This window comes from Onychomys torridus, unplaced genomic scaffold (genome assembly GCF_903995425.1).
Source record: "Onychomys torridus unplaced genomic scaffold, mOncTor1.1, whole genome shotgun sequence".
In the NCBI taxonomy this organism is placed as follows: Eukaryota; Metazoa; Chordata; class Mammalia; order Rodentia; family Cricetidae; genus Onychomys; species Onychomys torridus.
Window position 1 is genome coordinate 10008 of NW_023413635.1, and position 141401 is coordinate 151408.

Consider the following 141401-nt stretch of genomic DNA (forward strand, 5'->3'; position numbering starts at 1 on the left):
AAATGTCCAAGAAATTTGGTACACCATGAAAACACCACACCTACAAATAATAGGGATAGAGGAAGGAGAAGAAAACCAACTCAAAGGCACAGTCAACAAGATCATAGAAGAAAACTTTTCCAACTTAAAGAAGGAAATGCCTATGAAGATACAAGAAGACTAAAAGACTAGACCCCCCCAAAAAAAGTTCCCTTGCCAAATACGATAAACAAACTAATGGATACAGAATAAAGAAAGAATATTTACAAACAGCAAAGGAAAAGGCTAAGGGACTTATAAAGGCAAACCCATCAGAATAACACCTGATTTCTTGATGGAGACTTTGAAAGCCAGAAGGAGCTGAACAGATATAATGCAGGACACTAAGAGACCAGATGGTTGCCAGCCTAGACTAATATACCCAGGCAAAACTTTCAACCAACGTAGATGGAGTGAACAAATCATTCCAAAACAAAGCCAGATTTAAACAATACTTATTTAGAAACCCAGCCCTACAAAAACCCTACAAGGAAAATTTCAACCTAAGAAAGACAGATATACCCCCAAAAAAACACAGGCAATAAATAACAACACGGCAGTAACTCCAAAGAAGAAAAGTACACACACACTACCACCAATAAAATAAAATAAAATAACAGGAAGGAACAATCACTGGCCATTAATATCCCTTACTATCAATGGAATTAATTCCCCTACAAAAAGACACAGGCTAACAGAATGGATACAAAAGCAGGAACCATCTTTCTGTTGCACACAAGAAACAAACCTCAAATTCAAAGATAGGCAATAACTAAGAATCAAAGGCTGGGAAAAGATTTTACAATCAAATGCTCTTAAGGAGCAAGCAGGTGTAGGCATGCCAATAAGCAGCAAAAATAGATTTCAAACTAAAATCAGTCAAAAGATATCAAGAAGGGCATCACATACACATCATAGGAAAGATCCACCAAAATAAAGTTTCAATTCTGAACATTTATGCCCCAAACACAAAACCACCAATACATGTAAAAGAAACATTACTAAAGCTTAAATTACATATAAAACCCCACACATTAATAGTGGGAGACTTCAACACCCCACTTTCAGCAGTGGACAGATCTGCAAAATCAAACTTAACAGAGAAATAAAGGACTTAACTGATGTTATGACTCAAATGAACTTAATCAATATCTACAGAACATTCCACCCAAACAAAAAATAATATACCATTGTCTCAGCACCCCATGGAACCTCCTCTAAAATCAACCATATACTTGCCCACAAAGCAAATCTCAATAGATACAAAACAATGGGAATAACCTCCTGTGTTCTATCAGACCACCAAGGTTTAAAGTTAAATTTCAACAACAAAAAAGCTTCAGAAAACCTACAATCTCATGGAAACTGAATAATGCTCAACTGAATCACCAATGGGTTAAGGAAGAAATCAAGAAAGAAAACAAAGACTTCCTAGAAATCAACAAAATGAATAGACATCATACCCAAACTTATGGGACATTATGAAAGCAGTGCTAAGAGGGAAATTCATAGCACTAAATGCCCACATAAAGAAGCTGGAGAAATATCTCACTAGTGACTTAACAGCACAATTGAAAGTTCTAGAACAAGAAGAAGGAAACTCACCCAGGAAAAACAGATGCCAGGAAATAATCAAATTGATTGATGAAATCAATAAAATACAAAGAGAACAATACACAAAATTAATGGAACAAAGAGTTGGTTCTTTGAGAAAATCAATAAGATAGACAAGCCCTTATCCAAAAAAAAAAAAAAAACAGACACAGAGAGAGAGCATCTAAATTAAGAAAATCAGAAATGAACAGGGGGACATAACAACAGACAATGTGGAAATCCAGAGAATCCTCAGGTCATACTTCAAACCTCTACTCCACAAAACTGGAAAATCTAAAAGAAATGGATAATTTTCTGGATAGGTACCACAGACCTAAGTTAAATCAAGACCAGGTAAACCATTTAAATAGTCCAATAACCACTAAGGAAATACAATCAGTCATTAAAAGTCTCAAAAAAAGCCTAGGACCTGATGTTTTCAGCACAGAATTCTACCAGATCTTCATGAAGAGTTCATATCAATACTTTTTAATTTGTTCCACACAATAGAAGCAGAAGGAACACTACCTAACTCCTTCTATGAGGCTACAAATACACTGATTCCTAAACCAAACAAAGATGCAACAAAGAAAGAGAAAATTGGGAATCCATCTCCCCCAAGACACAGCAATTCCACTCTTGGACATATACCCAAGGAATGCTCAATCACACCACAAAGGTACTTGCTCACCTATATTCATATCAGCATTGTTTGTAATAGCCAGATATGTACTCACTCATAGGAGGATACTAGATGTAAAACAAAGATGACTGGACTGCTACTCACAGCTCCAGGAAGGCTACCTAGAAAACAGGACCCTCTTAAAGACACAGGGATTGCCGAATGACAGAAATGTATGAGATCTATGTGAATAACCTGGACGTGAGTGTGGGTAATGAAGGGCATGTTTCCAGGGAAAGAAAGCTTTGAGGATCAGAAGATCCCAGCTGAATCAATAACAGAAAGAGAAAACAAGGAATAAAGGACAATGATAAATGAAGACCATATGAGAATAGGAAGAAGCAAAGTGAAAGAGAGGTCCCCAGAAATCCAAAGATACCTCCACTGTAGACTACTGGCAATGGTCCAGAGAATGCCCAAACTGACCTACTCTGGTGATTGGATGGTCAAACACCCTAACTGTTGCACTAGAAATCTCATCCAATGAATGAGGGAAAAGGATGCAAAAATCCATGGCCAAGCCCCAGGTGGAGTTCCAGGAGTCGAATTGACAAGAAAGGGGGGATTGTATGAGCCAGAATTGTTGAGACCAAGATTGGAAAAAGCACAGGAACAAATAGCCAAAATAATGGACACACATGAACTATGAACGAAAAACTGAGCAGCCTCAACTGGATCATGCCCTCTGGATAAGCAAGACAGTTGATTAGCTTGTACTGTTTGGAAGGCACCCAGGCAGTGGGACCCAGACCTGTCCTTAGTGCATGAGGTGGCTGTTTGGAACCTGGAGCTTATGCAGGGACACTTTCCTCAGCCTGGGGGGAGGAGACTGCATCTGCCTGGACTGAATCTACCAGTTTGAGCTGAATCCCCAGGGGAGTATTTGCCCTGGAGGAGATGGAAATGGGGGTTGGCCTGGGGGAAAGGTGGCGAAGGCTGGCAGGGGGGTGGACATCGTAGGACAGAGGAATTCATGGCTGATATGTAAAATTAAATTAAACTATAAAATAAAATAAGAAAGGTAAAGGGGATATTTTAGACTAAAGAAAGCTGGCTAAAAAAAACCAAGCTGAGGCCAAGTAGTCACAAGTAAGAGTAGACTCCATCTATTTGAGGACATGGTGTTGGGTCTCCCAAATACACAAAGAGTAAAAAGAGAAACCAACAACAGGCTTCCATAATTGAGATCCTAAATACTCCACAGAAAATATTTACATCAAAATGGCAGAATTAAAAATTACCACAAAAATCAGTTACTTTCCTACATACAAAGAACACATTTGCTGAAAAAGAAATTAAGAAAACCTCATTCACAATTGCCTCAGAAATATGGCAGAATGAACATAATAAAATCTTAAAGGACATCAATAATGAAAACTTTAAAATAATGAAGAAACTGAATATATCATTAGTAGATGGGGAAATCTTATACACACACACACACACACACACACACATATGTATATATATATTTATGTGAATGCTCAATATTGTAAAAATGATTACTTTAAAAAATTAAGAGAATATTTGGGAATAGGATGGTCGAGCTAGAATTGGGACAAAGTGGGAGAGCAATGAAAGAGATACCACAATAAAGGGAGACATCATGGGGAAAGATAGAAACTGAGTACTAGGGAAGTTCCCAGGATTCCTCAAGGATACCCCAGCTTAGACTTCTAGCAATAGTGGAGAAGTGCCTGAACTGGCTTACTCCAGTGATCACATCAGTGAATACCTTATCTGTCATCATAGAGCATTCATCCAGTAACTAATGAAAGCACTTGCAGAGATACACAGCCAAGAACCAGGTGGTGGGCATCAAGATCATGATAGAGAAACCTACAGTGAAAAACCACTCCAAACTAGTGGGACTTCATGAACTTTGACCAACAGCTGTAGAGCCCCCATGTGACTGGACTAGGCCCTCTGCATAAGGGAGACAGTTGAGGTGCTAATCTGATTAAGGGGATTTCAGCCTTGTAAATGGAGGCTGATTGGGAAAAAATTTTTAAAGTCACACAGCTTCAGAGTGAGGAAAGAGTGATTGGTAAAAATCAAAACATATTTTGCATCACTTCTTGGTGATGAGGTTGGGAGAAAAGCACAGAAGCTCCCTGCATTGCTCTGCCCATTCCTACCTCTATGCTGCATTAAGTATCATGACATTCACATGAAAAAGGCAAACACACTTACAGCACATCCAGGGCATAGCTGTAATACTCTTTGTCCACCTGCACTTCAGTGCTTGGCACTGCAATAAGGAAAAAGACACAACCTGTCACCACATCTCCATGCTTGTCTTGACTCTGGTTCATTCTCCAAAAGCACTTGGGGTGAGTGAGGTTGGACAGGAGAAGGGGGGTGCACAGCATCCAGAAGAAGAAATACAGAGTGACCATCAGGTCAAGTCTCCAAATCTCTAAGCCAGTAGTGTGGTCTATGGATGCATATTGGTTTATCAAATGGATAACCATGTATACACATCTGCTTTTATGTCTGATGGCCACTGAAGAAAATACTTATGTGGATGAGATGCCTTCCTCTCCAGGTGGCTCCACTACCCTGGAGAAATGCCATACATTCTCTGACCTAGGGCTCTGCAGTTGAGTTCCACAGCAGAGGTAAAAACATGGTTTGGAAAACAATCTGAGGACATCTCAGCCTCAGGTCCTATGACATCAACTCATATCCCTGGGTATTGAGGCCCATGGGAGAAAGTAATTTTGGGCCGATTGGTCCCAGGACAGTGTCAATGAGTTATTTGTGTGAAAACTTTTAAAACTATCTAAGATGAATGTATGAACATCCACCGTTAGATGTAAAGGTAAAGTTTTGCAATGACCCATGTCATTCAGAGTTCATGTGGACATACTGTGTGTACAACATCCACCATTCATAGAGTATGAGCAGTATGACCCATGCTACACCATTCACAGAGACCATATAACCAACCAGTATCCCTATTCTCCATGTGTGAAGCTACAATAATCAGGTCAAATCCAGAAATTCCTTGGCTTATACTTTGTCCAGAAATGCCCATAAATCATTCTCCATGAGAAACCAAGTTGAGTATTTGAGTTATGAAACATGAACTCCTTCTCTGAAGTCAGTACCTTCTGTTGACCTATTTCTTCAAATTTATCCTTTTTTATCTACTCGCTCATGTTTATTTTAGAACCCAGTAGGGACTCTAAAGCAGCACCGTGTTCCGTAGCTTAGAACCCATTAGTCAGCTGGGCAATGGTGGTGCATGAGTTTAATCCCAGCACTCAGGAGTCAGAGGCTTAGGGATCTCTGTGAGTTCATTGCCTGCTAGGTCTACAGAGCAAGTTCCAGGACAACCAAAGATATACAGAAAGACACTCTTTCTCAAAAAACAAATAACAAAAGAAGGACATCATGAAATTTACAGGCAAATGGATAGTACTAGATAAAAGAAATATCTAGAAGCAGGTAACCTAGGCCCAGTCCGATAAATATTGTATGTATTCACTTATATGTGGGTATTAGCCATTAGATAAGTGATAACCAACTTATAATCCATAGACACAGAGAGGTTAGGTATAGAAGAAGGCTCTGGGAAACCACATGAATCTTTTGGTGGGAGAAATAGAATAGATTATATGGGTGGACTGGGGTTAGGGAACAGGAATGGGGTTTCAGGTGGGCTGTGTGAAGAGAAATGGGTTTAGGAAAGGAATCTGGCAACAGACAGCTATAATTGAGGAACAGTTAATGGATGGTATAGAAACCTATTGCTTTGAAGACTTTCTAAATTATATGAAGGGGATCCTCATGAGGTCTCCTGATACTGGGGGAGATTGAGTCCCAAATGACTTGGTAATCACTTGTTACTAATAATGTAACAAAAATCTTTTTATATATATATTCACTTTGTTGGTGGTGTGACAATGAATTTGCAATATCCCCTAGGTATGCTGAAACTCATACAGACGTGCTCAGCTCATCATTCACTATTTAGTTTAGTTAAAATTTTGGACTTTCTAACAATTATAGTTTCATCCAGGGAAATAACAATAATTTTATTTTTTTCCCTTCACAATTGAACTTTCTTTTCCTTGCTTGATTAACCAGGAGTTTTGTTGGTTTTTTTTTTTTTTTTGGTTGGGGGGGGCGTTGTTTTTTTTTTGTTTTTGTTTTTGTTTTTTGTTTTCATTCTTGTTTTTTGTAAAAGTTTACATAATGGGAAGTCTGGTTCTTTTCTCAATCACACCAAGTTGTTTTTGTTGTTAACATTTGATCAGTTAGCATGATAATTTTTCTGGTAGGTGTTTATGAAAGACTAAGAAATTACACTCTTAACGTTTAAATTTTTATTATTTTTTAATTTGTGTGTATATATGTGACATATGTGTGTGTGCATGTGCGCAAACGTGCATGCAAGCATGCATTTGTCTGTAAATTTTTCTCCATATGGAATTCTCTTTTTAATAATGTTATTTTGCATGTTGTGGTGTTCTGTGGGTTTTGCTATTTTGCACATGTTTATATATTATATTGAGGTTCAATTTTATATAATATTTTGATTAAGTCTTTGAGTATATAATCCCTCATATTTCCATCATACTCATCACCAATGCCTCCCAGATCCAGCCCATACCTCTCCTCCAGCATTTTATCCTCTGTACTTTATGTAAGCCCCTGTGCCCTATGTGTTGCCCATATACTCATGGCTCTGAGGTATTTACTACAACATGATTGATCTAGCGTTCAGTTGCTTCTCAGTTAGCCATGGGGGTTAAGGAGCCACTTCGAACTCCATTCTTAGTTAAAAACATTGCTCATCTACCAGCTTTGTTCTGGCAAACACAGCTGGTATTAGTTGATGAGTACTGATTCTTATTTTTTGTCTTTTTTTCTTTATTAAGAAATTTTCTACTCATTCTACATACCACCCACAGATCTCACCTCCTCACTCTTCCCATATCCCAGCCCTCCCTCCCAAGCCACACCAAATCCCCACATGCCCCAAATCAAGGTCTCCCGTGGGGAGTCAGCAGAGCTTGCCACACAGCCTAGGCAGGTCCAAGCCCCTTCCCACTGTACCAATGCTGGGCAAAGCACTACACCACAGGCACCAGATTCCCAAAAGCCTGCCCATGCACCAGGGACAGATACCAATATCTCTGCCTGGGTGTTCCCCAAACAGTTGAAGCCAAACAACCTTCTTCCATATTCAGAGGGCCTATCTCAGTACATCTGGGGCTTCATAGCCACTAGCTCCTGGTTCTCCAATAGTGCAACCAGTCATCACTGCACTACTTCCCCTCATGGTCTCAAAGTCCCTTGCATGCAGAATCCCTTCTCTCACTCATCTTTTGGATTCCCAGAGCTCATCCTGGTGCCTGGCCATGGATCTCGGCATTTGCCTCCATCACTCACTGGAAAAAAGCTCTATGATGATAGTTAGGATATTTGCTAGATTGGTCACCAGAGTAGACCAGTCCAGGCACCCACTCCCATTTTGCTCATTTATATCTCATCCACTTCTCCTTTGCTGGGTCATCCATGTGTCCCTCCTAGGGTCTTTCCCTGTCAGCTAGCCTTTCTGGAGCTGTGGGTTGCAGTCTGGCCATCCTGTCCCTCATATCTGGTATCCACTATGAGTGAGTACATACTATGTTTGTCCTTCTGAGTCTGGGTTACATCACTCATGATGACATTTTCTAATTCCATCCATTTGGCTGCAAATTTCTTGGTACATTGTTTTTTACTGCAGAATAGTACTCCATTGGGTATATGTGCCACATTTTTTTAATCCATTCTTCATTTGAAGGGCATCTAGGCTGTTTCCAGGTTCTTGTTATTACAAATAGTACTGATATAAACATAGTTGAGCATTTGTTCTTGTGATAAGAATGAGCATTCCTTGGGGAAATGTCCAAGAGTGATATAGCTGGATCTTGAGGAAGACTTACTCTCAATTTTCTGAGAAACCATCCTATTGATTTCCAGAGTGGCTGTACAAGCTTGAATTCCCACCATTAGTGGAGAAGTGTTCCCCCTTTCTCCACATCCTCCCCAACATAAGCAGACTTCCGTTATTTCTTTTTAAATAATTTAAGAAAGGAGGAAGTAGTCTTGAATGAATTGGCAAAGAAGACCACTTCCTAAATACAACACAGTAGCACAGACACTGATTGCAACAATTAATAAATGGGACCTCCTGAAATGGAGAAGCTTTTGTAGAGCAAAGAACATGGTCAATAAGACAAAATAACAGCCCACAGAATGGGAAAAGATCTTAAGCAACCCCACATCTGACAGAGGGCTGATCTCCAAAATATATAAAGAACTCAGAGAGCTAGACTTCAAAATACTGAACAATCCAATTAAAAAATAGGCTAAAGAGCTTAACAGAATTCTCAACAGAAGAAGATCAAATGGCTGAAAGACATTTAAAGAATTGTTCAACATCCTTAATCACCAGGGAAATGCAAATCAAAATGATTCTGAGATACCATCTTATATGTATCAAAATTCCTAAGATCAAAAACCCTGAAGAGGTGAGTGCCTGGCATCACACCCAGAGAGGCCAGCCCTTATGTCGCAGCCCTGGGCACCAGCCATTCAGGGGAAGACCTGACCAAATTGGCCCCAGGTTCTGGTGATCGGGTAGGACCCCCACCCCACTGGGGAGGTTCCCCTTCTCCAAAACCCCATAGGACCCAACAATCTCCTCACCCTGCCCCACAGCCATCTCCCTGAGACCCCAGCCACTTTCTGAAACTTGGAAACCAGCCTCAAGCTTCCATCCTGCCCAGGAACTCCCATCTGGTCCAGAGTTGAGTTCCTGGGGTCATATCAGAGAGGCCCACCCCTAGTTCCCACCCCTGTGCACCAGCCATTGCAGGGAAGACCTGCCCAACTTGGCCCCAGTTTGTGACCATCCAGCAGGCCCCATGGGAAGGTTCCATTTTTCCAAGACTGCAGGCAGACCCTGCATTCTCTTCACCCTGCCCACATACCCATCTGCCTGAAACCCCAGCCACTTCCTGAGACTCAGAGACCAGCCCAGAGCTCCCATCCTGCCAGCACTCCCATCTGGACCAGATCTACTATCCAACCCAGAGCTTCCATCAAGACCAGAAAGAAGCTCCCTAAATCTGTCAGCTCTCTCTGGACCAAGTGCACTGATAAGACCAAGAACAAATCCACAAGGAGATGGGCAGAGGTCAAGGCAGAAGTACATACAACAAAATAAAGAGCAATACAGCACCACCAGAACCTACTCTTCTCCAACAGCTAAACCAGAACATCACAGTATGGAGGAAGCCGAAGAAAACAACCTTATAAATAACATCAAGAAGAGGCTAGAGCCTTATATAGAAGAAATAAAAAATAAAGTGCAGGAACACACAAACAAAAAAAAATGGGAAGAATGCTATTAAAAAAAACTACAGGAAAGGACAAATAATGCAGAAGAAGACAATAAATACCTGAAAGAAAATCATGAAAAAGCAATGAAACAGATGAAGGAAACAGTCCAAGACTGAAGAGGGAAATAAAAAAATGAAGAAGACACTAGCAGAAGGAATGCTGGAATTAGAAAATCTGAGTAAACAAACAGGAATTTCAGAGGCAAGTATAACCAACAGAATGCAAGAGATGGAAGAGAGGATCTCTGGTGTTGAAGATACAGTAGAAGAAATAGATTCATCAGTCAAGGAAAACACTAAAGCCAAAAACCTCATGATACAAAATGTCCAAGAAATTTGGGACACCATGAAAACACCAAACCTACAAATAATAGGGATAGAGGAAGGAGAAGAATACCAATTCAAAGGCACAGAAAATATATTTAACAAGATCATTGAAGAAAACTTTCCCCACTTAAAGAAGGAAATGCCTATGAAGATATATGAAGCCAATAGAATACCAGACTAGAATAAAATCAAATTCAAAAAAATACACAACCCTCAACTATGTGTGAGCACCATGAAATAATCACCCTTTCCATGCTAAAAGTGCTTACTTTCTTGATCTCTTTGAAGCCTTATCAGATAACCACAGTTACTATTCATTCATGGATGTAACAACCATGTGACGTCTAGTCACATTTGTCTTCTTACACTGATCGATGAACTTGGATTTAAGATACATATGACTGAACAAAGAACATATTATGGAGCTCTGAGAGCTAAACTTAAACAGCATATTTCAGACTCCAAACAGGAATGCAACAACAAAAACAAACACCCAAAATTGTATTGAAGGAATTGTACAAAGGCATGTCATTCTTAAAATCAGTCTTTCATGAACTCACCCATTTATTTACTGATGTTCTTTTTCCAGTATGATTGTAACACAGAATTAAAAATTTGTGTCTTCTTATTATTGCTGTGTTTTGTAAATATACTACAAAGAAAGTAACAGGAGTCCTGTAAGTTTAATACAAAATCTGCTAATTACTTGAGAACAAACTAATATACTTTTAAAGGTTAAAAAAATGTGCTAAGGAATTTCTGGGTCAAGTGTTATAATCAATACTGAATATATAGCAGTGTTTAAATGTACGTAATTAAAATATCTACTTTGCTAAAATCTTCAAGTTAAATAAATCTTATTTAAGATAGAAAAAAAATCTGTGTCTTCTTACAAAAGATGTATAGACCCCATGATCCTGGAACATTGAGGATAAAAAGGTTTCACTGTGTCTTTTATACTCTGAAGTGGACGGAGAAAGAATTGTCTCTTGGAATCTACTACAGACAACCTTAGACACACTTGCATTGTTATTACACTTTATTCTTTATCTAAGCCTTGATATAGGATGTAATTTATTGAAGAATCCAAATAATATGAAGCCCATCCAAGTTTATCTGTTCTAATTTGATGACTTCAAAACACAACCAATTTCTAAAAAAAATAACAAGGTATCAGGGATTAGATTATTATTGAAACCTGTGGTAAGAAACAATAATCTTCCTCAAGGTACCAGAAACTGCATGCGAGGTGACAACTAATACTGAGTGGATTTCAGAATAGGAACCCTCTCACCACCTGTGCTCAGTGATCTACACAGAATCTGTATAGTGCTCACTAGGGGAAGAATACCAGCTGCATTTTGTTTATTGTTCTACAAAAGAGCCAAAGAAAAGTTTCATCATTGTATCATGGAAAAAACCTCCCAGACAATCTTATCTCACATGGCAAAAAGAATGAATCATGTCCACTGAAGTCAGGAACAGGACAGAGATGCCCACTCTCCCCATCTCCTTTACAAAACTGTGGCTGGAGTACTACCTGGAGTAATAAGTCAAGAGAAGAAAGCCAAAGAGGCCACAAAGAAAAAAGAAGTCAAAGTATCCGTATTTGTGAATGAGATGATGCTATGCATTAGAGATGCCAAAAGTTCTACCTGAAAAAAATCTAGAAAAGATGAACTGATTCAGTGTTTTGGGCAGATAGAGAATTGACTCCCTCGAATAAATATCTTTTCTACACATCAATAACAAATGCACAGAAACAAAATTCATAAATACACTCCCATTCACAAGAGTCTCAAAAGTTATCTGGTAATAAATCTAACCAAAGAAGCCAAGGAACTCTGCAAGGAAAAATTTAAACCTCTTAAGAAATAGAAGGAGGGGCCGTTGGTGGTGGTGCACACCTTTAATCCCAGCACTCAGGAGACAGAGGCAGGCGTATCTCTGTGAGTTCAAGGCCAGCCTTGTCTACAAAGAGAGTACCAGGAAAGGTGCAAAGCTACTCAGAGAAACCCTGTCATGAAAAAACAAACAAAGACATTAAAAACACAATAAAACAGACATCCCATGCTCGCGGATTAGTAAAATTAACATTGTAAAAATCACCGTTTTACCAAAAGCGATTTTGTCACTGCAATCCCAATCAAAATCCCCATCTCCCTCCTCACAGAAACAGAAAAATATTATCCTAAAATTCATATGGACCACAAACAAAAGACCCCATACAGTCCAAATAATTCAGAACAAAAAACAACACTGAGGTATCATTTTCCAGATCTTATGATAAATTACAGAGCCATATAATAAAAACATTATTCCCTGCAGTAAAACAGATATATTGGACAAAGATGTCACAAACATACGCTGCAGAAAAAAAAAAAATATTCACCTAATAGTGCTGAGAAAACTGGATGTCCACATAGAGGAGAATGAAGTTAGACCAGTGTCTGTCACCTTACATAATAACAAATTCCAAGTTGATTAGAGACCTAAACCTGAAACATCTAGAAGGATGCACGGACAGTACCCCACATGATATCCATAAAGGAAAGGACTTTCTGAATAGGCCTCCATCAACACACGAATAATAGCCACCAGCCTTCAAGTGTGATTTCATAAAATTAAAGTTCCTGCATGGCTAAAGGAACAACCCACCAGATGAAAAGGAGGCCTACAGTGTATATATATATATACACTGTATATATATATATATATATATATATATATATATATATATATATATACAGAGAGAGAGAGATACAGATATAGAGACAGAGACAGAGATAGACAGAGAGATGATAGATAGATAGATGATTGATAGATAGATAGATAGATAGATAGATAGACAGACAGATAGATAAATAGGGATGGTGGATAGATATAGATACAGAGACAGAGACATAGATAGATAGATAGATAGATAGATAGATAGATAGATAGATAGATAGACAGATAGAGATAGATGGTGGATAGATGATATAGATATAGATATAGGTATAGATATAGATCTGACAGAGAATTTAAAATCTAGAATATAAAAAGAACCCAAAAAATAATGACTCAAAAAAAAAAAGAAAGAATGACCAATTCAAAAATATGGGACTGGGACCTGTACAGAGAGTTATAAAAAGAAGAAAACATTACCAGGAAACCAACAAAATGAGTATCTGTCTTAGCTATTAAGGAAATGCAAATCAAAAGAATTTTGATAATTCATCTTACTTCAGTCACAATGGCAAAGATTAGCAAAACAATGGACAACAAATGTTAGGGGTGTACAATTCTGTTCAAGTCATGACATCTTCAGGGAATGAGTTAGGTTGGGAGGAAGGCTCCTGCAGATAGGAGGTATAGGTAGGTTAAGGTAGAGGAGGGCAAAAAGGGTAGTGAACCTCACTTAGCTGTGTCCTAGTCCAGTAACATTGATTCATCGCTACCAAGGAAAAGTCATTGTTTCCACAATGATTCACATTCTATGTCGTGCAGAGTTTTCATTGTGGTCACCATTACATTAACACGCACCATGGCTACAGTACCACACATACATCGTGGAGTCACTGCCTTAACTGATCCCTGTGCTTTTGGAAACAGAGCCCTTCTCCTAACAGCTTGCCTCACTGTTTGGGGGGGGATAAAAGCCTAGATGTATTTCTAAGGTATTATATTTCTTTATGATACTATGTTCTCAGATACAGATAATTAGTAGGTGGACCCATGTTATGGGACTGCCCATATTATGACAATTCATTGGTTCATGGTGGATAAAAGAATATTAAAGAAGGTCAAAGCTGAGATTCAAAAAGAAAATTGGATTTCTGCATTAACATGAAGTTGATCATTTGGAAATCAATTCAGTAGCACCATTAGTTTCATCAGAAAGAGACACAAATTGTTTACAGAGGGGCATGAACATAATAGTGGCATTCACACATACATCTGTAGAAAAAGGAACATTCTGTGACTCATGGAAAAAAACTAGGACTTATGTCTAATAATTAGACTTAAATAAATCCAAATGTTCTAGGATTACAGAGTATCATGACAGTATGTCAATTCAGTGGTTCATGGTGGATAAATGAATATAACAGAAAGTCAAAGTTTAGATTCAATGGGGAAACTTGATTTCTACATTAACATGAAGTTAATAATTTGGAAATCAATTTTGCAGAACCATTAGTTTCATAAGAAAGAGACACAAACTGTATAGAAAGGGGCATGGACATAATACTGGTGTTCAGATGTACATCTGTGGAAAAGTATTCTGTGACTCATGGAGACCATGGGAAACAAAACTAGGATTGAGAGACTCCAGTTCTACAGAACATGGTGTCTGTTATTGTGTCCTGGTCACTCCTGCCATGGGGATTTTTTGAACCTTTCCCCTTTTATTTACCATGGCATCAACTGGTGTAACAAGTTTGTATCACCATAAATGGCTTTCCCATGAGTAGTTTCTTGGTTCACACTTGTGGCAGAATCCTCTAAGGAGATTTCATGTCTTGGGACTGGTTCTCTATGGTCTTGGATGAAATCATACTGCTTGTGGCTGGAGAAGAGCCTAAAAAATATTTTTATGCATATTGTTTGTTATTCTGAAAGCAAGGCCTCAGAATCAATGCCTGAGGGAAGTAATTATTGGATAATTCTACAGGATAGTGAAGATTCCTGACAGAAAGAACTTGAGGTGGTTCACAGGATCGCTCCAGTCACCAATAAAATTAGAAACAAACACTTACACACATGAGCTATGTATATACGGGTTGGAACCTGTAGAGTCCACCTTATCATGCTCATGGGTGGGCAGATACTTTGTTAATATGCTGTGCCCTTGGATTTCTATCCTTTCCTTTCTGCAGATTCCTATTCTTGTGTGCTCCTACAGAAGCAGTGAGTGCTTAGTCAGAATGAACTACAATTTAACTGGTGAAGGAAATGTGGTGCTTGTTGGATTTTTCCCAGCTTTTGCTGTCTACCCACTCAACAAAACAATTGATTGGGTAATGATGAAATTTAACAGAGATATTATGATCGAGTAAGTCTTTTATTCATTTATTCCTTTTCAAGGTTTGGCATTCATATTTGATAGGTACTGAATAATGTCTAATAAGTACAATATATGTCTACCATCTGATAAGAGCAGATTAATCTACATAAGCACATGTTGATGTACACTAATAGAATCTTTATGCATGGTGATTAATTTCCCTGCAAAGTAATAATGACAGTTTCTCACTGTGTTAGAGAGCTTTTCCTTAAAACTAACTTAAAAATATGGCTGACTTAGCATGTTCAAGTTGCATTGTCTATTATGTGTGCATTTGTATATGAATAAATATAAACAATTTATAATAGAAGAATATAAAACATTAGATTTTAATTTTTTCTATTTTACTATGGATATTTTTCAATTTACAGTTTTTCTAAATTAAAAGATATAAGTATCTGCTCACTTGTTATTTGAAAACATTTTTACATTATAATGTTTATTTTAATATTTATATTCTGTGATACTGAAGGCGTAAAATAACACAAACTTTTATTTGTTCAAGTTATATTTATCAATTATCAAAACTATTTTTTCAGAAATTGCACAGATTTCCTGCTTTGCTCTAAACTGATTTGCATTAAGTTTTGCACTGTCATAGTTATCAGTAATATTTATACATGTTCATGTTTCATCATGACATCAGTATCTACAGGGTAGAGGATAATAATTTACCATCTATAAAAATGTGAAGTGATTAAACTATGGAAATTAACATGCCTTTCTTTTCTATTTTAATCATATTAATTGTCCATTTTATAACAAGCCCTGTGCTATCAAAACCAAACATCTTACTGGGTATCGTGGTGGTGCATGTCATTAATCTGAGCACTTGTGGGGCAAAAGCAGGTGAACCTACGTCTTCAAGGCAAGCATGGTCTACAGAGAAATTCTGGAACATGCAAATACATATATTGAGTGCTCTTTCAGAAATATCTTTTTAGAATCTCTTACTTTAATAGTAGAACTAGTAAAACAACATTTTGTAAATACCTTTTAGTGAAAAATTTATATGTAATAATATTTGGGGAAGATATATACCCCTTTTAAGTTGCCCACAGTGTGTTTGGGTCTTGGTTCCCAGGGGAACAAAATGCCAAGCTCTAAGCTGTGTGTTCACAATGAGATGGAGAACCATTGATCCATTTAGTTTTGCATCATTGTATACATAGTTCATATAATATAAAGAGGTCCTTATTTAAATTATATGGACTCTGTACATACTCAAAAAAAGCTTATGAACTAATATATTTTGTATTAATATTTTCTGATCAAAATTTTGAGTCTCGTATTCCATTGGTTGTTAGAAAACAGAAGGTTTCTGGGAGAGAATGCTGATCATTTGAAGATATTTTGAAAGTACTGTTTCATGTGGGTGGGTTTTTGAAGGCTGCTGTGTGCATAGTGGACAAAGAGTACTTTCTGTAAACAAATCCTGTATCTAAAGGTTTACAAGTTCACAGGGTGTATAAAATGTAGAATTAAAACTGAATATTCCTTGGGTATATGCCCAAGAGTGGTATGGCTGGGTCTTGGGAGAGATGGATTCCCAATTTCCTAAGGAAGCACCATATTAATTTCCAAAATGTCTGTACAAGTTGCATTCCCACCAGCAGTGGAGGAGAGTTCCCCTTACTCCACATCTTCTCCAGCATAAGCTTTCTTCAGTGCTTTTAATCTTAGCCATTCCGACAGGTGTAAGGTGGTATCTCAGAGTCATTTTGATTTGCATTTCCCAGATAATTAGGGATGTTGAGCAATTCCTTAAATGTCCTTCAGCCATTTGAGTTTCCTTTGTTGAGAATTCTCTGTTTAGTTCTGTAGCCCATCTCTTTTTTTTAATTTTAAATATATTTATTTATTAAAATTTTTTCCATTTTTATACCAACTACAGTTCCCTCTCTCTACCCTTCCTCTGCCCCCTCACCTCCCTCCCACTCTACCCCCTTCCACTCCTCAGAGTGGTAAGGCCTCCCATGGAAGGCAACAAAGTCTGGCATACCAAGTTGAAGGTGAGCCTATCCCCTTCCCATTGTATCCAGGCTGAGCCAGGTATCCCACCACAGGGAATGGGCTCCAAAAAGCCAGTTCATGCACCTGGGATAAGTCCTGGTCCTGCTCTCAGGGACCAACAAACAAATCAAGCCACACAACTGTCACCCACATTCAACATGTCTAGTTCAGTCCCATGTAGGTTCCCGCTATAGTCCATTTCTCAATTGGACGGTTGGGCATTTTGAGGTCTGATTTCTTGAGTTCTTTATATATTCTGGATATCAGCCCTCTGTCAGATGTGGGTTTGGTGAAGACCTTTTCCCATTCTGTAGGCTGTCGCTTTGTTTTGCTTACCATGTCCTTTGCTCTACAAAAGCTTCTCAGTTTCAACAGGTCCCATTGATTGATTGTTTCTCTCAATGTCTGTGCTACTGGTGTTATATTTAGAAAGTGATCTCAGGTGCCAATGCATTCAAGACAACTTCCTACTTTCTCTTCTATCAGGTTCAGTGTAACTGGATTTATGACGAGGTCTTTGATCCACTTGGACTTAAATTTTGTGCATGGTGACAGATCTACAGATTCAATGAAATCCCTATCAAAATACCAAACCAATTCTTCATAGACATGGAAAGAATAATACTCAACTGCATATGGAAAAACAAAAAACCCAGGATGGCCAAAAGAATCTTATACAATAAAACAATCTCTGGAGGCAACATGATCCCTGACCTCAAACTCTACTATAAAGTTACAGTATTAAAAACAGCTTGGTACTGGCGTAAAAACTGACATGTGGACCAGTGGATTCAAATTGAAGACCCTGACATTAATCCACACACCTATGAACATACAATTTTTGACAAAGAAGCCAAAACTGTACAATGGAAAAAAGAAAGCATCTTCAACAAATGGTGCTGGTATACCTGGATGTCAATGTGTAGAAGGCTGCAAATAGATCCATATCTGTCACCATGCACAAAACTTAAGTCCAAGTGGATCAAAGACCTCAGATCATTATATATTTTGGATATTAACCCTCTATCTGGAGTAGAGTTGATGGATACTTTTCCCTATTCTGTAGGATGAAACCTTGTCCTATTGATGGTACTAATTGCATTACAAAAGCTTTTTGGTTCCATAAGGTCTCATTTATTAATTGTTGGTCTTAGTGCCAGGACTAACTATTGATGTTTCTTTGAGGTAGTCATCTCCTACGCCAATGCATTTAAGGCTATTCCCACTTTTTGTTCTGTTAGGTTCAATGTGTCTGGTTTTACTTTGAAGTCTTTGATACACATGAACTTGGATCTTATTCAAGGCAATAAATGTTGATCAATTTGGATTCTTCTACATGCAGACATATAGTTAAACCAGCACCAAAGTGGAAGATGCTTTCTTTTTGCATTGTGTCTCTCTGGATTCTTCATCAAAAATCAGGTGTGCAAAAGTGTGTGGATTTATGTATGGGTCTTCAATTAGACTTCATTGATCATCCTAATCTATTTTTATGCCAATATCATGCAGTTTTTATTACTAGAGCTCATAGTACAGTTTGAAATCAGGGATAGTGATACCTCTGCAAGTTCTTTTATTGTACAAGATTCCTTTAACTATCCTGGGTTTTTGGTTTTTTTTTTTTTTTTTTTTTTGGTTTTCCATATAAAATTGAATATTTTTCTTTCAAGGTCTGTAAAGAATTGTCTTTGGAATTTTGATGGAGAATGTATTTTATCTGCAGATTGCTTTTGGTAAGATGGTCATTTTTACTATGTTGATCTTACCCATTCATGAGTAGAGAGATCTTTTCATCTTCTGATATCTTCTTAAATTTTTTTCTTCAGACTTGAAGTTTTTATCATACAAGTCTTTCAAATGCTTGGTTGCTTGGTTAGAGTTACCCCAAGATATTGTATATTATCTGTGAATATTTTGAAGGGTGTTATTTTCCTGACTTTTTCTCAGTCCTTTTGTCCTTGTATATGGGAGGGCTACTAAATTTTTTGAGTTAGTCTTATATTCAGCCACATTCCTGTAGGGGTTTATCAGGTGCAGGAGTTCTCTGTTAGAATTTTTGGGGTCACTTATGTGTATTGTAATATCATTTATAAGCAGTGATACATTGAATTCTAGCTTACCAATTTATATCTACTTGATCTCATTCAGTTGTCTTATTGCTGCAGCTAGAACTTCAAGTTCCATATTGAATAGAGATGGAGAGAGTACACAGCCTTTCTTGTTTCCAAACTTAGTGGAACTGCCTTAAATTACTCTCTATTTAACTTGATATTGACTATAGGCTTGCTATCATTTGACTTTATTATATTGAGGTATGATCCTTATATCCCTACTCTCTCCTCCCTGCTTAGTTTTCAGTCACATTTGCATGGAAGTTTTTTCCATCCTTTAATGCTAATTTGGGGAGTATTTTTAGTTGTAAATTGTGTTTCTTGGACACAGCAAAAATCTGGGTATTGTTTTCTGATTCAACCTCTTTCCCTTTTCTCATAAGTAAAATTATGAGACGACAAATATTGAAAGTTATTATTGAATGGTATATATTAATTCCTGGAATTTTGTTTGTGTTTTTAGAGATTTCATTAAAGGTTTATTATTCAGACTTATTTTTCAGTCACAAGTTCTGGAATTTTTTTTGTTCCCTCTGCCGACTTGAATAAGTTTATCCTTTGCTTCAGACCTAACTCTTCCTTCATTTGCCTTTTGCAAAATGGGTTTAGTCGTCATAATATTCTTCACCACTTTTTATCATGAAAAGTTTACCTTTCTCTATCATTCTGACTGATACTTTGCTGGGTATAGAAGTCTCAGGGAGCATCAGTGCTATCCCATATCTTGTAGAATATCAGCCCAAATTATTCTGGTTTGTCAAGAACCTGAGACTAGACAGACCATGGACCCAGGGGAAAACCAAATAATATTGTTTTGCTAAAGAAATATAGCAATAAAATGCCTCCTATGTATATTCTGCCATATTAATAGATCATTGTAACACTCACTTCTAAATGGGATGTCTTCTTAATGTCCCATCCCTCAGGGCTCAGGGAACCCAATAGAAGAGGAGGTGGAAAGATTATGAGTCAGAGAAAGTCAAAGACACTGAGGAAACAAGACTTTCTAAACATAGCAGGACTGATCCACATATGAAATCAAGAGACTGGGAAGGATGCACAGGACCTGTACCACTAAGACAGATGGGTTGCCAGCACTGAGAGGAAAAGTGCACATGAGCCCTCATCTTTAAGACAGAAGCCAACTCCAAATTGTCTCAAGCCTCCATAACTAACCCAGTTGCAAATACAATAACTAGTTTTCTTCAAGGAAGTTTTGTTGAGTATATAAACAATTACTAAGTGCAGGCCCCATGCTCAGTAGTAGAGGGAAACCAAAAAATACACTCAATGACATTTGTGAATTCTAAATTTTTAAAGATTTTTTTGTGCAAAATGATTGTTTCTAATTACTTTTATTCATGACTTTCTGTGTATGAAAATGTGTGTTTTTTCCTCTCTTGTGTTTGTCTGTTTCTTAGAATTTTTCCTTCTGTGTGTTTACTTATTTTATCCAACTTTGGCTTATTTGCTTTATTTTAATTTATCATAATTTTTCAATACCAGTTTGTTTTCTAATAAGAGAAAAAGAAAGGGTATAGATTTGAGCAGGAGGGGAAGTGAGTGGAATCTAGAGGAGGTGGTGGAGAGGAAACTAATCAGATTATTTTGTATGAGAAAAACTATTTTCAATTTGCTTTCACATATATCACATGTTGTGTGCTGTGAGTCTTCCTCCTAAATATTGTTGTACCTTCTGTGCAGGTTCAAGTTGAGGAACTACCAATGTATTTTGGCCATGCTGTTTGCCATTGAGGAGATCAACAGCAATCCCTATCTTTTACTTAACACATCCCTGGGATTTGAAGTCCATAATGTCCCAAATGGTCAAATGGGCACTCTGGCAACTCTTTTTGCCTCGCTTTCAGGCACTGGCTATGGCATCCCCAACTACAGATGTGCAAGAGAGGGCATGTCAGGTGCTGTACTTACAGGACCATCGTGGGCAATATCAGAATACATTGGAACACTGCTGGATCTTTACAAATTCCCACAGGTGAGAGAAGACAATGGGATAAAACATGATGTCAGCTTGGCTTGGTGACATTTCAGCTGTCTGTGAGAAAATGAGGCATGCTTGAGTAACTTCATGGAGAGGGAAATAAAGCAGACGCTGTTGACATACTATATTTTTGTTCTTTAGAATAAAGAGAAGGGGAAGGAAGGCTGGAACAGACACACCACTATTAAACATCTAAATATTGTCTGTATTTCTGAAGGATATCAATCACATTGTAGTGTGTATGCATTAATTAAGTAAAATCAACCTTGGTTCAGGGGGGCAGAGCCTGCAATAGTTGAATGGAATTAGCCATAGATCATTCTGATGAATCATGAATACAGACAGAAGGACAGCACAGGAAGGGTTAGGGTGGGACGTGGAATTTGGTTCTTTGTTTTGCTTTGGAACAAATGGAGATACATGTCTATTGCTGAGTCTCCAATCGAACAGCAAGGTCATATGGATGTTCTTTGGTCTCTCAGATCTAACAGGATTTGACCCTCACAACTGACTTCTGAGCCTTTGATGGTAAATAAAATGATAGACACTTAGTTTAAACCTACATACAGCAGACACCATGTAACCAGGCTGGGAGACTGGATGCCCCTCCAGGCTTCAACCTGAGTGGCTGTTGGGATACTGACTGTGGGGCTGTGGGGCTGAAGACAGTAATTAAAGTATCAGGAGATTCATGTGCAGCTGCTGTGCTGACAGAAGAACATCACTGTATGTTCTCATAAACCCATAGGAAGACAAATTTGAACATCAAAGAAAGATTATCCTTAAGCTTCAAACCATTGATGTAGAATTGAGTTCATTATTTTTGACAATGTTCTTCTTTCTGATTGTTTCTCCCTACAGCTTGGTATTGGGCCTTTTGATACCACCCTCAGTGAACAAAGAAGATTTTCTTCCCTGTACCAGGTGGCCCCCAAGGACACATCTCTGACACTTGGCATTGTGTCATTGATGCTTCATTTCCACTGGAACTGGGTGGGGCTGTTCATCATAGATGATCACAAAGGTGACCAGATTCTATCAGATTTGAGAACTGAGCTGGAAAAAAATGGAGTCTGCATAGCATTTGTGGAAATGATCCTAGCCATCAGGGGTTCATTTCTGACCACATCCTGGAAAAATCAGGCGAAAATCCTGGATTCATCAGCAAATGTGATTATTATTTATGGGGACACTGATTCTCTATTAAGCTTAATAGTAAATATAAAGCAGAAGTTAGTCACATGGAATGTCTGGGTCCTGAACTCACTCTGGGATCATTCGACATTTGATAACTATTTCCTGTTAGATGCATTGCATGGGACCCTTATTTTTCACGCCGTAAGGAGGAGATTATTAATTTTACAGATTTTGTTCAGACAGCCAATCCTTCCAAATACCCACAAGACATTTATCTTCATGTATTATGGCACTCATTCTTCAATTGCTCATTTTTGAGGAAAAACTGTAAAATTGTGGATAACTGTCTGCCTAATGCCTCCTTGGGATTCTTGCCAGGGAACATATTTGACATGGCCATGAGTGAAGAGAGTTACAATGTGTACAATGCCGTCTATTCTGTGGCCCACAGTCTACATGAGATGACTCTCAATCAAGTACTTTTTCACACTTGTGGAAAAGGAAAACATATGGTATTCTTCCCATGGCAGGTAACATGTCACTCCTGTGGTACTATACCATCAGCAAGATGCCACTCTAAGGGTTTAGAAATGCACTAAAACTAGAGAATACATAGCTTAGATTATTTTCTCAACATCTATGAGAGAGTCTATGTAAGTAGAAGTCTACTTTAAGCCAATATGTAGTTGTATTGCAAGGGGTCTGTAGTTGGAGAGCTTCTCTCCAGGTTCCATCAAGCCCTGTTAGTCCAACAACCCATTTGTAAAATAAACATACAGACATTTATGTTATTTAAACTGCTTGGCCCTTAGCTCAGGCCTACTAGTGTCTAGCTCTTATTTTTTATATTTAGCCCATTTTTATTAATCTAAATTTTGTCATGTGGCTTGTGGCTTACCAGTACCTTATCTCTTTTTTTATCATGTTGGTGGCTGGTGGTGTCTCTCTCTCCCCAGCCTTCCACCTCCCAGAATTCTCTTCTCTCTTGTCCTGCTTATACTTCCTGCCTGGCCAATGGCCAAACAGCATTTTATTTATACAGAGAGATATTCACAGCAGAGCAATATCCACAGGGATCGTACAGTATTTTCAGGGTAAATTTTTCAATATGAAATGTCCATTAACCCCAGAGATTTCACACAACAGAAAACACACATACAGAGAATTGTCACAATGGACATAGATACTGCTAAAATGCTTATGTTCCATAAATGATCACTCATAAAATCATTCATTTTACATAGTGAAACTCCAAATATTTTCAAAACATTATTGGATGTGACTAAATTTTCTTTTTTTATATTATTTTATGAACATTAGTGTTTGAATGCATGTATGTCTGGTGAGGGGGTTGGCTCCCCTGGAACTGTAGTTACAGACAGTTGTAAGCTGCCATGTGGGTTCTGGGAATCCAGCCTTGGTCCTCTGTTAGAGCAGTTGGTGCCTTTAACCTCAGAGCCATCACTCAGGCCCAGGTATGACTATATTTTAAAAGAAGGTGGGAGTTTTCTCCATGCACATATATCATTTAGGAGTGCTTTGTTCTGTTTTCTAAAGGAAGTGATTGGAATATTTTAGAACCATAATGATGTTTCCATTATCCTTGGGTATAATTTGATTGATATGAGTGATACCTATATTAAGTGTGCTTTTCACAATAGGGATTAAAATCAAAAAGTGATGTTGCTTAATTCTGCCTCTTTTGTACCTCTCTGGAATTTATGTAACATAACAGCATGCATCTCTTCCAGCTTCACCCTTTTCTAAAGAACACACAACTCATCAATCATGCTGGAGACCAGGTGGTTCTGGATGGGAAAAGGAAATCACATGCAGAATATGACATTCTCAATTTTTGGAATTTCCCAAAAGGTCTTGGGATAAATGCAAAAGTAGGAATATTTTCTCCAAATGCTCCAGAAGGCCAGAAATTCTCCTTATCTTCTCACATGATACAGTGGGCCACAGGATTAACAGAACTGTGTTTCATCTTACTTCACTATTTGACCTGTATGCAAATTTCAAAAACAAGTTGGAGAAGAAAGGGCTTATTTTGCCCACACTTTTACATTTGAGTCCATCATTTCAGGAATCTAGGACCAAAATCAAACAGGAAATGAGGCAGATGCCGTGGAGAGGTGCTGCTTACTACCTTGCTCAGCCTGATTTCTTATAGAACTCAGGGCCACCAGCTTAGGAATGTCACCACCCACATTGAGCTGGCCTCTCCCAGTTAATCACTGATTAAGAAAATGCCCTATAGCTTGATGTCATGGAGACATTTTCTTTTGGGAGCATGGGAAGCATCATGAAAGGTTTCTTTTTGGAATCTTGGCTATCCTGTAACTAACTCTGAAGACCAGGCTGGCCTCAAACTCACAGACATCTGCCTGCCTATGCCTTTAAGTGCTAGGATTAAACATATGCACCACCACCGCCAGCTTTTAAACACTTTATTAATTGAGGTTCCCTCCTCTCAGATGACTTTAGCTTAAACCCAGAAGAAATATCCAGTGCATAGCAAGCTGGTAATGAAAGTTTACTTTCCTCCAAGGGAGTCTACTTTTGAGTATAGGCTTCATGTTCAACAGTAGATGGCAACATAAAATGAACTCAATGGCATCTTTTGATATTTCTTATCTCACAATATCATGTCAGAGTGTTTTACTATTTGGTTTATTTCTTTGTTGTTTTTTCTCAGTTTTTTCATCTTCTTATTTTTTCTTCTCTCATTTTACCCGATTAGTTTCTTTTAGTATACACAATGCCTACCAATTTACAGTTTTGAAGGGACTGAGAAAGTGCAATCAAGTAGGTTTCAGAATTTTCTTGGGCTCCTTTCCTTCTTTTTGTTTGCTTATTCAATCTAACATATTATCTTTTTATCTTAGTATATTTTATTTTATTATTATCCCATAGAAATCTGTATATTTTCTAGTGATAGACAGAAAGGGTTAGGATTCTGGTATGTGTGTGTGTGTGTGTGTGTGTGTGTGTGTGTGTGTGTGTTTGTGCATTTTGAGTGTATGGTAATGTGAGTGTATGTGTGTGTGTGGGTGTGCGCGCGCGTTTTGAGTGTATGGTAATGTGTGTGTGTGTGCGTGTGTGTGTGAGTGTCTGTGTGTGTGTGTGTGTGTGTGTAAGAGCCTTGAAGCCCCAAAGAGGACATTGATCCCTTGGAGCTACTGTTACAGTTGGGTGTGAACTACATTTTATGAAGGCTGTATATTGAACTCTGCCACTTTACAAGAGAAGTACGTGATTTTGTCTGCTGAGACATCTCTCCAACTTCTGCAATATTCTGCAATAACTGTTTATTGAAACATCACTCTCACTCCTAAGTTCTACTCCTCTAACTCCAAGGATGCATCAGAATTCTGTAGTCTTCTCTCAATGAGGGGTACCACTGTTTTGCCTTCATCTGTAAACATGAGGTCACAAACTTCCTTCAATTTCTCCAATAATCAATTGCTGTCAAAGACATACGTTCACTAAGATTTCAAAAGGAAACTTCTGAGTTAATCTCAAATCTTATTACATATTACAGACAAAAATAACATTTCTACTCATCACTAATGTCCAAAAGCCAAGTCCTGTAAAAATAGGTGGCTGAGTGTAAGTACATGGGAGACAATATAGATAAAATAGTATACATGCCACTGATAATCAACACCATTAGAAGAAACACTAAGAGTCACTAGCTAGTGAATAACCTTGCATTGTATCCTAATAGGTGATTCTTTACCAACATTACACTTGTCAGTTAAAATTTATGAAATGTGAGTTCTGGAAAATGTTTTCTCCCTTAACTTTTGAAGAGAATTTCTCTCTGGTCTTAGCAAAATGATGTAGCACTTGGGGATAAATACACATCCCAGCAAGCCAGCACTAGAGACTAAGATGGAGAAGACCTCCACAGCCACCATGACCTTGCCCTTAGTGCTGTGGTAGACAGGGAGAAAAGTGACCCAGACACTGCAGAACAACAGCATGCTGAATGTGAAGAATTTGGCTTCATTGAATGTGTCAGGGAGATTCCTGGCCAAGAAAGCCACAGTGAAGCTCCCCAGGGCCAGAGAGCCCAAGTATCCTAAGACAGAATAGAAAGCAGTTACTGAGCCCTTGTTGCATACAATAATGATGTGCCCATGCTCAGAGTGTGCATCAATGTCAACAGAAGGAGGAGAAGCTCCTAACCAGATTGCACAGAGAATAATTTGGATGATGAAGCAAGTGGGAATGATAGAGGTTGGTGCCCCTGATACCAGGAGCCACTTCATCCTTCTTCCAGGAGTAGTGACTTTGAAGGCCAAAACCACAGTAATTGTCTTGGCCAACACAGTGGAAATAGCCACAGTGAATAAAACTCCATATGTTATTTGCTGCAGGAAGCAGGTGATTGAGTTGGGATGGCCGATGAAGAGCAAGGAACAGAGGAAACAGAAGATGAGGGAGATGAGCAGGATGTAGCTGAGAGTGAGGTTATTGGCCTTCACAATGGGAGTGTCTTGGTGCTTCACAAAGATCCCAAGAACCAGAACTGTGAATGCAGACAAACACAAGGCCATGCAGGACAGAGTCATCCCCAAAGGGTCATCAAAGGCCAGAAAGGTCACATCTTTGTACAAACAGTGGTTCCGCTCTGCATTGGCATACTGGTCCTCTGGACACTTCATACACTGATCCATATCTGATGTAGAAAGCAAAAATATTGTTAGTGCAACTTCAGCATTTCTTATGGACAGGCCTTTCCAACATCCAAATAGTTTATTGATAAAGATGTAATTGACACTTTTCTGAAAAGCAATGCTTCCATTTCATAATGCCTATCTTCTTCAAGGACAAACACAGATCCTATTGATACACTATAACATGAATCTTTCTATCTGAATTAGAAGTGATGCCCTCATGAGAGATGGAGACTTGGTCTTATCCAGGATCAAACCTCTTATAGCTTTTTTTTTTCATTCCCATATGATCATCACCAAACACATGAGTAGCCAAGCAACAACAAATAGGATCTAGTGTGTGTGTGCAAGTGCATATGAATGTGAAACAGTAAATGAAAAAGAGTGCTTGAATATAGTAAATGAAGAAGAGCTCATGAGTTTGAGAGTTTTGTTGCATGTGATGTGTGGGAAATAGAATGGGGAGAGAGGGAGGTTTTATAACAATGTATGAAACTCTCAAGAAAAATTAATGAAATATGACATGCTTTGTTGTGTCCTCATCAGGGAATAGGGATACCAAACAGTTTATAAATGAAACAATCCTACTATTAAGGTAGAAAACTCTATACATACATAGCACCCAAACTTATGGGACACCATGAAAGCAGTGCTTAGAGGAAAATTCATAGCTCCAAATGCCCACATAAAGAAGCTAGAGAAATCTCACGCTAGTGACTTAACAGCACATCTGAAAGCTCAAGAACAAGAAGAAGAAAATTCACCCAGGAGAAACAGATGCCAGTAAATAATCAAATTGAGAGCTGAAATCAGTAAAATAGAAACAAAGAGAACCATACATAGAATCAATGAAACAATGAGTTGGTTCTTTGAGAAAAATCAACAAGATAGATAAGCCCTTATCCAAATGAAACAAAAAACACAGAGAGAGCATCCAAATTAACAAAATCAGAAATGAAAAGGGAGAGAAAACAACAGACAATGAGGAAATCCAGAGAATCATTAGGTAATACTTCAAATACCTCTACTCAACAAAATTGTAAAATCTGAAAGAAATGTACAATTTTTCTGGATAGGTAACACATACCTAAGTTAAATCAAGGCCAGATAAACTATTTAAATAGGCCAGTAACACCTAAGGAATTAGAAATGGTCATTGAAAGTTTCAAACCAAAAAAAAAAAAGCCCAGGACCAGATGGTTTCAGCACAGAATTCTACCATATTTTTAAAGAAGAGCTAATACCAATACTCTTCAAATTGTTCTACACCATAAAAACAGAAGGAACATAACCAAATTCTTTTTATGAGGCTACAGTTACCCTGATACCCAAACCACATAAAGATGCAACAAAGAAAGAGAACTACAGACTGATCTCCCTAATGAATATTCATGCAAAAATACTCAATGAAATACTGGCTAACTGAATGCAGGAACACATCAAAAAAAAAATTATTCAACATGACAAAGTAGGCTTCATCCCAGGGATGCAAGGATTGTTTAACATGTGAAAATCTGTCAATGTAATACACCATATAAACAAACTGAAAGAAAATAAACCACATGATTATCTCATTGGATGCTGAAAAAGCCTCTGACAAAATCCAACACCCCTTCATGATAAAGGTTCTAGAGAGATCAGGAATACAAGAAACATACCTAAACATAATAAATGCAACTTACTAGAAGCCAACAGCCAACCTCAAAGTAAATGGAGAGAAATTCAAAGCAATTCCACTAAAGTCAGAAACAAGACAAGGCTGTCCACTCTCCCCATACTTATTCAATATAGTACTTGAAGTTCTAGCTAGAGAAATAAGACAACAAAAGGAGATCAAAGGGATACAAATTGGTAAGGAAGAAGTCAAACTATCATTATTTGCAGATGATATGATAATATATATAAGAGACCCCAAATATTCTACCAGAGAACTCCTAAAGCTGAAAAACAGCTTCACTAAGGTGTCAGGATACAAGATTTACTCAAAAAAAATCAGTAGCTGTCCTATATACAAATGATAAAGGGGCTGAGAAAGAAATCAGAGAAAGATCACCATTTGCAATAGCCACAAATAATGTAAAATACCTTGGGGAACTCTAACTAATCAGGTAAATTACATGTATGATAAGAACTTTAAGTCTCTGAAGAAAGAAATTGAAGAAGAGATACGAAAATGGAAAGATTTCCCATGCTCATGGATAGTTAGAATCAACATATTAAAAAGGGGAATCTTACCAAAAGGAATCTACAGATTCAATGCAAGCCCCATCAAAATCCCAACAAAATTCTTCACAGACTTGGAAAGAACAATACTTAAATTTACATGGAAAAACAAATAACCTAGGATGGCTAAAAGAATCCTGTATAATAAAGCAACCTCTGGAGGCATCATGATCCTTGACCTCAAGCTCTACTAAAGAGCGAGAAATAGAAACACATTGGTACGGGTATAAAAACCAACATGTGGATCAAGGGAATCAAACTGAAGATCCTGACATTAATCCATACACTTATGAACATATGATTTTCAACAAAGAAGCCAAAACTGTACCATGGAAAAAAAGAAAGCATCTTCAACAAATGATGCTGCATAACTGGATGTCAACATGCAGAAGATTGCAAATAGATCCAAATCTGTTCCCATACACAAAACTCAAGTCCATGTGAATCAAAGACCTCAACATAAATCCAGTTACACTAAACTTGACAGAAGAGAAAGTAGGAAGTAGTCTGGAATTAATTGGCACAGGAGACCACTTCCTAAATGTAACACCAGTAGCGCTGAGACTGAGATTGACAATTAATAAATGGAACCTCCTGAAACTGAGAAGCTTTTGTAGAGCAAAGGACACGGTCAATAAGACTAAATGACAGCATACAGAATGGGAAAAGTTCTTCACCAACCCATATCTGACAGAGGGCTGATCTCCAAAATATATAAAGAACTCAAAAAGCTAGACATCAAAATACTGAACAATCTAATTAAAAATTGGTCTACAGAGTTTAACAGAGAATTCTCAATAGAAGAATCTCAAATGGCTGAAAGGCATTTAAGCAATTGCTCAACATCCTTACTCATCAGGGAAATGCAAATCGAAACAACTCTAAGATACGATCTTACACCTGTCACAATTCCTAAAATCAAAAACACTGACGACAGCTTATGTTGGAGAGGTTGTGGGAAAGGGGAACACTCCTCCACTGTTGGTGGGAAAGCAAACTTGTACAGCCACTCAGGAAATCAGTATGGCAGTTTCTCATTAAATGGGGAATAAATCTTCCTCAAGACCCAGTTATACCACTCTTGGGCATATGATCAAGGAATGCTCAAAGTTACCACAAGAACACATGCTCAACTATGTTCATATCAGCGTTATTTATAATAGAAAGAACCTGGAAACAACCTAGATGCCCTTCAACTGAAGAATGGATAAAGAAAATATGGTACATATACACAAGTGAATCCTATTCAGCAGTAAAAAAACAATGATAACATGAAATTAGCAGGCAAATGGATGGATCTAAAAAATATCATCTTGAGTGAGGTAACCTATACTCAGAAGTCAAACACAATATGTACTCACTCATAAATGGATACTAAATGGGAGGGAAGGGATGCCCAGACTGCAAGACACAACTCCAGAGAGGCTAGCAAAGTGAAAGAGACTCTAGAATGATCCTATGAAGGAGAAGTGGAAGAGATCTACATGAGTGGGCTGAGTGGCAGGGGGTTAGGGGTGGCAGAGGGTGTGGAGTGGTGGATGAGAACATAGGGAAATGGGAGGTTCAAGCTGGAACAGGGACAGAGTGGGAGGGCAGGGAGGAAGATACCATGATAGATGAGGACATCATTGGAACAGGAAGAGATAGGGTGCTAGAGAGGCCATCAGGAATCCACAAGGTTGACCCAACCTTGCTCTGCTGAAGTAGTCCAGAGAGTGCCTGGACTGGTCTACTCTGGTGACCAGGCTAGCAAATAACCTAGCTGTCATCATAAAGCCTTTGTCCAGTGACAGATGAAGGTAGATACAGATATGAACAGCGAGGCACCAGGCTGACCTTTGGGAATCTAATTGATAAGAGAGAGGAGAGATACTGCGCGCAAGGGATGTCGAGATCATGATGGAAAGATGTGCAGAAATGACTGGCCACACTAGTAGAAGTCCATGAATCGTGGACTGGTGGCTGTGGAACCCCCATGGGACTGCACTAGGCCCTCTGGACACGGAAGAGGGTTATTTGGCTTGAACCGTTACCCAGGCAGGTAGATCGGGATCTGTCCCTGGTTTATGGGAAGGCTTCTGAAATCCAGTGCCTGTGGTGTGATGCCTTACACAGCCTTGGTGCAGTGGGAAGGGTCTTGGACCTGCCTAAGCTCAGTATGCTGTGCTCTGCTGACTCGCCATGGGAGACCTCAATTTGGGCTTGTGGGGATGTGGGGTAGCTTGGAAAAGAGGGATGAGGATGGGAGGAGGGAGAGGTTTGTGGATAAGATTAAAGTGAGTAGAAATTTTCTTAATAAAGAAAAATTTTAAAAAAGGAAAATTAATTAAATATGATGCCCTAAGTTGTGTCCTCATCAGGGAACATGATACAAAACAGTTTATAAAATAAAATAATCCTACTATTAAGGTAGAAAACTCTACACATACATAGCACCCAGAAGTCTTGTATCTTATATCACCACCTATGAGAGCACAGAGCACCTACTTCCTGCCCTAATTTCCTTCTATATGAGACCTGTGAGGGGACCAACTCCCACATTTTACACATTGGTGTCCTTGGGGAGTGAGGGATAAGCGATTTAGAAAGACATATGGAGGAGAGAGACAGACAGACAGACAGACAGACAGAAACACAGGATAGCCTCAGTGAGGCCTAGATCCTAATCCACCAGGCCAACACTTTATTGCAAAGGGCTTTTATATCAATGCCAAGGGAGGAGGCCAAAGACCTCTGCCTTACTAGATACAGCTAAATGTAGACCCTACCAAACAGCTAGTACCCAGGCCTGAGGTCCAATCATCCTCTTATGCAGACCTGCTGGGAAGGCAAGGTCAGAAATCACTAGGAATGCTCTGTGGAATCCAACAGACCTGGGGTCTACTAATGTACTCAATGGTGAAGGAGTTTTTGGTAAAACAGCATGAACAAGACAACATGAGAACTCCCAAGTGATAGTGGTAACACAGAATATTTAAATTGAACAATAATTCCCCATTCATAAGATGTAATTTTCACCACTGCAAGTAAGGGAAATATGATGGTACTTGTGCTAAATTGTGGATCACAATGGAGAGCAGTGATGTGCTTCCAGGATTTTAAGTCATTCCAGGAATAAAACCAACCAGCATTTATGGTCAGTTATGATTACAGTTTTTCTTTGTTTTTCTTTAAGGAGCTGGAAAGATAGCTCAGCTGTTAAGAACATGGTCTGCTCTCACAGGAGGCGTAAGTCCAGTTCCCAGAACATGTGAAGGACCACATTACTACCTGTAACTCTGGTACAAAGGGCATCAGATGCCTCTAATGTCCTTCACATGGAACTGACCCCATATGGACTTACTACAATCTGCATATGCCTAATTCAAATATTCATAACATAAAGTTTTTGTTTATTTTTGTTGGTATTTGTAAATGCCCTTTATACTTATTATCCTAAATCAATTTTATTACAATCTGTTTTTTAACATGTGTGAGTGTTTGATTTGTGTGTGTGTGTGTGTGTGTGTGTGTGTGTGTGTGTGTGTGTGTGTAAAGTGCAAATTGTCAAGAAGCCATCTTGTAGGAATTGGATCCATCTCATTTCAATGAGCTTCCTAAGATGAATTCAGGTCATCAGACTTGAGGCAAGAGATTTACCTGCTAACTCTTCTTTTTTTAAGAACTTAGATATTTATTACATATACAGTGCTCTGCCTACAGATATGCGTGCACACCAGAAGAGGGCAGCGAATCTCATTACAGATAGTTGTGAGCCACCATGTGGTTTCTGGAAATTGAACACAGGACCTCTGTAAGAGCATCCCATGCTCTTAACCAGTGAGACATCTCTCCAACGCCCCAAATGTCTTTTTTAAATGTTCTTCGCATTATAGACAATGACTGGCAATAAAAGTCAAAAGCAGTTCTGGACTCACCTTTGCACATGGATATCTCCAAATCAATAACCAGTTGACTTATGTGGATTGTGCATGCCAAACTATCATTGGAATAATTATGACTTTCTTTTAACTACAAAACTATTTTATTTATATTATTGTGACATTCATTGCTACTGTGTACAGTAATTTTAAGTGGGACTCCTGTATTTCCCTATATCAAGTGTCCACACTTTTCCCAATTTTTATATGAAATCAATTGCTGTCTCATATTTAGCTGTTTCTAGTCATTTTACCCTCAGTTACTACTCTTTAGTCACTACAACCTACAATGGCATCAGTCTCAAAACTCTCTGAAAACCTCCCTCACATGAACAGTAACAGCACTTGCATTCTACCAAAGTTTCCTTAGCAGGCTCCCATTTCAGCCTTATGGTACCAACCTGAATTCACATCTTCATGCTGTCTTCCCCACTCACCTGTCCCCTAAATGACAACACAAAATACCAGCCATTCATCAAATGCTGTATAAACAGCAAGCCTACCACCACACAATACTTAATTACGATTCCAACACACCGTGACTCATTATCTGTCTCTGTCAGCAATGTTTGAGGGCAGTGGCAAGAACACGTTGTGTAGGCTTCATGACTTCAGTGGCAGGAGATGACTCAACAGTTAAGAGTGCTTACAGTTCTGCAGAGCACAAGTGTATGGACTCAGCGTTCATGTGGAAGCTAATACCTGTCTCGAACTCAGGTTCCAGGGGCTTGTATGCACTATTTTGGCCTCCACAATCTCTTGAACATAAACTCACACAGAAACACGTACATACATTAAAGGAGGATAAATGAATAACCAAATATTTAAAAAGACTTGTGACTACAATCTAGTCTACAAGTACCTTAACAGGGATATAATCATCCGGACAGATTTAGTGTAGAATTCCCTCACAGGGCTATTTGATTTTTTCAAAACACCTTCTTTTACAAAATACTACTAGCAATGATTTTACAGTGCATCAAAGATATATGTGAAGGCATGGGTTGTTATGTATAAAGACATTATTATTGATCATCTACCTGTAAAAACAAAATTAGGAAAGGAATAGATTTACTTGTGTTGTAAAAGTGCCATAGAATTAAGTAGCTACCCAGACCCTCCCTAGCTCAACTGACTCCATGATAGAAGTACCACACAGACCATGAAACTCACCACCTAGCAGCACCAGCTGCCAAACTGAAGCAAAGGCCTAATCCATCATAGTCCTTATAGTTCTGGGAATGTGTCAAAATGTACTAACTTTGCTTTTTAGATTCTGTAGATCTGCTTTAGGCTCACTGTTCTTGGTAATTGAAGTATGTTAACCCACAACATGGTTCTTTTGCTTAAAACTTCACCTCGAGAAAGGCTCAGTGCTACACTGGGTTCCTGAACATCAACTGTAGTTGACATCCAGCTAATGAAGATTTTATTTGGCTTAAACCTATGTCTGAGCAGGCTTCTCTGGTGAATACCACACAACAGTACAGCAGCCTTCCAGGCCCCTCTGAAAGTGCAGTGTGGATAACAGAAGTCAGTCAATGTGAAGGATTTCTCCCTGCAGTAAACAATTACCTGTCTCATTGGAAATCTCATTTACTGGGCAGGGGGTGCAAACAAAACAGCAGGCTGCCATTCCCTCCTGATGGAATTTTCTGAATCCAGGCTGACAATCAACACTGCACATAGCAGAGGGCATCTGAGGGAAATCAGACAGATGCTGAGCCAGGAGTTGACTACTCCTTCAATAGATATATCATCTCATCATGTTGAGTAGTTAACAAGTTTTCTTTATATACATGACCTGAGTGAACATATTACATTCAGTAATTGGTACAAGGCCACACATGAACATATGAGAACAAATTGATGAAACATTGAGGTGCTTCTGAACTACTAAAAGTTCAGGAAGATCTAGGAGGCTATGTTGTGTGACCACTGGAAAGCCTGAACTGAACACCCAACCAACCCATAGTATAGCTTAGCTTTTTCAACTTGACACAAATCAGAGATACAAGAAAAAAGAGAAACTTAATTGAGAAATTGTCTCTGTCTAATTGGCCTCTGGTCATATTGGTGACCTATTTTTTTAGTTGCTCATTAATTCTGGGAAGTACCACCACACTTGGTTCCATTTCTCAATTTATTGGAAATGCTTTGAGTTCCTCTCCATATAGTACAATGTTTTTTAAGTTTTGTCTTATAGACACTTATTTTGTCAAGAAATGTCCTTTTTATTTTTCAAGGGTTTTTTATGTTTCTTTGTTTGCTTTCTCTGAAGGGATGCTGGACATTGCTCAAGACATTTTCTATATCTTTTTCAATGAGCATTCAATTAGTATCTTAGCATATATTTATGGGACATCTTATACTTGATTGATTTGCATGTGTTGAACCAGACTTACATGCCTGTAACAATGTCACCTTTGTATACGGACTGATATTTCTGATGTGCTGTTCAGACCTGTTTGTCAGTATTTACTTGAGGATTTCTCCATCCGTATTCATTGATTAGAGTACAGTTTCCTTCTTTCTGATTCAGTTTACCTGTAATGGTCTTTTTCCTTTACTGTGGAGACAATGATCTTTTTTATGAGTGCAGCATTTACCTTCTGAGCAACACAGTATTGTTTGATGTTTTTAAAATATTTCCTTGTCTTTGACCTTAGACTAGAGAATGGGATTATTAAAAATCAGTTACTAATGAAAGCTATTTGGTGATTAGTGTCAATTTGTGTGCTTGTAAATTTTGATGTATATCAAACTTTTGCTTTTCTGTCTAGTGGTCTAGTGTAGACTACACATTCCTGTGACATCTACTGTTTAACTTAATATTCAGTGTGAAGGGGTGCGAAGTGTAAAGACACTCTGCAAATGTCTTAAGTGTTCCTGCAATTTGTGTTAACCGGTATAAGTTTTTCTATCTTTCTGAAATTATGAAGGATAGCTTTGTTGGGTATGGTAATTAAGGTTGGAAATTTTGTGTCTGTTTGAAACTCATAATTGATACTCCCTCCTTTTAATGTTTCTGTGAATAAAGCTACTGTTATTATGATGGTGACTTTCAATGAAATTGACCTTCTCTTATGCTACTTAAAATTCCTCTGTATTCTGCATAATTGAAATTTTAAGTAATATTCAAAAAGGTCGGGTCCTTTTCTGAACCTGTCTGTTGGGCATTCTGACTGCTCCTGTATTTGGGTGGCTATATTCCGCAGCATTTGGTAAAATTTTAGATGTCATTTTATTAGAAACACCTTTGGACCTTTCACATGCTGTCCTCCTCTTGTGCCTGTGCTGTCCTAATTTGGTCTTTTACGGATGTCTCCCAAGTCTCTTGTGTTTTCTTCATCCTCCCTTATTGTTTTATCTTAGTCATAGTTTGTATTAAAATTCGTCAGCCAGGAGCTGGAGAGATGGCTCAGAGGTCAAGAGCACTGACTGTTCTTCCAGAGGTCCTGAGTTCAATTCCCAGCAATCGCATGGTGATTCACAACCATCTGTAATGAGATCTGGCGCCCTCTTCTGGCCTGCAGTCATACATACTGTATACATAATACATACATACATACATACATACATACATACATACATACATACATACACACATAAATCTTTACTGGGCTGTGGTGGTGCACGCCTATAATCCCAGCACTCTGGAGGCAGAGCCATGTGGATCTCTGTGAGTTCAAGGCCACCCTGGTCTACAAAGTTAATGAACGACAGCCTCCAAAGCTACAGAGAAACTCTGTCTCGAAAAAAAAAATTCATCTGCCTTGTTTCAAGTCCCAATAGTCTGTCTTCTACTTGAGACGTTCTCAGAGAAAGTTTTATACAGTTTGCTGTGTGAATTGTTATGTCATTCATTTTCAGAATGTTAGTATGAATTCTTCATTGTTATTGTACGTTTATTAAATTTTTGTCACATCTTCACTCAATTCCTTTTTATTTGCAAGTGTTTGTGTTCTAATTGTATTGTCCTTAGAGGTAATTTGTATGCTCTTTGATTTCTTGAACATTCTTACAATTAATCTTTGAAGTCTTTGTTTATTATGTCAATGAGTTTACTGTCCTATAAGCCTATGATTGTAACATTTGGAGTCCTGCCGCCTCACTGTTCTCAACTACAGCACATATTGGGTATTTTGTTTTTGTTTTTGTTTTTGTTTTTTTCAGTCCTCCCTAATTTTTTGGTTGATGATTTTGTAATGTGGTATGAGCCAGTAGCTAAAACTTCATCCTGTTTGCTCTGTTCTCAGAGCATAATTTTCTCATCACTGTGAAAATGGAATATTAACTCTTGATTCAACTCTGTCTGAGCAACTTGAGGTATCACTTCAGATTAAGTTGGCACACTTCCTGCATGTAAACCCTTTTCAAACACAACAAACAACATTGTAGTAAGCAGTGTAGTTCAGATACTATAAAACCAGACACATCAGAATCAATATCAATAATATATCTGGCGATACATGAGGAGATATTTTATTTACAAATTTTCTCAAAGCCAAATTATGATGACTATGAGTGCTTGTCCAACCAGATAAAGAAACAGTACAAATCATTTTGGATTTTTTTGTTCATTTCTTTGTTGGTTTGAATTATTTATACATAAATTAAGGCGCAAAAAAATATTCTTCTAATAAAGGATTCCTTTATAAATGTTGATTCAGGGATGGAGAGATTGCTTAGCAATCTATCACACTTTATGTTCAATCCCCCACTCCTACACTTAGGCTCAAAATTATCTTCAGTGCCTGGAAATCTTAATCTCTCTCCAGATATACTTAGACAATTCATACTCATATGGAACACTGATATTTACAGGCAAATAATCTTTATACAAAAAGTCTAAAAAACAAGTTATACTTAATAAAATATCTAAGGTGGACCATGAAAATTAAAATATTAGACAAGTAGGCAGTTTAGGACCTCCTAGTCAATGTGTGTGAATAAAATTATAGAATACAAATTGAAAACTTGCATACATGTTCCTACTTCCCAAACCTTTCCTTACAATTAGCTTCAGTCTTTTCTGCATGCAGATTAGAGATTTAACAGAAGAGAAGAAAAGAAATGGGCAGCAATCAGAAATGTACCAAGAGAATACTGCTAACTTCACTGGGAATAATATTAATTATTGGTTATATCTAGTGTTATGATTTTTTATAAGACACAGATTTTCTGGTATGATAAAATATACCATTTGATTGTCTTATATTTTCAAAAACTTACCAAAAAAATCACATTTTAGAAACTGAAGGGAAGAAACATTATCTAGAAGTTTAAAATTGAGTCTGTCCATGACCATCCATCTAATTTCACTAAGTCACATAAAAACACCAATGGCCTCACTTGACAATGGTTACAAATGTGAGGTGCACATCAGTACATTTTGGACAGACCCACCTGTCCATTTCCTGTGGCCCACTCCATCATGTCTTCATATAAATGGAGCTGTTGGCCATGTGGAAAATAAGACTTAAACTCTCCTATTTTTACCTTAAGTCCAACACCATGGGGAAACCACAAAATACGGTAAATGCCATACTCTGCTGGCAGTTTTTCTTTCTGATTCATATTTATTACATCTCCAACAGGATTAACAAAGTACATATTCTTCAGAAATAGGTGAAGCTGAAAGATGGTAAATATTCTTTAGTGCATATTCCCTTATATTACGTCGAAAATATGTTCTGATTTCATCCTAAGGCAACTTGATTGAAGGTGCCAAATGGAGACCCTCAATGAAAGCATGTGAGTAAACAAAGCCATTGTGTTCCTAGAATTTTAGTTCTCCCAGGGGCAAACCATCAAACATAAGCACAGACATGCACACAACCTTCAAATATAAGTATGAAACACACACACACACACACACACACACACACACACACACACTTCCACACAGATACCCATGCAGAGGCACACACATAATACAGCTAAACTCATGAACACACATACACACTAAAACACACATAAAGAAAGACCTAAGAAACCAAATATAAATACAGAAACACAAAGGCATATAAAGACACAAAACACACAGAGACAAACACACTGATTAAAAACATTGACAAGAGACATATGTACACACAACAAATATATGCTCATATACACAGTCACAAACAGAGGAGAGAGACATTCATATATGCAAAGTAGCACATCCATACACATGCATACAAAGGCACAAAAATGCATTTAGACACCCATAAAGACACAAACACATATACAGAAACAAACACAAAGACATACAGACAATCAGACACAACTAAACTCACACATACAGGTACACAATTAGGTATTGAACTGAATCTTAGTACTATCTCCTATAATATTTTTCTCAGAGAATCAAGAACGACAAGTTCTGCAAAGCCTACAGTGGAGTCAGAATCAGGTGAGTACACTTATATAAACCATCCCTTATAGTGAACACCACATACATGAGAAATATTGTTTTCAGCATGTGAGAGACTCTTTAAGAACATAACATTAATGACACCAAGTACCATCCATTGAAAGATAAAATAACTGTGAGCAGTCATAATCCAGTGCTCTCAGAGTGTTGACTGGTTGGTTTTCTATTTGTTGAAGAAGCATTTCATGAATTGCATGGGCCATAGCATACACAGCATTATATATATCATAAGTATCATCACTAAAAGCCATGCAAAAACTCTGTAGCATTAACCATTCTGGTGAGACATTCAATGAGCAGTTCTTCAGTGTCTCACAGGTAGATGCTGGGGTTTCACAGTTAAAGTACATCCACCCCTAGTCCTGCCAGGGATATGTCTGTGTATTTGGAAGGGTTCAATGTCTGAGTAAAATTTTTAAAACCAGAAATCTCAGCATGGTGGTGGGCAAAGGCAAGAGTCCCATAGAGTGAGTCAAGGCTGTAGTCTCCCTTACTTGTAGTGACATCCCACTGTGAGGTGGTGACCCATATTCTCTGTGTACCCTGTGACACCCACATTCTAAGGCACACAGCTAGAGTGCTGTCTGTGTCACCATAGATGATAACAACATTTGTGGATGATGTCTCAATTTGGTTGTTATACCCTTCAGCTCTTGACATGTATAACTCCATATTGACTGGGATCATGATCACAAAGGCTAAGCAGACTCTTTTGACTTCAGTTTCTCCTCTCAGATCTGAGAGAAATTGGAGACCCTGGTCATCATCTGAGATGGCCAGCCCAACCCAGTTCCAGTAGAACTGAATCATCAAAGAGACCATGGCCAAGGCCAGAGCAGTGTCCTTGGGGGCCATCTGATACAGATTGGGAAACTGTTTAGGATCACTCAGGACAGAATGAAAAGGTCCATAGGTGAGCTGAAGGACATAAAACACAGGGAGCAACATGAGGTAGATAATTGTCAGATATCTCAATGGGAGCCCTTAGGTGTGTGAAGCGCCAATTTGAAATGACAGGAAGGGGAACTTTTTCCTATTACTACAGTTATATTACACTGATGGGAACATGAAAAAAAATCATATTCAACAGTTCGTTCAAGGAATATCCCCTTGAGTGCTAATTCTTCTCATCTACAAATCAAACAATGAATTCGGAATGTCTCTTTGAGTGGCTGATTAATTACACTTGAACTTGATTTACATGAATATGAAGCCAATCTCCTTATATTCTCCTCAGGCTCAGGCTAAGCCAAATAATAAGATTCCACACTTTCCCACCCAAACAACCTCACCTGTGGATATTTGAAGAAATGCAAAAAATTGTGCCAGACTCATGGACGGTGCTAACATTGGTCCTGTAATCATTACACAACATTTGCTCACAATTTTACAGATGTTGTTAAGGGGAAGTCTATGCTTTTTCGCAGCATTGTATATGAAATTTTGAAATGCTTGTTTATCATGATAATTGTCAGTGAAGAAGTAAAATATGAGAGACACATTTGGTAGAAGATACAGATTCCTGTTGATTTCATCCACAGCAAAAGCCAAAGGCAAAGCAAACCGGTGGTTTTTAGTTGGTATTCTGAAAATAAGGGCAGGGGGTTTAGTAAGTATAAGGCTCTAAGGATTAATGCTTTGTAGTTAATACAAGGACTATCATGCATTTGATGTCATTTTCAGATATAGCTTGACAAATTCTCATGTGTTGTAGGGTTGGAAAAACAAGTGACCCTTGAGAGCTTGAAAACACCTAATAAGTTGATGTGAGTGGATGTCACAAAAATGAGAAATGTGTTTTTGTCCAATTTGATGGAGAATTTCACCATGGCTTTTGAATACAGCATGCACATTTGATATACAATATGTGTGTGTATCTGTGGGAAGCTTGAGATTGCAATTCTCTTGGGGGCCAGAACAGGAGGCTGGATCCTGAAGAGCTGGAATTTTAAGTGGTTTTGAGGTGGCTGCCAACATGGGTGGTTGAAACTGAACTCAGATCCTTTGACAGAATTGCAAGTGTTCTTAGGTGCTGACTCGTGTCTACAGCCCCAGTTTATTAATACTTTCTATATTCTGGGTATTCTTCAGTCTAGTATATCCTGTAGATCTATTTCTATCTGTGTGTAACCTGCATCTTAACATGCTCATAATATTTTTTAATGCAAACAAAATTAGTTCTATGCAATCACACTTGTTAAAATGTGGTCTTATTTCCTGAGTTATTCTATATATTTAGATGTTTACTCCATGTTTTCTTTATCAGATTCTTTCTTTCTGTACTTACACTAAGGTCTTTGATCAATGTGGACTTGAATTTGGCACAGGACAATGGTTGGGAGACACTTCTTTTCAACCTCTGACTGGCAGTTTCCACTAGCATTTCTTCAGTTGACTGTCTCTTCTCCATTTTATATATGGGGGAATTGCCTACTATAAAACTGAATTTTTTTCCTGGAGTGTATATTGATAATGTTTTACACTTCACCCAATTTTTTCTGGGTTCTCCTCAACTACCTACCTACTTTTATATTGTTTTTTTTCTCTATTTTTCTTTAAAAGCAAAACCAAAAGGAGGAGAAAAAGACAAACAGAACACCACAATGGGGTTTAGGGATTTAGCATAGTGGTAGAGCCACTTGCCTAGCAAGTGCAAGGCCCTGGGTTTGGTTCTGAGCTCTGTAAAGAAAAAAAGAAAAGAAAAACATAAATATTAAAATTAAAATAAACATCAAAAACCAAATAGACATCTCTTTCCATAAGCTGCTGTGTGAAGTGTCACTTATGACAATAGGTCTAGAAATCAGTTTATGAGTATAAAGGAATATCACTAGGAATCATTCCATTGACTTTTTTCCCACTCAAGTTTGCTTCTATCCTAGGTCTCTGGGGTGTCCTGATTCTGAGTCCTGGTCCTCAAGGGGGATTTCCTCCCAGGGTATGATCTCCAGCTGTGCCAGTCATATGTTGGTCATTCCCACAATTTCTACACCATCTTTACCCCAACATATCTTGTAGCTGCGACAAATTGTAACAGCCAAACCTTGAGCAGAGCATGAGGAATAATGCAGAAGAGGGAGAGAAAGGATTGTAGGACCTACTGGTGTCAAGAGCATCACAATAAAACCCACAGAATCAACTAACCTGGGCTCGGAAAGGCTCACAGAGACTGAAAAGACAACCAGGGAACCTACATGGGACTGACCTATACTCTCTGCCTGTATGTTACAATTGTGTAATTGGTCTTCGAATAGGATTCCTAACAGTGAGAGCAGGGGGATGTCTCTGACACTGTTGCCTGCGTTTGGGACCCATTCCTCCTGCTGGACTGCCTGATCCAACCATGGTGGAAGAATGGGAGCCTGCTCTCACTGCAGCTTGACATACTAGGACTCACTTGCATCCATGGCATTCCTGCCTGCATCTAAAGGATAACAGTGAAGGAGGATTGGATGTGGTCAGATTGGAGGATAAAGGAGGGGGGAACCTAGGAAGAGGGAAGGGAAGGGAAGCTTTGAGTGGAATGTAAAATCAAGAATATAAATAAATAAAAATATAATAATAAATATAAAAAATGAAAATAAACAAATACACAAAGAAAACCAAGGGAAGCAAATAATGACAAAAAAGTCTACAAAAATACCGTTTTGTCCATTTTGTGTTATCCAACCACTCCTGTGCTTGGCACTGGTCCTGAAATGTGTATAATAATATAGTCAGTGAGACTCCACTGGAGAAAACAGATTTTCCCTTTCAAAGCAAATATCAATTTCACATAACTTCTTTTTTAATGGTGAAAATTGGTGTCCACTTGTCCCTCTCGATCATGAGATACATGTACCATTTGAACCACAACAGGCCTTGAGCATGCTCACACATTCTGGGTAAGCTGACTGATGTATCAGTGCCATTGTGTCGGGAAGACACTGCTTCCTTGAAGTTATCCATCACTTTTGACTCATAATTCTGTCTGTCTCCTCTTTGGTATAGATCTCTAAACCTTGAGTTGAAGGAATTGATGAGACAACTCACTGAAGAGTGTGTGGTTCAAAGTTCCTCCATCTCTGCACACTGTGCAGTGGTGGATTTCTGTGTTAGTTCCCATCTACTACAAGAAGCATCTTCTCTGATGAGAGCTGAGTGATGCACTGATCAATGAGTATAGTAGAATATCATTAAGATTCTTTTCATTGATGAGTTCCTTAAACAAAATAATAGTACTAGATTTTGCCCTATGTCTTTGATATGTATACTCTGAGGTTCTGGTAATCTTTATCCATATCAGATCGAGTTGCATTTCATGGAGTGGACTATATCCAGTCAGACATTGGTTGGTTAAACCCTAATATTTATGCCATTGTTGTATGTAAGTATCATGCAGGAAGGGCACTACTGTAGACACAGAGTCTGTAGCTGGACTGGGGTTTACAATTCTTCTCTGGTAGAAGTCAGAATATGTTCAGTACCACAGATGAAATTCAGTAGTGGTGAAGGCTTTAGGTAAGAACTACCTGGAATTTACCATGTTCAATGAAAGAGTCAGTGGTGTCTTCTGCAATAAAGCTTTACTTGGAACTTGTGTAGAGGAACCCATAGCCTTTGGAATAGCCAATGATGTTTGGTTGTTTCCATGGATGCCCTCATCAAGTTATGTATCCAGTTCCTGGCACTAGATAAATATTTGGTGCAGAAAATGTCTAGCTGGGGCACTTTTCCATCCTTTATTTAGTGATTCCATTTAGACTTCCTCAAAACCTGTAAATACTTTAGGATCCTTCTAAGTAGCAAATTTCCAAGTAGTTTTCAACTGGCCTTGAGTTTGAGTTGTCCTTCTAAACACACCCATATTCACCACTCCCTGCATTCCCTCCCTATTTAACCTTCTAATTCTAGTTTGTCCTGTGTCTCTCCATAACATAATGTATACTTAATATATTATCATAATTATCTTATACAATTATGTAATTATTAAACATTATTTCATATATAATTATTATAGTAATGAGTATTAATAATTATTAACATAACATAATATATACTTAAGTTCTGTGGTTATTTGGATGGTAGCACACACATTGAAGTTTCCAAAATCTAATAGTCACATGTAAAAAAAAAACATGTATTTGTCTCTTTCTATTTGGGTCTTAGGTACATTTCTGAAGATGATTTTTCACTAGTTCCCATAATTACATGTGCATTTTGGGAATTCTTTCCTAAAATGGTTATTTATTATTTTAAATCCTGACCATAGTTTCCTCTCCATCCTCTCATTGCAGTACTTTTCCCCACCTCACATCTCACCTGCCCCCATCCACTCTTCCTACTTTTCTATTCAGAAATGGTCAGACCCCCAATGGTTATCAACAAATTTTGCCATATCAAGTATCAGGAAAACTAAGCACCTCCCTTTGTATTAAGGCAGCCCAGGATAAGGAGTAGGGTCCCAATGCCACCAAAGGTGTCAGAGATAGCCCTGTTCCCACTTTTAGGAGTCCCACAATAAGACAAAGCTACACAACTGCCACATATATGCAGAACACCTATGTCACTACCATGCAGGCTCCGCGTTGTTGGTTCAGTCTCTGTGAGCTCCCATGAAACAAGGTTAGATGTTTTGGTAGTTTTTCTTGTGATTTTGTTTTATCACTCTGGCTCCTATGCTCCTTTCTCTCTCTCTCTCTTTCTCTCTCTCTCTCTCTCTCTCTCTCTCTCTCTCTCTCTCTCTCTCAATCTCTCTCTCTCCAGTAGGATTCCCCAAACTAAGAATAATGTCTGGTTGCTGTCTCTGTTCAGCTATTCCTTTTAAAAAATTATTTTAACTGAAAAAAAGACCTCAAAGTTCAAATGTACTATGATTTCATTATCCATTCTTCAGTGGATGAGCTTCTAGGATGCTTACAACTTCCAAGTGTTATAAATAGAACAAGAATGAAAATGATGAACAATTATCTGTGTAGCAAGATGCACAATCCTTTGAGTATGTGCCTGAGTATAATAAAGCTGGATCTTAAATTAAATAGATTCACAACATAATGAGGAATTGTCACACTGATTTCCAGGGTGGCTGCAAATGTTTTTACGAACACAAGCATTCAGTAAGAGTTCCCCACTCCCAGTATCCTCACCAGAATGTGCTGTCATTTTTATTTTTGATCTTGACCATTCTGACTGATGTAAGAGGAATTCTCAAACTAGTTTTTATTTGCAATTCTGAGATGTCTATGGATGAATTTAAGTGTTATTCAGACATTTGTGTTTAATATTCTGAGAACTCATTGATTAATTTTTTACCCCAGTTTTAATTTGTCTATTATTAGCTTGATGTTCTTATGCATTTGAGATACTAATCCTCAATGTCCAGTATCCTACCAATATTTATTAAGTAGGCTGTGTCTTCTACACTGGTTATTGCTAAAAGCTTTGTCAAAGCTCAGGTGACTACCCCAGTGGAATAGAATTATGAGTTTTAAATCTTGCTTTCTTAAAATATTTATATAATACAGAGAGAGTTAGCACTGTCATTCTCTGTTACTATTGCCCTGGGTCATAAATTGAACAGATATTTTGTGAGACCTGCAGCATTATTGTCTTTCTTCACCTTTGCTTGGTCTATCTGGAATCTGATATTTTATGCAAAATTTTGGATTGTTTATTCCTATAGTTTTTAGTTATGTTTCAATGGAATTTTCATGAAGATTGCATAGAGTCTTAGATTATTTTGGTAATGGAAACAAGTATGAATGTACTGTACTGATTGTGCCAATCCATCAACATGTCAGATATTTTTTTCTACTGTTGTCTTCTCTTTCTTTCCTCACGGTAACAAAATTTTCACCATGAAGACCCTTGAGTTCCTGTGTTGCTTTTATTCCCAGGTATTTTATTCTGGGAAGTTATTGTAACCGTGATTGCTTTCTTGACTTCTTTCTTAGTCAGTATTTTGATTCCTTGTACACAAAAATGATATTTTGTATCTTGATTTTGTATTCTGATATTTTCCTGATGGTATTCATTAGGTCTAAGACACACTCAGGGAGTACTTACCACCAAATGTACAAGTTCATACCACCTGCTGGTGAAAAAGTTTGACTTCTTTCCATGATTCATTCCGTTCTTTTTGCTGAACTTATTGTTTTAGCAGAATATGAGCAAGACTTACTTTAGTGATATAAGAATGGGCATCTTCCCTCCTTTGGTGTTTCTAAGGAAAGGATCTCAGTTATTCTCCATTTGATGTAATGCTGGACATGGGTTTATACTGTGCAGACTTCATCTCATTTAGACATTATCCATCTATCCCTAATGTTTTAGGGATACTGTAGATTGTCAGATGTCTTTTCTGCATCAGTTGAGATAATTATGTAATTTCTGCCTTATCTAATAAAGCTATCTGTGACTCTCACTGAGTTTTGGTGTTAAACAATCTTTCCAACCCTGGAATGAAGCCACCTAGTCCACAGTGAATCTTGTTGATACATACTTGAATTTGATCGCATGGATTTTCTGGAGGATATTTCACTGAAGTACATCAGTCATATTTGCCTATAATTGTCTTTTCCCTTTTTATTTGTTTTGATGATTCCTTATCAGGTTTTGTTGTGGGGGACATACTGAATTTCTAAATATCATTGTTACTTTCCTTTCAATTTCTAAGGGTTGTTTGAATGACATACTTATTGCATTTTCTTTGAGTATCTGGCAGGAAAATTAAACCCAGATGTGACAAACACCTTAAGCAAGTGTGCTGTAAAGAATGAGATTGAAACAGTAATACAAAATCATCTTCCAGCTTAAAATAAGCAGGACAAGTAGTAGTCACTGTTGGATGCAAATAAAGCTTCCAATAACTAACACCAATGCTATTAAGCTATTAAATTATTCTATTCAACAGAAGTGGATTAAGTACTATCTAAATATGAATATGAAGGCACTGTCAGCCTGATGTCCAAAGAAGATATATACAAAACAAAATTAATAAAAACATTTAATAAACACTCTTAACTTTTTGAGACAGGGTGAGTTATATCTACCTGGCTATCCTGGAACTCACTATATAGACAAGGTTGGTCTTGAACTCACCAGAGACTGTTATATCTGCCTCCAGAGTACTGGAAGTACAGACATACTCCATCGTGACCAGCTATTTAGAGACACTTAATATAGTATTTAAAACAAATTAAAGTACTCCTTAGATGAAATCATTCACCATGATCCTAGGCTTCTTTCTAAAGATGAAATAATGGCTCAGGGTAAGGAAATCTGTAAATGTAATGTATTACATGAATAGCTTAAGACATGAATCACTCATGTGACTGCAAACTTCATGATGACATTGTTTTTCTCTGCTGAATAGTACTCCATTGTGTATATGTACCACATTTTCTTTATCTATTCTTAACTTGAGGGACGTCTAAGCTGTTTTCAAGTTCTGGCAATTAAAAATAATGCTAGTATGAACATAGTTGAGAATGTGTCCTTATGGTATGCTTGAGCATTCCTTGGATAAATGCCCAAGAGTGGTATAGCTGGATCATGAGGAATAATTATTCCCAATTTTCTGAGAAACCACCAAACTGATTTCCAAAGTGACTATACAGGTTTGCATTGCCACCCACAGTGGAGGAGTGTTCCCCTTGCACTACATCCTCTCCAACATAAGATATCTTCAGTGTTTTGACATTAGCCATTCTGACAGGTGAAATATGGTATCTCAGAATCATTTTGATTTGCATATCCCTGATGACTAAGAATGTTGAGCAATTCCTTAAATGTCTTTCAGCCATTTGAGATTCTTCTGTTAAGCAGAATGAATGAAAACTCTCTTAATGAAAATATAAAAAAAAACAAAAAAGAAATGAATTATAGTGCCATCTGGTGAGATGCAAAGCAACTTTTTTTGTTGTCAAATGCCCAAAATAAGGAAAGAATAAAAGGACACTACACTTCACTGGTTAAAATTGTACATGAGATTCAAGCACAGACCTATCTTGAAAGAGAAACACTTTTTGGGGAATTTACCTTCATCAGACTGGCATGTAGACATGTCTTTCAAGGCATTTCATTGTTGATTGATATATGAGGGCCCAGATCAGTGTAGGCCATAACATCTCTGAGCAGATAGACCTGAGTTGTATTAAAAATCAATCTGAGCTAGCTGTTGAGAACAAGCCAGTAGGCAATGTTCTTCCATGTTTCTTGTCTCTGCTCCTGCTGGAGTTTCTGAAATGTCTTCCTTCAGTGATGGACTGTCATCAGGAGAGGAAAGCAAGATAAAAATGTATCCTCTATAAGTTTATTTTGGTTGGTATTTTATAACATTAACAGAGCCAACTAAAATATATACCAGCACTGCAATAATATTTGTGACAAGGAACCAACAATGGAATAAACAGAAAGAAACCTGCTATTTCTACTAAAACCAAGAAAAACATAAGGCCTTTCATATAGTCCATTTTGGGGGTAAGGATGGGACAGAGTCATAAAAGGTATCTTAGTTAAGTATTTTATTGATTTGAAGAGACACTATGACCATGCCAACTCTTCTAAATAAAAGCAATTAATTGAGGGCTTATAAAGAAGAAATTGAAAATGATATAAAGGAACAGACAAAAAAAATTGGGAGAACGTTATAAAAAAAAAAAAAAAAAAAAACTAGTGGAAAGGACAAATAAAGCAGAAAAAACAATAAATCCCTGCAAGAAAATCATGAAAAAGCAATGAAATAGATCAGGGAAACAGTCAAAGACCTGAAAAGGAAAATAGAAAAACTGAAGAATACACTAACAGAGGGAATGCTGGAAATAGAAAATCTGAGTAAATGAACAGCAACTTCAGATGCAAGTTTAACGAACAGAATGCAAGAGGTGGAAGAGAGGATCTCTGGCATTAAAGATACAGGAGAATAAATAGATTCATCAGTCAATGAAAACAGAAAAGCCAACAAAGTCATGACCCAAAATGTCAAAGAAATTTGGGACACCATGAAAACACCAAACCTACAAATAATAGGGATAGAGGAAGGGAGAGAATACAAACTCAAAGGCACAGAAACTATATTCAACAAGATCATGGAAGAAAACTTTCCCAACTTAAAGAAGGAAATGCCTATGAAGATAAAAGAAGCCTATAAAACTCCAAAAGACTAGACCTAAAAAAAAGTTCCCTTGCCACATAATAAATAAACAACTAAACATACAGAATAAAGAAAGAATACTTAGAGCAGCAAAGGAAAAAGTCCAAAGGACTTATAAAGGCAAACCCATCAGAATAACACCCAATTTCTCAATGGAGTCTTTGAAAGCTGAAGGATCTGAACAGATATAATGCAGACACTAAGAGACCATGGTTGCCAGCCTAGACTAATACACCCAGCAAAACTTTCAACCAACATAGATGGAGTGAACAATACATTCCAAAACAAAGCCAGATTTAAAAAATACTTATTTAGAAACCCAGACCTACAAAAACTGCAGAAGGAAATTTTCAACCTAAGAAAGTCAGATACACCCTTGAAAACACAGTCAATAGATAACAACACAGCAGTAATCTCCAAAGATGAAAAGTACACACACACTACCACCAAAAAAATTAAAATAAAATAACAGGAAGGAACAATCACCTCGTCATTAATATCCCTTAGTATCAATGGACTTAATTCACCTAAAAAAAAAGACACAGGCTAACATAAGGGATACAAAAGCAGGAACCAACTTTCTGCTGCATAAAAGAAACACACCTCAAATTCAAAGATAGACGATAACTAAGAATAAAAGGATGGGAAAAGACTTTACAATCAAATGGTCTTAAGAAGCAAGCGGGTATAGCCATCCCCAAATCCAGCAAAAATAGACTTCAAACTAAAATCAGTCAAAAGAGATCAAGAAGGGCCTTACATACACATCATAGGAAAAATCCACAAAAATAAAGTTTCAATTCCGAACATTTATGCCCAAAACACAAAAGCACACATACATGTAAAAGAAACATTACTAAAGCTTAAATCACATATAAAATCCCACACATTAATAGTGGGAGACATCAACACCCCACTTTCACCTGTGGACAGATCTGCCAAATCAAAGCTTTACAGACAAATAAAGGACATAACTGATGTTATGACTCAAGTGGACTTAATCAATATCTATAGAACATTTCATCCAACAAAAAAGAATATAAAATCTTCTCAGCACCCCATGGAACTTTCTTTAAATCGACCACATACTTGGCAACAAAGCAAATCTCAATAGATACAAAACAGGTGGAATAACCTTCTGTGTTCTATCAGACCACCAAGGTTTAAAGTTAGATTTCAACAACAAAAAAAGCTACAAAAAACCTATAATCTCCTGGAAAATGAATAATGCTCAACTGAATCTCCAAAGGGTTAAGGAAGAAATAAAGAAAAAAAATTAAAGACTTCCTAGAAATCAACAAAATGAATACACATCATACCCAAACTTATGGGACACTATGAAAGCAATGCTAAGAGGGAAATTCATAGCACTAAATGCCCACATAAAGAAGTTGGAGAAATCTCACACTAGTAACTTGACAGCACACCTGAAAGCTCTATAACAACAAGAAGAAAAGTCTCCCAGGAGGAACAGATAAAAGGAAATTTTCAAATTGAGGACTGAAATCAATAAAATGGAAACAAAGAGAACAATACAAAAAATTAATGGAACAAAGAGTTGGTTCTTTGAGAAAATCAATAAAACAGACAAGCCCTTATCCAAACCCACCAAAGGACAGAGAGAGAGCATTTAAATTAACAAAATCAGAAATGAAAAGGGGGACATAACCACAGAAAATGAGGAAATCCAGAGAATCATCAGGATACTTCAAAACTCTACTTCACAAAACTGGAAAATCAAAAAGAAATGGATAATTTTCTGGAAAGGTAAAATATACCTAAGTTAAATCAAGACCAGAAACCATTTAAATATTCCAATAACCCCTAAGACAGTAGAATCAGTCATTAAAAGTCTCCCAACCAAAAAAAGCATAGGACCAGATGTTTTCAGCACAGAATTCTACCAGATCTTCATGAAGAGTGCATACAAATACTTGTTAATTTGTTCTACATAATAGAAGCAGAAGGAACATTACCGAACTCCTTCTATGAGGCTACAAATACCCTGATTCCTAAACCAAACAAAGATGCAACAAAGAGAGAAAAATGGGAATCCATCTGCCCAAAGACACAGCAATTCCATTCTTGGGCATATACCCAAGGAATGTTCAATCACACCACAAGTGCACTTGTTCAGGTATGTTAATATCAGCATTGTTTTTAATAGCCAGATATGTACTCACTCATAGTAGGATACTAGATGTAAAACAAAGATGACTAGACTGCTACCCACAACTCCAGGAAGGCTACCTAGAAAACAAGACCCCCTGAAAGACACAGGGATTGCTGAATGACAGAAATTGATGAGATCTACATGAACAATCTGGATTTGAGAGGGAGTAATGATGGGCAAGTTTCGAGGGAAAGAGAAAAGCGGAGCAGGAGATCCCAGCTGGATAAAGAAGAGAAAGCGAGAACAAGGAATAACAGACCATGATAAATGAAGACCACATGAGAATAGGAAGAAGCAAAGTGCTAGAGAGGTCCCCAAAAATCCACAAAGATACCTCCACTATAGACTACTGGCAATGGTCTCAAGAAAGCCCAAACAGACCTACTCTGGTGATTGGATGGCCAAACACCCTAACTGTTCTGCTAGAAATCTCATACAATGACTGAGGGAACAGGATGCAAAAATTCATGACCAGACCCCAGGTGGAGTTCCTGGTGTCCAATTGGCAAGAAAGGAGGCATTGTAGGAGCCAGAATTGTTAACACCAAGATTGGAATAAGCACAGGAACAAATAGCCAAACTAATGGAGACAAATAACTATGAAACAAAAGCTGAGCAGCTCCCAACTGGATCAGGCTCTCTGGATAAGCAATACAGTTGATTAGCTTGAACTCTTTGGAAGGCACTGAGGCAGTGGGACCCAGACCTGTCCTTAGTGCATGAGCTGGCTTTTTGGAACTTGGAGCTTGTGCAGGGACACTTTCCTCAGCCTGGAAGGAGGGGACTGCATCTGCCTGGAATGAATCTACCAGGTTGAGCTGAATCCCCAGGGTAGGCTTTGCCCTGGAGGAGATGGGAATGGGGGTTGGCCTGGGGGAAAGGTGGGGAAGGCTGTGAGGTGGGGGGAAGAACATAGGACAGGGAAATCCATGGCTGATATGTAAAATTAAATTAAATTATAAAATAAAATTTAAAAAGGTAAAGGGTATATTTTAGGTTAAATAAAGCTGGCTTTAAAAAAAAAAGCCAAGCTAAGGCCAAGTAGTCACAAGTAAGAATAGACTTCATCTATTGGAGAACATGGTGTTGGGCCTCCCAAATACACTAAGAGTAAAAAAAGAAACCAACAACAGGCTTCCATAATTGAGATCCTAAATACTCCATAGAAAATATTTACATCAAAATGGCAGAATTAAAAATTACCACAAAAGACAGTTACTTTCCTACATACAAAGAACACATTTGCTGAAGAAGAAAGTAAGAAAACCTCATTCACAATTGCCTCAGAAATATGGTAAAATAAACTTAATAAAATCTTGAAGGACATCAATAATGAAAACTTTAAAATTATGAAGAAACTGAATATATCATTAGTATATGGGGAAATCTTACACACACACACACACACACACACACACACACACACACACACACACATATATATATATATATATATATATATATATATATATATATATATATATGAATGCTCAATATTGTAAAAATAATTACTTTAAAAAATTAAGAGAATATTTGGGAATAGGATGGTCGAGCTAGAATTGGGATAGAGTGGGAGAGCAAAGAAAGAGATACCACAATAAAGGGAGACATCATGAGGACAACTACAAACTGAGGACTAGAGAAGTTCCCAGGATTCCTCAAGGATACCCCAGCTTAGACTACAACAATAGTGGAGAAGTGCCTGAACTGGCTTACTCCAGTGATCACATCAGTGAATACCTTATCTGTCATCACAGAGCATACATCCAGTAACTAATGAAAGTACTTGCAGAGATACACAGCCAAGAACCAGGTCAGCACCAGGAGTGCAGTTGAAGAGAGAGAAGAGGAATTCTATGAGCAATGGGCATCAAGATCATGATAGAGAAACCTACAGTGAAAAACCACTCCAAATTAGTGGGACTTTATGAACTTTGACCAACAGCTGTGGAGCCTCCATGGGACTGCAATAGGCCCTCTGCATAAGGGAGACAGTTGAGTAGCTACTGTGATTAAAGGGCCCCCTGGCAGTAGGATCAGGATACATCCCTGGTGCATGAACTGCCTTTTTGGAGGATACTACCTATGGTTTGACACCTTGCACAGCCTTGGTACAGGGGGAGGGCCTAGGAACTGCCCCTAATGAATGTAACAAACTCTGCTGAATCCTGATGGGAGGACACTTTGTTGGAGGAGGGAATAAATAGTGGTTTGGGAGGGTGGGGAAGAAGGAGGGGTGTTAGGAGAAAAGGGAGGGAGATACACGGTTGAAATATAAAATAAATAAAAAATCCTTTAATAAAACATGAAAGAACTAAAAGAGGAATAGAGGTAAATATAAGGATCAGAGAAAAAATATTTAGACTTAAAAACACCAGACACATACATCTTCACAGTAGCAGAGATGACCCAGTGTGTAGTCTCTCCATCCCAGCTTCAAACATTGACAGCAATCACAGGCAGCACCTGCCACTATAGCAAGTCAGAAGGGAGTCAGCAGTCACCACAGTAAGAGATATCATAGCTTTTTCAGAATGACAACAAAGCATTTGAAGTGCAGACATTCCTTGTTTACTTTGAAGGTAGATATTGACCTGGCCTTTGTAACCTCTAAAAGCCTAAGACTGTGCATGTGTTCAAGTGAGAGAACAAGGGAAACACCCAAGTACCACACAGTAGACAGCCCTCATACATCGTCCCCATCACAGTTTCAGAGAGGTGGAGTGGTCCCATGCAGGGTATCTGCCTACATGGATGCTCTCCCCAGTGAGAAGTCCCACAAATATTAGAGACCCTGCTTCTGCACTACAGTCACACACTGATACACACTACATTAGCAGACTCGGGAAGATACTTGAATGCACTTTGTGACTACTGAAATCATTGTAGTAGTCTGGAATTTCTTGTGTTAGGACACCACTGAACACCTCACAATGGCCCCTGAGAAAAGGAAGGCTACCTATGAGAGAACAAAGTAAAGAATGCTGTTATAAACTTGGCTTTCAGGCTTGTAAATGGAGGCTAATTGGGAAAAAATTTTAAAGGTCTCACAGCTTCATAGTGAGGAAAGAGTGATTGGTAAAAGTCAAAACATATTTTGCATCACTTCTTGGTGATGAGGTTGGGAGAAAAGCACAGAAGCTCCCTGCATTGCTCTTCCCATTCCTACCTCTATGTTGTATTTCATATCATGACATTCACATGAAAAAGGCAAACACACTTACAGCACATCCAGGGCATAGCTGTAATACTCTTTGTCCACCTGCACTTCAGTGCTTGGCACTGCAATAAGGAAAAAGACACAACCTGTCACCACATCTCCATGCTTGTCTTGACTCTGCTTCATTCTCCAGAAGCACTTGGGGTGAGTGAGGTTGGACAGGAGAATGGGGGTATACAGGATCCAGAAGAAGAAATACAGAGTGATCATCAGGTCAAGTCTCCAAATCTCTAAGCCAGTAGTGTGGTCTGTGGATGCATATCAGTTTATCAAATGGATAACCATGCACACAATCTGCTTTTATGTCTGATATCCACTGAAGAAAATACTTATGTGGATGAGATGGCTTGCTCTGCAGCTGGCTCCACTACCCTGGAGAAATGCCAAGCACTCTCTGACCTAGGGATCTGCAGTTGAGGTCCACAGCAGAGGTAAAAACATGGTTTGGAAAACAATCTGAGGACATCTCAGCCTCAGGTCCTATGACATCAACTCATATCCCTGGGTATTGATGCCCATGGGAGAAAGCAATGTTGGTCCAATTGGTCCCAGGACAGTGTCAATGAGTTATTTGTTTGAAATCCTTTAAAACTATCTCAGTGTAATGTCTGAAGATCCACAGTTAGATGTAAAGGTAAAGTTTTGAAATGACCCATGACACTCAGAGTTCATGTGGACATACTGAGTGTTCTATTCCCAAGTACAAATCAGACAGCTTCCACCTATGTTTACAACATCCACCATTCATGGAGTATGAGCAGTACGACCCATGCTACACCATTCACATAGACCATATAGCCAACCAGTATCCCTATTCTCCATGTGTGAAGCTACAATTATCAGGTCAAGTCCAGAATTTCCTTGGCTTATACTGTGTCAGGAAATGCCAATAAATCATTCTCCATGTGAAACCAAATTGAGTATTTGAGTTATGAAACATGAACTCCTTCTCTGAAGTCAGCACCTTCTGATGACCTATTTCTAAAATTTATCCTTCTTTATCTACTTGCTCATGTTTATCTTAGAATGCAGTAGTGACTCTAAAGCAGCACTGTGTTCAGTAGCTTAGAACCCATTAGTCAGCTGGGCAATGGTGGTGCATGAGTTTAATCCCAGCACTCAGGAGTCAGAGGCTTAGGGATCTCTGTGAGTTCATTGCCTGCTAGGTCTACAGAGCAAGTTCCAGGACAACCAAAGATACACAGAAAGACTCTCTCTCTCAAAAAGCAAAACAACAAAAGAAGGACATCATGAAATTTATAGGCAAATGGATAGTACTAGAAAAAAGAAACATCTAGAGTCAGGTAACCTAGGCCCAAGTCCGATAAATATGGTATGTATTCACTTATATGTGGGTATTAGCCATTAGATAAGTGATAACCAACTTATAATCCATAGACCTAGAGAGGTTAGGTATAGAAGAAGGCTCTGGGAGAACACATGAATCTTTCAGTGGGAAAGATAGAATAGATTATATGGGTGGACTGAGGTGAAACAACAAGAATAGGGTGTCAGGTGGGCAGTGTGAAGAGAAATGGGGTTGAGGAAGGGAATCTGGGGACTGACAGCTATAATTGAGGAGCAGCTGATGGATGATATAGAAACCTAGTGCTTTGAAGACTTTCTAAAATATATGAAGGGGATCCTCATGAGGTGTCATGATAGTTGGGGAGATTGAGTTCCAACTGGCTTGGCAATCACTTGTTACTAATAATGTAACAAGAAATCTTTATATATATATTATATATATATATTTACTTTATTAGTGGTGTGAAATTGAATTTGCAGTATCCCCTAGGTATGCTGCTCAGCTCATCATTCACTCTTTAGTTTAGTTAAAGTTTTGGACTTTTAAACAATTATTGTTTCATCCAGTGGCAATAACAATAATTTTATTTTTTTCCCTTTACAATTGAACATTCTTTTCCTTGCTTGATTAACCAAGAGGTTTTTTGGGGGGTGGTGGGGGTGGGGGTTTGGTTTTGTTTCTTTTTTGTTTTTTGCAAAAGTGGACATGATGGGAAATCTGGTTCTTTTCTCAATTTCACCAAGTTGTTTTTGTTGTTAACGTTTGATCTTTTAGCATGATAATTTTCCTCATAGGTGTTTAAGAAAGACTAAGAAATTACAGTCTTAACTTTTAAATTTTTTATTATTTTCTAACTTATGTGTATATGTGTCGTGTGTGTGTGTGTGTGTGTGTGTGTGTGTGTGTGTGTGTACGCATTCATTTGTGTGTAAATACAAACACTTAATGTGTGGTTGTGGAAAGCAGAGGGTAGATCTCAGAATGTATCTACCTTGCCACCACCTAGACATCTTGCTGACCTTGGTATAAGTTTTTCGTAAATCTTCTGTTGTTACTAAGAATTGAAGTTGATTTGGTAAGATGGCAGTTTAGAAGCCATGCTAGAACTAGCAAATGATTATATTGGAGAAACAAAGGGAACAGGAATATTTCATCACTCCATCAGCCGTTTCTAAATACCTTGGGATACAATTCCTCAATATCCCATTATGCATCATTTCAGTACTCATTTGCAACAAGAGTCTGAAATATTTAATGGAAAATTCTGAGATATAAATCATTTGTTCTAAGTTAGTGTCATTTTTAAAATTTATTTTATTTTATTATTACTAGTATTAATATAGTTGTTGCTGTTAATATTATTATCATTAGAGATTTCAAAAGCCTGCTTCATTCCCATTTATCTCTCTCTCTCTCCCTTCCTCCCTCCCTCTCTCCCTCCCACCATCCATATCTCTCTCTCTCTCTCTCTCTCTCTCTCTCTCTCTCTCTCTCTCTCTCTCTCTCTTTCTCTGTGTATCATGCCTATAGATCAGATGTAATATCTCAGCTCTTTTTCCAGCTCCATTTCTTCCGGCAAGCAGCTTGCGATGTTCTCCATCTGGAGCCTGCAAGTTAAATTCTCTTTTTTATTAGTTGCCTTGGTTATGATGTCTCTTCATAGCTTTAGAAATTTGACTAAAACAGCATGACAACAGGAACAGTTGGGACTTTACATACTGGTTCACAAGTAGAAGACAGAGAAGACACACTGTGAACAACAAGATCCTTAAAGCCATTCCACAACAACAGGCCTCTCTCAAAAGGTCCACATCTCCTAATCCTTTCCAAATAGCTCCACCACCTGGGGACAAAGCTTTAAAATGTGTGATATAAAGTGGGGGGGACATTCTCATTCAAACTACTGCAGTTTTCTCCCTTACACCCATAGACTTGTGAGCATATCATAGTTGTATTTTTTAACTTTAATTCAATTTTATGATAATTCTATATATTATACAAATATCCTCAGCACAGCCTCCCCACCCTTCCTTCCACACAAACACACCCTCTACCTCCCCTTCTCCCACACTATTTTTTCAGTTTCCTTCCGAAAATGACAGGCATGCAAGTAATATCAACTGAACTTGACATAAAAAGATGCAATAAGACTGAGCATAAACTCTCATATCAATGCTGGACCAGGCTTCATAGTAGCATGAAAGAGTCCCATGTGCAGGCAAAAGAGTCATGGACCCCTCCACTTCCAACTCTTAGGAGTCCCACAAAAATCTCAATCTACAGTAAATTCAGTATGTAATCAGAAGGCCTAGCACAGACCCATGGAAGTTCCCTGATTGTTGCTTCAGTCTCTGTGAACCCCTATGAGCCCTGCTTATATGATTCTTTGGGCCATGATCTCCTAGTGACTTCAACCTCTCAGGCTCCTACAACCCTTCCTTCTCCTCTTCAGTGTAGTTTACCAAACTTCCTGTAATGTTTGGCTATGAGTCTCTGAATCTCATCAGCTGCTGGAGTTAATCTTCCTGATGATGATTAGGCTAGGCACCAGTCAATGATTGTATCAAAATATGATTAGAAATAATTTCATTGACTTTTTCTTTATTTATTTCCTTCTTTTTTTTTCTTTTAGTAGTTTTTTTTTTGCTTCTAGGTCTCTAAGCATTCAGCTTCATGTTCCTGGACATCAAGGCAATGTGAAGCATGGGCTGATTCTCATGATTTGGCCATCAAGACAGATCAGTCACTGATTGGCAAACCCCATAAGCTCTGAGCCACCACTGTGCCAGTACAGCTTATTTTCAGGGCAGGTTGTGGATCGAAAGCTTGGTGGCTGGATTGGTGTCAAAGTCCCTCCAATTAGAACCTAGCCTGGTGATATTAGATGGCCAGTTTAGGCTCCATATCCTCCATTACTAGGTGTCCTCTTAAGCGTTATCCTCACAGCTTCCAGAGAGTATCCACTGCACTAGATTTCCACATAGTTTCCTTATCTCCACCTATTCCAATAGTCTGTCCTTATACTCTCTTCCTGTGTTCCTCACTCTGCACCTGATCTCTCCTCTTCTGATCCCCCACCTGCCCCCAGTACACCCACAAAAGTCTATTACATTTCCCTTTCCCAGGGATGTTCATTTGTTACCCCTCGAGTCCTCCTTGTCACTTAGCATCTCTGTGTCTGTGGAATGTAGTGTGATTACCCTCTATTTAACAGCTGATACACACTGATAAGTGAGGATACATCTCCATTGATTTCCTTGTTCTGGATTACCTCACAAAGTATGTTTTTTTTCCTAATTACATCCATTTACCAGCAAATGCAATGAGGTCATTTTTTCTATCAGATAAATAATACTCCATTCTGTAAATGTACCACATTTTCTTTATCCATCTTTTGGTTAAGGGGTACCTACATTTTTTCCAGTTTCTAGCTCTTAAGAATAACACTGCTGTGATCAGGGTTAAGCAAGTTACTTTCTGAGAGGATGGAATGTCCTTTGGCTATGTGCCCAAGAATGATAGATCTGGGTCTTGAGTTAGGTCAGTCCCCGATTTTCTGAGGAATCGCTATGTTTGTTTTATACTGGCTGTACAAAATTTTACTCCCACCAGTATGGAAGAATGTTCTCCTTACTCTGTATCTTCACTAGCATAAGAAGTCACTTGTGTGATTGATCATAGCCATTCTAATTGGTGTAAGATGAAATCTCAAAATCTATTTATTTTGCATTTCCCTGATGTCTAAAGATATTGAACATTTCTTTGAGTGTTTCTCAGGCATTTTAGTTTCCTCTATTAAGAATTCTCTGTTTAGATTTATACCGTATCTTTTCATTTGATTATTTGGTTTGGTGATGTCCAGTTTCTTTAGTTCTTTATATCATTTGATGTACTTGATGTAGACATGGCAAAAAAATTTCCCATCTGTGGGCTGCCATTTTCTCCTATTCATGGTGTCCTTGCCTTACAGAAGCTTATCAGTTTCATGGGCTCCCATATTTTAGTTGTTCATCTTAGTGCTTGTGCTATGGCTGCTCTCTTCAGGAAGTCATCTCCTTTGCCAAATGGTTCAAGGCTACTCCCCACTTTCTCTACTGTTAAGTTCAGTGATTCTTGTTTCTTCTTCATGTTGAGGCTTTTGATCCATTTGGACTTGAGTACTATGCAAGATGAAGATTATAAATCTATTTGCATTCTTCTACATTCGGATATCCAGTGAGATCAGTACCATTTGTGGACTATGTTTTAATTTTCCATTGCGCCTCTCTGGCTTCTTTATCAAAATTCAGGTGTGCATAGGTGTGTGCATTTAAATCTGGGTCTTCTATGAGACTCCATTGATCAACCTATCTGTTTTTAGGTCAATACTTCATGGGTTTTGCTACTATAGTTCTGTAATAGAGTTTTAAATCAGGGATGGTGATACCTCCAGCAGTTCTTTTATTGTACAAGGTGGTTTTAATCATCCGAGGTCTTTGCTTTGCCATATGAAATTGAGTCTTGTCCTTCAACTCTATAAAGGGTGGAATTGTGTTGCAATTTTGACATGGATTACATTGAATCTGTTGATTTCTTTTGGTAAAATGGCCATATTTTTTCCTAGGTTGATCCTACTGATCCATGAACATGAGAAATCTTTACATCTTCTTATATAGTCTTCAATTCCTTATTCAAATACTTAAAGTTTAAGTTGTGCAAGTTTTTCACTTGCTTGGTTAGGGTTACTACAAAAGATTTTATATTGTTTGTGGCTATAGTGAAGGGGGTTATTTCCCTGAATTCTATCTCAAACACTTTCTAATTTGTAAAGCAGACCTACTGAATTTTTTAATTAAACTTGTATTCAGCCACATTGCTGAAGAGGGTTATCAGCTGGAGGAGGACCCTGATAGAAATTTGTGGTCAATTATGGATACAGTCATATCATCTGCAAATAATAATATTTTCAATTCTGCCTTTCCAATTTCTATGTCCTTTATCTCCGTAGTTGTCTTATTGTTCTAGCTAGAACTTCAAGTACTATACTGAGGAGTTTTGGGGGATTGCAAAACTTTGTCTTGTTTCTGAATTTAGTGGAATTTCATGAGTTTCTCTCCATTTACTTCAATGTTGGCTATAGGCTTAATGTAAATTGCCTTTGTGATGATTAAATATGTGCCTTGTATTCCTAATCTCTCTAAGTCTTTTTTCATGAAGAGTATTAGATTTTGTCAAAGGTTTTTCAATATCCAATGAGATGAACATATGTGATTTTCTTTCTTTCAGTTTGTTTATCTGGTGATTATATTTACTGATTTTCATATGGTGAAACATCCCTAAATCTCTAGGATGAAGCCTACTTAGTGGTCAAGAGGGTTGATCTCATGGATATGTTCTTAGATTCTATTTGCAAGAATTTTATTATATTTGCAACTGTATTCATAAGGGAAATTGGTCTGTTATTCTCTTTCTTTGTTGAATATTTTTGTCATTTGGATATCAGGGTGCCCGTGACCTGATAAATGAATTTAGCAAAGTTCTTTCTGCTTCTATTTTGTGGAATAATTTGAGGTGTGTTGGTATTAGCTCTTCTTCAACAGTCTGGCAGAATTCTGTGTTAAAACTACCTGGTACTGGGCTTTTTTTGCTTGGGAGACTTTTAATGACTGCTTCTATTTCCTTAGAGGTTATAGATCTATTTAAATGCTTTATCTGAACTTGATTTAAATTTGGTAAGCTGTATCTATCCAGAAAAACGTCCAGTTCTTTTAGATTTTCCAGTTTTGTGAAGTTCATGTTGTTAAAGTATGACCTAGTGATTCCTTGAATTTCCTTGATGCTTGTTGTTATTCACTTCCCTTGTCATTTCTGATTTTGTTAATTTGGGTATTTTCTCTCTGCCTTTTAATTAGTTTGGATAGTGGTTAGTCTATCTTGTTTATTTTCTCAAAAACCAGCTAATTGTTTTTCTATAGTCTTCTATTTGTTTCTATTTTATTGGATTTCAGCCTGCAATTTGATTACTTTTGCCATTCACTTTTTCTTAAGTGTTCTTGCTTTTTTTTTGTTCTAAAGCTTTCAGATGAACTATTAAGTTGCTGGTATGACATCTCTCCACTTTTTATTAGGCACCTTTTTCCAAACCTTTACTCAGAAATAATGTCTATATTTGGTGCTCAGGTGTGTTTGTTGTATGCAGCAAAAGGATGGATCCAGTTTTCATATTCACTCTCTTACCTATGTCTTTTTATTGGGGAATTGATTCCATTAATATTAAAAAATATTAGTGATCAATGATTGTTAATTCCTGTTACTTTGTTTGTGGTGGTGTGTAGTGGATAGCCATCCCAGCATTGGCCTGGAAGTTCCAACCTCCATTGAGGCTTCAGTAATGATCACGCCCACAAGGCCAGCAGAGGAGGGAGCAGAAGAACAAGGAGCAGGAGGAGGTGGCTCTCTTGGTTCCAGGACGCTGGAGGCTGGAAGTAGACCGAGCAGAGTTCTCCAGAGAACACCGCTGGACTGCCCTATACCTTTGCCAGACCCTGCAACCTACCCCTTCATTTGTAAGTACCCCAAAAATAAACCTCCCTTTTAACTACGTGGAGTGGCCTTAATAATTTCACCAATAGTGGTGGTTTTGTGTGTGTGTGTGTGTGTGTGTGTGTGTGTGTGTGTGTGTGTGTGTTTCCATTCTTTGGTTTTTGTTGGTATGAGATTATCTATTGCCATATTATATTGCGTATAGTAAAAATTTTTGGAGATTTGGTTGGCAATTTGCTCCACATACTATCTCTAGACCTAGGTTTGTGGGTAAATATGATTTAAATTTGACTTTGTCATGAAATATCTGTTTTTCTCTGTCTTTGATGATTGAGCATTTTGCTGGATATAGTAGTCTGGGCTGGCATCAACGTTCTATTACAGTCTACATAACAAATCCTCTGACTCTTCTGGCATTTACAGTCTCCATTAATAAGTTTGGTGTATTATTTTATTTTATTATTATGAGATCTTTTCTATTCATTTTACATATCAACCATGTATTCCCCTGTCATCCCACCCCCAGCCTCCCTTCTGAAACCACCCCTGGTTCTCACCTACTCCAAGGCATGGTCTACCATGGGGAGTCAGTAGAGACTGGTAGATTCAGTTGAGGCAGGTGCAATACCCACCTCCCTACACCAAGGCTGAGCAAAGTGTCTCAGCATAGGCAGTAGGTTCCAAAAAGCCGGCTCATGCACTAAGCACAAGTCCTGGTCTCACTGCCTGTGGGCCCCTTAAACAGTTCAAGCTGAACAACTGTCTCACTTATCCAGAGGGCGTAGAGCTGTACCATGGGGGCTCTTCAGCTACTGGTTCATAGTTCATGCGTTTCAACCAGTTTGGCTGGTTGTCTCTGTAATTTTTCCACTCATGGTCTCAATGGATCTTGCTCATATAATCCCACCTCTCTCTCACTGGTTAGACTACTAGAGCTGCACCTGGGACTTGGCCATGGATCTCTGAATCTGCTTCTATCAGTCACTGGATGAAGAATCTATCATGACAGTTAGGGTGTTTGGCCTTTCAATCACCAGAGCAGGTCAGTTCAGGCACACTCTCGACCATTGCCACTGAAGTCATCTTTGTTGATTCCTGGGGACTCCTATAGTACTCTGCTTCTTCCTATTCCCATGGTGTCTTCATTTATCATGGGTTCTTTTTCCTTGTTCTCCCACTCTGCTCCATATCCAGCTAGGACCCACCACTCCCCTAGTTCTCTTTCCCCCGACACTTGCCCTCCATTAATCCTCTTACCACCACTTTTCTCATGTAGATCTCATCCATTTCTCTGTCAATGAGGGGTCCCTCTGTCTTTCCTAGGACCCTCTTTACTAGGTAGCCTCCCTGAAGCTGTGAGTTGCAGTCTGGTTATCCTTTGCTTTATATCTAGTATCCACTTATGAGTGAGTACATACAATGTTTGTCTTTCTGAGTCTGAATTACTTCACACAGTATATTTTCTGGTTCCATCCATTTGCCTGCAAACTTCACAATGTCATTGTTTTTTCCCTGCTGTATATGTATACATATTATTTAGCCATTCTTCAGTTGAAAGGCATCTAGGTTTTTTCCAGGTTCTGGTTATTACAAATAATGCTCCTATGAACATAGTTAAGTATGTGTCGTTGTGGTGTGACTGAGCATTCCTTGGCAATATGCCCAATAGTGGTATAGATGGTTATACTACAATCTTGAAGAAGATTGATTCCCAATTTTCTGAGAATCTGCCATACTGATTTCCAAAGAGGCTGTACAAGTTCGCACTACCACCAACAGTGGAGGAATGTTCCCCTTGCTCTAACATTGACTGTCATTGGTGTTTTTGATCATAGCTATTCTGACAAGTGTAAGATAGTATCTCAGAGTGCTTTTTATTTGTATTTCTCTGATGACTAAGGATGTTGAGCAATTACTTAAATGTCTATCATACCTTGGAGCTTATGTTGCGAATTCTGTTTAGCACTCCAGCCCATTTTGTAATGGGACTGTTAGGTATTTTGATATCTAGTTTCTTGAATCCTTTACATATGCAGGAGATTACATGTGGGGTTGGTGAAGATCTTTTCCCAATTTGTAGGCTGTCATTTGGTGTCTTATTGACCATGTTTTTTGCCCTACAAAAATTTCTGTTTCAAGAGGTCCCATTAATTAATTGTTGCTCTCAGTGTCTGTACTACTGGTATTATATTTAGAAAGTGGTCTCTGTTGCCAATGGTTTCAATACTACTTCCTACTTTCTCTTCTATCAGTTTCAGAGAAACCAGGTTTTTTTTTTTGAGGTCTTTCAACCACTTGGACTTAACTTTTGTGCATGGTGACAGATAAGGATCTATTTGCAATCTTCTGCATGTTGACATGCAGTTATGCCAATTTCTTTTGCTGAAGATTCTTTCTTTTTTCCAATGTACAGTTTTGGCTTCTTTGTCAAAAATTATATGTTCATAGGTGTGCGGATGAATGTCAGGGTCTTCAATTTGCTTCATTGGTCCACATGTTGGTTTTTATGCCAGTACCAAGCTGTTTTTATTACTGTAGTAAAGCTTGAAGGCAGGGATAGTGATGCGTCCAGAGGTTGTTTTATTGTACAAGGTTCTTTTGGCCATCCTGTTTTTTTTTTTTTTTTCTTTTCCATATAAAGTTGAGTATTGTTCTTTCCAGGTCTATAAAGAATTTTAATGGCAATTTCATTGAATCTTTAGATTATTTTGAAAAGATTGACATTTTTACTATTTTAATCGTAAATATCCATGAACATGGGAGAGCTTACCATTTTGTGATATCTTCTTTAATTTCTTTCTTCAGGGACTTATCATACAGGTCCTTCTCTTGCGTAGTTAGAATTAACCCAAAGTATTTGTGGCTATTGTATTCTAACAGGTCTGCCTTTATATGTTATATGAATTTTTTCCCTTTCAGCTTATAATGGTTGTATTAGAACATTGTTCTGTATGTTCAGTGTTTTACTTATTATGTGGCTTTGGGACATTTTTTTCTGGTCCATTCTCTCTGTTGTTCTGTTAGCTTCTTGTACCTGTATAGGCAAGTCCTTCTTCAGGTTAAAAATTTTTTCTACTATGAATTTATTGAATTTATTTTCTGATAATTTAGGCTGGTATTCTTCTTATATTTGTACTATTCTTATATTGGTCGTTTCATAGATTTCCAAATTTCCTGGAAGTTTTGTGTTAAGAATTTTTAAATCAACATTTCCTTTGACCAATGAATCTGTTTCTTCTATTGTATCTTTCACACTTGAAATTCTCTCTTCCATATCTTGAATTCTATTGGTGATGCTTGCATCAGTAGTTCCTGTTTACTGACCCAGATTTTTGATTTCCAGAATTCCCTCCTTCTGTGTATTCTTTATTGCTTCTCTTTCCATTTTCAGGGCTTGATCAGTTTCCATAACCTGTTTGTTTGTATTTTCCTGACTTCCTTGGCATTCTTTAAGTAATTTATCAATTTCCTCCAATTATTTGTTTGTCTTTTTCTCAATTTCATCATGGGATCTTTTTCATTCCCTCTATAATCTTCATAAAGTTGTTTTTAAGGTTGCTTTCTTGTGCTTCAGTGCTGTTGGAATGTTCAGGTCTTTGGTTATAGAGTAGATGGTCTCTGGTGATGCCATAGTATCCTTTCTGTTGATGATTGTATTCTTACACTGGCATTTAGGCATCTAGGTTTGCATTTAGTTATACATCTAGATATTTCTGACTTTGTCTTTGTTGAATTGGTGTTTTGTTTCTTAGTTTCTGTTTCCTCTTTGGTCTTCTGACCTTAGTGGTCAGGGATTCTGGTGACTAGGCAGTTTATAGGTCCAGTAGGGTATCTCCAGTGGGGTTTTGTGGCCTGCAAGACCTATTGGATTTAGAGGCCTACCTGGCCTCTGTGGTTCCAATAATTTGTGTAGCCTCTTGTGTTCTGGGTATCTGATTGGTGTCTGGGATTCCTAGTATAGCACAGGATACAGTAAAGCAGCTGAAGCTGTGGGCTGTGATAGGGAGGGCAGGTAGTGTGCAGGTGGGGGCTGTTGGGCCAGCTTTCATGAGTGTTGGCTAGCAGTGGGCCTGGCCTGAGGTAAAACAGAAGTCTTCTGCCTAAGGTGTGAGGTGGAATATGGAGCCCAGAGGAGAAAGTACAGTCTGGGCCTCTAGAGCAGTCTTTAAGGAATGTTAGCAGGTGGTATGGTATCATACCTGGGGTCCTGTCATCCACTAAAGGTGCCAGACTTGTGGGCTGGAATATGGAGGCCAAGAGGCATGGTACTGCTGGACTATATTAGGCATGCTTTAAAGAATGTTACCCAGCAGTGAGCAGGGACATAACTGGTGTAGCTAGGAAGTTCCATAGCTGTTTGCAGGAATATGGTTCCAAGTGAAGGGGATGCTAGGATCCCTATAACCAACCTGGCATTTGGTAAAGAAGATGTCTTCTGCTGAAGTTGCAAGTTGGAATATGAAGCCCTGCGTAGACAGTGCAGCCTGGAGCTGTTGGGAAGACTGGGGTCCCTAGGAAGAGCCTGGACTCCATTAAAGTGCCAGAGTATGGGGCCAGAATATGGAGATGAATAGACATGGTAATGTTCTGAGATGTTGTTTTTCTTTATTTATTATCTTCTGGTCTTATTGGAATTGTTCTTTATACTTTATACTTTATAGTTTATACTTTGTGTTTTTGTGCTTCGTAGTTTGTGTGTGCATATGTGAGAGAGTGAGTTTATTTAATTATTGTTTTATTTGGTTTGTTGTTATTTTGTTTTACTCTTTTTTAAAGAAAGAGAGAAAGACAGAGTGTGGAATTGTGTGGGCATGGAGGTGGGGAGAATCTGACAGGAGTTCAGAAAGTCCAAAATCATGAACAGAATGTACTTTATTGGGAGTGTGAATGGTAATGTGATGATATAAAAAGAATTAAATATCTATCAAAAATAAAAAGTGTATAGAAATATGGACATTATTACTACATGGAAAATAAGGTCTAAAAATCCATAATCATAAATGATAATCAAGAGTAAACTGATAAGACATCAGGAACAGAGAGTTCAAACACTTGTCCATATAGACATAAGAATACATGAATAGTTCTTTATCTATGTAATACATAGCTACTACTGTACACAGTTATGAAAACAGTGTCACTGATGAAGTACTTCAAGGCTGCAAGAATTTAAGAATTTTAACCCATTCAGGCTCCTTCATAGAATGAAGACACTTAGAGAACACCATGGAATTTATGAATGTAGACGCATTTGGAACATAAGAGAACATCATTATATGATTTCTAAAAGACATTCTCTCTATTGCACTGAAGTCTCATGCCCTCTTAAGAATGGAGATGTATTAATGAAGAGCAATTTCAGAGTGAAATTAGGTCTATGTGATATATGTCAGTGCACTAGTGACTTGTAAAACAGATACAACATTGTCACTCAAGGTGAGGATACCATATGAGTAACAACAGAGAAAGCATTGGTGCTGCTTAATTTCTGTCACCATGAAGTAGAAGGCAAATTGAATTTAATCCTTCTGTATTTGTATGTGAAACAAAGCAAGGTGGTTCAGATATCATTGCAAAGTTCTGGAGCAGTTAAGTGACTTAGAATAAAAGAAGAAACCTAAGCATGGATACATAATAACCTGCATTTCTGCCAAATGTGGGACAGTGTGTGAAGTGTCCAGAAACTCATTTTGCAAACATTTTGAAGAGCCACAGTCAACATAAGACTATGACATTTCTGGACTATGATGACACCATGGTGAAGACACTCACTTTCATGTCCTTGGGCTTCTCCTCACTCACAGCTGTTGTTCTTGGTGTGTTTCTGAAGCACAGAGACACTCCCATTGTCAAGGCCAACAACTGGCATCTCAGTTACATCCTGCTCATCACTCTGACCCTCTGTTTTCTCTGTCCCTTGCTTTACATTGACCATCCTAGCACAGTCACCTGTATCATGCAGCAGAACACATTTGGACTTCTGTTCACTGTGGCTCTTTCTACTCTGCTGGCCAAAACTCTCCCTGTACTTATAGCCTTCAAGATCCCTGCTACAGGGAGAATGAGGAGGTGGCTTCTGATAGCAAGGGCCCCTAATTTCATCATTCCCATCTGCACCCTACTGCAAGTTGTTCTCTCTGGAATCTGGCAGGCAACCTCTCCTCCATTTAGTGACAAAAATGCTCATACAGAACATGGACTCATTATCATCCTTTGCAACAAAGTCTCAGCTGTTGTCTTCTACTGCATCCTGGGATACCTGGGAACACTGGCTCTTATGGCTTTTTTGTCCAGGAATCTGCCTGACACATTCAATGAAGCCAAGTTCCTGGCTTTCAGCATGCTGGTGTTTTGCAGTGTCTGGGTCAGCTTCCTCCCTGTCTACCACAGCACCAAGGGGAAGGTCATGGTGGCTATGGAAGTCCTCTCTATCTTGGCCTCTAGTACATTACTTTTAGGCATCATCTTTGGCCCCATGTGCTACATCATAATATTAAGGCCAGAAAGGAACTCCCTTCATCGCATTAGGGACACAACAAATGCTAGATATAAGAAATGTTAAAACATAGCTCCCAAGTGTCTTAAATTAAAGAGTTTTGAAGCATGATTGTACTTCACTATCTGAATACTCATATATGAAGTCATAATTTGGCATTTGATCCCATAGGCTACTATTTCTTTAAGTAATCATATTAGGCTAAATGAATTCTGCATCCATCCTTTTGTTCATGTTGGGTTATATCCTGCATTTAGTATCTTCCTCTTACATTCACTATTACTTTTTGGGTTATTGATTTCATTTGCTCATTACATTCTAATTTGTGAGTTCTTCCACTTGGATCATTCTCATATTTTATTAATAAGACAACTGGATTCCAAGAAGATTTATTTTCTTTATCAATTATGTATGCTGGTGAACAGATTCAAGAGTCATACATGTAAATATTCTTAAACATTTTGTAAATTTGACATTCAGTCCAACAAATTTGTGTCAATATACTGTTTTGTTTCTGAAGCCATTGAGACATTTCCCCAGTTTGTCTGAGTTCTTTGCTTATATGTTTTTATTCTGAAGAAATTCAATTTATTCACATTCAATGTAAATTTTAATAAAGATTATCCCTTACCAGATCACTGCATAATGACCTACATACTAAGCTGTTGCAAACTTAGGGACTCATTTTATAATCTGACACCAAATGTCAACCAGAACAACCAATATACAGTTAATACCTAGAGCCTCTCTATGAATTATGGTGAAAGTGTCAATACCCAGATGTAATTACTCCCACTGACTCTGTACTCACTTCTCTGTGTTACTCTAACCACCAACACAGCCTTTAACTTTTCACTTGCTCACAGTCCTTCACCTTTTGCTAAATTGGTGCATAATCCTTCAACTCATACAGACTTGGATAGACCTTCAATCCAAGTTATTAGAAAACTATCCAGCACAGTTGATACTGTATAACTTTGACAGGCAAAAACATCACTACAAAGCTACCTTTCCTTTCCTATTCAACCCACCACCAGCCTAGGAATGTCACCACCCACTTTGAGCTCAGCCCTCCCAGTCAATCACTGATTAAGAAAATGCCCTATAGCTATATCTCATGGAGACAGTTTCTTTCTAGGGTGGTGGGAGGGTTTAAGGCAGGGTTTTTTATGTAGCCTTGGCTATCCTGTAACTAAGTCTGAGAAACAGGCTGGCCTCAAACTTACAGACATCTGCAAGCCTATGCCTTGCAAGTGCTGGGATTAAAGGTGTGCACCACCTCCACCAGCTTAAAAACACTTTATTAATTGAGGATCCTTCCTCTCAGATGACTTTAGCTTGTGTCAGACTGACAAAACACTATCCAGTGCAGGGTACTTGAACTGAAAGGAGAAGTGGACACATGCCTCATTCCAAACCCAGAAGCAATATCCAGTGGATAGCCAGCTGCTAATGAAAGTTTAGATCGCTCCAAGGGAGTCTCCCTGGGAATACCAACCATGCTAAAGAGTAGAATGCATGGGCAACTGTGAATGGCAATAGAAAATGAACTCATTGGCTTCTTTGGATGTTTCTTATCTTACAATAGCACGTCAGGGTATTTTAATTTCTTGTTTGTTTTTTGATGTTTTTAATCTTGTTTTTGTTGTTTAGTCTTGTTTTCTTTTGTCTTCTTATCTTTTTCTTCTCTCATTTTACCCTATTGTTTTTTTTTGGTTTTTTTTTTTTGCGTAAGTAGAATAGCTACCACTTTACAGTTTTAATGGGACTGAGAATGTGCAAGCAAGTAGGTCTCTGATTTATCTGACTATTCTTGGGCTCCTTTCCTTCTTTTGGTTTGTTTTGTTCCATGTAATGTGTTGTTTTCCTTTTATATTAGTATATTTATTTTATTATTTTCCCATAGAAATCTGTTTATTTTTTAGTGATAGACAGAAAGGGTTTGGATTCTGGTTTGTGTGTGTGTATGTGTGTCTGTGTGTGTGTGTGTGTGTGTGTGTGTGTGTGTGTGTGTGTGTGAGTCCTTGGAGGCCCAAGGAGGACATTGATCTCTTGGAGCTACTGTTACAGGTGTGTGTGAACTACATTTTTTGAAGTCTGTGTATTGATCTCTGCCACTTTACAAGAGCACTACATGATTTTGTCTACTGAGACATCTCTCCAGATTCTGCAATATTCTGCAATATCTGTTTCTTGAAACATCCCTTCGCTCCTAAGTTCTACTCCTCAAACTCCAAGGATGCATCAGAATTCTGTAGTCTTCTCCCTATGAGGGGTAGCATTGCTTTGCCTTCATCTGCAAACATGAGGTCACAAAATTCCTTTAGTATCTCCAATAATCAATTGCTGTCAAAGTCTTACATTCACTAAGATAGGAAAAGGAAACCTCTGAGTTAATCTCAAATCTTATTGCATATTACATACAAAAATAACATTTCTATGCATCACGAAGGTCCCAAAGTCAAGTCCTGTAAAAACAGGTGGCTGAGTGGAAGGTTATGGCAGACAACACAGATAAAAGTAGAATACATGAAACTGAAAAAAAAAATCATTAGAAGAAACAGTGAGAGTCACTAGCTAGTGAATAACCTTGCATTTTATTCTAATTGGTGGTTCTATACCAACATTACATTTGTCAGTAAATTTATGAAATTTGACTTCTGGAAAATGTTTTCTCCCTTAACTTTTGAAGAGAATTTCTCTCTGGTCTTAGCAAAATGATGAAGCACTTGGGGACAAAGACACATCCCAGCAAGCCAGCACTGGAGGCTAAGATGGAGAAGACCTCCACAGCCACCATGACCTTGCCCTTAGTGCCGTGGTAGACAGGGAGAAAAGTGACCCAGACACTGCAGAACAACAGCATGCTGAATGTCAAGAATTTGGCTTCATTGAATGTGTCAGGGAGATTCCTGGCCAAGAAAGCCACAGTGAAGCTCCCCAGGGCCAGAGAGCCCAGGTATCCTAAGACAGAGTAGTAAGCAGTTACTGAGCCCTTGTTGCATACAATAATGATGTGCCCATGCTCAGAGTGTGCATCAATGTCAACAGAGGGAGGAGAAGCTCCCAGCCAGATTGCACAGAGAAAAATTTGGATGACTGTGCAGGTGGGAATGATGTAGGTTGGTGCCCCTGATACAAGGAGCCACTTCATCCTTCTTCCAGGAGTAGTAACTTTGAAGGCCAAAACCACAGTAATAGTCTTGGCCAACACAGTGGAAACAGCCACAGTAAATACAACTCCATATGTTATTTGCTGCAGGATACAGGTGATTGAGTTGGGATGGCCAAGGAAGAGCAAGGAACAGAGAAAACAGAAGATGAGGGAGATGAGCAGGATGTAGCTGAGAGTGAGGTTATTGGCCTTCACAATGGGAGTGTCTTGGTGCTTCACAAAGATCCCAAGAACCAGAACTGTGAATGCAGACAAACACAAGGCCATGCAGGACAGAGTCATCCCCAAAGGGTCATCAAAGGCCAGAAAGATCACATCTTTGTACAGACAGTGGTTCTGCTCTGCATTGGCATACTGTTCCTCTGGACACTTCATACACTGATCCACATCTGATGCAGAAAGCAAAAGTATTGTTAGTGTAACTTCTGCATTTCTTATGGACAGGCCACGCCAGTGTATTTTGGAAACTTTAAAACATCCATATAGTTTATTGTTAAAGATGTAATTGAGTCTTTTCTGAAATGCAATGCTTCCATTTCATAATGCCTACATTCTTCAAGGACAAACACAGATCCTATTGATACACTATAACATGAATCTTTCTATGTGAATTAGAAGTGATGCCCTCATGAGAGTTGGAGACTTGGTCTTATCCCGGATGAAAAATCTTATAGCTTTTTTTTATTCCCATATGATCATCACCAAACACATGAGTAGCCGAGCAACAACAAATAGGATCTAGTGCGTGTGTGCAAGTGCATATGAATGTGAAACAGTAAATGAAAAAGAGAGCTTGAATGTAGTAAATGAAGAAGAGCTCATGAGTTTGAGAGTTTTGTTGCATGTGATGTGTGGGAAATAGAATGGGGAGAGAGGGGGGTTCTATAATGTATGAAATCCTCAAGAAAAATTAATTAAATTAATTTAGTTGTGTCCTCATCAGGGAATAGGGATAACAAACAGTTTATAAAATAAGATAATCTGACTATTAAGTTAGAAAACTCTACATGTACATAGCACCCATAAGTCTTGTACTTTGTATCACCACCTTTCTGAGCACAGTGCACCTACTTCCTTCCCTAATTTCCTTAGATATGAGATCCCCACATTTTCCCTTGAGTATTCTTGGGGATTGAGAGATAAGAGATTTAGATAGAAATATAGAGGGAAGAGAAACAGACAGACAGACAGAAACACAGGATAGCCTCAGAGGGGCCCAGATCCTAATCCACGAGCCCAGCACTTTATTCCAAAGAGCTTTCATATCAATGCCAAGGGTGGAGGCAAAAGACCTCCCCCTTATTAAATACAACTAAATGTAGACCCTACCAAACAGCCAGTACCCAGGCCTGAGATCCAATCATCCTCTTATGCAGACCTGCTGGGAAGGCAAGCTCAGATATCACTAGGAATGCTCTGTGGAATCCAACAGACCTGGGGTCTACTAATGTACTCAATGGTGAAGGAGTTATTGGTAAAACAGCATGAACAAGATAACATGAGAACTCCCAAGTGAGAGTGGTAACACAGAATATTTGAACTGGACAATAATTCCCCATTCATAAGTTGTAATTTACACCACAGCAAGTTAGGTGAATATGATTGTAATTGTGCTAAATTGTGGATCACAATGGAGAGGAATATTGTGCTTCCAGGATTTTAAGTCATTCCATGAATAAAACGAACCAACATTATGGCCAGCTATGATTACATTTTTTGTTTGTTTTTCTTTAAGGGGCTGGAAAGACAGCTCAGCTGTTAAGAACATGGTCGGATCTTACAGGAAGTCTAAGTCCACTTCTCAGAACATGTGAACAACCATTATAAATGCCAATCATAGTTATTATACTAAATCAATTTATTACAATCTTTTTTTTAACATGTGTGTGAGTGTTTGATTTTGTGTGTGTGTGTGTGTGTATGTGTGTGTGTGTGTGTGCGTGTGTGTAAACTGCAAATTGTCAAGAAACCATCTTATAGGAATTGGATCCAACTCATTCCAATAGGCTTTCTGTGATGAATTCAGGTCATCAGACTTGAGGCAAGAGATTTACCTGCTAACTCTTCTTGTTGACCCTAAATACCTTTTAAAAAAATCTTTTGTTATTTATTATAAATACAGTGCTCTGCCTGCATATGAACTTAAGAGTACTGGCACAATTTCCAGAGGTTCTGAGTTCAACTCGCAGCAATTGCACACTGGCTCACAACCAGCTATAATGAGAGCTGGTGCCTTATTCTGCATTTATAAAAACATGCATGTAGAACACTATACATAATAAATATTCTTTTTTAAAAAATTCAGTCCTGCTTGGGCATTGTGGCACACACATTTACTGCCAGCACTAGGAAACAGAAACAGTGGATCTCTGTGATTTCAAAGCCAGTCAAATCTACAGAGTGAGTTCTAGGCCAGCCAGTACTACACAGAGAAACCCTGTCTCAAAAAACAGAAAAATGCAACCCTTTATCATATACAGCCCTTTCTTTTTTTCACTTCTAATAGGATAACAAATAAAACAGTAGATAATAAAAAGTGGGGTGAGGATGTAAATTGGAACTCATAGCATATTGATGGGGATATAAAATTTTATAACCAATTTGGAAATGATATTGACTGTCCATGAACAACAGCTTAAACATAAAATGAACATGTAACACACCAACCAACTCTACTTCTAGTCACGTACTAAAGAGAGTTAAGTCTGTTGGTTTAAGTGAACTTTTCTATGAATGTTTATAGCATCACAAATCACAATAAATCAGAAATTTAAAATCAACACAAGTGTCAATCAACTGGTAAAAATAAAATGCAATGCAGTAAATCCATGCAAGAGACCATAATTGAGATATAAAAAAGATGTAGTGTTATATGAGTACACTATGAAAATACTGTGCTAAGTGACAGAGAAGCCCTATACATAATAGCATTTTATGATATTGTTTTATATGAAATATCCAGAATAGACACATCTGCAGACAGAAAGTAGATGAGTGTTGCTAAGAACTGTAGAGAGGAATGGGTCAGAAGTAAATGTGAATAGGTATGGAATTTCCTATCCCCAGTAATGCTCAACCTTACCACAAGAACACATGCTCAACTATGTAATATCACATTATTAGCAAAGCAAGAACCTGGAAACAACCTAGATGTCCCTCAACTGAAGAGTGGATATACAAATTATGGCACAAATACAAAATGGAGTGCTACTCGGAGTAAAATCAATGATATCATAAAATTTGCAAGCAAATGGAGGATCTAGGCAATATCATCTTGAGTGAGGTAACCCACACTCAGAAAGACAAACATAGTATGTACTCACTCATAAGTGGATACTAAATGGGAGGGAAGGGAAGGCCATCGTGTAACCCACAACTCCAGAGAGGCTAGCTAAGAGGAAAAGACCCTATGCGGGTCACATGGATGATCCTGTGAAGGAGAAGTGATTGAGATATAAATAAGAGGACTGGGGGTGGCAGAGGTGAGGGAGTGGGGGATAAGAACATAGGGAAATGGGAGGGTCAAGCTGGAACAAGACAGAGGGGGGAGGCAAAGATGAAGATATCCAGATCTGTTCAAACCCAAAAATTGCTTTTAAAAGTTTGAAATCTCTCAAGTGTGGGCTCCTAAAAAAATTAAAATTAGGTTAAATAATTCTTTACTTTAAGAGGGAAAGGCACAAGGCAAAGCCTCTCCCTGATAAATAAATCCACTCTTCAACTGTATAACAGTTCGATTTCCAATGTCTGGATGCAGTTACTATCATGTGGGCCTCCAAAGGGCTTGGGGCACTTCTTCAGCTCCATCCTCTGAGACACACACAGCTTGCCTTCCAGGCTCAGGATGGCTCCACTCTATAGCTGCTGCTGTTCCTGTCAGTCATCCCACAGTGCTGACATCAACCACAATGCTGGGTCTTATGCTACAACTTGGCTGCACTTTGATCGATGCCTCTCATAACTCTCTTCATGGTTCCAAGTCTCAAATTATCAGTATGACTCTTTAATTTTGTACCTTCAGGTGCTAGTGTACTTACACCTTCAGCAATGTGCATCTCCTGGCTTCTCACAGTGCCAATCCTCATCTAGAATCCATGACCAACTCAGGCCTTCAAACCAGTAAACCTGGTTGACCCTCACACCAACAATGTGACTGCCAGCATGAAATACTACTGCCTCTGGGACACAGATCCATGTGCTCTCAGGAACCATTTTATGGAAGATTTCAAGTCAACAATGCTGTGCTCCTCTTTTGTTGTTGTTGTTGTTTTTGTTTCTTTCAAGACAGGGTTTCTTAGGGTAGTTTTTGTGCCTGTCCTAGAACTCACTCTATAGCCCAGGTTGGCGCTGAACTCACAGAGATCCAAATGGCCATGCCTCCTAAGGACTGGGATTAACGGCGTGCACCACCACCACTGTGGGCTATTCTTAATCACCACTAATTTTTCAACTCCAGCCAACCAGTATCCAGTATCTCAGTAAAACAAAGGTTCCACTGTAGTAGTTCAGATATTTTGTTAATTGTAGATGATTATTCAGCCCCAGCTAACCAGGGACACAGAATCTCAATTCAGAATATCAAATGGCCCCAAAAGAGTCTTTACACTTCCCTCTGAAACTTCACAAGCCATGTTCCCATCTTCTGCATTGTCCTCAACATATGATATTCTAAGCTACTAGAGAAAGCTTGTTGTTCCATAAATACTCAAATGATTTTCTTATATAATGTTTTAAAGTCCCTCCATAGTACTCCTACAAAACAACATGTCAGGTCTGTCAAAGCAAGACCCCACTCCTGGTACCAACTTGTCTTAATTAGAGTTTCCATTGATACAATAAAACAACATAGCCAAAAACAATGTTAGAGAGGAAAGGCTAATTTTGTCAAACACTTTCACATTTGAGTCCATCATTGCAGGAAGCCAGGACCAAAATCAACTGGAACTGAGGCAGAGGCCATGGAGAGGAGATGTTTACTGCCTTGCTCAGCCTGCTTCCTTATAGAACTCAATACCACCAGCCTAGGAATGCCACCACCCACTTTGACTCAGCCCTCCCAGTCAATCACTGATTAAGAAAATGCCCTATAGCTTATCTCATGGAGACAGTTTCTTTCTAGGTGGTGGGGTTTAAGACAGGGTTTTTTATGTAGCCTTGGCTATCCTGTAACTAAGTCTGAGGAAAGGCTGGCCTCAAACTTACAGACATCTGCAAGCCTATGCTCGCAAGTGCTGGGATTAAAGGTGTCACCACCTCCACCAGCATTAAAACACTTTATTAATTGAGGTTCCTCTTCTCAGATGACTTTAGCTTGTGTCAGACTGACAAAACACTATCCAGTGCAGGGTACTTGAACTGAAAGGAGAAGTGGACACATGCCTCATTCAAACCAGAAGCAATATCCAGTGGATAGCAGCTGCTAATGAAAGTTTAGATCGCTCCAAGGAGTCTTCCTGGGAATACCAACCATGCTAAAGGAGAATGCATGTGCAACTGGATGGCAACAGAAAATGAACTCAGTGGCTTCTTTGGATGTTTCTTATCTTACATATCACTCAGGGTGTTTTATTCTTGTTTGTTTTTTTGATGTTTTTAATCTTGTTTTTGTTGTTAGTCTTGTTTTGTTTGTCTTCTCATCTTTTTCTTCTCTCATTTTACCCTATTGGTTTCTTTGCAAGTAGAATAGCTACCACTTAACAATTAATGGCTGAGAATGTGCAAGCAAGTGGGTCTCTGATTTATCTGACTATTCTTGGCTCCTTTCCTTCTTTTGTTTGTTTTGTTCCATGTAATGTGTTGTTTTCCTTTTATATTAGTATATTTATTTTATTATTATCCCATAGAAATCTGTTTATTTTTAGTGATAGACAGAAAGGTTTGATTCTGGTGTGTTTGTGTTGTGTGTGTGTGTGGTGGTGTGTGTGTGTGTGTGTGTGTGTGTGTGTGTGTGTGGGGGGGGTGGTGGGGGGAGAGTCCGGAGGCCCAAGGAGACATTGATCCCTTGGAGCTACTGTTACAGGTGTGTGAGGACTACATTTTATTGAAGTCTGTGTATTGATCTCTGCCACTTTACAAGAGCACTACATGATTTTGTCTACTGGGACGTCTCTCAGATTCTGCATATTCTGCAATATCTGTTTCTTGAAACATCTCTCTCGCTCCTAAGTTCTACTTCTCAAACTCCAAGGATGCATCAGATTCTGTAGTTTCTCCTATTAGGGGGTAGCATTGTTTGCCTTCATCTGCAAACATGAGGTCACAAAATTCCTTCAGTTCTCCAATAATCAATTGCTGTCAAAGTCTTACATTCACTAAGATAGCAAAAGGAAACCTCTGAGTTAATCTCAAATCTTATTACATATTACAGAAAAAATAACATTTCCACTCATTACAAGGTCAAATGTCAAGTCCTGTAAAAACAGGTGGCTGAGTGGAAGGTTATGGGAGATAAAGTAGATACAGAAACTGACAAACAACATAGTTTGAAGAAACAGTGAGAGTCAGTAGTTAGTGAATAACCTTGCATTTTATTCTAATTGGTGGTTCTATACCAACATTACATTTGTCAGGTAATTTTATGAAATTTGAGTTCTGGAAAATGTTTTCTCCCTTAACTTTTGAAGAGAATTTCTCTCTGGTCTTAGCAAAATGATGAGCACTTGGGACAAAGACACATCCCAGCAAGCCAGCACTGGAGGCTAAGATGGAGAAGACCTCCACAGCCACCATGACCTTGCCCCTAGGCTGTGTTGATATCTAAAGTGAAAAGAAAACCTCTTAATAAAAGAAAAAGAATACATGAGCAGTTCTGTATCTATGCAATGCATAGCTACTACTCTACAGCGTTATGAAAACATTGTCACTGCTGAAGTGGTTCAAGGCTCAAGAATTTAAGAATTTTAACTCATTGAGGCTCCTTCATAGAATGAAGACACTTAGAGAATATTGTCAATTTTTTAAATGTAGTTACACTTGGGATATAAAAGAACATCATTATAAGATTCCAAGGACATTCTCTGTTGTCCTCTGATGCCCTCTTAAGAATGGAGATGTATTAATGAAGAGCAATTTCAGAGTGAAATAAGGTCGATGTGATGTATGCCAGTGCACTAGTGACTTGTAAAACAGATACAACAGTGTCACTCAAGGTGAGGATACCATATGAGTAACAACAGAGAAAGCATTGGTGCTGCTTAATTCCTTCAGCATGAAGTAGAAGGCAAATTGAATTCAATCCTTCTGTATTTGTATGTGAAACAAAGCAAGGCGGTTCAGATATCATTGCAAAGTTCTGGAGCAGGTAAGTGACTTAGAATAAAAGAGGAAACCTGAGTATGCATTCATGATCACTTGCATTTCTGCCAGATGTAGATCAGTGTGTGAAGTGTCCAGAAACTCACTATTCAAATAATGAGAAGAGCCACTGTCAATATAAGACTGTGACATTTCTGGCCAATGATGACCCCTTGGGGAAGATATTCAGAGTTATGTCCTTGGGTTTCTCATCACTCACAGCTGTTGTTCTTGGGGTGTTTATGAAGCACAGAGACACTCCCATTGTCAAGGCCAATAACAGGCAGCTCAGTTACATCCTGCTCATCACTCTGACCCTCTGTTTTCTCTGTCCCTTGCTTTACATTGGCCATCCTAGCACAGTCACGTGTATCCTGCAGCAGAACACATTTGGGCTTCTGTTCACTGTGGCTCTTTCCACTTTGATGGTGAAAACTCTCACTGTACTTATAGCCTTCAAGATCACTGCTCCAGGGAGAATGAGGAGGTGGCTGCTGATAGCAAGGGCCCCTAATTTCATCATTCCCATCTGTACCATACTGCAAGTTATTCTCTGTGGAATTTGGCTGGGAACCTCTCCTCCATTTATTGACAAAGATGCTCATTCAGAACATGGACACATCATCATCCTTTGCAACAAAGGCTCAGCTATTGCCTTCTACTGCATCCTGGGATACCTGGGAACACTGGCTCTAGGCAGCTACCTTATGGCTTTTTTGTCCAGGAATCTGCCTGACACATTCAATGAAGCCAAGTTTCTGGCTTTCAGCATGCTGGTGTTCTACAGTGTCTGGGTCAGCTTCCTCCCTGTCTAACACAGCACCAAGAAGAAGGTAATGGTGGCTATGGAAGTCTTCTCTATCTTGGCCTCTAGAACATCACTCTTAGGCATCATTTTTGGCCCCAAGTGCTACATCATACTATTAAGCCCAGAAAGGAACTCTCTGCATCACATTAGGGACACAACAAATGCTAGACGTAAGAAACGTTAAAAGATAGCCCCCAAGTGTCTTCAATTAAAGAGATTTAAAGCATGATTGTACTTCACTATCTGAATACTCACTTATGAACTCATAATTTGGCATTTGATCCCATAGGCTACTATTTCTTTAAGTAATCATATTAGGCTAAATGAATTCTGTGTCCATCCTTTTGTTCATGTTGGGTTATATCCTGCATTTTGTGTCTGCTTCTTGCATTCACTATTACTTTTTGGGTTATTGATTTCATTTGCTAATAAAATTATAATTTGTGAGTTCTTCCACTTGGATCATTCACATATTTTATTAATTTGACAACTGGATTCCAAGAGGATTTATTTCCTTTATCAATTATGTATGCTGGTGAATAGATTCAAGAGTCATACATGTAAACATTCTTAAACATTTTGTTAATTTGACATTCAGTACAACAAATTTGTGTCAATATACTGTTTTGTTTCTGAAGCCATTGAGACATTTCTCCAATTTCTCATGAGTTCTTTGCTTATATGTTTTTATTCTGACGAAATTCATTTTATTCACATTCAATGTAACTTTTAATAAAGATTATACCATACCTGATCATTGCATAATGACCTACATACTAAGCTATTGCAAACTTAGGAACTCATTTTATAACACGACACCAAATGTCAAACAGAACAACCAATTTGCAGTCAATACCTAGAGCCTCTCTATGAATTATGGTGGCCTGTGTCAATACACAGATGTAATTACTCCCACTGGTTACTCTTCCTAAGAACCCAAGATCAAGTCCCAGCACCAACATGCCAGCTCACACCTTTTGGTAACTTTAGTTCCATGGAATCCAATACCCTGACACAGATATACACTCAGGCAAAATACCAATGCACACACAATAAAAATAAATATTTTTAAAAACATAAGTAACTTTAAATACCCCACAGTTTTAAAAGTCCCACAATGGACACACTAAAATTTCACTCAGAACTTAAGAGTACTGGCACCATTTCCAGAGGTTCTGAGTTCAACTCGCAGCAATTGCACACTGGCTCACAACCAGCTATAATGAGAGCTGGTGCCTTATTCTGGCATTTATAAATACATGCATGTAGAACACTATACATAATAAATAATTCTTTTTTAAAAAATTCCGTCCTGCTTGGGCAGTGGTGGCACACACGTTTACTGCCAGCACTCAGGAGACAGAAACAGTGGATCTCTGTGATTTCAAAGCCAGTCAAATCTACAGAGTGAGTTCTAGGCCAGCCAGTACTACACAGAGAAACCCTGTCTCAAAAAAACAGAAAAATGCAACCCTTTATCATATACAGGCCCTTTCCTTTTTTTCACTTCTAATAGGATAACAAATAAAACGAGTAGATAATAAAAAGTGTGGGTGAGGATGTAAATTGGAACTCATGCATATTGATGGGGATATAAAATTTTATAACCAATTTGGAAATGATATTGACTGTCCATGAACAACAGATTAAACATAAAATGAACATGTAACACACCAACCAACTCTACTTCTAGTCACGTACTAAAGAGAGTTGAAGTCTGTTGGTTATAAGTGAACTTTTCTATGAATGTTTATAGCATCACAAATCACAATAAATCAGAAATTTAAAATCAACACAAGTGTCAATCAACTGGTAAAAAATAAATGCAATGCAGTAAATCCATGCAAGAGACCATAATTGAGATATAAAAAAGATGTAGTGTTATATGAGTACACTATGAAAATACTGTGCTAAGTGACAGAAGCCCTATACATAATAGCATTTTATGATTATTTTTATATGAAATATCCAGAATAGACACATCTGCAGACAGAAAGTAGATGAGTGGTTGCTAAGAACTGTAGAGAGGAATGGGTCAGAAGTAAATGTGAATAGGTATGGAATTTCCTATCCCCATGTAATGCTCAACCTTACCACAAGAACACATGCTCAACTATGTTAATATCAGCATTATTAGCAACAGCAAGAACCTGGAAACAACCTAGATGTCCCTCAACTGAAGAGTGCATATACAAATTATGGCACAAATACAAAATGGAGTGCTACTCGGGAGTAAAATCAATGATATCATAAAATTTGCAAGCAAATGGATGGATCTAGGCAATATCATCTTGAGTGAGGTAACCCACACTCAGAAAGACAAACATAGTATGTACTCACTCATAAGTGGATACTAAATGGGAGGGAAGGGAAGGCCATCGTGTAACCCACAACTCCAGAGAGGCTAGCTAAGAGGAAAAGACCCTATGCGGGTCACATGGATGATCCTGTGAAGGAGAAGTGATTGAGATATAAATAAGAGGACTGGGGGCTGGCAGAGGTGGAAGGAGTGGGGGATAAGAACATAGGGAAATGGGAGGGTCAAGCTGGAACAAGGACAGAGGGGGAGGGCAAAGATGAAGATATCCAGATCTGTTCAAACCCAAAAATTGCTTTTAAAAGTTTGAAATCTCTCAAGTGTGGGCTCCTAAAAAAATAAAAATTAGGTTAAATAATTCTTTACTTTAAGAGGGAAAGGCACAAGGCAAAGCCTCTCCCAGATAAATAAAATCCACTCTTCAACTGTATAACTGTTTGATTTCCAATGTCTGGATGCAGTTACTATCATGTGGGCCTCCAAAGGGCTTGGGGCACTTCTTCAGATCCATCCTCTGAGACACACACAGCTTGCCTTCCAGGCTCAGGATGGCTCCACTCTATAGCTGTTGCTGTTCCTGTCAGTCATCCCACAGTGCTGACATCAACCACAATGCTGGGTCTTATGCTACAACTTGGCTGCACTTTGATCGATGCCTCTCATAAACTCTCTTCATGGTTCCAAGTCTCAAATTATCTGTATGACTTCTTTAATTTTGTACCTTCGGGTGCTAGTGTACTTACACCTTCAGCAATGGCATCTCCTGGCTTCTCACAGTGCCAATCCTCATCTAGAATCCATGACCAACTCAGGCCTTCAATACCAGTAACACCTGGGTGACCCTCACACCACCAAATGTGACTGCCAGCATGAAATACTACTGCCTCTGGGACACAGCATCCATGTGCTCTCAGGAACCATTTCTCAGAAGATTTCAAGTCAACAATGTTGGGCTCCTCTTTTGTTGTTGTTGTTGTTGTTTTGTTTCTTTCAAGACAGGGTTTCTCAGTGTAGTTTTTGTGCCTGTCCTAGAACTCACTCTATAGCCCAGGTTGGTGCTGAAATCACAGAGATCCAACTGGCTCTGCTTCCTAAGCACTTGGATTAACAGCATGCACCACGTCCATTGTGGGCTATTCATAATCACCACTAATTTCTCAACTCCAGCCAACCAGTATCCAGTATCTCAGTAAAACAAAGGTTCCACTGTAGTAGTTCAGATATTTTGTTAATTGTAGATGATTATTCAGCCCCAGCTAACCAGGGACACGGGATCTCAATTCAGAATAACAAATGGCCCCAAAAGAGTCTTTACACTTCCCTCTGAAACTTCACAAGCCATGTTCCCATCTTCTGCATTGCCCTCAACATTATTATATTCTAAGCTACTAGAGAAGAACTTGTTGTTCCATAAATACTCAAATGACTTTCTTATATAATGTTTTAAAGTCCCTCCATAGTACTCCTACAAAACAACATGGTCAGGTCTGTCAAAGCAAGACCCAACTCCTGGTACCAACTTGTCTTAATTAGAGTTTCCATTGCTACAATAAAACAACACGGCCAAAAACGATGTTGGAGAGGAAAGTGCTAATTTTGCAAACACTTTGACATTTGAGTCCATCATTGCAGGAAGCCAGGACCAAAATCAACTGGAACTGAGGCAGAGGCCATGAAGAGGAGATGTTTACTGCCTTGCTCAGCCTGCTTCCTTATAGAACTCAATACCACCAGCCTAGGAATGCCACCACCCACTTTGAGCTCAGCCCTTCCAGTCAATCACTGATTAAGAAAATGCCCTATAGCTGTATCTCATGGAGACAGTTTCTTTCTAGGGCTGGTGGGAGGGTTTAAGACATGTTTTTTTATGTAGTGTTGGCTATCCTGTAACTATGTCTGAGGAAAAGGCTGGCCTCAAACTTACAGACATCTGCAAGCCTATGCCTCGCAAGTGCTGGGATTAAAGCTGTGCACCACCTCCACCAGATTTAAAACACTTTGTTAATTGAGGTTCCTTCCTCTCAGATGACTTTAGCTTGTGTCAGACTGACAAAACACTATCCAGTGCAGGGTACCTGAACTGAAAGGAGAAGTGGACACATGCCTCATTCCAAACCCGGAAGCAATATCCAGTGGATAGTCAGCTGCTAATGAAAGTTTAGATCGCTCCATGGGAGTCTTCGTGGGAATACCAACCATGCTGAAGGGGAGAATGCATGTGCAACTGGGATGGCAACAGAAAATGAACTCAGTTGCTTCTTTGGATGTTTCTTATCTTACAGTATCACTTCAGGGTGTTTTACTTCCTTGTTTGTTTTTTGATGTTTTTAATCTTGTTTTTGTTGGTTAGTCTTGTTTTGTTTTGTCTTCTCATCTTTTTCTTCTCTCATTTTACCCTATTGGTTTCTTTGCATAAGTAGAATAGCTACCACTTAACAATATTAATGGCCTGAGAATGTGCAAGCAAGTGGGTCTCTGATTTATCTGACTATTCTTTGGCTCCTTTCCTTCTTTTGTTTTGTTTTGTTTCATGTAATGTGTTGTTTTCCTTTTATATTAGTATATTTATTTTATTATTATCCCATAGAAATCTGTTTATTTTTTAGTGATAGACAGAAAGGTTTTAGATTCTGGTGTGTGTTTGTGTGTGTGTGTGTGCGTGCGTGCGTGTGTGTGTGTGTGTGTGTGTGTGTGTGTGTGTGTGTGTGGAGAGAGAGAGAGAGAGAGAGAGAGAGAGAGAGAGAGAGAGTCCGAGGAGGCCCAAGGAAGAAATTGATCCCTTGGAGCTACTGTTACAGGTGTGTGAGGACTACATTTTATGAAGTCTGTGTATTGATCTCTGCCACTTTACAAGAGCACTACATGATTTTGTCTACTGGGACGTCTCTCTAGATTCTGCAATATTCTGCAATATCTGTTTCTTGAAACATCTCTCTCGCTCCTAAGTTCTACTTCTCAAACTCCAAGGATGCATCAGGATTCTGTAGTTTCTCCATATGAGGGGAAGCATTGTTTGCCTTCATCTGCAAACATGAGGTCACAAAATTCCTTCAGTTTCTCCAATAATCAATTGCTGTCAAGGTCTTACATTCACTAAGATAGCAAAAGGAAACCTCTGAGTTAATCTCAAATCTTATTACATATTACAGAAAAAAATAACATTTCCACTCATTACGAAGGTCTAAATGTGAAGTCCTGTAAAAACAGGTGGATGAGTGGAAGGTTATGGGAGATAAAAGTAGTATGCATGAAACTGACAAACAACATAGTTAGAAGAAACAGTGAGAGTCAGTAGTTAGTGAATAACCTTGCATTTTATTCTAATTGGTGGTTCTATACCAACATTACATTTGTCAGTTAAATTTTATGAAATTTGAGTTCTGGAAAATGTTTTCTCCCTTAACGTTTGAAGAGAATTTCTCTCTGGTCTTAGCAAAATGATGTAGCACTTGGGGACAAAGACACATCCCAGCAAGCCAGCACTGGAGGCTAAGATGGAGAAGACCTCCACAGCCACCATGACCTTGCCCTTAGTGCTGTGGTAGACAGGGAGAAAAGTGACCCAGACACTACAGAACAACATCATGCTGAATGTCAAGAATTTGGCTTCATTGAATGTGTCAGGGAGATTCCTGGCCAAGAAAGCCACAGTGAAGCTCCCCAGGGCCAGAGAGCCCAGGAATCCTAAGACAGAGTAGAAAGCAGTTACTGAGCCCTTCTTGCACACAATAATGATGTGGCCATGTTCAGAGTGTGCATCAATGTCAACAGAGGGAGGAGCAGTTCCCAGTCAGATTGCACACAGAATAATTTGGATGACAGTGCAGATGGAAATGATGTAGGTTGGTGCCCCTGATACCAGGAGCCACTTCACCCTTCTCCCAGGAGTAGTGATTTTGAAGGCCAAAACCACAGTAATGGTCTTGGCCAACACAGTGGAAACAGCCACAGTAAATACAACTCCATATGTTATTTGCTGCAGGATGCAGGTGATTGAGTTGGGATGGCCAATGAAGAGCAAGGAACAGAGAAAACAGAAGATGAGGGAGATGAGAAGTATGTAGCTGAGAGTGAGGTTATTGGCCTTCACAATGGGAGTATCTTGGTGCTTCACAAAAATCCCAAGAACCAGAACTGTGAATGCAACCAAAAACAAGGCCATGCAGGACAGAGTCATCCCCAAAGGGTCATCAAAGCCCAGAAAGGTCACATCTTTGTACAGGCAGTGGTTCTGCTCTGCATTGGCATACTGTTCCTCTGGACACTTCATACACTGATCCACATCTGATGCAGAAAGCAAAAGTATTGTGAGTGCAACTTCAGATTTTCCTATGGAATGGCCATGCCAGTGTATTTCAGAAACTTTGCAACATCCAAATAGTTTATTTTTAAAGATGTAACTGAGACTTTTCATAAAAGCAATGCTTCCATTTCATAATGCCTATCTCCTTCTAAGACAAATACAGATCCTAATGATACACTATAACATGAATCTTTATATCTGAATTAGAAGCTATGCCCTCATGAGTGTTGGAGACTTGTTCTTATCCAGGATGAAACCTCTTATTGCTTTTTTTTCATTCCCATATGATCATCACCAAACACAGGAGTAGCCGAGCAACAACCAATAGAATCTAGTGCGTGTGTGCAAGTGCATATGAATGTGAAAGCATTAAATGAAAAAGAGTGCTTGAATATAGTAAATGAAGAAGAGCTCATGAGTTTAAGAGTTTTTGTTGCATGTGATGTGTGGGAAAAAGAATGGGGAGAGAGGGAAGTTCTATAATGTATGAAATCCTCAAGAAAAATTAATTAAATTAATTTAGTTGTGTCCTCATTAGAGAATAGGGATAACAAACAGTTTATAAAATAAGATAATCTGACTATGAAGTTAGAAATCTCTACATGTACATAGCACCCAGAAGACTTGTATTTTGTATCACCACCTTTGTGAGCACAGTGCAGCTACTTCCAGCCCTAATTTCCTTAGATATGAGACCTGTGTGGGGCCCCACCCCCACATTTTCCCTTGGTTATTCTTGGGGAGTGAGATATAAGAGATTTAGACAGAAATATAGAGGGAAGTGAGAGAGACAGACAGACAGAAACATAAGACAGCCTCAGAGGGGCATACTCCTAATCCAACAGCCCAGCACTTTATTCCAAAGGGCTTTCATATCAATGCCAAGGGTGGAGGTAAAAGAGCTCCCCCTTATTAAATACAACTAAATATAGACCATACCAAACAGCCAGTACCCAGGCCTGAGGTCCAGTCATCCTATTATGCAGACCTGCTGGGAAGGCAAGCTCAGATATCACTAGGAATGCTCTGTGGAATCCAACAGACCTGGGGTCTACTAATGTACTCAATGGTGAAGGAGTTATTGGCAAAACAGCATGAACAAGACAACATGAGAACTCCCAAGTGAGAGTGGTAACACAGAATATTTGAATTGAACAATAATTCCCCATTCCTAAGTTGTAATTTACACCACTGCAAGTAAGGGAAATATGATTGTACTTGTACTAAATTGTGGATCACAATGGAGAGGGATATTGTGCTTCCAGGATTTTAAGTCATTCCATGAATAAAATGAACCAACATTATGGCCAGCTATGATTACAATTTTTGTTTGTTTTCCTTTAAGGGGCCTAGAAAGACGGCTCAACTGTTAAGAACATGGTCTGCTCTTACAGGAGGTCTAAGTCCACTTCCCAGATCATGTGAACAACCATTATAAATGCCCATTATATTTATTATAATAATACAATTTTATTACAATGTTTTTTAAACATGTGTGTGAGTGTTTGATTGTGTGTGTGTGTGTTGTGTGTGTGTGTGTGTGTGTGTTGTATAAAGTGCAAATTGTCAAGAAGACATCTTATAGAAATTGGATCCAACTCACTCTAATAGGCTTTCTGTGATGAATTCAGGTCATCAGACTTGAGGCAAGAGATTTACCTGCAAACTCTTCTTGTTGACCCTAAATACCTTTCTTAAAAATCTGTTGTTATTTACTATAAATACAGTGCTCTGCTTGCATATTTGCCTGCACACAAGAAAAGGGCAGCAAATCTCATTACATATAGTCGGGAGCCACCATGCGGTTTCTGGAAATTGCATTGAGAACCTCAGGAAGAGCATCCAATGCTCTAAACACTGAGACAACACTCCAGTGCCCCAATTGTCTTTATTTAAGATTGGCAATAAAAGTCAAAATCAATTCTGGATTCACCTTTGCATTTGGATATCTCCAAAACAATAACCAGTTGACTTATATCGATTGTGTATGCAAACTATCATTGGAATAATGGTGGCTGTTTCTCTTTACTACAAAATTATTTTATCAATAATATTGTGACATCATTGCTACTGTGTAAAAAATCGTAAGTGGGACACCTGTGTTTCTCTGTATCAAGAGTCCACACTTTTCCCCATTTTTTATATATGAAATCAATAACTGTCTTGTGCTTAGCTGTTTCTAGTAATTTTACCAACAGTTACTATATTTAGTCAGCACAACCTACAATGGCATCAGTGTCAAAACTCTCTGAATATCTCCCTCACATGGAAGGAACAGCACTTGCATCATACCAAAGTTTCCTTAGCAGGCTCCCATTACAGCCTTATAGTACCAGTCTTAATTCACATCTTCATGCTGTCTTCCCCACTCACCTGTCAATTAAATGACAACACAAAATACCAGCTATTCATAAAATGCTATATAAATAGCATGCCAACCACCATAAAATACTTATTTACAATTCTAACACATGGTGACTCAACATCTCTCCTTTACAGCACTGTTTGTGGGCAGTGGAAAGAACAAGTTATGTAGGATTCATGACTTCAGTTGCAGGAGATTACTCAACAGTTAAGAGTGCTTACAGCTCTGCGGAGAACAAGGGTTTGGACTCAGCATTCATGTGGAAGCTTATGCCTGTCTGTAACTCAAGTTCCAGGGGCATGTATGTGTTATTTTGGCCTCCACAATCTCCTGCAAATAAACTCACACAGAAACACGTACATACATTTAAGTAGGATAAATGAATAAACAAGTATTTACAAAGACTCCTGACTACAATCTCATCTACATGTACCTTTACAGGGATATAATCATTGAGACAGATTTAGTGTAGAATTCCCTCACAGGGCTGTTTGATTTTCAAAACACTTTCTTTTACAAAATACTACTAGCAATGATTTTACAGTGCATCAAAGGTATATGTGAAGGCACAGGTTGTTAAGTATAAGGATATTATTATTGATCAAATACTTGTAAAAACAAAATTAGGAAAGGAATAGATTTTCCTTGTGTTGTAAAAGGGCCACAGAACTTAGTAGGTACCCAGACCCTCCGTAGCTCAACTGACTCCACGATGGAAGTACAAATCAGACTATAAAACTTACTGCCTAGCAGCACCACCTTCCAAACTGAAGCAAAGGCCTAATCCATCATAGTCCTTATAGTTCTGGGAAAGTCTCACAATGCAACAACTTTGATTTTCAGCTTCTGTAGATCTGCATCGGCCCACTGTTCTGAGTAACTGAAGTATGTCAACCCACCACATGGTTCTTTTGCTTGAAACCTCATCCTGAGAAAGGCTCCTTGATACATTGGAGTCCTGAATATCAACTGTAGTTGACATCCAGCTAATGAATACTTTATTTGACTTAAACCTATGTCTGAGCAGGCTTCTCTGGTGAATACCACACAACAGTGCTGCACTCTTCCATGCCCCTTTAAAAGTGCAGTGTGGATAACAGAAGTCAGTCAATGTGAAGAATTTCTCCCTGCAGTAAACACATACCTGTCTCATTGGAAATCTCATTTGCTGGGCAGGGGATACAATCAAAACAGCAGGCTGCCATTCCCTCCTGATGGAATTGTCTGAATCCAGGCTGACAATCAACACTGCACACAGCAAAAGGCATCTGAGGAAAATGAGGCAGATGCTGAGCCAGGAGTTGACTACTCCTTCAAGAGTTACAGCATCTCATCATGTTGAGTAGTTAACAAGTTTTCTTTCTATACATGACCTGACTGAACACATTTCTTTCAGTATTTTATATAAGGCAGCACATGAATATATGAGAAAGAATTAATGAAGCATTGAGGTGATTTGAACTACTAAAAGTTCAGGAAGATCTAGGAGTATATGCTGTGTGACCACTGGAATGCCTGAACTGAACTCCCCTCCAACCCATTGTGGACGTAGCTTTTTCAAACTTGACACAAAGCAGAGATAGAAGAAAATAGAGGAATTTAATTGAGAAATTGTCTAGGTCTATTTGACCTCTGTTCATATTGGTGAACTACTTTTTAGTTGCTCATTAATTCTGGGAAGCACCATCACACTTGGTTCCATTTCTGAATATATTGAAAATGGTTTGAGTTCCTCTCCATATAGTACAAGGTTATCTTATGTTTTGTCTTATAGAAACTTATTTTGTCAAGAAACGTCCTGTTTATATTTTTATTATAATTATTATGTTTGTATTTTAATTTTACACATCAGCCATGGGTTCCCATGTCCTCCCCCGTCTCAGCACCCACCTTCAATTTCCCCCAAGCCACTCCGCTCATTTCCCATCTCCTCCAGGGTAAAAACTCCTCTGGGGATTCATTTAAAAGTGGGGGACTCAGTACAGGCAGGTCTAGTCCCCTCCTTCCAGTCTGAGCAAAGTGCCCCTGTGTAAGCCTAAGGTTCCAAATAGCCAGATTATGCACTAAGGACATGTCCCGGTCCCACAGCCTGGATGCATCCCAAAGAATTCAAGCTATTCAATTGTCTCACTTATCCAGATGGCCTGATCCAGATATGGGCTCCACAGCCTTTGGTTCATAATTCATGTGCTTCCATTAGTTTGTCTATTTGTCCCTGTGCTTTTTGCAATATTAGGCTCAACAATTCACGCTCTTACAGTCCCTCTTCTTGCTTGACATTTTGACACCTGGAGCTCCACCTGGGGCCTGGCTGAGGATCTCTGCATCCACATCCATCAGTTATTGGAATTGAGTTCCAGTTCTACTGTTAGGGTGTTTGGGCATCTGATCACCAGACTACATCAGATTAGGCTTTCTCTTGACCATTGCCAGCAGTCTACAGAGGATGTATTATTCAGATTTTTGGGGACCTTTCCAGCACTCTGCCTATTCCTCTTCTCATGTGGTCTTCATTTATCATGGTCTGTAACTCCTTGTTCTCCCTTTCTGTTCTTGATCCAGCTGGGATCTCCTACTCGCCTAAGCTTTCTTCCCCTCAAATCTTGCCCTTCATTACTCCCACTCTTGCCCAGGTTGTTCATGTAGATCTTATCCATTTCTCTGTCATTGGGTAATCCCTGTGTCTTTCCTAGGATCCCGTATTCTAGGTATCCTCCTTGGAATTGTGTAGCAGTCTAGTCATCATTATTTTACATCTAGTATCCTCCAATGAGGGAGGACATACCAAGTTTTTCCTTCTGAGTCTGGGTTACATTACTCAGGATGATTTTTTCTAGATCCATCCATTTGCCTGCAAACCTCCTGATGTCTTTGTTTTTCTCTGCTGAGTAGTACTCCATTGTGTATATATATCATATTTTCTTTATCCATTCTTCACTTGAAGGGCATCTAGGCTGTTTCCAGGTTCTGGATATTACAAACAATGCTGATATGAACATAGCTGAGCAAATACCCTTGGGTATGATTGAGCATTCCTTTTGTATATGCACAAGAGTGCTACAGCTAGTTCTTGGGGGAGACGGATTCCCAATTTTCTAAGGAAGCGCCATATTTTTTTCCAAAGGGGCTGTATAAGCTTGCATTCCCACCAGAAGTGGAGGAGAGTTCCCCTTGCTCCACATCCTCTCCAGCATAAGCTGTCTTCTGTGTTTTTGATCTTAGCCATTCTAACAGGTGTAAGGTGGTACCTCAGAGTCATTTTGATTTGCATTTCCTGGATATTTAGGGATGTTTAGCAATTCCTTAAGTGTCTTTCAGCCATTTGAGCTTCCTCTGTATAGAATTCTCTGTTTTTTTTTATAGCCCATTTCTTAATTGGACTATTGGGCATTTTGATGTCTTATTTCTTGTGTACTTTCTATACTCTGGATATCAGCCCTCTGTCAGATGTGGGGTTGATGAAGACATTTTCCTATTCTGTAGGCTGTTGATTTGTATTGTTGACCATGTCCTTTGCTCTACAAAAGCTTCTGAGTTTCAACAGGTCCCATTGATTGATTGTTTCTCTCAGTGTCTGTGCTACTAGTGTAATATTTAGAAAGTGATGTTCTGTGCCAATGCGTTCAACAGTTCTTCCTACTTTCTCTTCTATCAGGTTCAGTGTAACTGGATTTATGTTGAGGTCTTTGATCCATTTGGACTTAAGTTTTCTGCATGGTGACAGATATGCATCTATTTGTAGCCTTCCACACATTGACATCCAGTTATGCCAGCACCATTTGTTGAAGATGTATTCTTTTTTCCATTGTACATTTTTGGCTTCTTGGTCAAAAATCGTATGTTCATAAGTGTGCAGGTTAATGTCAGGGTCTTCAATTCAATTCCATTGGTCCACATGTCGGTTTTCATGCCAGTACCAAGCTGTTTTTTGTTACTGTAGCTCTACAGTAGAGCTTGAGGTCAGGGATTGTGATGCCTCCATAGGTTGTTTTACTGTACAGGATTCTTTTGACTATTCTGGGTTTTTTGTTTTACCATATGAAGTTTAGTATTTTATTCTTTCCAGATCTGTGACGAATTGTGTTGGTACTTTGTTGGGGATTGTGTTGAATCTGTAGTTTGTTCACTCCATCTATGATGATTGAGAGTTTTGCTGGGTATATTAGTCTATACTGGCATCAATGGTCTCTTAGTGTCTGCATTATATCTGGTCAGGTCCTTCTGGCTTTCAAAATCTCCATTGGGAAATCGGGTGTTATTTTGATGGGTTTGGCTTTATAAGTCACTTGGCCTTTTTCCTTTGCTGCCCTAAATATTCTTTCTTTATTCCGTACGTTTAGTTGTTTAATTATTATGTGGCGAGGGGACATTTTTTGGGGATCTAGTCTGTTTGGTGTTCTATAGGCTTCTTGTATCTTCATAGGCATTTCCTTCTTTAAGTTGGGAAAGTTTTCTTCTATGATCTTGTTAAATATATTTTCTGTGCCTTTGAGTTGGTATTCTTCTCCATCCTCTATTGCTATTACTTGTAGGTTTGGTCTTTTCATGGTGTCCCAAATTTCTTGGACATTGTGGGTCATGAATTTGTTGGTTTTACTGTTTTCTTTGACTGATGAATCTATTTCTTCTACTGTATCTTCAACACTAGAGATCCTCTCTTCCATCTCTTGCATTCTGTTGGTTATACTTGTCTCTGAAGTTCCTCTTTGTTTACTCAGGTTTTCTATTTCCAGCATTCCTTCTGCTGATGTCCTCTTCATTTTTTTCTATTTCTCTCTTCAGGTCTTGGACTGTATCCCTTGCTTTTTCTTGATTTTCTTTCATGGACTTATTGTTTTCTTCTGCTATAATTGGCCTTTCCTCTAGTTTTTTTATAGTGTTCTTCCCAGTTTTTGTTTGTCTGTTCCTCTACTTTATTTTTGATTTCTTCTATAAAAGGCTCTAGCCTCTTCATGATGTTACTTATAAGGTTGTTTTCTTCTTCTTCCATTCCATGATGTTCAGATCTAGCTCTGGTCCAGATGGGATGTCCTGGGCAGATGGGAGCTGGGGGCTGGTCTCTCCTCTTTATTTTTCAAGGTTTTTTTATGTTTCTTTGTTTGCTTTCTCCAAAGGCATGCTGGACATTGCTCAAGATCTTTTCTGTATATTTTCAATGTGTATACAATTTCTATCCTAGCATATATTTACGTGACATATTATACTTGTCTGAATTGCATGTGCTGAACCAGCCTTACATCCTTGTAATAAAGTCATCTTGTGTATAGGGACTGATATTTCTGATGTGTTTTTGAGACCTGTTTGTCAGTATTTACTTGAGAATTTCTTCATCCATGTTCATTGATAAGAGTACAATTTTCTCCTTTCTGATTCACTTTACCTGGAATGGTCTTTTTCTTTTACTGCAGAGACTCTGTTCTTTTTTATGAGTGCAGTATTTACCTTCTAAGCAACACAGTATTGTGTGATATTTTTTTAAAAAATTTCCTTGTCTGTGACCTTTGGTTGGAGAGTGGGATTATTCAAGTTCAGTTATTAATGAAAGCTATTAGGTGATTATTGTCAATTTGTGTTTTTGTACGTTTAGATATGTTTCAAATCTTTGCTTTTCTGTCTAGTGATCTAGTGCAGTCTACACATTCCTGTGACATCTGCTGTTTAATGTAATCTTCAGTGTGAAGGGGTGTGAAGTGTAAAGACTCTCTGAAAGTGTCTTCCTTAGTCATGTTCCAGTAGCTATATATTCTTGCAATTTGGTTCACCATTACAAGATTTTTTATCTTCCAGAAATTATGAAGGACAGCTTTGCTGTGTTTAGTATTTGAAGTTGGAAATTTTGTCTCAGTTTGAAACACAACACAATTGATAGTCCCTCCTTTAAAATGTCTATGTATAAAGCGAATGTCATTATGATAGGAACTTTCAATGAAATTGACCTTCTCACTCTTAAACTAAAATTCCTCTTTATTCTGCATAATTGAAATTTTAAATAATATTCAAAATTCAAAATATCCTTTCCTGAACATATCTGTGAAGCACTCTCACTGCCTGCTGTATCGTGGTGGCCACATTTCATCAGGATTTGGTAAAATTTTAGATGTCATTTTATGAGAAAAACCTTTGGTTCTCTCACATGTTGTTCCCCTCCTGTGGCTATGCTTTCTTAATTTCATCTTTTATTGGTGTCCCCTAAGTCTCTTGTGTTTTCTTCATTCTTCTTTATAGTTTTATGTTTGTCATAGTTTGAATTATATTTCATCTGTTTTGTTCCAAGCCCCAATAGCCTGTCTTCTACTTGGGGTATTATTTTAGTAAGATGTTTTATACAGTTTGTTATTTGAATTTCTGTGTCTTTCATTTCAAACTGTTAGTATGAGTTCTTCATTATTATTGTAACTTTATTGAATTTGTGTCAAATCTTCACTCAATTTCTTATGGTTTGCAAGTGTTTGTGATTGAAATAAATTATCCTTAGAGGTAATTTGTATGCTCTTTGATTTCTGGAGCATTCTTACAATTATTCTTTGAAGTCTTTGTTTAGGATGTCATTGAGTTCACTGTCATGTAGTCCTATGACTGTGTCATTTGATGTCCTGCTGTCTCACTGTTTGCAAGTTTCATTTCTGCATTACAAGCTGCATATCTAGAATACAGCACATATTGGATTGTTTTTAGTTCTCCGTCTCCTTTTGGTTTATGTTTTTGTAATGTTCATTCAAGTTAAGCCTGGTAGAAGCAGGCTTGTGATTTCATTGCTCACATCTGATCTAGTGGTAAAGGATGGTAGCTAAAACTTCATCCTATTTGTTCTGTTCTCTGAGCATAATTTTCTCATCACTGTGAAAATAGTATATTAACTCTTGATTTAACTTTATCTGAGCAAATTGAGATATCATTTCAGATTAAGTTTACACACTCTCTGGAAGTAAACCCCTGTCAAACTCAACAAATAGCATTGTAGTAGGCAATGTAGTGCAGATACTATAAAACCAGACACATCATAATCAATACCTATGATATATCTGTGGACACATAGTGAGATATTTTGTTTACAAAACTTCTCAAAGCCAAATTATGATGACTATGAGTGTCCTTCCCACCAGAAAAGGAAACAATACAAATCTTTTTTGTTTGTTTGTTCATTCGTTTGTTTGTTTGAATGAGTTATGCAACAATTAAGGAGTAAAGAAATGCTCTTCTAATGAAGGATTCCTTAAGAAATTATGATTCAGGGTTGGAGAGATTGCTTAGCAATCTATCACACTTGCTATTCAATCCCCCACTCATAGACTTAGGCTCAAAATTATCTTCAGATCCTGGGCATCTTAGTCCCTGTCCAGGTATACTTAGATACTTCATACTCATATGGAACACAGACATATACAGGTAAAGCATACATATAAAAAAGTCCGAAAAAAATTTTAATTAATAAAATATCTAAGATGGCCCATGAAAATGCAAATGTATTGTTAGACAAGTAGGCAGTTTAGGACCTCCTAGTCAAAGTGCTTGAATAAAATTATGGAATATAAATTAATGACTTGCATGTATGTTCCTAATCCCAAATCTTTCCTTATAATTAGCTTCAGTCTTTTCTACATGCAGATTAGAGATTCAATAGAAGAAACAAAATGCAATAGACAGCAGTCAGAAAGGTTCCAAGAGAACATGGATAACATTACTGGGAATAACATGAAATGTTGGTCACATGTAGTTTTATAATTACTCATAATGAACAGAGTTTCTTATATGATAAAATGTATCATACAATGGTCTTATATTTTCAAAAATTTACCAAAAAATCAAAGTCTTGAAATCTGTAGGGAAGAACCATCATGTATGAGTATAAAATTGAGTCTGTACATGTTCATCCATCTAATTTCACAGTCACAGAAAAACCCAAATGGCCACACTTGACAGTGGTTACAACAGTGAAGTGCACGTCAGTACATATTGGTCAGACCCACCTGTCTAGTTCCTGTGGCCCACTCTATCCTGTCTTCATATAAATGGAGCTGTTGATCATGGGCTAAATAAGTCTTAAACTCTCCTATTTTCACCTTAAAATCAACACCATGGGGAAAACTCCAAATATGGAAAATGCCATACTCTGCTTGCAGTTTTTCTTTTTGATTCATATTTATTACATCTCCAACAGGATTAACAAAGTGCATATTCTTCAGAAATCGGTGAAGCTGAAAGATAGTAAGCATTCTTCAGTGCATATTCCCTTATTTTAAGTCTGAAAATCTGTTCTGATTTCATCCTATGGCAACTTCATTGAAGGTGCTGAAGGGAGAACCTCAATGAAAGCATGTGAATAAATAAAGTCATTGTGTTCCTAGAATTTTAGTTCTCTCAGGGGAATCCATCAAACACAAGCACAGACATGCACACAAACATCAAATATAAATGGGTATTACACACACACACACACACACACACACACACACACACACAGCTCACACAATTCCACATAGATACCCATGCAGAGGCATACACATAATCAGCTAAATTCATTAAAACTCATGCACACTAAAACACACATACAGAAAGACCTAAGCAACCAGATTCAGACTTGGATACAGAAACACACAGGAACATAAAGACACAAAACACACAGAGCGAAATTCACCAATTAAAAACATTCACTGGAGACATGTGTACACACAACAAATATATGCTCACATACACAGTCACTCACATAGAAGAGAGACATTCATATATGCAAAATACCACATCTAAACATGCGCGAAAAATGCATTTAGACACCCATAAAGACACAAAAACATACACAGAAACAACCAAAAAGACATATAGGCAACCAGACACAAATATATTCACTCACAGGAACAAAATTAGGTATTGAACTGAATCTCAGTACTATTTCCTGTGATATTTTCTCAGAGAAGCAAGGAGGATAAGGTGTCCAGAGCCTACAGTGGGGTCAGAATCAGGTGCGGATGCTTACACAAACGATGCCTTATAGTGAACACCACATACATGACAAATATTGATGTCAACGTGTGAGAGACTCTTAAGAATATAACACTGATGAGACCAAGTTCAATTCATTGGAAGACACAGTACCTGTGAGCAGTCAGAATCCAGTTTTCTCAGAGTGTTCATTGGCTGTTTTTCTACTTGTTAAAAAAGCATTTCATGGAGAGCATGGGCCATAGTATACACAGCATTGTATATATCATAAGCATTATCACTAAAGGCCATGTCACAAGTCTGAAGCGTTAACCATTCCAGTGAGACATTTGATGAGCAGTTCTCCAGTGTCTTACAGTTAGATGTTGGGGCTTGACAGCTAAAGTACATCCACCCCAGTCCTGCGAGGGATATGTCTATGTATTTGGAAGGGTTCAATGTCTGAACAAAATTTTTAAAACCAGAAATCTCATCATGGTAGTGTGTAAAAGCAAGAGTCCTGTGGAATGAGTCAAGGGTGAAGTCCCTCTTACTTGTAGTGACATCCCACTGTGAGGTGGTGACCCATATTCTCTGTATACCATTGTGATATCCACATTATAAAGCACACAGCTAGAGTGCTGTCTGTGTCACCATAGATGATAACAACATTTGTGGATGATGTCTCAATTTGGTTGGTATACCCTTCAGCTCTTGACATGTATAACTTCATGTTGACTGGGATCATGATCACAAAGGCTAAGCAGACTCTTTTGACTTCAGTTTCTCCTCTGAGATTTGAGAGAAATTGGAGACCCTGGTCATCATCTGAGATGGCCAGCCCAACCCAGTTCCAGCAGAAGTGAATCATCAAAGAGACCATGGCCAGGGCCAAAGCAGTGTCCTTGGGGGCCATCTGATACAGATTGGGAAACTGTTCATGATCACTCAGGATAGGTTGGAAATGTCCATACGTGAGCTGAAGGACATAAAACACAGGGAACAGCATGAGGTTGATGATTGTCAGATATCTCAATGGGAACCCGGAGGTGTGTGAAGCACCAGTTTGAAATGACAGGAAGGGAAATGTTTTCCTATTACTACAGGTATACTACATTGATGGAAATATGAAAAAAATAACTTTCTACAGTTTGTTCAAGGAATATCCCCCTGAATGCTAATTCTTCTTCTCATCTACATATAAAACAATGAATTGGGAATGTCCCTTTGAGTGGCTGATTAATTACACTTGAACTTGATTTACATGAATGTGAAGCCAATCTCCTTATATTCTCCTCAGGCTCAGGCTCAGCCAAATAATAAGATTCCATACTTTCCCACACAAACAACCTCACCTGTGGACTTTTGTAGTAATGAAAAAAATGTGCCAGACTCATGGATGGTGCTAACATTGGTCCTGTAATCGTTACATGACATTTGCTCACACCTTCACAGATGTAGTTAAGGGGAAGTCTATGCTTTTTTGCAGCATTGTATACTAAATTTCAAAATGCTTGTTTATCATGATAATTATTAGTGTAGAAGTAAAATATGAGAGACACATTTGGTAGAAGATACACATTCCTGTTGATTTCCTCCACAGCAAAAGCCAAAGGCAGAGCAAACTTGTGGTTTTTAGATGGTATTCTGAAAATAAGGGCAGGTGGTTAGTAAGAATAAGGCTCTATGGATTAGTGCTTTATAGTTAATACAAGGATTATCATGCATTCGATGTTATTTTCATATAAAACCTGACACATTCTCCTGTGTTGTAAGGTTGGAAACACAGGAGATGCTTGAGAGCTTGAAGAAAGCTAAAATGTTGATGAGAGTGGATGTCACAATAATAACAAATGTGTTCTTGTCCACTCTGATGGAGAAGTTCAGCATGGCTATTTGAGTACTCGATGCACATTTGATATATGATATTTGTGTGTATCAGCAGGAAGCTTGAGAATAATATTTTGGCGGGCAGAAGAGGAAGCTAGATCCTGCAGCGCTGGACTTTTAAAGTAGCTTTGAGTCGGCTGCCAACATGGGTGGTTGAAACTGAACTCAGATCCTTTGGCAGAACAGCAAGTGCTCTTAACTGCTGAGTTGTGTCTACAGTCCCAGTTTATTAATACTTTCTATATTAAACATATTCTTCAGTCTAGTATAGCCACTAGATATATTTCTAGCTGTGTGTAGGCTGACTCTTAACAAGCTCACAACATATTGGAATGCAAACTAAATTATTGTTATGCAATCACCCTTGTTAAAATGTAGTCTTATTCCTGACTTATTCTATATATTTAGATGTTTTCATTATCTCATTCATGATTTCTGGACTTACACAAACGTCTTTGATACATTTGGACTTGATTTTGGAAGAGGACAATGGTTGGGAGATACTTCTTTCAACCTCTGAATGGTAGGTTTCCACTAGCATTTCTTCAGTAGACTGTCTCTTCTCCATTTTATTTATGGGGGATTGCTTACTATTAAATTGAAATTTTTCTTAGGGTGTATTTTGATAATATTTTTCTCATCACCCAGTTCCTCCTCAACTGCCTACCAACCCACTTGTATATTGTTTTTCTCTATTTTTCTTTAAAGACAAAATGAAAAAGTAGAGAAAAGGCAAAGAGAACAAACACCACAAAGGTGATTAGGGATTTAGGTTAGTGGTAGAGCCCTTGCCTAGCAAGTCCAAGGCCCTGAATGTGTTTCTCAGCTCCGTTAAAATAAAAAACCATCAAATTTAAAATAAACACTGAACTAAATAGACATCTTTTTATCTTTTTCCATAAGCTGCTGTGTGAAGCAACTCTTATGAAAATTGGTCTAGACATCAGTTAATTAGTATAGAGGAATATCATTAGGAATCATTCCATTGACTTTTTGCCATTCAGGTTTGGTTCTGTCCTAGGTCTCTGGGATATCCTGATTCTGAGTCCTGGTCCTCAAGGGGGAATTCCTCTCATGATATGGGTCTCCAGCTGTGCCACTCATCTGTTGGTCACTCACAAAATTTCTGCACCATCTATACCGCACATATCTTGTAGGTAGGAAAAATTGTAACAGCCAAAACTTGAGCAGAGCATGGGGAATACTGCAATAGAGGGAGAGGAATGATTGTAGGACCCAGTGGTGTCACGAGCATCACAAGAAAACCCACAGAATCAACTAACCTGGGCTCAGAAAGGCTCACAGAGACTGAAAGAACAACCACTGAACCTACATAGGACTGACCTAGACTCTCTGCCTATATGTTACAATTGTGTAACTTGGTCATCAAGTAGGACTCGCAGCAGTGACAGCAGGGGGATGTCTCTGACTCTCTTGCCTGCTTTTGGGACCCATTCCTCCTGCTAGTTCTCCCAGTCCAACCTTGGTGGGGGAATGCGTGCCTGGTCTCACTATAGCTTGATACACCAGGACTCACTGATATCCATGAGATTCCTGCCTGTGTCTAAAGAATAACAATGAAGGGGGATTGGATGTGGTGAGGGTGAATGATAAATGAGGGGGGACCTAGGAAGAGGGAGGGGATGGGAAGCTTAACGTGGAATGTAAAAATCATGAAAATAAATAAAAATTATAATAATATATATAAAAAATAAAAAAGGAACAAATGGACAAAGAAGACTGAGTTAAGAAAATTAAGACAAAAATTCTAGAAAAAATACCATTCTCTCCATTTTGTGTTAATCAACAAGTCCTGTGCATGGCACTGGTCTTGAAATGTGTATAAGAATGTATTCAGTGAGACTCCACTGGTGAAAACAGATTTTTCCTTTCAAAGCAAGTATCAATTTCACATAGCTTCTTTGTCTGGCGTGAGAATTGGTGCCTGCTTGCTCCTCCAAATTATGAGACACCATCTGAACTTGTACCACTTGAACCACAACAGGCCCCGAGCATGCTCACACAGTCTGGGTAAGCTTACAGATATATCTGTGCTATTGTGTCTGGAAGACACTGCTGCCTTGGAGTTATCCATCATGTTTGACTCATAATTCTGTCTGTCTCCTCTTCAGTATAGATTTCTGAGCCTTGAGTCTAAGGAATTGATAAGACAACCACTGAAGAGTGTGTGGTCCAAAGTTCTTCCCTCTCTGCGCACTGTGCAGTTGTAGATTTCTGGGTGAGTTCCCATCAACTACAGAAGAAACTTCTCTGGTGAGAGCTAGGGGATGCACTGACCAATGAGTATAGCAGAATATCATTAGGATTGTTTTTGTTGGTGAGTTCCTTAAACAGAATAATAGTACTAGATTTTCCTATTTGTGTTTGACATGTATAATCTGAGGTTCTGGGAACATTTATCCATGTCAGGTCGAGTTTCATTTCATGGAGTGGACCATATCCAGTAAGACATTGGTTGGTTAAACCCTAATATTTATGCCATTCTTGTACATATGTATCATGCAGGAAGGTCACCACTGTAGACACAGTGTCTGTAGCTGGATGGGGGTTAAAATTCTCCTCTGGTAGAATTCAGAATCTGTTCAGTACCACAAATGAAATTCAGCGGTGGTGAAGGCTCTAGGTAAGTTCTAGCTGGACTTCTCCATGTTCAAAGAAATAGGCAGTGGTGTCTTCTGCAATAAAGCTTTACCAGACACTTGTGTAGAGTAACCCAGAACCTTCAGAATAGCCAATGATGTTTGGTTGTTTCCATGGATGCCCACAACAAGTTATGTAACCAGTTCCTGGCACTAGATAAATATTTGGTGCAGAAAATGTCTAGCTGGGGCACTGATCCCTCCTTTATTTGGTGATTCCATTTAGACTTCCTCAAAACCTGTAAATACTTTAGGATCCTTCCAAGTAGCAGGTTTCCAAGTAATTTTCAACTGGCCTTGAGTGTGAGTTGTCCTTCTAAACACACCCACATTCACCACTCTCTGAATTGCCTCCCTATTTAATCTTCTAATTCTAGTTTGCCCTGTGTCTCTCCATAACATAATATATACTTAACATATTACCATTATTATTATCATAATTATCTTATATAATTATTAAACATCATTTCATATATAATTATTATAATAATAAGTATTAATAATTATTAACATAACATAATATATGCTTAACTTCTGTGGTTATTCAGATGGTAGCACACACATCAAAGTTTTAAAAGCTAATAGTCACATGTAAAAGAAAACATGTATTTGTCTTTTTCTATTTGGGTCTTAGGTACATTTCTCAAGATGATTTTTCACTAGTTCCAATAATTACTTGTGGATTTTGGGAATTCCTTCCTAAAATGTTTATTTATTATTTTATATCCTAACTATAGTTTCCCGTCCCTCCTCTCATGCCAGTATTTTCCCCCACCTCCCCTCTCACCTGCCCCCATCCACTCTTCCTACTTTTCTATTCAGAAAGTGTCAGACCACCAATGATTATCAACAAATTACGCCATATCAAATATCAGGAAAACTAAGCCCATCCCCTTGTACTATGGCAGCCCAGGATAAGGAGTAGGGTCCCAATGCCAGCAAAGGTGTCAGAGATAGCTACTGTTCCCACTGTTAGTAGTCCCACAAGAAGACAAAACTACACAACTGTCACATATATGCAGAACACCTCGGTCACCATAATGCAGGCTCGCTCTTGTTGGTTCAGTCTCTGTGAGCTCCCATGATACAAAGTTAGATATTTCAATAGGGCTTCTTGTGTTTTTTTTCATTTTTTTTGTTTTTACCACTTTAGCTCCTAGGCTACTTGTGCTCGCTCTGGCTCTGGCTTTGGCTCTGGCTCTGGCTCTGGCTCTTGCTCTCGCTTGGTCTCTGTCTCTCTCTGTCTCTCTCTCTCTATGTCTCTCTCTCTCTCTCTCTCTCTCTCTCTCTCTCTCTGTCTCTCTCTCTGTGTGTCTCTTCAATAGGATTCCCCAAACTCAGAATAATGTCTGCCTGCTGTCTCTGTTCAGGAATTCCTTTTAAAAAATTATTTCAACTGAAAAAAATACTTCTCAGTTCAAATATACTATGATTTCATTATCCATTCTTCAGTGGATGAGCTTCTAGGATGCTTACAACTTCCAACTGTTATAGATAGAACAAAAATAAAAATGATGAACAATTAACTGTGTAGCAAGATGCACAATCCTTTGAGTATGTGCCTGAGTATAATATAGCTGGATCTTAAAGTAAATAGATTCACAATGTCATGAGGAATTGTCACACTGGTTTACAGGGTGGCTGCACATGTTTTTACCAACACAAGCATTCAGTAAGTGTTCCCCACTCCCAGTATCCTCACCAGCATGTGCTGTCATTTTTATTTTTGATCTTGGCCATTCTTACTGATGTAAGAGGAATTCTCAAACTAGTTTTTATTTGTGTTTCTGAGATGTCTAAGGATGATTTCTGTAAGTGTTTTTCAGACATTTGCGTTTAATATTCTGAGAACTCATTGATTAATTTTTTACCCCATTTTTAATTTGGCTATTATTAGCTTGATGTTCTTATTCATTTGAGATACTAATCTTCAATGTCCAGTTTCCTACCAATATTTATTAAGTAGGCTGTGTCTTCTACACTGGTTTTTGGTGAATGCTTTGTAAAAGCTCAGCTGAATATCCCAGTGGAATAGAATTATGAGTTTTAAATCTTGATTTCTTAAAATATTTATATAATACAGAGAGAGTTAGCACTGTGGTTCTCTGTTACTATTGCCCTGGTTTATAAATGGAACACACGTATTGTGAGACCTCCAGCATTATTGCCATTCTTCCACTTTGCTTGGTCTATCTGGAATCTGAAATTTTATGCAACATTTTTGATTGTTTATTCATATAGTTTTTTAGTTATGTTTCAATGGAATTTTCATGAAGATTGCATAGAATCTTAGATTATTTTGGTAACAGAAACTAGTATTAATGTACTGTACTGATTGTGCCAATCCATCAACATGTCAGATAGTTTATCTTCCATTGTCTTCTTGTTCTTTCCTCATGGTAATAAAATTTTCACCATGAAGACACTTGAGTTCTTTGGTCGCATTTATTCCCAGGTATTTTATTCTGGGAAGTTATTGCAACTGTGGTTGCTTTCTTGACTTTTTTCTCAGTATCAACATTCCTTGTACACAAAAATGATATTTTGTATCTTGATTTTGTATTCTCATATTTTCCTGATGGTATTCATTATGTCTAAGACACACTCAGGGAGTACTTACCACCTCATGTACAAGTTCATACCATCTGCTGGTGAAAAAGTTTGATTTCTTTCCTTGATTCTTAGCGTTCTTTCTCCTGGGCTTACTGTTTTAGCAGAATATGAGCAAGACTCACTTTTGTGATATAAGAATGGGCATCTTCCCTCGTTTGGTGTTTCTAAAGGAAGGATCTCAGTTTTCCTCCATTGATGTAATGCTCTACATGGGTTTGTCCTGTGTAGACTTCATCCCATTTAGACGTTATCCGTCTATCCCTAATGTTTTAAGGATACTGTAGATTTTCAGGTGTCTTTTCTGCATCAGTTGAGCTAATTATGTAATTTCTGCCTTATCTAATAAAGCTATCTGTATCACTCACTGAGTTTTGGTATTAAACCATCTTTTCAACCCTGTAATGAAGCCACTTAGTCCACAATGGATCTTGAATTTGGATTGCATGGATTTCTGGAGAATATTTGGTTTGAGTACATCAGTGATATTTGTCTATAATTGTCTTTTCCTTTTTTTCTGTTTTGATGATTCCTTATCTGGTTTTGGTGTGGGAGACATACTGAATTTCTAAATATCATTGTTACTTTCCTTTCAATTTCTAATGGTTGTTTGAATGACATACTTATTGCATTTTCTTTGAGAATCTGGTAGGAAAATTAAACCAAGATGTGGCAAACACCTTAAGCAAGTGTGCTGTAAGGATTGAGATTGAAACAGTACTACAAAACTATCTTCCAGCTAAAAATAAATGGGACAAGTAATAGTCACTGTTGGATGTAAATAAAGTTTCTAATAACTAACACCAATGCTATTAAGCTATTAAATTTTTCTACTCAACAGAAATGGATGAAGTACTATCTAAATATGAATATGAAGGCACTGTCAGCCTGATATCCAAGGAAGATTTACACAAAAAAAATTAATATAAACATTTAGTAAAACACTCTTAACTTTTTGAAACAGGGTCAGGTATATCTCCCTGGCTATCCTGGAACTCACTATATAGACAAGGTTGGTCTTGAACTCACCAGAGACTGTTATATCTGCCTCCAGAGAGCTGGGATTACTGACATACTCCATCATGAGCAGCTATTTAGAGACACTTAATATAGTACTTTTAAAACAAATTAAAGAACTCCTGAGATGAAATCATAAACTATGATCCTAGGCTTCTTTCTAAAGATGAAATAATGACTTGGGATGAGGAAATCTGTAAATGTAATGTATTACATAAATGGCTTAAGACATGAATCACTCATATGACTGCAAACTTCATGATGTCATTGTTTTTCTCTGCTGAGTAGTACTCCATTGTGTATATGTGCCACATTTTCTTTAGCCATTCTTCACTTGAGGAACATCTAGGTTGTTTACAAGTTCTGGCAATTAAAAATAATGCTAGTATGAACATAGTTGAGAATGTGTCCTCATGGTATGCTTGAGCATTCCTTGAGTGGTATAGCTGGATCATGAGGAATAATTATTCCCAATTTTCTGAGAAACCACCAAAATGATTTCCAAAGTGGCTGTACAAGTTTGCATTCCCACCAACAATGGAGGAGTCTTCCCCTTACTCTACATCCTCTCCAACATAAACTATCTTCAGTGTTTTGACATTAGCCATTCTGACAGGTGAAATATGGTATCTCAGAATCATTTTGATTTGCATATCCCTGATGGCTAAGAATGTTGAGCAATTCCTTAAATGTCTTTCAGCCATTTGAGATTCTTCTGTTAAGCAGAATGAATGAAAAAATCTCTTAATGAAAATATAAAAACAAAAACAAAAAAGAAATGAATTATAATGCCATCTGGCTAGATGCAAAGCAAACTCTTTTGGTGTCAAATGCCCAAAATAAGTCAAGAATAAAAGGACAAAACCCTACACTGGTTAAAATTGTCCATGAGATTCAAGCACAGACATATCTTGAAAGAGAAATTCTTTGGGGGAAAGTTTCCTTCATCAGACTGGCTTGTAGACATGTATTTCAAGGCATTTGATTGTTGATTGAAATATGAGGGCCCAGGTCATTGTAGGCCATAACAACGTTGAGCAGACAGACCTGAGTTGTATTAAAAATCAATCTGAGCAAGCTGTTGAGAGCAACCCAGTAGGCAATGTTCCTCCATGGTTCTTGCCTCTGCTCCTGCTGGAGTTTCTGAAATGTCTTCCTTCAGTGATGGACTGTCATCAGGAGAGGAAAGCAAGATAAAAATGTATCCTCTACATGTTTCTTTTGGTTGATATTTTATAACAACAACAGAGCAAACTGAAATATATTCCAGCACTGCAATAATATTTGTGACAAGGAACCAACAATGTAATAAACAGAAAGAAACTCGCTATTTCTGCTAAAACCAAGAAAAACATAAGGGCTTTCATATATATTTTGGGAGTAAGGATAGAACAGAGTCATAAAAGGTATCTTAGTTAGGCATTTTATTGATTTGAAGAGACACTATGACCATGCCACCTCTTCTAAATAAAAGCAATTACCTGAGGTGCCTTGCTTATATTTTCAGAGGTTCAGTCCATTATCATCAATAAGATGAGCATGGCAGCACACTGACAGGTGTGGTGCTAGATCTGAGAGGTTTACATGTTCACTCAGAAGGCAAAGGAAATGGACTTAATGTCACACTGAGGCGAGTTTGAGAAATGAGACCTCAAAAACTGTCCCCACAGTGACACACTTGTTTCACAAAGGCCATATGTGCTAATAGATCCATTCCCTTTGGGGGCCATTTTTTCAATCTATTGTGGAGGTAACTCTGGTTGGCCTGAAACATACTATGTAAAGCTTGCTAGCCTCAAAACCACACAGTTCTGTCTACCACTGCCTCCAGAGTGCTGGGATTAAAGCAGTTCACCACTATGTCCAGCTTCTTTCTCCATTTAATGCTATGCAGTGTTTGAAGTCTTAGCCAAAGCAAAAGGACAAGGATGACATACAAGGGATGCAAATAGGAAAGCAAGAAGCCAAAGTTTGCTCCCTTGAAGAAGACATGCTTCCATTGTGGAATAATATTTTGAGAATTGTTACATTTGATGATGCTGACCAAGGTTGCAAACATGGGTTGCATTCGTTTATATTGCATTCATTTAACCCTGTGAAGCTGTGTTATTTTGCCTGTCTACAACACATGATTGGTCTAATAAAGTACTTCATGTCCAGTAGCTAGGCAGGAGAAAGAACAGAAAAGGCTTTCAGACAAACCGATTATAAAGGAAGATAAATTTTGGAAGAAATGATTGAGAAGTAAGTAAATGGAAGAGTAGAGGACTCTAGATGCCAGCCATCAAGGTACAGAGAAAACAACAGTCTAATATGTAAAGATAGAAATACATAAATAGAGAAAGAAAAAAGGCAAATGCAAAAGGTAAATAGGATCCCTGTGCACCAGCCATTCCAGGGAAGACCTGACCAACTTGTCACCAGGTTCTGGCCATTGGACAAGACCCCCTTCAACAAACACATAAGGAAGGTTCCCCTTCTCGAAGACCTCCAGAAGAACATGCAATCTCCACTCCCTGCCCCCATACCCATCTGACCGAGTCCCCAGCCATTTCCTAAGACTCAGAGAGCATTCCTCAGGTCACAACTGGCCTGGAATTCCCATCTACACCACAAGTGAGTGCCTGTGGTCATACCTGCAAAGGCCTGCCCATACTAACATCCCTGAGCACCAACCATTCCAGGGAAAACCTGCCAACTTGACCCCAGGTTTGGGCCATCAGTCAGCATGCCCTCCCAAAAGGTTCCCTGTCTCCAAGATCCTCCCAGCCGACTCTACAATCTCCATGCCCTTGCCCAAACCAACCGACCAAGACCCCAGCCACTGCCTGAGACTCAGAGACCAACCCCCAGTTCCCATACAGCCCAGAGCTTCCATCTGGACCAGAGAGAGGCTCCATAAATCTGTCAGATCTGTCTGGACAAACAGCACTGATTAGATCAAGAATGAATCCATGAAGAGATGGACAGATGTCAAGGCAGAAGTACAAACAAGAAAATAAAGAGGAATACAGCATCACCAGAACCTAGTCCTCCTCCAGTGTTAGAACTGAACATCTCAAAATGGAAGAAACAGAAGAAAACAACCTATGGATGACATCACAAAGATTCTATAGGCTTATAAAGAAGAAATCAAACATGATATGGAGGAACAGACAAAGAAAAAAATGGGAAGAGCTTCATAAAAAAAAAAAAAAAAAACTAGAGGAAAGGACAAATAAAGCAGAAGAAAACAATAAATCCCCGGAAAGAAAATCATGAAAAAGCAATAAAACAGATGAGGAAAACAGTCCAAGACCTGACAAGGGAAACAGAAAAAATGAAGAAGAAACTAACAGAGGGAATGCTGGAAATAGAAAATCTGAGTAAATGAACAGGAACTTCAGAAGCAAGTTTAACAAACAGAATGCTAAAGATGGAAGACAGGATCCCTGGCATTAAAGATAGAGTAGAATAAATAGATTCATCAATCAAAGAAAACACTAAAGCCAACAAGGTCATGGCCCAAAATGTCCAAGAAATTTGGGACACCATGAAAACACCAAACCTACAAATAATAGGGCTAGAGGAAGGAGAATACCAAGTCAAAGGCACAGAACCTATATTCAACAAGATCATAGAAGAAAACATTCCCAACTTAAAGAAGGAAATGCCTATGAAGATACAAGAAGACTAAAAGACTAGACCCCCCCAAAAAAAGTTCCCTTGCCAAATAATAAATAAACAACTAATGATACAGAATAAAGAAAGAGTTTTACAACAGCAAAGGAAAAAGGCTAAGGGACTTATAAAGGCAAACCCATCAGAATAACACCTGATTTCTTGATGGAGACTTTGAAAGCCAGAAGGAGCTAAACAGATATAATGCAGACACTAAGAGACCATGGTTGCCAGCAAAACTTTCAACCAATGTAGATGGAGAAAACAAAACATTCCAAAACAAAGCCAGATTTAAACAATACTTATTTAGAAACCCAGCCCTACAAAAACCCTAGAAGGAAAATTTCAACCTAAGAAAGACAGATACACCCTCAAAAAAACACAGGCAATAAATAACAACACGGCAGTAAACTCCAAAGAAGAAAAGTACACACACACTACTACCACCAATAAAATAAAATAACAGGAAGGAACAATCACTGGCCATTAATATCCCTTAGTATCAATGGAATTAATTCCCCTACAAAAAGACACAGGCTAACAGAATGGATATAAAAGCAGGAACCAGCTTTCTGTTGCACACAAGAAACAAACCTCAAATTCAAAGATAGGCAATAACTAAGAATCAAAGGCTGGGAAAAGACTTTACAATCAAATGCTCTTAAGGAGCAAGCAGGTGTAGCCATGCCAATAAGCAGCAAAAATAGATTTCAAACTAAAATCAATCAAAAGAGATCAAGAAGGGCATTACATACTCATCATAGGAAAGATCCACCAAAATAAAGTTTCAATTCTGAACATTTACGCCCCAAACACTAATGCACCCATACATATAAAAGAAACATTACCAAAGCTTAATTCACATATAAAATCCCACACATTAATAGTGGGAGACATCAACACCCCACTTTCACCAGTGGACAGATCTGCAAAATCAAAGATTAACAGAGAAATAAAGGACTTAATTGATGTTATGACTCAAATGGACTTAATCAATATCTACAGAACATTTCATCCAAACAAAAAAGAATATACCATCGTCTCAGCATTCTATAGAACCTTCTCTAAAATCAACCACATACTTGGCCACAAAGCAAATCTCATGAGATACAAAAAAATTGGAACCATTGGTTCTATCAGACCACCAAGGTTTAAAGTTAGATTTCAACAACAAAAAAAAGCTTCAGAAAACCTTTAATCTCATGGAAATTGAATAATGCTCAACTGAATCACCAAAAGGTTAAGGAAGAAATCAAGAAAGAAATTAAAGATCTCCTAGAAATCAACAAAATGAAGACACATCATACCCAAACTTACGGGACACTATGAAAGCAGTGCTAAGAGGGAAATTCATAGCACTAAATGCCCACATAAAGAAGACAGAGAAATCTCACACTAGTTACTTAACAGCACACCAGAAAGCCCTTGAATGGGAAGTAGCAAACTCACCCAGGAGAAACAGACAGCAGGAAATTATCAAATTGAGAGCTGAAATCAATAAAATAGAAACAAAGAGAACAATACAAAAAATTAATGGAACAAAGAGTTGGTTCTTTGAGAAAATCAACAAGATAGAGAAGCCCTTATCCAAAAGACAGAGAGAGAGCATCCAAATTAACAAAATCAGAAATGAAAAGGGGGACATAACAACAGACAATGAGGAAATCCAGAGACTCATCAGGTCATACTTCAAAAACCTCTGCTCCACAAAACTGGAAAATCTAAAAGAAATGGATAATTTTCTTTATAGGTACCACATACCTAAGTTAAATCAAGACCACATAAACCATTTAAATAGTCCAATAACCACTAAGGAAATAGAATCAGTGACTAAAGGTCTCCCAACCAAAAAAAGCCTAGGACCAGATGTTTTCAGCACAGAATTCTAACAGATCTTCACCAAGAGTTCATACCAATACTTTTAATTTGTTCCACACAATAGAAGCAGAAGAAACATTACCTAACTCCTTCTATGAGTCTACAAATACCCTTATTCCTAAACCAAACAAAGATGCAACAAAGAAAGATAAAATTGGGAATCCATCTCCCCCATGACAACAATTCCACTCTTGGGCATAGAAACAAGGAACGCTCAATCACACCACAAGGGCCCTTGCTCAGCTATGTTCATATCAGCATTGTTTGTAATAGCCAGATTGTACTCACTCATAGGAGGATACTAGATGTAAAACAAAGATGACTAGACTGCTACTCCCAACTCCAGGGAGGCTACCTAGAAAACAGGACCCTAAGAAAGACACAGGGATTGCCTAATGACAGAAATGGATAAAAACTGGACATGAGTGGGAGTAATGAATGGCAAGTTTCAAGGGAAAGAGAGCTTAGAGGATTGGGAGATCCCAGCTGGATCAAGAACAGAAAGGGAGAACAAGGAATAAGGGACCATGACAAATGAAGACCACATGAGAATAGGAAGAAGCAAAGTGCTAGAGAGGTCCCCAGAAATCCACAAAGATACCTCCACTGTAGACTACTGGCAATGGTCTCGAGAAAGCCCAAACTGACCTACTCTGGTGATTGGATGGCCAAACACCCTAACTGTTGCGCTAGAAATCTCATCCAATGACTGAGGGAAAAGGATGCAAAAATCCATGGCCAGACCCCAGGTGGAGTTCCAGGAGTCTAATTGTCAAGAAAGGAGAGATTCTATGAGCCAGAATTGTTGAGACCAAGATTGGAAAAAGCACAGGAACAAATAGCCAAACTAATGGACACACATGAACTATGAACCAAAAGCTGAGCAGCCCCAACTTGATCAGGCCCTCTGGATAAGCAAGACAGTTGATTAGCTTGAACTGTATGGAAGTCACCCAGGCAGTAGTGGGACCCAGACAAGTCCTTACTGCATGAGCTGGCTTTTTGGAACTTGGAGCTTATTCAGGGACACTTTCCTCAGCCTGAGAGGAAGAGATTGCATCTGCCTGGACTGAATCTATCAGGTTGAGCTGAATCCCCAGGTGAGTCTTTGCCCTGGAGGAGATGGGAATAGGGGTTGTCCTGGGTAAAAGGTGGGGAAGGCTCTGAGGGGAGGGAGATCATAGGACAGGGCAATCCATGGCTAATATGTAAAATTAAATTATACTATAAAATAAAATTTAAAAAGGTAAAGGGGATATTTTAGGATAAATAAAGCTGGCTAAAAAGAAAACCAAGCTAAGGCCAAGTAGTCACAAGTAAGAATAGAGTCCATCTATTTGAGGACAGGGTGTTGGGTCTCCCAAATACACTAAAAGTAAAAAGAGAAACCAACAACAGGCTTCCATAATTGAGATCCTAAATACTCCACAGAAAATATTTACATCAAAATGGCAGAATTAAAAATTACCACAAAAACAGTTTCTTTCCTACATACAAAGAACACATTTGCTGAAAAAGAAATTAAGAAAACCTCATTCACAATTGCCTCAGAAATATGGCAAAATAAACTTAGTAAAATCTTGAAGGACATCAATAATGGAAACTTTAAAATAATGAAGAAACTGAATATATCATTAGTGGATGGGGAAATCTTACACACACACACACACACACACACACACACACACACACATATATATATATATATATGTGAATGCTCAATATTGTAAAAATGATTACTTTAAAAATTAAGAGAATATTTGGGAATAGGATGGTCGAGCTAGAATTGGGACGGAGTGGGAGAGCAATGAAAGAGATACCACAATAAAGGGAGACATCATGGGGACAGCTAGAAACTGAGTACTAGGGAAGTTCCCAAGATTCCTCAAGGATACCCCAGCCTAGACTACAAGTAATAGTGGAGAAATGCCTGAACTGGCTTACTCCAGTGATCACATCAGTGGATACCTTATCTGTCACCATAGAGCATTCATCCAGTAACTAATGAAAGCACTTGCAGAGATACACAGCCAAAAATCAGGTCAGCACCAGGAGTTCAGTTAAAGAGTGAGAAGAGGAATTCTATGAGCAATGGGCATCAAGATCATGATAGAGAAACCTACAGTGAAAAACCACTCCAAACTAGTGGGACTTCATGAACTTTGACCAACAGCTGTGGAGCCTCCATGGGACTGGACTAGAATCTCTGTATAAGGGAGACAGTTGAGGAGCTAATCTGATTAAGGGGCCCCCTGGCAGTAGGATCAGGATCCATCCATGGTGCATGAAGTGCCTTTTTGAAGCATACTACCTATGGTTTGACACCTTGCACAGCCTTGGTGCAGGGGGAGGGCCTAGGTCCTGCCCCTATTGAATGTAACAGACTCTGCTGAATCCCGGTGGGAAGACACTTTGTTGGAAGAGGGCATGAATTTTGGTTTGGGAGGGTGAGGAAGATGGAGGGGTGGGAGGAGAAAAGAGAGGGAGATACATTGTTGGTGTATAAAATTAATAAAAACTCCTTTAATAAAAATGAAACAAGAAAAAGAGGAGTAGAGGGAAATATAAGTATTAGGGAATAAAACATTTAGACTTAAAAATCAGAGACATACATCTTTACAGAAGGAGAGATGACCCAGTGTGTAGTCTCCCCATCGCAGTTTCAAACATTGACAGCAACCACAGGCAGCACCTGCCACTATAGCAAGTGAGAAGGAGATTCAGCAGTCACCACTCTAAGTGATATCCTAGCTTTATCAGAATGGCAACACAGCATTTGAATTGCAAGCATTCCTTTTTGTCTTTGAAGGTAGAGATTGACCTGGCCTTTGTAATCACTAAAAGCCTATGACTGTGCATGTGTTCAAGAGAGGGAAGGAGAAAGGACACACCCAAGTACCTCACAATAGACAGTCCTCATTCATCCTCACCATCACAGATTCAGAGGTGTGGAGTGGTCACATGCAGGGTATCTGAAAGCTTAACTAAATGGTTACATGGAAACTCTCCCCAGTTAGGAGTGCCACAAACATTAGAGACCCTCCATCTGCATTAGAATCACACACTGATACACATGACATTAGCAGACTCGGGAAGATACTTGAATGCACTTTGTGACTACTGAAATCATTATAGTAGTCTGTAGTTTCTTGTCTTAGGACACCACTGAACACCTCACAATGGCCCCTGTGAAAGGGAAGTCTACCTATGAGAGAACAAAGTAAAGAATGCTGTTATCAACTTGGCATTCAGCCTTGTAAATGGAGGCTAATTGGGAAAAAAATTTAAAAGTCTCACAGCTTCATAGTGAGGAAAGTGTGATTGTTAAATATCAAAACATATTTTGCATCACTTCTTGGTGATGAGCTTGGGAGAAAAGCACAGAAACTCCCTGCATTTCTCTGCCCATTCCCACCTCTATGCTGCATTATGTATCATGACATTCACATGAAAAAGGCAAACACACTTACAGCAAATCCAGGGCATAGCTGTTATACTCTTTGTCCACCTGCACTTCAGTGCTTGGCACTGCAAAAAGGAAAAAGACAGAACCTGTCACCACATCTACATGCTTGTCTTGACTCTGCTTCATTCTCCAAAAGCACTTGGGGTAAGTGAGGTTGGACAGGAGAAGGGGGGTGTACAGCATCCAGAAGAAGAAATACAGAGTGATCATCATGTCAAGTCTCCAAATCTCTAAGCCAGTAGTGTGGTCTGTGGATGCATATCAGTTTATCAAATGGATAACCATGTATTCACATCTGCTTTTATGTCTGATGCCCACTGAAGAAAATACTTATATGGATGAGATGCCTTCCTCTCCAGGTGGCTCCACTACCCTGGAGAAATGCCAAGCACCCTATGACCTTGGGCTCTGAAGTTGAGGTCCACAGCAGAGGTAAAAACATGGTTTGGAAAACAATCTGAGGACATCTCAGCCTCAGGTCCTATGACATCAACTCATATCCCTTGGTATTGAGGCCCATGGGAGAAAGCAATGTTGGGCCGATTGGTCCCAAGACAGTATCAATGAGTTACTTGTTTGAAAACCTTTAAAACTATCTAAGCGAAATGTATGAAGATCCACAGTTAGATGTGAAGGTAAAGTTTTGAAACGACCAATGACATTCAGAGTTCATGTGGACATACTCTGTGTTCTATTCCCAAGTACAAATCAGACAGCCTCCACCTATGTGCACAACATCCACCATTCATGGAGTATGACCCATGCTACACCATTCACAGAGACCATATAACCAACCAGTATTCCTACTCTCCATGTGTGAAGCTACAATAATCAGGTCAAATCCAGAATTTGCTTGGCTTATACTGTGTCAAGAAATGCCCACAAATCATTCTCCATGAGAAACAAAGTTGAGTATTTGAGTTATGAAGCATGAACTACTTCTCTGAAGTCAGCACCATCTGATGACCTACTTCTTCAACTTTATCCTTCTTTATCTACTCACTCATGTTTATCTTAGACCCCAGTAGTGACTATGAAGCAGCACCGTGTTCACTAGCTTAGAACCCATTAGTCAGATGGGCAATGGTGGTGCATGAATTTAATCCCAGCACTCAAGAGTCAGAGGCTTAGGGATCTCTGTGAGTTCATGGCCAGCTCGGTCTACAGAGCAAGTTCCAGGACAACCAATGATACACAGAAAGACTCTCTCTCAAAAAACAAAACAACAAAAGAAGGACATCATGAAATTTACAGGCAGATAGATAGTACTAGAAGAAAGAAACATCTAGAGTCAGGTAACATAGGCCCAGTATGATAAAGATGGTATGCATTCACTTATATGTGGGTATTAGCCATTATATAAGTGATAACAAATTTATAATCCATAGACCCAGAGAGGTTAGGTATAGAAGAAGGCTCTGGGAAAACACATGAATCTTTCGGTGGGAGAAATAGAATAGATTATATGGGTGGACTGGGGTGAGAGAACAGGAATCGGATGTCAGGTGGGCAGTGTGAAGAGAAATGGGGTTGAGTAAGGGAATCTGGGGACAGACAACTATAATTGAGGAACAGCTGATGGATGATATAGAAACCTAGTGCTTTGAAGATTTCCTAAAATAAATGTAGGGGATCCTCATGAGGTGTCCTGATACTGGGGGAGATTGAGTTCCAACTGGCTTGGCAATCACTTGTTACTAAATAATGTAACAAAAACCATTTTATTTGTGCATTTACTTTACTGGTGGTGTGAAATTGAATTTGCAATATACCCTAGGTGTACTGAAAGTCATCATTCATTTTTGTTTAGTTAAAATTTTGGACTTTCTAACAATTATAGTTTCATCCAGTGGAAATAACAATAATTTTATTTTTTTCCTTCACAATTTAACTTTCTTTTCGTTGCTTGATTAACCAAGAGGTTTTTTGGGGGGGATGGGGGGTTGTTTGGTTTCTTTTTTGTTGTTTGAAAAAGTGGACATGATGGGAAATCTGTTTCTTTTCTCAATTACACCAAGTTGTTTTTCTTGTTAACATTTGATCATTTAGCATGATAATTTTTCTCATAGGTGTTTTAGAAAGACTAAGAAATTACAGTCTTAACTTTTAATTTTTTATTATTTTTTAATTTGTGTGTATGTGTCATGTGTGTGTGTGTGTGTACGCATGCATTTGTGTGTAAATACAGACACTTAAAGTGTGGGTGTGGAAAGCAGATGGTAGCTCTCAGAATCTACTTTCTCCTGTCACTGTGGGAACCTGGGTTGGTCTCAGAGCCTCAGGTCTATCAGTGTCTTGCCACCACCTAGACATCTTGCTGACCTTGGTGTAAGTTTTTTAGTAAATCTTCTGTTGTTACTAAGAATTGAAGTTGATTGGGTAAGATGGCAGTTTAGAAGGCATGCTAGAACTAGCAAATGATTATAGATGGAGAAACAAAGGGAACAGGAATATTTCATCACTCCATCAGCCACTTCTCCAGACCCTGTGATATAATTCCTCAATATCCCATTATGCACCATTTTAGTACTCACTTGCAAGAGTAGTCTGAAATATTTAATGGAAAAATCCCAGATATAAGTAATTTGTAAGTTCTAAGTTAGTGTCATTTTTTAATCTATTTTATTTTATTATCATTATTATTTTTGTGTTTTAATTTTACACATCAGCAATGGGTCCCCTGTCCTCCCCCCTCCCACACCCATCCCATCTTCCCCTCATGACCTCCCCTCCATTCCCATCTCCTCAAATGCCAAGAGTCCCATGGGGATTCATTTAAACATTGTGGATTCAGTACAGGCAGGTCCACTCCCCTCCTTCCAGGCTGAGCAAAGTGTCCCTGTGTAAGCCCAAGGTTCCAAAGAGCCAGCTCATGCACTAAGGACAGGTCCTGGTCCCACAGTCTGGGTGCCTACCAAACAGTTCAAGCTAATCAACTGTCTTGCTTATCCAGCAGCCTGTTCCAGCTGGGGGCTCCACAGCCTTTGGTTCATATTTCATGTGCTTCCAATATTTGGCTATTTGTCCCTGTGCTTTTTGCATTCTTGGATTCAACAATTCATGCTCTTACAGTGCCTCCACTTTCTTGACAGTACACATGTAGAGCTCCACCTGGGGTCTGGCTGAGGATCTCTGCATCTGCTTCTATCAGTTATTGGATTTGAGTTTCATGATGACTTTTAGGGTGTTTAGTCATCTGATCAACAGACTAGGTCAGATCAGGCTTTCTCTTGAACATTGACAGCAGTCTACAGAGAATATATCATTGTGGATTTCTGGGGACCTCTCCAGCACTCTGCCTATTCCTGTTCTCATGCGGTCTTCATTTATGGTGGTCCAATATTCCTCATTCTCCCTTGCTGTTCTGGATCCAGCTGGGATCTCCTGTTGCCCTAAGCTTTCTTTCCCTCAAATCTTGTGCTTCATTACTCCCACTGTCGTCCAGGTTGCTCAAGTAGATCTGTTCCATTTCTCTGTCATTGGGTGATCCCAGGGTCTTTCCTAGGGTCCCATTTTCTAGGTAGCCTCCCTGGAGTTATGTAGCAGTCTATTCATCTTTGTTTTAAATCTACTATACTCCAATGAGTGAGTGCATACCATATTTGTCCTTCTGACTCAGGGTTACCTCACTCAGGATAATTTTTTCTAGATCCATCCATTTGCCTGCAAACCTCATGATGTCCTTGTTTTTCTCTGCTGAGTAGTACTCCATTGTGTATATGTACCATATTTTCTATATGCATTCTTCAGTTGAAGGGCATCTAGTTTGTTTCCATGTTCTGGCTATTACAAACAATGCTGATATGAACATAGCTGAGCAAATGCCGTTGTGGTATGATTGAGCATTCCTTGGGTACATATATGCCCAAGGGTGCTACAGCTGGGTATTGGGGGAGATAAATTCCCAATTTCCTAAGGAAGCGCCATATTGGTTTCCAAAGTGGCTTTTCAAGCTTGCATTACCACCAGCAGTGGAGGAGAGTTCCCCTTCCTCCACATCCTCTCCAGCATAAGCTGTCTTCTGTGTTTTTTATCTCATCCACTCTGACAAGTTTAAGGTGGTATCTCAGAGTCATTTTGATTTGCATTTCCCAGATAATTAGGGATGTTGAACAATTCCTTAAATGTCTTTCAGCCATTTGAACTTCCTCTGTGGAGAATTCTCTGTTTAGTTCTATAGCCCATTTCTTAATTGGACTGTTGGGCATTTTGATGTCTAATTTCTTGAGTTCTTTATATATTCCGGATATCAGCCCACTGTCAGATGTGGGGTTGGTGAAAACCTTTTCCCATTTTGTAGGCTGTCGCATTGTCTTGTTGTCTGTGTCCTTCCCTCTACAAAAGCTTCTCCGTTTCAACAGGTCCCATTGATTGATTGTTTCTATCAGTGTCTGTGCTACTGGTGTTATATTTAGAAGGTGATCTCCAGTGCCAATGTGTTCAAGACTACTTCCTATTTTCTCTTCTATCGGTTTCAGAGTAAATGGATTTAGGTTGAGGTCTTTGACCTACTTGGACTTAAGTTTTGTGCATGGTGACAGATATGGTTCTATTTGCAGCCTTCTACATGTTGACATCCAGTTATGCCAGCACCATCTTAATATCCAGCAAAATAGACTTCAAAGTAAAATCAATGAAAAGAGATGATGAAGGACATTACATACTCATCGCAGGAAAGATCCACTAAGATAAAGTCTCAATTCTGAACATTTATGCCCATACAAAAGGGCACCCACTTATGTAAAAGAAACATTACTAAAGTGATGTTATTAGGGTCAAACATTTACCACATGGGCCTGTGATGATACACTTTAGCAATAAAAAACCTCAACTATCCTCATTTACAAATACTAACATAAATAAACTGAAAGTTCTATATTCAAAAACACTCTACTAGAGATTCCATAAAACATGGCCATTTGCTAACATTCATATTATTATTCTCAGATTCCTCAGTCTGTATGCAGTGAGAGCTGTCATCCTGGATTCAGGAAAACCCACCGAGAGGGTGAGGCTGCCTGTTGCTTTGACTGCAAGCAATGCCCAGTGAATGAGATTTTCAATGAGACAGGTACATGTCAATCATGCAGAAAACATTCACAGTTGTCCATAGCTGCAATATCCAAACAAATGAAAAATATCTGTAAGTGAACTGCAATCAGTTCACTTCAGTAAAGACAATCCTCTTCCTTCCAACTATTAGGTAACCACAGGTTACAGTTTATTTCTCCCACTGAAATAACATACTCATGGCATTGTAATTCATAACTGCTTTGTGTGCTTGAATCCTTGTGCACAGATCTTTCTAGAGAAAAATATTCTTCCCATACCAGTGCAATATGCTTCATGACACCATGCATTTTGTCTCTGTTTCTTCTCTATAGCTGTGGAAAGGCACTAGGGCCAAGCAACCTATAAAGAAGACATTTAATTGGCTTACAATTTCAGACTGCTAAGGGGCCAGGAAGGCACAGCAGAGGTATGTGTGGTAGGTTGAATGAGATAGGCCCCAATCGGATCATAGGCTTGCATGCTTGTCCTACAGGTGTGGAACTGTTGGAAGGATTAGGATATGTGCCTTCTTGAAGGAGGTCTGTCATTGATGTTGGGAATAGAGATTTCAAAAGCCTGCTTCATTCCCTTCTCTCTCTCTCTCTCTCTCTCTCTCTCTCTCTCTCTCTCTCTCTCTCTCTCTCTCTCTCTCTCTATCTCTTTTTCTCTGCCTCCCTCTCGGTCTTTCTCTGTGTATCATGCCTTTAGATCAGATGTAAGCTCTCAGCTCTTTTTCCAGCTCCATTCCTTCCTGCCTGCAGCTTGCTATGTTCTCCGTCTGCAACTGTGAGCCTGCAAGTTAAATTCTTTCTTTTATTAGTTGCCTTGGTTATGATGTCTCTTCATAGCATGAGAAATTTAACTAAGACAGAATGACAACTGGAACAGTTGGGACTTTACATACTGATTCACAAGTAGGAGATATTGAAGACACACTGTGAATGACAAGATCCTTAAAACTATTCCGCAGAAACAGGACTCTCTCAAAAGGTCCACATCTCCTAATCCTTTGCAAATATCTCCACCACCTGCGGACAAAGCTTACAAATGTGTGATATAATGGGGAGGGGACTTTCTCATTCAAACTACTGCAGTTTTCTCCCTTATAACCATAGACTTGTGAGCATATCATAGTTTTATTTTTTTACTTTAATTCAATTTTTGATAATTCTATATATTATACAAATATCCTGAGTAGAGCCTCCCCAGCCCTCCTTTCATACAACCACACCCTCTACCTCCCCTTCTTCCCCAGATTCACTGTTTTTTCAGTTCTCTTCCAAAAGTCACAGGCCTGCAAGTAATATCAACTGAACTTGACATAACAAGATGCAATAAGACTGAGCATAAACTCTCATATCAATGCTGGACCAGGCTACATAGTAGGATGAAAGAGTCCCATGTGTAGGCAAAAGAGTCATGGACACGTCCACTTCCAAATGTAAGGAGTCCCACAAAAATCTCAAGCTAAAATAATTCAGTATGTAATCAGAAGGCCTAGCACAGACCCATGGAGGATCCCTGATTGTTGCTTCAGTCTCTGTGAACCCCTATGAGCACTGCTTATATGATTCTTTGGGCCATGATCTCCTGGTGACTTCAACCTCTCTGACTCATACAATCCTTCCTCCTCCTCTTCTGTGTAGTTTAACCAACTTCCTATAATGTTTGGCTATGAGTCTCTGCAACTCATCAGCTGCTGGAGTTAATCTTCCTGATGATGATTGGGCTAGGCTCCAGTTAATGATTATATCAGAATATGATTAGAAATTTTTTCATTGACTTTTTTCTTCATTTATTTCCTTCTTTTTTTCTTTTTAATAGTTTTTGGTTATCTTCTAGGTCTCTAAGAATTCAGCTTTATGTTCCTGGACATCCAGGCAATGTCAAGCATGGGCTATTTCTCAGGACTTGGTCCTCAAGACAGATCAGTCACTGATTGGCCACCCCATAAGCTCTGAGCCCCCACTGTGCCAGGACAGCTTGTTTTCAGGGGAGGTTGGAGATGGAAATTTTGGTGGCTGGATTGGTGTCAAAGTCCCACCAATTAGCAATTAGAGCCCAGCCTGGTGACATAAAATGGCCAGTTTAGGCTCCATTTCCTCCATTACTAGGTCTCCTCTTTAGGGTTATCCTCATAGCTTCCAGAGAGTATCCACTGCACTAGATTTCCACTTAGTTTCCTTATATCCACCTGTTCCAATACTCTGTCCTTATACTCTCTCCCTGTGTTCCTCACTCTGCACCTGATCCCTCCTCTTCTCATCCCCCACCTGCCCCCAGTACACCCACAAAAGTCTATTACATTTCCCTTTCCCAGGGATGTTCATTTGTTACCCCTCCAGCCCTCCTTGTCACTTAGCAACTCTGTGTCTGTGGAATGTAGTATGATTATCCTCTATTTAACAGCTGATGCTCACTGATAAGTGAGGATACATCTCCTTTATATTTCTTGTTGTGGATTAACTCACAAAGTATGTTTTTTTCCTAGTTACATCCATTTACCAGAAAATTCCATGAGGTCATTTTTTTTCTATCAGATAAATAATACTCCATTCTGTAAATGTACCACATTTTCTTTATCCATCTTTTGGTTAAGGGGTACCTACATTTTTTCCAGTTTCTAGCTCTTATGAATAACACTGCTGTGATCAGTGTTAAGGAAGTTACTTTCTGAGAGGATGGAATGTCCTTTGGCTGTGTGCCCAAGAGTGGAATAGCTAGGTCTTGAGGTAGGTCAGTTCTCTATTTTCTGAGGAATCCCTATGTTTGTTTTATACTGGCTGTACAAAATTTCACTCCCACCAACATGGAAGAATGTTCTCCTTTCTCTGTATCTTCACTAGCATAAGAAGTCACTTGTGTGATTGATTATAGCCATTCTAACTGGTGTAAGATGAAATCTCAAAATTTTTTTATTTTGCATTTCCCTGATGGCTAAAGATATTGAATATTTCTTCAAGAGTTTCTCAGGCATTTTAGTTTCCTTTATTAAGAATTCTCTGTTTGGCCATCTGATCACCAGACTAGCTCAGATCAGGCTTTCTCTCGACCATTGCCAGCATACTACAGAGGATCATTGTGGATTTCTGGGGACCTCTGGAGCACTCTGCCTATTCCTGGTCTTATGTGGTCTTCTTGGAACTCTCATCCAATAACTGATGGAAGTGGATGCAAAGATCCTCGGCCAGTCCCCAGGTGGAGCTCCAGGTATCCAACTGTTGAGAAAGAGGAGGGTCTGCAAGAGCATGAATTATTGAATCCAAGATTGCAAAAAGCACAGGGACAAATAGCCAAATGAATGGAAGCACATGAATTATGAGCCAAAGGCTGTGGAGCCCCCAGGTGGATCAGGCCCTCTGGAGAAGTGAGACCATTGAATAGCTTGATCTGTTTGGGAGTCATCCAGTCTGTGGGACCAGGATCTGTCCTTAGTGCATGAGCTGGCTCTTTGAAACCTTGGGCTTACACAGGGCCACTTTGCTCAGTCTGGAAGGAGATGACAGGACCTGCCTGTACTGTATCTACCATGTTTAAATGAATCCCCAGGGGTGCCTTGATCCTGGAGGACATGGGAATGAAGGGGAGGGACTGGGGGAAAGGCGGGGGTGGGGTCGGGAGGGGGAGGACAGGGGAATCCATGGCTGATGTATAAAACTTAAAACACATAATAATACAGAAAAAAATTATTTATTAAAAAAAGAATTCTCTGTTTAGATTTATACCGTATCTTTCATTTGATTATTTGGTTTGTTGATGTCCAGTTTCTTTAGTTCTTTTTATCATTTGATGTATTTGATGTAGACATGGAGCAAACTTTTTCCAATCTCTAGGCTGCCATTTTCTCCTATTTATGGTGTCCTTGCCTTATAGAAGCTTATCAGTTTCATGGGCTCCCATATATTAGTTTTTCAGCTTAGTGCTTGTGCTATGGCTGCTCTCTTCACAAAGGCATCTCCTGTGCCTAGGGTTCAAGGCTACTCCCCACTTTCTCTTCTGTTAAGTTCAGTGATTCTGGTTTCTTCTTCATGTTGAGGCTTTTGATCCCTTTGGACTTGAGTTCTATGCAAGATGAATACTATAAATCTATTTGCATTCTTCTACATTAGGGTATCCAGTGAGATCAGTACCATTTGCGGACTATGTTTTAATTTTCCATTGTGCCTCTCTGGCTTCTTTGTCAAAATTCAGGTGTCCATAGGTGTGTGCATTTAAATCTGGGTCTTCTATTAGACTCCATTGATCAACCTACCTGTTTTTAGGCCAATACTTTATGGGTTTTGCTACTATAGTTCTGTAATAGAGTTTTAAATCAGGGATGGTGATACCTCCAGCAGTTCTTTTATTGTACAAGACGGTTTTAGCCATCCAAGGTCTTTGCTTTACCATATGAAATTGAGTCTTGTCCTTTCAACTCTGTTAAGGGTGGGATTGTGTTGCAATTTTGACATGGATTACATTGAATCTGTAGATTGCTTATGGTAAAATGGCCATATTTTCCTAGGTTGAACCTACTGATCCATGAACATGAGAACTCTTTACGTCTTCTTATATAGTCTTCAATTCTTTTTCAAACACTTAAATTTATGTTATGCAAGTCTTTCACTTCCTTGGTTAGGGTTACTACAAAAGATTTTATATTGTTTATGGCTATAGTGAAGGGGGTTATTTACCTGAATTCTTTCTCAAACACTTTCTAATTTGTAAAGGAGAGCTACTGAATTTTTTAATTAAACTTGTATTCAGCCACATTGCTGAAGTGGGTTATCAGCTGGAGGAGGACCCTGATAGAATTTTGGGGCCAATTATGTATACAGTCATATCATCTGCAAATAATGATACTTTCAATTCTGCCTTTCCAATTTCTATGCCCTTTATCTCCTTAGTTGTATTATTGTTCTAGCTAGAACTTCAAGTACTATATTGAGGAGTTTTAAGGGATTGCATAACTTTGTGTTGTTTCTGACTTTAGTGGAATTTCATGAGTTTCTCTCCATTTACTTTAATGTTGGCTATAGGCTTGATGTAAATTGCCTTGTGATGATGAAATATGTGCCTTGTATCCCTAATCTCTCTAAGTCTTTTACCATGACGAGTATTAGATTTTGTCAAAGGATTTTTCAATATCCAATGAGATGATCATAGGTGATTTTCATTCTTTCAGTTTGTTTATATGGTGATTATATTTACTGATTTTTGTATGTTTAAACATTCCTAAATCTCTAGAATGACACCTACTTGGTCAAGATCGTTGATCTTTTGGATATGTTCTTGGATTCTATTTGCAAGAATTTTATTATATTTGCAACTATCTTAAATGGGGAAGTTGGTCTGTTATACTCTTTCTTTGTTGACTCTTTTTGTGATTTGGATATCAGGGAGACTGCTTCTATTTTGTGCAATAATTTGTGGTGTCTTGTTATTAGCTCTTCTTCAACAGTCTGGGAGAATTCTGTGCTAAAACCACCTGGCACTGGGCTTTTTTTTTTTGCTTGGGAGACATTTAATGACTGCTTCTATTTCCTTAGAGGTTATAGAGGTTATAGATCTATTTAAATAGTTTATCTAAACTTGATTTAAATTTGGTAAGTTGTATCTATCAAGAGAAACATCCATTTCTCTTAGATTATCCAATTTTGTGAAGTAGATGTTTTTCAAGTATGACCTACTGATTCCTTGAATTTCCTTGGTGCCTGTTGTTATGCCCTTCCCTTGTCATTTCTGATTTGGTTAATTTTGGTATTTTCTCTCTGCCTTTTAATTAGTTTGGATAGTGGTTAGTCTATCTTGTTGATATTCTCAAAAACCAGCTCATTGATTCTCTGTATTCTTCTCTTTGTTTCTATTTTATAGATTTCAGCCTGCAATTGATTATTTTTGCCATCCACTCTTTCTTAAGTGTTCTTGCTTCTTTTTGTTCTAAAGCTTTCAGATGAACTATTAAGTTGCTGATATGAGATCTCTCCTCTTTTTATGTAGGCACCTTTTTTCCAACACTTTACTCAGAAATAATGTCTATATTTGGTGCACAGATGTGTTTCTTGTATGCAGGAAAAGAATGGATCCAGTTTTCATATTCATGCTCTTACATATGTCTTTTTATTATGGAATTGAGTCCATTAATATTAAAAAATATTAGTGATCAATGACTGTTAATTCCTGCTACTTTGTTGGTGGTGGTGGTTTTGATGTGTGTGTGTGTGTTTCCATTCTTTGGTTTTTGTTGGTATGAGATTATCTATTGCCATATTATATTGCATATAGTTATCCTTCTTGGAGCTTTGGTTGGAATTTTGCTTCCCATACTATCTCTAGACCTAGGTTTGTGGGTAAATATGCTTTAAATTTGACTTTGTCATGAAATATCAGTTTTTCTCTGTCTGATTGAGCATTTGCTGGATATAGTAGTATGGGCTGCCATCAACTTTCTATTAGAGTCTACGTAACAAATCTCCTGACTCTTCTGGCATTTACAGTCTCCCTTAATAAGTTTGGTGTATTGTTTTATTTTATTATTAAGAGATCTTTTCTATTCATTTTACATATCAACCATGTATTCCCCTGTCATCCCACCCCCAGCCTCCCTTCTGAAACCACCCCTGATGCTCACCTTCTCCAAGGCAAGGCCTCCACTGGGGAATCTGCAGAGCCTGGTAGAGTAAGTTGAGGCAGATCTAATACCTACCTCCCTACACCAAGCCTGAATAAAGTGCTCAGCATAGGCAGTAGGTTCCAAAAAGCCGGCTTATGCACTAAGGACAAGTCCTGGTCTCACTGCCTATGGGCCCACTAAACAGTTCAAGCTGAACAACTGTCTCAATTATCCAGAGGGCCTAATCCAGTACCATGGGGGCTCTTCAGCTATTGGTTCATAGTTCATGTGTTTCCACTAGTTTGGCTAGTTGTCTCTGTAATTTTCCCACTCATGGTCTCAATGGATCTTGCTCATATAATCCCTCCTCTCTCTCACTGGTTAGACTACTAGAGCTGCACCTGGGACTTGGACATGGATCTCTGAATCTCCTTCCATGAGTCACTGCATCAAGGATCTATCATGTTTGGTCTCGAACATTGCCACTGAAGTCATCTTTGTGGATTCCTGGGGACTATTCTAGTTCTCTGCTTCTTCCTATTCCCATGGTGCCTTCATTTATCCTGGCTTCTTTTTCCTTGTTCTCCCACTCTGTTCCTGATCCAGCTAAGACCCACCACTCCCCTAAGTTCTCTTTCCCCTCACACTTGTCCTCCATTAATTGTCTTACCACCAGTTTACTCATGTAGATCTCATCCATTTCTCTGTCGCTGAGGGATCACTCCGTCTTTCCTAGGATTCTCTTTACTAGGTAGCCTCCATGCAGCTGTGAGTTTCAGTCTGGTTATCCTTTGCTTTATATCTAGTATCCACTTATGAGTGCGTAAATACAATGTTTGTCTTTCTGAGTCTGAGTTACCTCACTCTGTATTTTCCGGTTCATTCCGTTTGCCTGCAAACATCATGATGTCATTGTTTTTTCACTGCTGTATATATACCACATACGATTTATCCATTCTTCAGTTGAAAGGCATCTAGGTTTTTTCCAGGTTCTGGTTATTACAAATAATGCTCCTATGAACATAGTTAAGCCTATGTCCTTGTGGTATGACTGAACTTTCCTTGGCAATATGCCCAAGAGTGGTGTAGCTATTTATACTACAATCTTGAAGAAGATTGATTCCAAATTTTCTGAGAACCAGCCATACTGATTTCCACAGTGGCCGTACAAGTTGGCACTCCCCCCAACTGTGGAGGAATGTCCCCTTGCTCTAACATTGACTGTCATTAGTGTTTTTGATCATAACCATTCTGACAAGTGTAAGATAGTATCTCAGAGTCCTTTTTATTTGCATTTCTCTGGTGACTAAGGATGTTGAGCAATTACTTAAATGTCTATCATACCTTGGAGCTTCTTCTGTTGCGAATTCTCTTTAGCACTCCAGCCCATTTTTTATTGGGACTGTTAAGTATTTTGATGTCTAGTTTCTTGAATTCTTTACATATGCAGGAGATTACATGAGGTGTTGGTGAAGATCTTTTCCCATTTTGTAGGCTGTCATTTTGGTCTTATTGACCATGTTTTTTGTCCTACAAAAAATTTCTCAGTTTCAAGAGGTCCCATTTATTAATTGTTGCTCTCAGTGTCTGTACTACTGGTGTTATATTTAGAAAGTGGTCTCTGTTGTCAATGGGTTCAGGACTACTTCCTACTTTCTCTTCTGTCAGGTTCAGAGAAACCAGGTTTATGTTAAGGTCTTTGAACCACTTGGACTTAAGTTTTGTGCATGGTGACAGATAAGGATCTATTCGCAATCTTCTGCATGTTGACATCCAGTTATGCCAGCACCATTTGCTGAAGATGCTTTCTTTTTTCCATTGTACAGTTTTGGCTTCTTTGTCAAAAATTATATGTTCATAGGTGTGTGTATTAATGTCAGTGTCTTCAATTTTATTCCATTGGTCCACATGTTGGTGTTTATGCCAGTACCAACCTGTTTTTATTACTGAACCTCTAGTAAAGCTTGAAGTCAGGGATTATTATTCCTCCAGAGGTTGTATAATTGTACACAGTTCTTTTGGCCATCCTGTTGGGTGTTTTTTTTCCATATGAAGGTGAGTATTGTTCTTTCCAGGTCTATGAAGAATTGTGCTGGACTTTTAATGGGAATTGCATTGAATCTGTAGATTATTTTGATAAGATTGACATTTTTCATATGTTAATCCTACCTATCCATGAACATGGGAGAGCTTACCATTTTGTGATATCTTCTTCAATTTCTTTGTTCAGGGACTTATCATACAGGTCCTTCTCTTGGGTAGTTAGAGTTAAGTCAAAATATTTGTGGCTATTGTTTTCTAACAGGTCTGCCTTTATATGTTACATGATTTTTTTTCCCTTTCAGCTTATAATGGTTATATTAGAACATTGTTCTGTATGTTCAGTGTTTTGCTTATTATGTGGCTTTGGGACATTTTTTTCTGGTCCACTCTGTCTGGTGTTCTGTTAGCTTCTTGTACCTGTATAGGCATGTCCCTCTTTAGGTTCAAAATTTTTTCTACTATGTATTTATTGAATTTATTTTCTGATCATTTAGGCTGGTATTCTTCTTATATTTGTAGTATTCTTACTTTGGTCTTTTCAGAGATTTCCATATTTCTTGGAATTTTTGTGTTAAGAATTTTTTAGATTCAACATTACCTTTGACCAATGAATCTGTTTCTTCTATTGTATCTTTCACACTTGAAATTCTCTCTTCCATATCTTGAATTCTGTTGGTGATGCTTGCATCTGTAGTTCCTGTTCAATGACCCAGATTTTTGATTTCCAGAATTGCCTCCATCTGTGTATTCTTTATTGCTTCTCTTTCCATTTTCAGGTCTTGATCAGTTTCCTTCACCTGTTTGTTTGTATTTTCCTGACTTCCTTGGCATTCTTTAAGTAATTTATCAATTTCCTCTAATTTTTTGTTTGTCTTTTACTCAATTTCATCACGGGATGTTTTTCATTCCCTCTATCATCTTCATAAAGTTGTTTTTAAGGTTGCTTTCTTGAAGTTCAGTGCTGTTGGAATGTTCAGGTCTTTAGTTATAGAGTAGCTGGTCTCTGGTGATGCCATAGTACCCTTTCTGTTGATGATTGTATTCTTACACTGGCATTTAGGCATCTAGGTTTGCATTAGTTATACATCTAGATATTTCTGACTTTATCTTTGTTGAATGGGTGTTTTGTTTCTTAGTTTCTACTTCCTCTTTGGTCTTCTGGCCTAAGTGGTCAGGGATTATGGTGACTAGGCAGTTTATAGGTCCAGTAGGTAATCTCCAGTGCGGTTTTATGGCATGCAAGATCTCTGGGATTTAGATGCCTACCTGGCCTCTGTGCTTCCAATAACTTTTGTGGCCTCTTGTGTTCTGGTTCTCTGCTTGGTGTCTGGGATTCCTAGTATAGCACAGGCTACAGTAAAGCAACTGAAGTTGTGGGCTCTGATAGGGAGTGCAGGTAGTGTGCAGTTGGAGGCAGTTGGGCCAGTTTTGGTGAGTGTTGGCTAGCAGTGGGAAGTGTCTTAACTCTGGTCTCTAGCACCAGCCGGGCCTGAGGTAAAACACAAGTCTTCTGCCTAAGTTGTGAGATGGAATATGGAGCCCAAAGGAGAAAGTATAGTCTGGGCCTGTAGAGCAGGCTTTAAGGAGTGTTAAGTGGTGGTATGATATCATACCTGGGGTCCTGGAATCCCCTAAATATGCCAGAGTTGTGGGCTGGAATATGGAGCCCAAGAGGCATGGTGCTGCTGGACTCTATTAGGTATGCTTTAAAGAGTATTACCCAGCAGTGGGCAGAGACATACCTGGTGTCCCTAGGAAGATCCAGAGCTGTTTGCTGGAATATGGTTCCAAATGAAGGGGATGCTAGGGTTCCTAAAATCAACATGGCCTTTGGTAAAGCAGACACCTTCTGCTGAAGTTGCAGGTTGGACTATGAAGTCCTGGGGAGACAGTGCAGCCTGGAGCTGTTGAGAAGACTGGGGTCCCTAGGAACAGCCTGGACTCCATTAAAGTGCCAGAGTTTGCGGCCAGAATATAGAGATGAATGGAGATAGTAAAGTTCTGAGCTGTTGTTTTTCTTTATTTAATTTCTTCTGGTCTTGTTGGAATTTTTCTTTATACTTTGATTCACAACTTTGTGTTTTTGTGCTTTTGTGGTTTGTGTGTGCATATGTGAGAGAGTGAGTTTATTTAATTGTTGTTTTATTTTGTTTGTTGTGAGTTTGTTTTATTCTTTTTTAAAGAAAAAGAGAAAGACAGGGTGTGGAATTGGGTGGGCATGGAGATGGGGAGAATCTGAGAGGAGTTCAGAAAGTCCAAAATCATGAACAGAATGGACTTTATTGGGAGTGTGAATTATAATATGATGATATAAAGAGAATTAAATATATATCAAAAATAAAAAGTGTATAGAAATATGGACATTATTACTACATGGAAAATACGGTCGAAAAATCCATAATCATTAATCATAAACAAGAGTAAATTGATAAGACATCAGGAACAGAGAGTTCAAACACTTGTCCATATAGACATAAGAATACATGAATAGTTCTTTATCTATGTAATACATAGCTACTACTGTACAGAGTTATGAAAACAGTGTCACTGATGAAGTGCTTCAAGGCTGCAAGAATTTAAGAATTTTAAATCATTCAGGCTCCTTCATAGAATGAAGACACTTGGAGAACTCCAAGGATTTTATGAATGTAGACGCATTTGGAAAATAAGGGAACATCATTATATGATTTCTAAAAGACATTCTCTCTATTGCACTGAAGTCTCATGCCCTCTTAAGAATGGAGATGTATTAATGAAGAGCAATTTCAGAGTGAAATAAGGTCCATGTGATGTATGTCAGTGCACTAGTGACTTGTAAAACAGATACAACAGTGTCACTCAAGGTGAGGATACCATATGAGTAACAACAGAGAAAGCATTGGTGCTGCTTAATTCCTTCAGCATGAAGTAGAAGGCAAATTGAATTAATCCTTCTGTATTTGTATGTGAAACAAAGCAAACGGTTCAGATATCATTGCAAAGTTCTGGAGCAGGTAAGTGACTTAGAATAAAAGAGGGAACCTGAGTATGCATTCATGATCACCTGCCTTTCTGCCAGATGTGGATCAGTGTGTGAAGTGTCCAGATCTCACCATGCAAACAATGAGAAGAGCCACTGTCAACATAAGACTGTGACATTCTGGCCTATGATGACCCTTGGGGAGGATATTCAGCGTCATGTCCTTGGGTTTCTCCTCACTCACAGCTGTTTTTTCTTGGGGTGTTTCTGAAGCACAGACACACTCCCATTGTCAAGGCCAATAACAGGCATCTCAGTTACATCCTGCTCATCACTCTGACCCTCTGTTTTCTCTGTCCCTTGCTTTACATTGGCCATCCTAGCACAGTTACCTGTATCCTGCAGCAGAACACATTTGGACTTCTGTTCACTGTGGCTCTTTCCACTGTGATGGCCAAAACTCTCACTGTACTTCAAGATCACTGCTCCAGGGAGAAAGAGGAGGTGACTGCTGATAGCAAGGGCCCCTAATTGCATCATTCCCATCTGTTCCATGCTGCAAGGTGTTCTCTCTGGAATATGGCTGGCAACCTCTCCTCCATGTATTGACAAAGATGCTCATTCAGAACATGGACACATCATCATCCTTAGCAACAAAGGCTCAGCTGTTGCCTACATCCTGGGATACCTGGGAACACTGGCTATAGGCAGCAACCTTATGGCTTTTTTATCCAGGAATCTGCCTGACACATTCAATGAAGCCAGGTTGCTGGCTTTCAGCATGCTGGTGTTCTGCAGTGTCTGGGTCAGCTTCCTCTGCATCTACCACAGCACCATGGGGAAAGTCATGGTGGCTATGAAGTCCTCTCTGTCTTGCCCTCTAGTACATCACTCTGATGCATCATCTTTGGCCCCAAGTGCTACATCGCGAAGATTTGCAATAGATCACTAGACAGAAAGCAAAGTATTTGAAATACAGATAAAACTTATAAAAACACAAATTGACAATATCAACCAATGCCTTCATTAATGAACTTGAATTTGATAATCCTACTCTCTAACCGAAGGAACACGACAATGAAATTAAAAAAAAGTACTGTGTTGCTCAGAGTAAATCGTACACTCATAAATAAAGAACAGTAGTCTCTGCAGTAAAGGAAAACACCATTAGGGTGAAGTGTAATCAGAAAGGAAAACATTGTACTCTAATCAATGAATCGATTGATGGAGGAATTCTCATGTAAATACTAGCAAACAGGTCTCAATAGCACATATAGAAATATCAGTCCTTACCAGATGCCCTTAAATTAGCAGGGATGGTAAGGCTGGTATCAGCCATATTGCAATCAATCAAGTATAAATAGTCCCATATAATATATGCTAGGATAAAATTTGTATCTCGGTGAAAATATACAGAAATTCTTGAGAATTCCAGCAGTCCTTTCAGAAAAAAACAAGAAATATAAAAAAATCCTTGAAAATAAACAGGGACATTGTCTTGACAAAATAAGTTTTTCTATAAGATTGCAAAACCATAAATCAACATTGTACTTGTATGGAGAGGAAGCTCAAAGGCATTTCCACTAAATTCAGAAAATGGCACCAAGTGTGGTTTGTTGCTTCCCAGAATTAATGAGCACTAAAAAATAGGTCAGCAATATGACATGAAGGCCAATCGAGAAGAGACAATTCTCAATTAAGTTTTAATTTTTTCTTGTATCTCTGATTTTGTGTCCAGTTGAAAATAGCTAAGCTATACAGCCATGGGTGGGTAGGGTGTTTCAGTTCAAGTGCATTCAGTGGTCACATCAACATAGCCTCCTAGATCTTCCTGAACTTTTAGTAGTTCAGAAGACAATCGAACATTCCATCAATTTGTTCTCATATATTCTGTGTGGCCTTGTACAAACTACTGAAAGAAAATGTCTGCAGTCAGGTCATGTATAGAAAGCAAACTTGTTAAACTACTCAACATGATGAGCCTGCTATTACTGTTGAATGGAAGTATGTCAACTCCTGCCCAGCTCTGTTGATTTTCCTCAGATGCCTCTGGCTGTGTGCAGTGTTGATTGCCAGCCTGGATTCAGAAAATTTCCAATCAGGAGGGAATGGCAGCCTGCTGTTTTGATTGCACCTCTGCCCAGCAAATATGAGATTTCGCAAATGATGACATGGTAATTGTTTACTGCAGGGAAGAATTCCTCACATTGACTGACTTCTGCTATCTACACTGCAGCCTTTGAAGGGCCTGGAAGGGTGCTTCACCTGCTGTTGGTATCAACCAGAGAAGCCTGCTCAGACATAGGTTAAAAGCCAGAATAAAAGTCTTCATAGTGGATGTTCAGTAACCCCAGTGGTTAGCACTTGAGCCTTTCTCAGGGTGAGGTTTCAGCGAAAGAACATATTTGGTTTGACATTTCTTCAGTTACCAAGACAGTGCGCTTGAACAGCAGATCTACAGAAAGCTGAGACGTAAGTTAATGCATGTGAGACTTTCCCAGAACTATAAGACTGTGATGGATTAGACCTTTTGCTTCAGTTTGGAAGGTGTGCTGCTAAGGTGGTGAGTTTTATAGTCTGAGTGTACTTTTATTCATGGAGTCAGTTTTGAGCTAGGGAGGTCTTTTGTAACCTATAAGTTCTTATGGCCTTTTACTGCACAGGTAAAAATCTATTTCTTTCCTAATTTTGTTTTTTAACAAGTATGTAATCTAATAATAATGTTCTTATACTTAACACCTGTGTCTTTAACAAAATATCTTTAAAACACTGCTAAAATATTGCTTGGGTAGTGATTTTTGATAAAAGAAAGTGTTTTTGAAAAATCAAACAGCCCTGTGAAGGAATCTGCACTAAATCTGCCCCATATGACTTTATATCCCTGTAAAGGTACATGTAGATAGATTGTCATTCCCGGAGTCTTTGTAAATATTGGTTATTTCATTTTATCGCTCCTTGAGTGTATGTATGTGTTTCTGTGTTAAGTTTATGTGCAGGAGATTGTGGAGGCCAAAATAGGCACAAGCCCCTGGAACCTTAAGTCTACAGTCCAGGTATTGAGGTTTCCACATGATGCTGAGTCTCAACCGCTTGTTCTCTGCCACGATGCTGTAAGCACTCCTAACTGTTTGAATCCTCTCCTGCCACTGGAAGTCTTATGAAATCCTACACAACGTGTTTCTTGCCACTACCACCAAACATTGCTGACAGGAGAGAGATATTGAGGTGGACTGTTGTTGGATGGTAACTTAAGTATTGTGTGGTGTGTGGGCTTGCTGTTTATACAACATGTTATGGATGGGCTGGTTTTTTGTTTGTCATTTAGCTGACAGGGTGTGTGGAAAGACAGCCATGATATATGTGGAATCAGGTTGGTACCATCAGGCCTGGAAATGGGATGCCTGCTAAGGAAACTTTGGGGGTGAGAATGCAACGCTGCTGTTAATCAATGTGAGGGAGGTTTCAGAGAGTATTTGAGACTGTATTAGCATTGTAGGTTGTGGTGACTTATCTATGTAGTCTGATATGAGTAAAATGTTATACTAGAGACAGCTAACCAGAAGACAGCCACTTGATTTCAGTTATAAAAATGGGGAAAAGTCGTGGACACTTGGAATGTAGAGAAATGACAGGAGTCCTCCACTTAAGATTTTTGTACACAGCGCATGAATGTCACAGATAATATAAATCACCCCCATAGTTTGTGGAGGTTAAAAAGTCATAATTATTCCAATGCCTAGTTTGGCATGCCACAATCCCATAAGTCACTGGTTATTTGATTTGGAGATAGGTCCGAAATGCAAGGTGAGTTCCAGAATTGCTTTTGACTTTTATTGCCATTCATTGTCCTGTAATGCGAAGACACATTTAAAAACGACATTTGGGGCGTAGGAGAGATGTCCCAGCGGTTTTAGAGCATTGGATGCTCTTCCCATGAGGTTCTGAGTTCAATTTCCATAATCCCACTTGTGGCTCACACTATATGTATTGAGATTTGCTGCCCTTTCTTGTATGCAGGATATTGCAGGCAGAGCAACTGTATAAATAATAGAGTCACAAAATTCCTTTAAAAAAAAAAAGATTAGTTGGGGTCATGATGTTAGCAGGTAAATCTCCTTGCCTAAGTCTGATTCCGTCACTTCATCTTAGGAAGCCGAATTGGAAGCTGAGAGGATCCGAATTTCCTACAAGATGGCTTCTTTACAATTTGCCTTTGCACACACACACAGCACACACTACATACATCACACACAACACAGACACACACACGACATACACACCACACAAAACACACTGTTTTAAAAAAAACAGATTGTAATAAAATCGATTAAAGATAATAACTATATAAGCGGGGCATTTAATAATATCCAATACCAACAAAAAATAACAAAACTTTTATGTTTATGATATTTGAATTAGACAGATGTAGATGATAGTAGTCCATACAGGGCCAGTCCATGTGAAGGACATCAGAGTCATCTGATGCCCTTTGTACCAGAGTTACAGGTAGTATGATGGTCCTTTCACATGTTCTGGGAACTGGACTTAGACCTCTTCACAGATTAGACCATGTTGGTGCGTAACAGCTGAGGTGCGCATCTTCCAGCCCCTTAAAGAAAAGCAAAACAAAAAAATGTAACATGGGCTGGCCATTAGCACATAATTGCTCTCCATTGTGTATCCACATTTAGCGAACATTAGTCAGCAATCATATTTCCTTTACTTGATGGTGGTGGTAAATTACAAACTTATGAATGCGCTATTATTTGTTCATGTCATATATTCTGTGTTACCACCTGCAACTTGGGAAGTCTCTCACCATGTTGTCTTGTTCAATGCTGTTTTGCCAATAACTCCTTCACCATTGAGTACATTTAGACCCAGGTCTGGTTGGATTCCAAAGGCATTCCCTAAGTGATATCTGAGCTTTGCCTTCCCAGAGGTCTGCATAAGAGGAATGATTGGATCCAAGAGCCCTGGTATGGCTGATTTGGTAGGGTCTACATTTAGTTGTATTAATAAGGGGGAGGGTCTTTTGCCTCCACCCTTGGCAATTGATAATAGAAAAGCCCTTTGGAATAAAGTGCTGGGCTGGTGGATTATGGATAGGCACCTCTGAGGCTATCCTGTTTTTCTGTTTGTCTGTCTGTCTTCTTCCCTCTATATTTTATCTAATCTCTTATCTCTACTCCCCAAGAATACCCACAGGAAAAATGTGGGGGTGGGTCAACCAACACAGATTCATACTACTAAGGAAATTGGGAAGGAAGTAGGTGCACTGTGCTTCAGAAAGGTGGTGATACAAAGTACAAGACTTATGGGTGCTAATGTACCAGTAGAGTTTTTCTAAGTTAATAGTCAGATTAATCTTATTTTATAAACTTCGTTTTGTTATCCCTATTCCCTATGAGGACGACAACTATAATATTAATTTAATTAAATTTTTTCTTGAGGATTTCATACATTATAGAACCCCCTCTCTTCCCCCTTCTATTTCCCACACATCACAATGCACAAAACTCTCAAACTCCATGACTCTTCTTCATTTACTATATTCCAAAGCTCTCTTTTTCATTTCTGTTTCAACATTCATATGCACTTGCACGCACGTATAGATCCTATTTGTGTTGTTGCTCGGCTACTCATGGGGGGGGTTTTTGTTTGGGGGGGGGGGGGGGGGGGTGTTTGGTGATGATACATATGGGAATCAAGAAAAAAGCTATAGATTTTTCATCCTGGATAAGACCAAGTCTCCAACTCTCATGAGGGGCATCACTTTCTAATTCACAGATAAGAAAAGATTCATGTTATAAGTGTATCAATAGGATCGTGTTTGTGTCCCTTGAAGAATGTAGGCATTATGAAATTGGAAGCATTGCATTTCAGAAAAGACTCAATTAATCTTTCACAATAAACTATATGGATGTTTTAAGTTTCCAAAATCACTGGCGTGGCCTGTCCATAAGAAATGAGAAGTTACACTACAATACTTTTGCTTTCTCGCATCAGATATGGATCAGTGTAGTGAAGTGCCAGAGGACCAGTATGCCAATGCAGAGCAGAACCACTGTCTGTACAAAGATGTGATCTTTCTGGCCTTTGATGACCCTTTGGGGATGACTCTGTCCTGCATGGCCTTGTGTTTGTCTGCATTCACAGTTCTGGTTCTTGGGATCTTTGTGAAGCACCAAGACACTCCCATTGTTGAGGCCAATAACCTCACTCTCAGCTACAATCCTGCTCATCTCCCTCATCTTCTGTTTTCTCCGACCTTTTGCTCTTCTTGGCCATCCCAACTCAATCACCTGCATCTTGCAGCAAATAACATATGGAGTTTTATTTACTGTGGCTGTTTTCCACATGTGTTGGCCAAGACTATTACTTGTGGTTTTGGCCTTCAAAGTCACTACTCCCTGGAAGAAGGATGAAGTGGCTCCTGGTATCAGGGGCACCAACCTACATCATTCCCACCTGCACAGTCATCCAAATTTTCTCTGTGCAATCTGGCTGGGAGCTTCTCCTCCCTCTGGTTGACATGATGCACACTCCGGCATGGGCACATCATTATTGTATGCAAAACAAGGGCTCAGTAACTGCTTACTTACTGTGTCTTAGGATACCTGGGCTCTCTTTGCCCTGGGGAGCTTCATCGTGGCTTCTTCGGCCAGGAATCTCTTCTGACACTTCAATGAAGCCAAATTCTTGACATTCAGCATGCTGTTGTTCTGCAGTGTTCTGGGTCACTTTCTCCCTGTCTACCACGGCACTAAGGGCAAGGTCATGGTGGCTGTGGAGGTCTTCTCCATCTTAGCTCCAGTGCTGGCTTGCTGGGATGTGTCTTTGTCCCCAAGTGTTCATCATTTTGCTAAGACCAGAGAGAAATTCTCTTCAAAAGTTAAGGGAGAAAACATTTTCCAGAAGTCAAATTTCATAAATTTTACTGACAAATGTAATGTTGGTATAGAACCACCAATTAGAATACAATACAAGGTTATTCATTAGCTAGTGACTCTCACTGTTTCTTCTAATGATTTTTTTTTTCAGTTTCATGTATGCTACTTTTATCTGTGTTGTCTGCCATAACCTTCCACTCAGCCACCCTGTTTTTACAGGACTTGACTTTTGGACCTTCATGATGCATGGAAATGTTATTTTTGTATGTAATATGCAATAAGATTTGAGATTAACTCAGAGGTTTCCTTTTCCTATCTTAGTGAATGTAAGACTTTGACAGCAATTGATTATTGGAGAAACTGAAGGAATTTTGTGACCTCATGTTTGCAGATGAAGGCAAAGCAATGCTACCCCTCATAGGTAGAAAACTACAGCATTCTCATGCATCCTTGGAGTTTGAGAAGTAGAACTTAGGAGTGAGAGGGATGTTTCAATAAACAGATATTACAGAATATTGCAGAATCTGGAGAGACGTCTCAGTAGACAAAATCATGTACTGCTCTTATAAATTGACAGAGTTCAATACACAGCCTTCATAAAATGTAGTTTCACACCCACCTGTAACAGTAGCTCCAAGGGATCAATGTCCTCCTTGGGCCTCCAAGGTCTGAATGTATATCTGTGTCAGGGTATTGAAATCCATGGACTAAAGTTACAGACAGGTGTGAGCTGCCTTATTCGGTGCTGGGAATTAAACTTGGGTCCTCAGGCAAGAGTAACCAGTGCTGGTTAAATGCCCAGCCATCTTTCCATCCCCTACTTAGAATTTAATGTGAGATCTTGGGGATGAATGGGAAAGGAAAGGTAGATTTGTACTAATGTAGTTATGTGCCAAAATTATGTGGTGTCAATTGTGCTTGATAGTTTCCTGACAACTCGATACATCTGAGTCATCACAACTAACGTCATCTGGGAAGAGGAGACATCAATTAAAAGAATAGCCTTCAGCTCTTAATACCACAGGGCCAGCTCTTCCCCATGGCCAAGGCATTGCTGGGTGAGGGTAGGGGAAACAAGGAAGCTCATGCCCACCCATGCCACCACCAGACAGGTGGGTACTAGGGAGAGCAAATCCTGTATCTTCCTAGAATCAAGGTCTTTCCCAGTCTGTATGAGTTGAAGGAATATGCACCAATTTAGCAAAAGGTAATGGACTGTGAGGAAGTGACAAGATAAAGGCTGTGTGGATGGATAGAGTAACACAGAGAAGTGAGTACAGAGTCAGTGGGAGTAGTTTATGTCTGGGCATTTGCACCAGGGCACCATAATTCATAGAGAGGCTCTAGGTATTGACTGCAAATTGGTTGTTCTGGTTGACATTTAGTGTTGGTATATAAAATGAGGTCCTAAATTTGCCATAACTTAATATGTAGCTCATTATGCAGTGATTTGCTATAGTATAATCTTTATGAAAAGTTATATTGAATGTGAATAATTTGAATTTCTTCAGGATAAAGTCATATAAGAAAAGAATGCAAGACAAATGGCAGAAATGTCTCAAGGGTTTCAGAAACAAAACTCTATAATGACAGAAATTTGTTGTACTGAATGTCAAGTTTACAAAATGTTTAAGAATGTTTACATGTATAACTCTTGAATCTGTTCAGCAGCATATGTTTTTGACAGGGGAAATAATTTTTTTGGAATAATCTAGTGGTCAAATTAATAAGACATGTGAATGATCCAAGTGGACCGACACCCAAATTAGGATTTCATCAGCCAATGAAATCATAACACAAATTAATAGTGAATGCAAGAGGTGGACTCAACATGCTGGGTGTATGTCAACATGACTAAGAGGATGGTCGCAGAATTCATTTATCGTGATATGATTACTTAAAGAAATAATAGCCTATGGGATCAAATGCCAAATTATGACTTCACATGTGAGTATTCAGATAGTGAAGAACAATCATGCTTCAAAAATCACTAGATTTTATGAATTGTTCTTCTAGGGTATGTTGTGTGTCTAGTGTGATGAAGTGAGTTCCTTTCTGGTCTTATCGTATGAA

General features: G+C 38.7%; 3 pseudogenes; 1 reads left to right on the plus strand and 2 right to left on the minus strand.

Moving 5' to 3' along the window:
- The first annotated feature begins 14840 nt into the window (after window positions 1-14840).
- Window positions 14841-69497, plus strand: LOC118576367 (annotated as a pseudogene).
- Window positions 26101-55314, minus strand: LOC118576369 (annotated as a pseudogene).
- Window positions 69498-86388: 16891 nt separating the features above from the next.
- LOC118576370 lies at window positions 86389-115999 on the minus strand (annotated as a pseudogene).
- Window positions 116000-141401: the final 25402 nt, after the last annotated feature.